The sequence below is a fragment of the Necator americanus genome, chromosome III, assembly GCF_031761385.1.
Source record: "Necator americanus strain Aroian chromosome III, whole genome shotgun sequence".
Lineage (NCBI taxonomy): Eukaryota > Metazoa > Nematoda > Chromadorea > Rhabditida > Ancylostomatidae > Necator > Necator americanus.
This window is the reverse complement of record NC_087373.1, coordinates 7,606,535-7,708,269: the sequence shown is the minus strand read 5'-3', so window position 1 is coordinate 7,708,269 and position 101,735 is coordinate 7,606,535. Positions and strand designations below refer to the sequence as shown.

Below are 101,735 nucleotides of genomic sequence, written 5' to 3'. Positions count from 1 at the left end.
GCCACGGACACCTCAGTGGCACAGCAGCTGTCAAGTTGATTTACCGATATTATGCAGAAAAATCAGGCAGAGTAGCTGTGATTGCACGTATCAGAGGCGATCTATACATACATAGACATCAGTCAGATATTTTTTCGAATATTCACTCATTCGAGCAAATTTCCTGTTCTATTCAAATTCTGTTCCATTTAAATTCTATTCTATAACATTCTAATAAAAACACTAAAGAATTTATTTTCAAATTTTCTCGAAAATTCAACTTTAAATCAACCTTAATTTGAACTATGAATTTAAAAAAAAAGATTAAAATAGATTAAAAAGAAGATTTAAAGGTCAGATATTTTTCACACATTCGAGCAAATTTCCTGTTCTTTTCAAATTCTGTCCTGTAACATTCTAATAAAACCACTATGATATTATTTTATATTTAATTCTTTTCTTCAACAGTTTAGCTTTAAATCAATTTTAAATCGAAGTATATTTTTCAATTTTTTAATTTTTAATGTTTGAGTAATAATAATAATTTAATAATAATAACGTTTGATCAATATTAATAATTTTTAAATTTTTTATGTTTCTTTCGAACAATCGATGTTTTCCACCAAGCAGGTTTTTGGCACGTTTCATCGCTTCACTTTTTCAGGAATTAGTTTCTACTTTGTCAGGAATACGACGATGTTAGTTTTATCTCTTTACACTCTCAAAAGCCTCTTGAAATAAAAAGGGGACCTCTTGAAATATTAGTAGGAGAAGTTAGACGTACTCACTGTTTACCTTCCTGGATGAAAATAACACGGATGTCATGGATATGTGGAAAAGAGTTCCAGATGTTTCAGATAAAATTACGATCTAGAGGAGACGGAATTTATGGTATTATCGTCTATTTCTGATAGCTAGGCTAAGTTCTCCAAAAATCCACAGAAAATGATCATAAATATTTCTCAGGAAAACTTTTCCAAACCCTCTTCGATCTAGCCTACACCTTTCCCTTATGGTCAGGGAAACAGAGCATAGCAGTAAAATATACCCGAGTACTGGTACAGTCGCATCCATACGTGCTCTACAGTTTCTCTGTGAAGCAGTAGGATCACTAACGCATCCGTAAATTTCATTTACTCATTCATACACACATTCCAGAAGATTCAGATAAAATCTGGGAGGAACGTAGTTTATGGTAGCATAGTATATTTCCAACAGTTAGGGAAAGTCCTCCAAAAATCCGAAATTCTCAGAGGCAAGTTTATGAGGAAAAAGAGGGCAAAGTTGAAGATCTGAGCTCATTCCTTTGCATCCACAAGTAATTTGGTCAGTTACTCGTTAACTGAAACTATTATTCATATCTAAAAATTCGTTTTTCCCAATTTTTTCTTTGTATCCCAGGGCTAAGCTGTTCGAAAGGATCGGAAAATTTAACCGCACCTTTGAAGCTCGCCCTATTTATGAAGAAATCCAGAATTTCTCTGGTTTTCTCACATTTCTCATCTGTCACTTATTTGCACATTTTAAAGATGGTAAATAAACAAGCAGAAAAGACATTTCCGAATGTTGGAAATCCCGATTTTGTTGTTCCTGAATTACTGGAAATTTTGTTGTTCCTGAATTACTGGAAATTGCAAAAAAAAATGAAATAGTCGTAATCCTTCTTTTTTCTCCTTTTCTTATCCCCGTTTTCTTCTTGTGTAGTAATCAAGCGGCACGGCACACAGTCCGCCATCGTTTTTTTTTTCTACAGCCATTAATTCGTGTCAGGAAAACATTGCGTAGTTTTTCCGAGAGGATCGAGATAAATTCCCCACGAATCAGTAGCAAATATTTCATCTTAAAGATCCACTACAAGAAACGATGGCGAGGAATTGGCGGCAGTGGTGGTGGCGGCGGCAATCCTCAATGATTGAGGAGAATTTGTGGTGCTCGGATCAGGGGCAAGGAAAATGCGAGGGAGGGAACGGAGAAAATTCCGGGAAAACAGAGATGAGCTGCTAAGTGTTTTATGTGACTAGCAGAAGTTGAAAGTTATAGGTCTCATAACTTACATCTTTAAGTGATCACAAAACATACACACGCAGAGCACCGAAAGCACCGGAAGATACAGCCAGGGAGTCCAGAAATAAATTGCTTGAACATATGCTACTGGATGTTGGTGTTATAGGTCCACCTTTTTTTGAAAAAAAAAATTGAGCGAGCCTATTTGCTTGCAAAATCGCAAGATTGAAGACCTGCATTTCATTTATTCCACGGTTTATGTTCATTTTCACTACTCTAAACACCATTATTATTAAAATGATTATCATTATTACTATTATTAATATTAATGTGGGGCGGGTTTGACGCAGTCGGTTAGAGGCCCGTTGTAGCCACACGGTCGATTGTTCGAGACCACCCTAATACAAACCAAATTACTATTATTATTATTATTTCCATTTATTATTTTCTTCATTCAATTACTTATATTTGTATTTACCTGTCATGGTCAATTATGATTTCATAGCTACTCCAAGTCAAAGAAGTTTTTGAGCTCCTCTGTAGATCAAATATGACCCTGGTGGGACCATTTATACTACTGCTATCGCTGAAGCCGCCAATAATTAAGGAGATCAGTTTTGGTGGACCATTTATACTACTGCTGTCGCCGAAACCGCCAATAATTAAGGAGATCAGTTTTGGTCAACTACATTACAATAGAATATGTACGTGAAACTAATCTAACAGATTTTTTCTGATACGGGAACATCGCCACGCTTTGCTAACCCACAGATCAGTAGTGACAACTTGATTACGGTTTCGCGTTCACGGAAACCACAATCCTAATGATATTTCCAAAGATTTGCTTTTTGTGATGGTAAGGAATCGCGTTACTGTTAACCGAGCCTTTCATCCCACTGAATTCGATAAATTAGTTCCAAGCTTGTCTGGAAGTACAAAAAAAAGTGTTCTGAAATATCGGCTGACGTCCGCAAGCTATTACAGGGGCTGCAAACGCGTCCATAAACCCCAAACGATTCTGGATTGAAGTCTGATGCGTTGTAGCATCCCAAACGGATTGTTTAACCCCAGAATCTTCAACCTCCTACTTTATTTTTTACTTTTTTTAATTCATGAGAAAAATTGGACACAGAAGAGCGGGGCATAATTTAGACACAGATATTACACCCCCATGAAATGAGGTTTGTGACAGCGTCACCGGGACCTCTCCCCCCTCCCCACCCCCCGCTTTCCTCCCTCCTTCAGTAACTCAAATCCCCGCATATCAGGTGTATAAGAGAAAAAAAACGAGATGCTGTAGACGTGAAGAAATACGATGTTGATCCAGTCACTGACAGTTCAACTGGGCGGGGTCACTGTAGTTCTAATTGCTCTAATTTTTAATTAATCACTGTAATTGGTTTTGGTCACTGATAGTATGAAGAGAACTGCCAAAAACATTCCAAACCTTGTACAATTTTAATTTTTGTGAATTTTTTAGTTCTTTCTTTTTTTTCGTTCATTGCGGGGGATTTCATCTCAAGGAATCAAAGCGAAGAGAAATAGAGAGACCAGTTGTAAGTCGTTAAAAGAGCAGGGTGTAAATTTATCGTCATATGCACGAAAAATCAAAAAAGCGGGAAATTCAGTCAAGTGAATTATTTTCTTTTTTTTTGGAAGGGACAATCCAGGATATGCGGAACGAAATGAAGAGGAATAACCGCCAAAAGAGTTGTTTATCCGAATGAGTTACTGACGTGACCCGAGAAGAATAATTGAGTTAGATTTTATCTGCAGCATTGCGCAACGCATACGGAAACATAGCAGACGGCAAATAAACGCTGGCGGTGATGGTGGTGCACTCCCGAATTTTATTTTTGTCCTTGAAATCAAATTCAGATGTTTCAGGAAAAGTACAAGATTTTTCCTCTCAGACAGGAATGCAAAGTTGACGAAAAGAAAGGAGGAAATGTCGAATACTTTGTAATGATTTAGATGCAATCATACAAACTCTAAAGAAGAAAAAAAGCGAAAAAATCGTAGCTACTTTTAAAAAGAATAGAAGAAAAAATGAGATACAAAAAAAATATATAAAAATATTAGAAAATAGAATGGAATGTAGTAATGTAGAAAAGTTAAGAAAGTCGTGTAAGGACACCAAGAAACGTCTGAATTTCCAGGACAATGCTTTGGATTAGTGCTCAAATCTCTTGTAATCTCTTTTGCAAAAATAAATTACCGATTGGCGCTTGTTAAAGGACCTTAAGAAACAAAACTCTTGTTCCTAAAACGTTAAACGTGAAGAAAAAGTCGGCTTTTTCACATTTGGACAAGGAGAGCAGACAAAACCGCACCGTTCTTTCGTATGCATTGATTCGTTCGTAATCAAAAAATCGATCAATATCAATTTTTCCTAACCCTCCAAAATATCTATTATAATAGTCAATATTAAGGAATTCTGCTCAGTATGTAGATCTCAATCGCCTTGGGTGAAAATCTGCAAGAAATAACATTGTAGATCACCAAAGACTACAGAGCTAGCTAGGGAAAACGTAGAAAACTCATACAGGTGGCTGTCCCACGCGTGGATTCCCGAGGATTTATCCCAAAGCCCAATCGACAATCGCTCAAACGCCACTTAATTATTTGTTGACTTTGTAAAAGTGATATGTTCAGGTGATATTCAAAGGGGAACCTAAAAGTGAGGGGAATTTGCTCTTTAAAACCTAAGATTTCAAAAAAAAGTCGGAAATTTTCACGCATGTCTGAGGAGATGATAGTCAAAGTTGCACGGTTCTCTCGTATGTTTTAAATTATCCTTAATAAATAAGTCGACCAACCTGGATTCTTCTTTATTAGGATAAGGATAGATAAGGGTAACAAAGAGCGAAAAAAGCTACAAAGAAACGGTAAGGCACAGAAAACTGGCACAGATAGCGTTACTAGAGATCCATGCAAATGTTGAGGATCAGGAGGGTGTAGAGGTTCCCAAATCCGAATATAATGAGCACAGACTGCTCCTCCATTCCCGTATACCGCAAAGCTGAGTGATGAACGACTCTGAGGTGCGTTGATCAGGAGCGGATTCGTAAAGGAATTAACAATGCGAAGGGGTCGCAGAGGTCTGAATTCGAGAGCAGCCGCCCGGAAGCACAGCAGTAGGACCTTTCGCGCTCTGGAAGAGCTGATCCCGTAGTGAATTAATGAGGAAATTGGAGAAAACCACTTTTTCCCCTTTATGTCACCGTTGAAGATTTGAAACATTCTATTTTAAAATCATAATTAATCATCTATTTATTTCTTTTGCCATTTCTACAGTATAGGATCTCTAAATCTTAAGTTCTGTTCTTTTTTTCCATACTTTCATTTACTTTATACTAACCTACAAATTTCTATATATATTGATTCAAGAAACGATTAGATAATTATTTATAGTGCCATTTATGCGGTGTGGATTCTATATACATATAGGCAACACATTCAAGAAATGGCTTCGAATATTCGGAATCTTGAGAAATGTTCAGACATATGAATAACATCCTGAGCTTTTGGGTTTGGAGTAAACTAGCAGAAATATTCTGCTGGATGGGAAGCTCAAAGGTTTAATTAATATTCGAAAAAATCCAACCATATCAACGAAGGAGACTCTAATACCGAAAAAATCCAAACATTTAAGTACTATTCTCTCATTCTAACAATAACTACAAAGTTCAAAAATATTTATTCAAATTTTAATTAAAATCTTACTATTATAAAAAAAGCTCCTTCAAACTTCAAGCTAAGACACGACTAAAATTTTGTCAATTTTTCAGTCAATTTCCTTTCTTGAAAAAAAAACCGCAAAGGGATTTGATGCAGAAAGGAAAACATGCATGATCGTTCTTGGCCATGCCTTTCATTTAATTTATTCCAAGTTTCAATTCTCCAATTCACCTTCTTTCATCTTCAAATCGTTCGTTTTTTTCCCTCTGAGAAAGACAAAACCAGCATGCTCCCGTCAATATCATTCATTCGATAAGAAACAAACAATTCTTCAACCCTCTTTAACTCCTAAATGAGTTCAGAGAGCATTAGTGGTTCAGTGTTTTTGATGGTAACATCTATTTATTGTAAATACGACAATAATGCATCAGAACCTGCAAAACCTGCTTGAACTGAAGTGAAATGAGTGAAGTTTGAGTTGAACAGGTTAGAAATGAAATGGCAAACGAGGGAAAAAGGCTCTTTTGCGTGTTTGCGGAACGTGAACGAAATTAACTGCACCTTAATGCATTTACCATCGACTTATATTGAATAAAATAACAACTCAATAATAAATAAGTATCGTATAAAATAATATAAAGTGCTGTAAAAATTGAAACATCAAACATAGAAGTAGCTGAACAATACCACGAATCGAATTAGCTACTAATCAAATAATCAATCAATCAAATAATCAAATCAATAAATCATTACAAATTAAGCAAGGGTAATCGGTGTTGGAGGAACCCGTCAGGGAAAAAACGGTTAGTTACTGTCTTTACTGTCAGTAGCAATTTGTAGGCTGATTTAAAATGTTATTTTAAACTGTAATTGAAAGCAGTAATTAAATGAGGAATAATTAGTGGGAAGTGAACCATTTTTCAAATTTCAGCGAAAATTATCCTAATAATTGCATGGAGAAAAAACGCTGAATCAAGTATTTGTGAAGACGAGAAAATATTTTTTTCGACAATAGGACACTCCATTTCAAGCAGAATATTGTTTGGAACGATTGATTACAGTCAATCAATCAAAAGGAAGGATTTTTCTAGAAAAATACTATGTTTTTGATGTTGTTAGAAAGATTTCTTTGCATCTATGTTATTTGTTTCCCTTTCGCTATGTTATAAAAGATTGTCGAGACAACAAAATTGAAAATAATAAGACTAAAAAATATGGATTAAGTGGAACATTTTCCAAAGAAAATGCACAAAATATGTCGTAAATAACCTCGTGAGAGGAGAACTTTTAGAAATACTTTCAGTAATATTTTGTAGAGGAAGTTTTCCGTTACAAAATAATCATAGAAACGTTTTTTTTTCCTGAAATCTTCCAGTTTTTCTTCATTATGAGATCTTCTTGGAAAAAATCATTATATCAACGTGTTGTGTAAAAAAACTCACGTGTTAGAAACTGAATTAAACTGGGAATTTTCTCAAGAAGAAGGATTCAAAAATTTTAGGCCGGAGTAACATTACGAAAAGTTCCTCACTTTTGAGCGTGCCCTCATTCTCAAAAGAGGATCTCAAATCTTAAATTCTACGCTCATTAAGTGCTCATTTATGTGATTGTCCTTCCTCAAACAAAGGCACGATGAGAATGCTTGAGTTACTAGAAAAAAAAAGAATAGGCATTACAGAAAGTACGAGCGCCTCCCGAAGTGCTGCTTCTACGCGAACGTCTCTCTCTCCGAGGCGGCGAACACACACACAGTGTTTCGAATCAACAAACAAATTTTCCGAAGCCTATGTTGCCATCTGGCGATGATTTCAAAGATGGGAAGGACAAAGGCGTAAACTTTCTCCAAGTGCGAGCCTTCGTTACGCATACAAATACGCCCACGCATACACATGGATAGGTGCACAAATATATAATAATATGATGCTACAATAAAATAATTTAACAAATATAATATAATATAATAATATGCTGCCATAATAGTAGTAGTAACATAATAGTATGCTGTTCGAATCCACTGAGTTTGGAGGAAGTTCGATAATTTCCTGACATATGGTAAGCAATAAACATAGAATTAGAGCAATATATAAGGGCATTGAAGCGTATCGGCTTCGCCTTTACCCATCAACCTTACAGTAACCATACTGCCCCGAAATTCGCAGAAAAAGCGGAAAATTTTTACGAACAAACGTCTATAGTTTCAGATTTCCCATGCCTTTGAGCATATAAAAATGTAGAAAGAAAGAAATAGTAGTGAAAAAATTGTGATAAAAGGAGAGAAGAAAGAGGAGAAGAAATAAAATTTAAAAAATAGAAGCAATAAATATTCTATATTTATTGCTTAATCTCAACACTTCAACACTTCACGACAACTTAACGTATGTGAAGAAATTATCGAACTTCCTTCAGACTCGGTGGATTCGAACAGCATACTATTATATTGTATTATTATAGCAGCATATTATTATATTGTATTATAATTGTTATATTATTTTATTATAGTATCATACTATTATATATTTATATTATTATATTGTTTATATATAATATTTATATATTATTATTATTCATATTATTATATATTTATCCATGTGTATGCGTGGGTATATGTGCATATTTGTATGCGAACCGAAGACTCGCACTTGGAGAAAGTTTACGCGAGGAGGAGAAGGAGGAAAAAAGGAAATACTGGTAAAAAAAAAGCTAATTAATGTAGAAAATAGAGTTCTACTCTGGAAAACTGACCACAAACGATTCACGAGCTTTCTCCAGCGCTCTTGCATGGGGAAATGAGCCAAAGTTTGTGTAGAAAATGTCATGAACGAAAAATGCTACAAGCAAATATCTATATATAGTTTTTTCGAGACGTGATGACTAAAATTATCAAACATAACTAAGCGGAGCGTTAGAAGAGAGACCGTAAGGAATTTGGAGTGGAAAGAACCACGAACAAAAAACAAAATCCGAAGTCATTTTGTAATCATTTCAAATCAAACGTTTGAAATTTTCTCGGCGCTAAAAATCAAACTGAAAATCAATTAGTTAGAAAAGAATTTGGTATGTGTTTCAACATATTTACATAAAAAAAGATACATTTCGATGAAAATTAACGCCCAAAGGCCACCAATCTATGAAAAAATATAATATATATAGTATACACATAGTATCTTTTGCTAGTTATTTATTTTATCTTTTATTTATTCTACTATTTATTTTATCTTTTGTTATCAGATAATATATATATTATTAATCTTATTGAATAATCAATTAAAAATATTTGAGCTCCCTTCCTCTGTACAATCGTGCTAGAAAAATTCCATATTTTCATTTCCAACATAGAACTTTCTGTAGAATATACTGAGTAAATTGTCATTCGCCTCAAAATTTCATCCATCTTTGAACGTTTGATCAATCTCGGATATTTTCATTGAAAAAAAGTTATAAATTACTTATATTTCATCATTTACAATTTTTGTGCTATATAGATTTTATAATTGCAGAATTTTAATTGTGCTTATACAATTTAGATTTCTATATCTTCACATCTGCCGTAAAATTGAGAGGCTAATTATTAACACTTATTGGAAAAAAATTATGGATCAAAATTCTAGGAAGAAAATTGAATAAAACACATTGAATTATAGAAATTACTACTTTAATTTTTTTTTTCAGAAGAAAACAGTGTAATCGTTAGGTGCCGAGGGCTCGAGAAAGCAAAAAAAAGGCGCTGTGAAAAGAATGTCGAGCATTGTTCACTACGTGTTCCTGTTCCTTTGTTAAGGATTTTTCGAAAAACTGTCAACTCATCGGTTGTCGGCGGTCGAACATTTCGTCCATTGGGAGCAAATGTTTCAAATTTTCAAACTAAGTTCAGCTTTCCGGGGCGAGCACATCTACGTCTACATCCGTCAGTCATCCATCTTAGTGACGAGGAAAAAACGTTCTGAGGGATTCGGCAAAAACAGATAACACTAAGACGTTAGTTTAAAGACGTAAGTTAGTTTGAAGACGTTAGTCGTTGAAATCAAGAAAAAGGTTCACTTCTACCCTATTTTTTCATTATTTTATTCATTTTTCTATTTTTTTATTCTATTTTTCACCGCCATTATTGACCTTGAGATAAATTCTTAAACTGAAAATTGAATTGGGATAATAATTCCCACTGATTTCTGTACGTTCAGCCACGATCCATGAATAAAGACAAAGCTTGACGTTTCCCTAAAAAATCACATAGCTTCCTTAAAGGAAATACCACGAAAGCTCTATTCTTGTCTGCAAGCCGTGTGAAAGGCAGCACCATCACCCCATTGATTGTCCGCTCGCTCGCGGACGCGGCGCGTAGAGCTGTACATGCATATGTGGCACGTTGTTAGTGGCCTCGTAGGGGAATTCGATCCTTTCCCACGCAGTTTTTCCATATAAATAAAAGGGATTGAGCGTGGTCGCGGTCATAGTCATGATTCACAACGCTAATCCTATCTTTTCCCACAGCGATTCCAGAATGACCAGTCGTAGGATGTTGCCTTTAAGTCAATTACGATGGTTAGAAAAGTCTGCTTCCCTCCGAAAGAGAACAATACCGCAATAGGTGTTATATCTTTTTAGATATATCACAACGACAACGCGAAAAATCTTTCGCGAATTTCCAGGAAACAGAGGGATCAGGATCACTCGAGAGATCAATTCATCCAACGTGACAACTTGTTACACGAAAGCACAGGAGAACCAGCCTATTGTGTGGAGAAATAAAGTAGCTAGATATAGTCAGGTCAAGGCGAAGCTGAAGCTTTGCGCGGTTGCGTAAGCGGCTGCGACACGAAGCGACGGCGCGGAGCTGGCGGTCGGCGAGCGACTCAGGCGGCGGCGATCATTCAAGAGTATATATACTTAGTGTGTATACGCAAAATTTTAAATATTTTCTCGTGAAATTCTCCTAACAGGTTCCTAAGATAATAATCTTGTTTCGAGCCGAGAACTTTAAGAGCAATTTTTACTTTTTGGCGACAAATAAACTTCTGTCAATGTCATTCATGTAATGAACCAAAAGTAAAAAGTGCTTCTGAGTCAGATGCATTCTGGAAAAAAGCGGTCGGACGGACAATAATGTGGAAAGTGTTGAAAACACGTTTGAAGCAATTTTACAACCATTTCCCTCTTCTTTTTCACCGTGTTAAATTCACTTTGAGAAGCAATGTAAAATTTCGAAGATGATTGACAGAAAAGATAGAAAAAGTGTACTTCTACGTGTAGTAACGCTGTCAAGTCAAATTCTTGCTTTACGAGAAGAAAACCGGGAGAAATCCAGGGAAAAATAATCTATACGATAATCTCCATCTCGTTAAATGTCCTTAGGAATTGAATGAAATTGAAAGTGACAGTAGAGAGGAAATAAGTTTGTAAGAAACTATGCTGATGTGATAGAAAAGTGCTTGGAAAGTATACAGAAGTAGAAAAGTCAAAGTTTCCTAGAAAAACAGGGAAAAAGCCGTCTCAAGAACTCTTGGCTGAATATTTAGCACGTATCCTGAAAAGATGTCTCATCCATCATCGGTAACGCATTGTAACATCGAAGGAAAAATATCTTATTGCCAGTAGAAGAGGAGTTGAATGAACAGGAAGGAAGAGGACCATTCTCTGGATGAAATTAAGGATGAAAAATTTCTTTTCCTTCTTGTTTCTTCTAGAATTTTCACCAAAATAATAGAACAAACTTCCCGAATAGAAAAAACCTCATTTTCTATGTCATTTCCTGCATTAAATTAGGAGTATTCGTAGTCGATGAACTCTTTTTTCCCGTTTTTTTTTTCTTTTTTCAGGTGTGTAGAAGGCAATTCTATGAATATTTCAAGAATTTCTTCAATGGATCGAATTATTAAGAAATGGATAAAATTGAATGAATCAAAATGTTTCAACAATCCCTTTTGCTCTTATTTTTCACCTATTCTTAACAGTTATTCTAGTTTTCCTGAATTTTAAGGAAAAACTTCATCAGGGGTCTTATTCGTTCCAAAGAAGAATTTTCCTCTAGCGCTTAAGAGTGAAACGATACAAAGGCGGCGGCGGCGACAAGGAGTTCGGCAGTAGTTCCTCCGGGCTATTTACAGAGCGAGGGCGAAGTTAATTCAGTCTGCATTGGAATGCATGCCGCCGTTCTCATGTGCACACTGAGATCAACAACACGAAAGAATTGAAAAATGAGCCAGTCTGGCCAGAGAGTACGGATAAGAGGAGTTTGAGCGATTCCGAATGTGGTTAACTTGAACGCGGCTACAGTAACCCGATCCTAGATCTACTTTTATTCACGGAGCAGATCCCTTAGAATATTATGGCTACAGTTGAGCGCTCAAAATTCAGTGCAATTACGGACAATGTCACTTAGCCACCGGAGGACGTTTGTGGATGCATGTCATTGTCTCACTTCGCCCTCTTCCAGCTTGCGCAAATCAAATAAGGGAAAAGAGGTTGCCTTGCGCCAACCATGGCTTGTACCAACATGAACATATTCGCAGAAAATGTAAAGGGAACTCGACTATTCGAATGCCCAAGCGGTCGAACACGATCGAATACGATCGAATGGGCTCATCCATTCGAATATCCTCAAAATCGATCATTCAGATTACCCGACTGTTCGATGCTCTTGTACATAGCATGAAGCCACTACTCAAGATATGTTTGGTTTGCATAAATAAAATCAAATAGAGTCTACTTCATTCAGATTATTCGACTATTCGAATACGGCACCTGCAGGACGAAAGCAAAACTCAAGTTCTATTCATTTCGCACAAGAAAAAATACGATTTTCATCCACTTTCTTGGCACGTTTTGAGAAACTCCATGATTTTCCCACAAGGATTCACGTATGAAAATCTAGACATGTGTCGGTTGTTCCAATAAATCAATAAATTTAAATCAATAAATTTTAATTTTGCTAATAAGTTGTCAATTTTCAATATAATTCTACACATTTATTTGTTATTTTTGCTATTTTTCATTTCTCCAGATTACTTCTTTTTTAAAGCGAGAGCTGTTTTATTTTTCTAAGGTAAGGCGAAGCTTCAGCCATAGCAACACTCTAAAAAAACCTGATCGAAAAAGAACCCTTTAAAAATTAAATTTAGACTCCCTTATTGATTTTTGTGCCTATTTGTAGTTTGCCGAAAAAAACGCTAGTAAACAAAACCAACTACATCCAAAACATTTTTGTTTATATTATAGACTTGACGTATATGGATTTTGTCGACATTAAACCATGTGAACTATCACTTTTTCCAGCGAAGACTTTCCTGAAAAAAGTTTTAGTGTTTCAAAAAAATCGAAAAAAATCCATAGAATGTATGTATGCCTCATATATGTGCACAGTCATATTCATAGATTTCTCGAAGAACATCACCAGCGTAGAGCAAACATTGTCACAGAAATAGTAAGAGCGTAGCGCGGTTTCAAATGACCCGCGTCCCCCGGGCGGCTCGGAGCTCTGTAGATCGAAAGATGAAAAATTACAGGAGCGGGGGGGGGGGGGGGGAGCCGGTAGCATCGGCGGGGTGATAGTATAGGCGCGGTTAGCTATTCGGGGGCCCGAGAAAAATACATAATGTTTACAATATTTGGGGTGAATTGCGTGGAGTCAGCTCACTTGACACGCTATGAAACAAAAACAAGTGACAAAGAGTGTGTGTGCCGGTGTCAAGTCGGCGGTGAGTATAGTAGTTCGGACTCATGCCTTAATACATATTTCTCCCTTAAGGATCTGATCCTCGTTAACTTATGACTCCTTAATGACGTTTTTTTATAATTGAAGGTACACGTTTATAAGGTAAATTAGATAAATTAGGTGAAATAAGGCAAGAGTTAACGTAATTAAAAATTTCTCAACAAGCAATTTCCGCCAATGTATTTAATCACTGTAGTGATAATTTTTGAGATTTTAGCAAGGTATATAAATTAAAGCAAATAGTAGATATATAAATTAAAGATACTGGGGATTTCAGGAAAAAATCAAGGATTCCCAGTAAATCATTGGAAAAAGAAAAAAATTTAATAAATTTTCCAGTTACAACCAAATTAGAAAAAGGCTGCTCATCCCAGACTTTCTGGGACACTTTCCGTAGCTGATCGATTCGAATCTCTTCGAGGATCAATCTTCGAGTATTCGAGTACTTGAATGGTTCGCATTCGATTAGTTTCAATCTAGCTTTTCGAATAATCACTTGCTTTTGTTCCGCGGTGGAACCATATGTAATTTGTGAAAAAAAAAAGATTTCTGAATTCTTTAGTTGTTTTTGCCATATGAGCATAAAACATCTTCCACTGACATGGATAGCTGAGTGGGTCCTAACTGGATTGGCGGCTTTGTTATTACAGCGATTGAGTGTTTTTCTCTGTAGTATTGCAGAAAATGAGACTCATCGAGCAGAGGACTTCAGCAAATGTGGGTACCTGGTAAATTCTGGGGGTTTTCTTTTAGATTTTGATAAATTTTGATTTTGATAAATTTCCAGTGGACACCTTCAAAAATCCATCTGGTCCCGTGAGGTCTAGGATTTGATGACAATTTGTATAAAATAACAATGTCGTATACAAAAATGTTTAGAAAAATTCCGATTTCCTCTTGTTAGCGCAGCGAAAATGATGTACACGTAATGAAGAGAGGGAAAAAATAGCATGTGAATCAAGGAGGAATTGGCAATAGGCGATTTTCTTCTGATCTACCCGTTAAGATACAGTTGATGTCACAAAAATTGAATATTAATACAATTAAAAAGAAGAATAAAAAGAATGGGATAAACGGCGGAAAAGATATATTTTTCAGCAACAGAAGTAAGATGGAGTTCATACGAAAAAATGTGGGACGAGTAATTGGATAAAAGGAAAGAAAATAAGTGAACAAACATGTATAGAAGCAGATTGAAAGCGACAAGTAAGAAAAATAAAAATCTACCGTATTCTCAGAATAGAAACCAACCAAATGAATGAAACTAAATCTCGTACAAATAAAAAATGGTAGTAAAGGAAGTAATTAAGTAAATATTCTTTGTTTATAAGCACAAAAAATAAGAAGAAAAGAGAAAAGGAAGAAGAAAAGAAGAAGGAAAAGAAAAAAGGGGAGAAAGTACCGTCAAATAGTTTCTTCTTTTCTTTTTCCTTTTTCTTCTTTCTTCAAAATTAGAACTAAAGATTCTTTGTCAGAGATCCTACAAGTGAAAAGCAGTGCATATGATAAAATTCCAGAAAAAAAAGAAAAGAGAGTCCACTATGGAGGTAATGTTACCAAAAAAGCCACACGCACACCCACTAATCCAGGGATTAACAGTGCTTCATCTACCATCTCCGTATCGTCGGCCGCCGCGTGCCTCTCGCAAAACCGATAAGGTTTCGGCTAATATTTACCTTATACCGACAGTCTGCCACTTACTCACACACTGACCTCATCTTCCTCCTTCCACGGCACCAGCGACGACCATTGTGTTGAAGTGTACACTACGGCACCTTCACTCGACGCTTCTGTTGTTGTGTTTCTGGCAGGGTCGAATTTATCTATTTATTTGCTTTTTTATTTATTTACTATGTTTGATGTCACGCCACAGGACCAAGAAGTAAGGCTTGAATTCGGTTCTGTGGCGCTGAGTGCACAAATGACAAAGAAATAAGCGGAATTTGAATAAAGAGTCACAACAAGTAAATAAATATACAGATGAGTTAATTAATAACATTTTTTTTAAAAAAAAAGTAATTAAACGAGTAGATGCGTGACACAGTACGCACGTGAGAGTATTTTTAAGAATAAAATAAATTTTAGAAATTTAAGGTAAGGGAAAATACGTGTAAATAATGACTCAAAAATGTAAATAAATGTTTGTGTAAAAATGTCAGAAATAATTACATGTAGTAAAAATATGAGAATATTAGAAGATCTTCTAACCTTATTGCAGAACTCCTGAGCTAGAGATAGAAATATAAAAGCTAAAGATAGAGCTGGGAAGTGTCAGAGATTTAAAGAAATCGTTCAATTTATGCTTTTTCTATACATACACACATTTAACGGTAAAAAAAATATAGAATTAAGTAGCAAAAAACATAAGTAACAACAATTTGATGGTAATAATGACCTCACGGTGGTCTGATATGTACACAAATCAAACGTCGGACAACATTTGAAGTGACTGTAAAAGCTCTCCAAGCGGGCCGTGGCCTGAAGATGCTGCTCTGCTCACTCGGAGACGCTCAAACAAGAGGAAATTCGCTCATACATACACATAGGTGCGACATTGATGGATGGACAATGCTTGATTTCAGAAAATGTTCTTTCTTATGAATGAAAACCTCAATAACTCAAGTTTTAAAGCATGGAAGGATGCAACGAACTATCGCTGAACGAAGAGGTCCCATAATCCTGAAATTCACCTGAGAACTATCATGAAGAATTCGACAATGCTCTTGTTTGGTGGTAAATGCAGTGGTTGCATGAATCCGAGTCGATCGATGCTTCTAAAGTGACATTTTCATTGAAATCTGAAACTATTCAAGTAATTTGTGGAATTACTCAGTCAAACTATTCTTCAATCAAACGAATTCAGTTCAGAACCAAATAAATCACTCAGGGAAGCTGTTCGAACAACCGAAACCCTCAATTTTTCAGCAATTTAAAGCAGGTGGTTACCTCACGTGACCGCTTGGTAAAGATTTAGAAGACGTCCTATGCTGCCAGTACTAAAATCCTAACCAGATTTCATAGGGGAACTGGGAAAAACGAGATATCGAGAGCAGACTGATTACTGAAAGCGATTAGAAGCAATATCCTCCTCTGTGAATATTCGCTCCCGAATAAATCCAACATTTTATTTTTCATTTTTTATTTTTATGTTCTATATTCGGTATTATTCTTGTATTTTTTTCTATTTTCCTCTTGTTGTATTATATTCTATATTTTATTGATTGTTTTTCTATTTTTTGTGATGTGGCATGGTTAGCGCGATCGGTAAGAGGGGCGCACGATCGATGGTTCGAAACCGCGCCAGTGCCAACCAGCACCTTCACTTGATTGTATCAGAGCTATCTGGAAGGACAAAAACAGTGACTTGACCCTTGTGCGTCCCCGCAAGCAATTGTATAGGCCAGACGAGCGTTCATAAACCTCAAACGATCCCGATTTGAAGTAAAATGCTAGTCGCATCCTGAAGGGATTGTCAATGTCGTGCGCTTCATCCTTTAATGAAAACTCCCTTCTCTGCTAAGATTCTTACTGTTACTGTAGGTTACTGTAGGCCAGTGTTCTATGCAGTTCATTTTCGCTTTCTGGCGTATATTGGCGGTTGGCGTAAGTTGTGTTTACTCGTTTGAATCTGCATCAACTCCCTTCTCTGCTAAGATTCTTTACGTCCCCCTCTGCAAAGACTTTTGACCTACTTCGAATTTTTACGGTAATGGAGAGCTGCACGCTTAGAATTGATACTTCGAGCGACTTCAAAAAACAGAAATAATTTTTATTAACATTCATATTACATACAAATACAATGGGTAGGACTTTAGTTTAATCTTCAAAATTTTCTAAAGAATTTGCGGCTAAGCTATGATAGAAAAAGGTAACAGTGCTCTTTGTCGGATTCCTTCCAAGCAACGCAACCCCGCATTTTTCCGGAAGGTCAACGCCTACGGTATTTACAGTAAACGTAAGGCAATTCCAACGATTTTTGCAGAAAGTTCGGATTGGGAGCGATCGTTATGTGACAAAACCCTTTCCTCCTAAAGTAACCTAATAGATGAAGAGTGCTCCATGAATCTGTAGGACATTTTTTGTTGCAATATCCAAAATTTTGCGGATTCGTAATCCTTGCTCGTCTTTGAGTCGAAGCTGAACGCACATTTTCCAATTTAGAGTGGTAGTGGGCCGAGAGTTGTGTTCGTTACGTTGTTCGCATTTCCTGCTAAAAACGAGTAATGCCGCGAAATGATTCCCGTCAACGAAACGGATGAATAGATCGCTGATTGGCAACTCGTCCACCAATTCGTAATTAATTTTTTTTTTCGCGCGCGCGCGCGCCTGCGCTCACACACTAAATTCTCATTGTTGGTCAGTAATTCGTATGTCTAACTCCGCTAGGCAATGGTCATTCCGCTCAAGAGCTATGTTTATGGTTATATGTGGTAGTAGTTGTGTCACTGCTACCACCACTACGAAGCTGAGCGATGTCGCCTGCAATAGTATGCACGCACGAGCGAGCGGTTTGAATTTGGTAAGTGATTTTGTCCGAAATATTTCTCTTCACATTATTCGTTCTATTTTCAATATACTATTGCTTTTATTTTGTTAATTTTATAGATTTTTATTTGCATTTTCTTCCATTTATTTTTTAACTTTATTTCTTTTTTTTCGAATTAAAAAAGAAAAGAATTTTTCTCATTAAAAGTCCCAGTTAGGAGGACTAGCGCCAAACTCATATTCTCCTTCACTTAGCACAAGGTCTTGTCTGTGTTAAAAAATGACCTTAAAAATCAAGTTTTAAAACATATACATGCGCACACAAACCAATCAATAAAATAATAATCGATAAATAAAAATAGAGCGTATATGTGCGTGTTCCTCACTGCTTATGTTTCCCTAGACTACCGCAACGTGTCCACAGCAACTCAAGCTTTTCCCTGGACACACACTCCCACCCACCACAGCGGAAGTGAATGTGCAACGCGGTCGCGTAGGTGAACATAAGTACCCCGAGCCCCTGTTTGCAGTATTTATATATATTTATTTATATTGTATTATTCATATTGTCACATATTATATTACAGTATGATATTATATATTATATTTTACCGTGTATTATATATTATATTATATTATTCATATTTATTCCAGGTCTGCTGTAGTGTCCAGCATCCTGTGATAGATAGCTGTGAATACTCTTCACTGTGTAATGCAGAACATTGTGAATGTCATCTGAATGTGGGCAGCGAACTCAGCTGCGATCCGATAGAGGCTGAGGTCCGACGAGTTTTTTTTTCCTTTTTTGTTACTTTTTTGTAGCATTTTCAATATTATCCTTCGGTTCTTCCACGATTTACCACTTTCGAAGGATTCTACGGATTTCGAATGGCGTGACCACTATCAACATCGTGAATCGATCAGCTGCTCCAGTTTGAATCTACCGAATAAAGGACATCCATATAAAGTCACTATCCAGCATTGGAACGAAACGTAGGTTGAATGGACATACATATGGTGGATGCTTAATTGTGTTCACAGGCAAAAGAAAGTTTATTTCGTTTTTTTTTTTCGTCCCTACAAATTCATAGTGGAAATTAATGAAAGATTATTAGCAATAATTCTTGATCACCCGTCATGACCATCAACATTTCATCCATGAACTTAAATGTTTGAATCTTCGAGATTCTTAGAATGCTCGGACTAAATATTTATTTGTTTCATTTTACTGTTATTATATATTTTTCGAAAAGTTTTCGAACACGACCATTCTGTTGCTGAAATTCTCGAATATTCGAAGGGTGTTCAAGTAGACCGATAGTCGAACTTTCTCGAATTCGAATGCGATACGATCTGAACCTTCTGATAGTGAAGTTGATACGGTGAAAAAAAATACCGATCAGCTTATTCTCTTCGAAAACACATCAGCAAAAAAAGACCACTGCCCAACAATTTTAACGGCGATGAATGGAAAAGAATAAATGCTGAAGTGGAGACCAGAATTCTAATTTGAATCAGAAAAAAAAAACAAATAAACGAAAAAACATAAAATGGAAATTAGAATTGTAATTGTATTATTAAATCAACTAATAAGTTATTTTCAACCGAAAAGCAAACATTGTGAAGAAGTGAACAGTTGCTCGGTCGAGGACCGGTAGTGCACCGTTCGACTTGGGTGGGGGCGTGTGGACAAGACATCCAGACAACATATTTGATAGTACGAATTGTATTCTTTAATTCATTAATTCTTTTATTAATATAAGAAATATAAAGCATATAATATAATAATGCAAAATATAATATATAATAAAATAATAAATATGTCGTCCGAGAAGAAGTTTCAAAATCGTATTTTCTTTTGTTTTAGGTTAACTCCTAGCCTAATAATGGGCCTTATGGATACAAATGTCACTGAGTTAAGAATTTACGACATCGATGAGACTATGTCGCTAATCGATCTCGCCAAATATCTACCGTATTTAAAATCGCTTGAAATCAACACAAGGTATGTTTTTCGATGAGCGGTGGTCGGTCCTGCAAGGAATTCTGTTTGATAAAATTCAGGCGACGACATTTTATCGATGTATTCAACACGTTTCGTCATCTTAAATTACTTGAAAATCTTCGCATTGTTAACGTTGACGTGGAATTTTCACGGACGGTAAGATTTTCGACAAATTCCAACATTTTTCATCACGTTAGGAGTGATACATAATCCTTTTTCCAAGAAGTAAATATTTTGAAAAAAATGATGTTACTTTTGGATTTCTTCCAGATTCCTCCATGGATTCACAGTATTAAACAAATTCACATAGAGAATTCCACGCTTCGTGAGCTACCTATTTGGTTGGCGATGAGTAACAAACTTAACACGCTTACAGTTAAAAGTAAGTGAAATCACCAAATATTACTTACTAAATCAATTATATTAACTGTTAACTATTTTACTAAATTAGTAAAAATTATTAGTAGAGCTTTAAATTAAATGTAAATTTAAGTTTAAATTAAATGTAAATTTAAATTTAAGCTCCTATTAGAGACTTGTTTTATGTCATTCTCTTCCTCTAATGCACTACATTCTTTTTCATACACTCACCTCGGATCATTCTCTACCATCTCGCAACTACGAGGGCTACATTCAGCAAAATTATCCGGAAATGCGATGAAGGATCTTGGAAAACATGTCTTTCTTAGCAAAGATATTTATGACATCGATTTGAGCCGAAATATGGTATGTCAACAAATATTTTTGTCTTTTGTTTGTCAACGAAAAACAACAATAAACAAGGTAGCAAATCATCAGGAGCACCAACTCGGAACTCGGCAATTAGCGTGAAATTAGCGGAAAAAAATTCTTATTGGGGGAAAAGTGTGCCGTTGTCTTTCAAATTCACCTTCTCTTGACATTCGCGCATTATCCATTTCAACCGCTGTAAGACGGTTCAGCTGGCAGCTGACTATAAACGCTGTCTCTTCCTAGAGAAAAAAAAAAATTGTGGCAGAGATCTGTGCGAGATGTGAGATGTCTGAATAGTGTAACTTCCAAACTTCTCCTATACATTGTATTGAAATTTCGTTTTATAGGAATTTTCCTTCACGTTGATGTGATGAAAAAGGATATTTTTTGCAAGTAAAGAAAAAAAAACGAAAAAAAGGAGGAGCTTAGAAGGAGATGAAGTCAGAATTCGCTCTTACCGCTCGTTCCTATGTTTGCGAAAGTGCAGATAGCAAATTCCTGAGATCCTGATGTGTAAAAATCAAATTAAATGCAGCTGATCAGATGCTGATTCCAAAGAATTCTTCTTCGTGTTAAAGTCACAACGGAATTCTCACCTTCTGTAGCAGGAGAATGACCTATGAATCAGTCGCACAATGTGCTAAAGAGGGTGCTAACTTCTGTTCTTTGTTTCTTCTGTTTTATAGCACACCCAGGGTTTTTTTTTCTCAAAATAAATGAGTAAGCAAATAAAAGATGGTTGTTTTAACATGAAAAGTAATATAAGTAGAGCCTAGTAGAAGGAATACCAGTCAGGAATTGCTCTCAGCAACTCTTCACATACTTTAAAAGAAAAGAGCAGTTAACGAATTCTCACAAGGTATCTGACGTGCACAAAGCAGTGCAGTGGGTTTTTTTTTGAACAACTGGTAATTAAAAATAAAAATAAGTTCCAGATCTAATGAAACGGTTTCGGAAAAATGAAACTATTGATGTATCGATCGAAACGGTCACGTTCAGATAACGACATTTGCGGCGCATACGTTCGCACTATGCACCGAACTACGAGTGCTCGACCTCAGCCATAATCCCTTGGAATCACTCCCGTACAAGCCTTTCTTCCGGAATTCCAAGTTAAAATGGATAAAACTAAGCGGGACTAAGATCTCAGTTAGTGAATCATTACGATTAATTTTTCCATGTTTTTTTTTCTGATAATCGTTTTCCAGAAACTAGAACCTGGACACTTCGTCGGACTCACATCGTTGAAGTCGCTGACACTCTCCTATTCACCACTACGTTTCATACATCCATTTGCATTTCTTCCCCTGAAATCACTTAAGTCGCTTGATCTCGAGGCTACAAATATTACCACCATCCCATCGGCTATTATCCAGAATTGTGGGCTCACTCTGTAAGTCCACATTGAGCCGAATTCTGCGGAAAAGAAATCACTAGTTTTTCTTTTCAGAGCACTTCTTTTTTAATTTTAAATTTTTATTTGTTTGTTTATTTCAGCTTGAACGTTGCTCATAACATGCTCCATGGACAATCCTCACTCCAGCCCGAAGTCGTCGCAATGCTATCCGGTCTATCGCAGCTTAAAATGGACGGGAATCCCCTGAGCGTAAGTGATTGAGCGAAAATAAAATACATATTTTAAACAGTGGAAAAAAAACCGGAAAATAAATAAAATAAGAATAAAATGAAATATTGAAGCTATGAATACTTTTCTGAAGGAATTCCCACCATCCCTGTTCCTACTCTCAACGGATAATTTTCGTCTGATACGACAAATATTTCAAACGATGACTTCGCTGCCGCTGTGGACTGAAGAGCCATGCACGCCGTATTATTGGGCAATGCATCTACGGAACAGGTGAGAGAACACAAATTAATTGTTAAAATTTTCTTTTTTTTCTTTTTTTCAAGTAGTTTTTTTTTCTTTTTTCTTGTGTAGTTTCTTCGTTCATTTTAACCTATCCATATGTAGATCGTCTACGTTCCGCCATCTTGTACTGGCATGGAGTGAAGAACGAATGGAACGTGAAGGTCTTTCTTATTGTCGTGAACAATACGAATGGATGATTGAGGATTTGGAAATATACCGTGATTTTGAGAAGAGTAGCGGTAAGGTCTTTTTTTTTCAAGTTGGGCAATGATCGCCGTAAAATTCTCAAACGTAGAGCATCCGAGAATTTACGGAGAGTTATTTTAGGCTGATGCATGATAAGATTATAAGTAAATTTAATTCTTTCTAAATTTAAATCCGCACACTGTAAAGAAGAAGGTTAAACGTTAAGTAGGAAGTTATTTGAAAGAGCATTTCTTTCACTACAAAATATTGCCTCTGGTTTCTTTTTCTCTCTAATGCTGATTCACTTTTTGTTAATTTTTAGATCGATTTAACAGTTTTAGCGATCTTTTTTCTCGAGATTCACCTCCCTCCTTGAAGATTTGAAAGTTCTATTTTCAAATTAGGCCACAACACGCCACTCATTCCTTTGTGATGACTCTAGTGATGTTCTAATTTAAATGTTTTGCTGAGATGAAAGTGCATATCGATGTTGACATGCAAATATCTTCCGCCCTTTAAATGACGATTGCATATGGTATCTCATATGATCTACAGACTACATAAGAGCACGAAAGGTGAAAGATCAGTGACGATCGCCGAGAACTCGCTTCCGTGGTTCATACTTGGGGTACATTGTGTGGCCCACGCAGTGTGTACGACTCTGACTGACACCCCCGGTCTCCCTCCTTTTCCTTCTGTTGTGATCATAGATACGATAGTCGGAGCCGGTGCTCTGACCCCCTTCACTTTTGGACCGTTGGCGAAGGAGGTCAGAGCACCGGCTCCGACTCACTTGAGCAGCACCCCGTGAGCTAAAATCCCTTCACCTGAGGAGGGCCTGGGTCCTCCCTGTCGCAGCTATGGTTGTGATCTTATCGCCATCACCTGGTTGAACATTTTCGGCAGCGACTATGGACACTATGGAATTGCTATACGGTATTTCAGGTGTTGATTTAATGTATTGTGATCGCTTATGGGCAGGAAAAAAATACGCATACGCATTTAGCTTTTTGTGAATGTCACCGTAATCAGCATGGTGGTAATAAAAACAGTAGTGCAAATTTAAAAAAAAAACCATAGTTTCACCTATAACAGCACTTGAACATTCATGCTAAGACGTGTGCTTACTCATTTATATTATACTTGAAGCAGAATCCACGAACACCACTGGCAAATCCGCGAATAAGCGTTCTTTGTTCGACGACATTGTGCGGCTTGTTTACTGTTTACTATTTACGACCGACCCAATCCGTACATTTCTATACTTCTACCACTACTTTAACTATTCTAACTACGAGATTTAAGATTTTATTAGTTGCTGAACATTGGTATTTATTTATTTGTAAACACCAATAGGTGTGCCACAAAACAGAAAACAGAAACAAGAAACAACAGACCTCCACATTAGAACTTCGCCAAAGTTTTAGTTTTTTTTTCAGAATTTATTTGGCTATATTGGTTACTAGATTCCAGTTCTTTTTTTTTTCTTTTCTACCCACAATTCTCTTTTTTAAACTCCAACGTGGTGATCCTGTCACTTTTCACACACCGGAGTAGAAATCACATTTCGAACTGTTTTGCACATACCTATAAGAAAGATCACTCTCACTTTCTTCTTGCCTACTTTGTCCTTTCAACCGATCTATGTTAGAAATCCTCAAAAAAAAAAATAACGATGAAAAAAATTAAAAATAACCAAAATATCCAGTAGATCAGAATTCTTTGGTTAAAAAAAAACCATTTTTGTAGAGATCCTTAATAATGAAGCATGATTGGTTTCAGCTTGAAATGCATTTATATGGATAATATATGGTTCAAAATGGCAAGGTGTTCCTGGTTTTCCAGAAAGTTATATAAAGGATGAGAAGTCGAGTGTTTACTTGGACTTAATCAGCGTTCTGATATTATCGCCTGTCGCAGTTGGCCGCAGTTTCGCCGAGGCACGTCGTTCTCGAACACAGCTCTGCCGAACCATCTCTATCTACAGCAAGAGCTCGCATAGAATCCATCCATTCGTCACTATTTCAAATCCTGGGATTCTGGCGTCTTGCGTGAACTTTCAACAACACCGAAGGACCCTGGTATCTCAGGTCGACCATGTCTGGCAGTTCAGCGTAACGAAAAGGAGAGTTTTTGCCAGGGATTTCACGCTCCCTGAAGCTATTTGACCTATATGGGTTGAACTTTGGCAGTGTACGGTGGGCAACGGCATCTTCCTGAAATATCTGGGCAACTTTCGCCGTAAGCGCTCATAGCATGTACTCAAAAACCTGATTACGTTTAATACGACCAGTACCGCCATGAGCAAGTAACATTCAGACTTGAATACGCAACCTCTCTCTGCGAACATTTCCTGGAAAATGCAGTTTACCACCTGCACGTGGGAAAGTTCCACCGGAATCTATGACTAAAACGTGAAACGTGACGTAGAACTGACAATGTTGGAGTCTCTGTGGACATATCCCGGAAGACCGCAATGATTCAGAAGAACTTTGCGGGCTTCCTATATCTGACTCGTATAGGACTACCTCGTAAGCATATCAGAAATTTGCTATGCTTGTGAGAACCTGTCCAGTCTGAACATTTTCAATTTATACTTTTCTGCCCCAGATGAAAATGGCTTCAAATTTATTTATTTTTATCTATTTTGTGTTTAATATTCATTTTTATTCATTAATTCTGTTCATCTTCCAAATTCCTTCAGGTTGCTCAGCAAATCGACGGTTCCGTTCAGCAGCACTGGCCACAAATTCGCTTGCGCCATGTGGAACAAATTCATCGAACATCACTTTACGTAGGAAACAGATAAAATCGTCAGTTGTCGCTGGAAATCAACAAGGTCTTTCCAATCTTTTGCTAGCCTCTCTTATTGCTAATGGTTTCTTTTTATTTTTAATGTTATCATTTTTATGTATAATTTTGTGCAGTGGAAATAAGAAACAATACTGAATACTTTCGTTGTGAGCTGAAAAATTCATGAGAAAGTGGTGGGACTTATGTTTACCCGGACGACGGTACTTATATGCGATTTCTTCGCATGACATCCTCTACCTTCATGGATGCTCTTCATGTAAGCTCTTGCGAATTGCTTATGAGAACATTAACAAAGAACTCCCGAGTGGAAAATGTGAATTGTAGGGCGGATCATAAGCTGTTATGCTCTTCGTTCCAGACATGTTCCATAGGTCTAAAAACCAGAAGTTGGTACCTGCTTCTCGCTTTTTTTTTGTAAAAGGCAGCGTATCACAAAACTGACGATGTTGGGGTCTCTGTGGGGAAATCCCGGCGTAGATTACGAGTATGAGCGTGACCACCTCCTCCTCACAGCTCTGAAAAACGGTGAGGGAAACGCCGTTATTTCTTGTGAGGTATGTGAGAAAGCGTCAACCTCGTACATGTTCCGGTTCCCTCAACAGCCTATTCATTGGTTTGACTTGAATAAGCCACTGAGATCCTATTGATTTCAGACCGCTGACGCTTGGATGCGGCGCGTGTGCAAAAAGATGGCCCCTTCTAACGTACCTCGTGGTAAAAAAAAACACCGTTTCCCACGCTATTTTTCACGCAATTGGAAGGAATTGAGCGGGAATTCGCTTATACTCGTAGTCTACTCCCCGACCTCCATATCTGTCCAGAAAGACCAAAAATTCGCCAGTTTTGTGAAACGCTGCCTTTACGTGAGTCCACAGATCCAGGTTAAGCCTTTTATTTCTGTTGTTTTTTTTTACAGCATTCTTGTTTTACTTTTACAAACTTTCACATATGGCGAGGTATTAACTTGAGATGAGACCTAGAAGGAAGGGAGTTTTATGACAGCATGAAACAATCGAGCTGAACTGGTCTACTATTTCCACGGATTGCGGATTATTTCCGAGGATATTTCTGAGAGTATATTGCAGCATGACAATGTTTTCCAACATATTAGGACTCATGATCAAATATGCATCTTTTCAAGTGTATTTTCCTTCACAAGACAATCGCGATCACTTTTGAAAAACGAGATTCACATCTATAAAACATAAGAACACGGACATATGTGGAACAAAGAAAGGAAGATGAGAGGTCGGAAATTTTCATACGATAAAATTGTTTGAAAATTCAAGAACGCTGAGTAGGTCCCAAGAAGAGAGTAGATGATGTGTGAAAATAGCAAAAGTGATGAAAGTTCTTCTAAGCTTCCAAAGGAATGGTGAAGGTATCCTGTGAAATTTGACAAAAGAAAAAAAACAAAGGTATTTCTAAAATGGCATACTAAAATTGTAGCTCGGAAAGAGGCTTCCGGAGATCCTCGAACTTCGTCGCAGGACCTGAGCATGAGGTACACAACTGACTCTCGACCATAATACAACCAGTTACGGGAAAAGCGATTTGTACAGCTGGCCCTGAGCTGAACTGCGGGTGGGTCCTAGACAACACGAGCTTCTTTCCTGTTTTCTTACCAAAATGATCAACGTCTGGAGATTTCGACTCACTATTTTCCACAAACAACCATGAAGTTACAACAAGATCTATTTGTGAACGACATATCTATCTAGCATTGTAAAAAAAAAGAATAATAAGAGGTAATTTCATTCCACAAGAAAGTTTTCATGCAAAGAAAACCGTCTCAACAAAAAATATAAGCAATTCTCAAGAAACAACTATTAATAATATTTTCGTAGTTACAATCAGATTCGCTCAGCAATGAAGATTGCACCTTTACATCCGGTTTGAATCACCCATTTCAGTGCGTCATACATGGGTGCCTGAAATTGTATTAATTTTTTTTTCAGGCGATAGTGAATCCCAACAAGTCATTCCAGTGAGGTGACTGCCAGATTCAACTATTCTTCAATCATTTCACTCCCTTTTGAAATGAATAGTTTGGAGCAAATCCTCCAGAAAAAAATCAGTAAGAAGGTCATGACATCGTTTGGACTCTCACACATAAAAACTGTAGTAAGAAAAAGTCAAAAACTGGAAAGAGAATTGTAATGGAAAAAATAACAGCCAACGAAAAATAAAAAAGAATTGAAAGAAAATTCACATAGATTATCTTGTAAAAATACATTTAAAAAAATTGGAAAAAAATGCAGTTTTATTTTAATAAACGATCTAAGCTAAGGCTGGGAACATTTAGACACCAATTTTTTGGATACATTATCACCTCCTTTTTTTGCTACATTCTCACCAGGAACTCCAATATATACGGGATACCGTGACATTTCTTATAAGCTTTTTTTCTCAACCATATTCATACAATTTTTGATGGCTTTGGTTTTTTGGTGCGCATGATGATTCTCTTAAATCAACAGTTATCTATGTTTGATTTACAAAAAAAAACATTATATCACAAAAAAGAAAGAAGATAATTTATGGATACGAGTTCGCAGAAATACCTTCAATCCATCGTGCTTAACACCTGTATCGTGATGATGCAACTCGTCATCCCGCATTTTGCTCAACGTTTCCAAGAGCTCTTTGTGAGCGACAGGATCGTCTGCCAGTAAATCTGTAACAATAATTTTGATGTATCTGAAAACAATTCTGGGTATTCCAGTGACTCAGCGAGTCAGTTTATGCTGCCAAATTGAATTCCTCTGAAAACTTCTTCTACATAAACTTTGCGAAAGTAACCTCTAGATCTGTGTTTTAAAAAAATGCTCTTCTTACGGAGCTAAAGAATCATTTCTAATCTCTCGTACATGATTCACATATAGCCCAGAGTGGCAGTATTTTTGAATTGGCTTTTTTCTTCTATTTCTTTTGGTTCTTACTACCTTTTCGTCTATTTGATTACTTCCTTTCGATTCGATCTAACCGCACAGTGTTAGGGAGGACTCTAACAACGGAGGTTGATACTGTTTAAAACAAAACCGGATGCAATCACAATGTTGTGCGCTCCGCTCAGAAAGTACGTGTAAAAGTAGAATGCTTTATTTGCAAACAATACGTAAATTTACAGAGATCCTAGTCTGGAAGTACTCTAAGCGACTCTTTAGGAGAAGACAAAACTTTTTTCTCGGATTTAGAGCTACTCAGTCTATTGGAGCACATGTTACTCGCAATATGTTTAAAAAACTACATATTTCAAAACAACTAATGACCTCACCTTTCAATTGATCATTGTAGTGTTGGCCAATCAGTTCTTCTACAGCGACAGTACATGCCATAGCTGCTTCCTTACCAAGAAGTGCGCTTCCAACACCTAGAATATGACAAACGCAAACTGCAAAATAATGCTACCGCTGCTAACCTAAGGCATAGGCGGCAACGCTGAATACGGGCGAGAAGACAGTATGCGGTACTTCGTGCTTAGCTGCAAGCCTTTCCATTGTGTCCAGATGCTCACGCTCCTCCTTCCACATTTTCTTGATCACAGGTCCGACAGAAGTACCTAAACATTAACATCAATCTGTCGAACATTCACGGAAAATCATGAAAGGTCTAATATCTTCGGTAGATAACGATGTATTCGAATATGTCATATATTCTACAGATCTACAGCTGCAATCAATTCTGAATTGATTTGGCTTACCCCACCTTCAGATTGCCTACCCAAGATCCAAATCCAAGTCGCCCGCTCCACCACCATTAAAGGCATCACTCCACGAATCTGAGGTGGTACGGATTTCAGGTGGAGCATTCGTATACGACGTAGTAGATTATGAGGAAAGTGATTCCGTCCATTTCTTCCTAATTGCCGTAAAAAACGGCCCGGAAGATACGGCTTCGGGCGTTCTGGCGCACTATTTTCTACAAGGAGTTCGATTGGAGCGTGCCAGCCTTGTGCGGCGCCGAATCTCCCTGGCCGTTTTTTACGGCAATTAGGAAGAAATGGACGGAATCACCCTTCTCTTCATAATTTACTATCCCTTGTAAGAATACTCCACCTGAAATCTGCACCACCTCAGATTCGTGGGGTGATTGCCTTTAATTTGTGTAAATAATTAACCAATTTGCCAGTTTGATACTAAAGACATGGATCTATGTCTCGTTGCTCTTATACTCTTTTGCACCTAATTTAAAAAATCGGTGATTTATATTCTACATCAGTCCTCTAAACAGCATGACCTCAAGCATCAGCTTCATAAATTTCTTCTTCTATATGCAGTGAAAAAATCTCTATAATGAGGGAAGCAAATGTTAGGATTTCTTGGATCGATAATTTAGCACAACAGTCTTACAACAGTCTTAACAATTCCTATAACAATGTACAGATTGAAGCGACTTATAACCTATATACCTTCGAGTACAGCCAGCTGTCCGGCGTAAATTCGGTCAGCTCCCAACTCTCCAGCGTGATCCACACGAATAATTCTCTCCAGCAGCGCTTTTCGGGCGGCTGCTGTATGAGCGAATCTACACGGCGCACGAATCATCTGGAAATGTTGGTGAAGTCTTCAGATCACATCGGTTTTATCTATTACACCTTCCCCATAAAGCATTTCAAAGAAGTGGAAGAAAATCTGTTAACAATTACAGTTAACGAAAAAAATACCTTTGAATCATATTCTGACGCGCTCTACACGAAAGTACGTAGACTACAGTTGGGTCAGAACGACATGAAGCACGCTGCATTTGCGTGCGCGCTCGAAACGGCGCGGTGGTGGCAGCAGTGCGAACCGAGGTGTTACCATAGCAAACTGCAGCGATGGGTGGTGCCAGCAGTGGTTCCAATACGCTCCTAACCGCTGCGCTCCACCGCACCGTCTCGAGAGAAGCCACATACGCAATTGCACCATGCTTCATGTCGTTACGACCCACTCTGGGTCGCAAAACTAACCAAACGATGTTTAGCCCGTCTCTACTCCAAAGTTATCCAGACCTAGCATTTCATAGCGAAGAGCAGACATAGGGAGTACACAAGAATCCATAATGGCGGGACTTATCACCAATTGGGAATTCTCACAGAGCTAAAGCAGAGTCAAACTCTCATCACATTTTTCCCATCTCCATGCAGCGGTTCAGTTTAGCAGTGTGGTTCACTCAAACGAAACCACCCAAAAACTGTGAAGCGGTAGCCCCTACAGAGTATGTTACTACACAGGACCGACAGTAGTGATTACTGTGTCCCTCACAACTCACACACTTAGGTTTAAAAAAAGCGTGCGAGAAGTTTGCGGTACTAGAAGAAAAAAAAAACTTGTTATGACTGCTCACACCATATTCTACGATGCGGTTCCTACTTCATCACCGCATTTCGAGAATCGAACACATAGTAGAGTCAAAACGACATGAGGCACGGTGCAACTGCGAAAGCGGCTGCGATTGAAGCGGTGCGAGGAGCGTAGCGGTCAGGATCGAGTAGGTACCCATGGTAGCACCTCTCATCGCTGCAGTTCGCAATGGTCCCACCTCGAATCCAACCGCTATCTCCACTGCCACATGATTATCATATCTTTCAATAGTTGAATACTTAAGCTCTATGACTACCTACTTCTTATAGGATAAAAACTTGTCCTCAACAGCAGCAGTATATACGTTCTCAATCATTTTTGCGGTTTCATTAATCGACGCATAATGAATGATAAAGGGAGGAAAAACTATGACCAAAACATTAAGCACTTGGAGCAATCCCCCCTCCCGCAAAAAGAAAGAAAACTAGACAAACTAACGCCTCCAATTAGCCTTTGGGAAATTCTAATGTCTTTCTCACTTGCTTGTTACGTTAACCGACGGACACAATTAATTCCCCCTAGAATGGTATGTCTATACCTACCACAAATCTTCGCAAGCAGCGAAAGGGATGTCCTCTCATTGCTATTACACAGAGAAGAGAAATAAACCCTTTTATACCGCTCCAGTTTTAACATGGAAAAATCACAGTCGATGAGGATCATAATAAGAAAAAAAGAATGCAGAATGCGAGTCAGTCGTAGTTTCCTGCAATTATACAAACGAACAATGCGAATTATTTCTGTGCTCCCTAGAAAAGAACAAATGTGACAAATGAATTAATTAACAGACGTACGCGCCGCTATCTTTGCCCAAGCGATTGCGATTATCGTTCGAATTGAACAGGATAGAGAGATGATGAGAGTGCAGGTCTAGCAGAGAAAGTGCATGTGCTACGGTAGAAGCGTCACAGTAATGGTGACAGAGAAAACTACCAAGGACTGTACATAAAACAGAATAAATAAACAATAAATAACAAATTGTGCTGTTTTTTGAAACAGAAGAAACTAGAACACGATAGTACAATCACAACTCTAAGGAATAATCGCGCGATTACGTGCGCCTATTAATAATCAATGGTAGGTCACACCATCGTGACTGTGGCCATGACCTACACTATATCCAGGCAAACTATTCATGCTTTGCGGATCATTTAACGGATTCTCATTGCCATGATGCACATTTGCTCCGGGATTACCACCGTATGCACTCAGCTGAGGTTCAAAGCCATGCGAATGTCCATGACCACCGCCGTTTGAATGTGAGTGTCGATTCACTAAAAAAAATTGCATAAAATTACTAACTGCATACTTAAACAACCACTTAAATAGCACAAAATCCCAAAAACAGTATGGAAATATATCGTTAATTAGCTCTTTCGTTGAACGTTCACTTTACACGATGATCTTTTTTGCTTCCAGAGTTTGATTGGAATACACTATCTACTCCGAGCACCGAATAAGGTCGTAAAAACAAGAAAAACAATTTCATTATCTCCCCCGAAACTGGCTTAGCATTTCTTTTTTATCAAAACTGTATTTCTGTCTATGTAGCTGGTGTGTAGGTTTCTGTGTCATACTGCAACGCGCGCATTGTATCTGCAGAATGCATTTGCAGTATAAAAAAAGCCGAAATCGAAGTATGTCACTATGAAGCACGCCTAGCAGGATATTTTAGGCAAACCATGAGCAGATACATCTCTGGAAGGAGCTGGACCGTGGAAAAGAGTAATAGTCAAATGAAATTTTCATTTAACCTTCTTTGCCGAAAAAACCTCAGCCTTTTAGATACAAAAAAGAGAACGGGACTGTCTAGGAAGATGAAGAGATTTCACGCTATAAAGATAAAAAAGAAATAGACTATAAAAATTATTAAATGAAGTGAACTCGGACCTTCATTATTATGGTCGTGGTTATGTGAGTGATCGTGGCTATGTCCGTGATCGTGACTATTTCCGTGACCATGTTCATGGTCATGAGAAAAACCCTGAAAAAAAAAACAATAAGTTCATCTTTCAATTCGTGAGAGCGAAATAAGTATATCCACAAAGCGGGAAAAAAAAACAAGTGGAAGAACAGTGTACGATCAAGTTGCGACCAAAAATGGGACTTCTTATTTGAGACTTAACTGCCGATTAATATCCATATAATTACGCCATTGTGATTGCACGACATGATTTCGAAAACGCAACAAGGAGGTAACTCAGGAAGATTAGGCAATTACTAGCTATCCATCTCTCTGAGTTCTTATTCAGGATAGAGTTCACAATAGAATGCAAACAAACAAAAGTAGGAACTACAACCTCAGCGTGATGGACCGGGTCCATGTTTTCCATGTTACGCCAGCCTGCATCTTTGACAATCTGCAAAGTAGTGTCAAAATAAGTGAAGATTCTGCAAAATTTATAGAGCGTTGAGTAGAACCTGTACTGTTAGCATGCTAACAACGGATGACATCTTGTCGGTAACGAGTGTTAGAACATTTTGCTCGTCTGCGTCTCTTCGGACCCTCACATCCACTGTGCCAACCTGGACGGCATGAGAAATTCATGTTGTAAATAATCCACAAGCAAAAAACTCCACGATCTCACCAATTGTGCAAAATCCAACTGCCAGAAATGGCGAGAACGAATTTCAAGTACACCGTCGATAGTCGAAGCTTCAGAAATGCACCTGCAGAAGCTAATAAGTAAACAGTGATTTGTGAGTTTATAGTTAGCTTATTCTGTCTACACTAAATTGGTTCAAAAATTACATATACACAAATTACACCTATCAATCTGATTTAGGAGGTGAGGTGGAGCAGTTTGCAATAATATCATTCCCGTGTAGACTGACAATGGCCACATTGTGGAGAAAACCGCTACAGATAGAATTAAACAACACACAGGATCTGCCCAAACGAAGTCATGTCTGCAAGAAATTTCCATATGCTAAAACCGTCTACTAATGGGTATTACCAACAATGAACTTACCTGAAATGTTCACAAAGAACAAGCATGGTGCTCGTCACGACAGCTAACAAAGCCATCGAATTGATCCGCGGTAGAAGAAGACGGGATAGACCAGGAATGATCCAACAAATAGCGTGACAAATATCAGCGGCATGCTCCTATAGAAGTTTATTTAAGTCTCTAACTGTGTTGTTTTCAGAGAATGTTGTTGTGTTGAGAATACAGCAAATCAAAGAAATAATGCTCATATTTTTAAAGGAAATACTGAAGATCCAAAAACACCTGTAGACTTGAACTGCTTGAAGCAGTAAGAACATGCTGAAATGGCTGATTCTTCAAGCTGTAAGCAGATAGGAGAAGAGCACACGAGGAGGAAATAGCACCAACGAAATACGGCCATTTACCTGAGATCTTGTTATACGACAAAAATATCTCATAAAAATATTCTCTAGGTAGCGCTGACTGGCTTACCAACACTTTCGATTTCATGTTCGTGAGCAGCAGACGCATCGTGTGAACCCTGATGTTCAGGTGAAAGTAAATGTTCGAATGATTCTTTCGAGAGAAAAATGGAAAATAGTTGCGCAAGCACCTGGAATTTTACTTTAAAGCACTGAGGAGATAGAAATATACAGTATAACATACCGTGGTACTGAAAACTGCCAAGACAGGAACACGAGCTAAACCGTAGCTGAATTTCTCCATAGGCTTATGGGTAATTGTCATGGAATAGAGAGTCGACAACAACGAACACAGCGCGAATATTGAAATCCACATTGCAGACATTAAAACTAAATAGTAAATAGTGTAAGTAGGCAAAATAAGTAATACTAAGAACGATACGATGAATAAGACAATTTTAAGGTCCAATTTGGAATGTCTGAAGCAGGTGTCCCTATGTTAAAGGCATCACCCACGAATTTGAGGTGGTACGGAGTTCAGGTGCAGTATTCGTATACGGGATCATGGATTAAGGAGAGGAGTGGGGGAGGGAGTGAATCCGTTCATTTCTTCCTAATTGCCGTAAAAAAACGGTCCGGAAGATACGGCTTCGAGCATTCCTGCGCGCTATTTTCCACGAGTTCGATTGGAGCCGTGTGCACACGTACATCTTCCGGGTTGTTTTTTACGGCGATTAGGAAGAAGTGGACGGAATCACACCCCTCTCCATAATCTACTATCCCGTGTACAAATACTCCATCTGAAATCCGTACCACCTCAGATTCGTGGGGTGAAGCCTTTAAAGGAGGAAATGATTATTAAAAGAGGAAATAGTGTCTAAGTACAAGTGAAAACCTCTGAAAGAAAAAATACTTACAAATAAAGGAAGCCGCTTGCTAAATATGCTGTTATACTCCTAGATTTGAAATAGTGACCTTTTTCGAAGCGGGTCTAAGTTATTATGACTTTGGCAGCCTCGCTTTACTTTCATGACCAGTCAAGCCATACAAAGACGTTCGAATGAACCATTCACACAGACTCCTTCTTTCTCGCAACCCTTCACGTAAAACAATTAAGATCTCACAAAAGCCCAAAGAAAAAGTTACCTATGGAATGACTAACGGAGACGCAAAACGCCAGCACTAGGACGCAAATAAAACAAGCGCCAGCAGCAGCAAGACCACGTTCACCCTGAAAATAGAGCACTCATTCTAAAAAAAAAAAAAATGCAAGAGAAAATATCGTTGCTAAAATTTACCTGCTTGTGTTGTGCCGACGCCCATAACCAGGCTAACACCATCTGAACTCTTTAAATTTTTTATCTGCATAAACATCTTCAACACGGTGAGAAATATGCACAGTTTTAGACTGAACAGAAGTTAAAAAAGTCATGCGAAAAGAATTTATTCTCAAGAATTCGAATACAGAAATGAAAGGGTTACAAGGGAGATCTGTTTTCTGACCGGCAGACAAACGAAAGTAACACATTCCAACACGAGATAGATTACAGAAGCTTTACAGAGAAAATCACATAATACAAAGCGACGATGACTAGGTTGACGTTCTTTTTTTCTAGCTAGAAGAAATATGACAAGACTAGGTTTGTCTGAAGAACATTTACAATATTGCGATGTTTTTATTATTACGCAATGAAGAGTGAAGGGATCCTCAAAATAAAACAACATCATATACTGCTTAGTTTAACGGCCACAGAATGATTAGGATAATACAATAGCTCACTTCTATCGATGAGAGCTACATCCAAGCCTTTAAATTTTGGAGGCTCCTAAAGCCACACAGGCATCATTTAGAACAAATGTTCACCAACAGTGAGATCAAAACCGTCATCAAACTGATCGTCAAACATCGTTCCAGGCACATAGTCATCGTCCATTACAGCTCCTTCATCACACGCGGTTCCACCTTCTACTGTATCTAGCCACTGTGCATTGTGCCAACGGAATCTCTCTCCAGCAATACGACATGCCCATTCTTGAGAATGCTCCTAGAAAGTATAAAAACTAAAATTCAAAGAGTCATTGCACCTATAGAAATCCTTCAAAATTATTATTAAATTTTTTATGAGTTCGTAATCAAAGCATCAACTCACTCCTATGATAACTAACGCGTTGTCGCACATCTCGCGAATCGCAGGGTTTTTATCGTGCATGAGGTCGATGACATAAGCGCCCAACGCTGAGTCCGATCCCATCAGACGATTTGCTAGTTCACGATGACGCAGGAGTTGCAGGAACAAGTACAACAGTTGCACCACGAATTCGTCGTCTTCTTGCATTGCTACAGTAAGGTGAAAATGTAACAAAGTGTAAAAATAAATCTAATTGGCTGGAATCGCGAGAAGAAAAAAAAAACAGTAAGCAGCTAGGATATAAAACCAAATAGTTTTTGAATTTCTAATTTGTCTCACAGAAAGGGAGTGCACCGGACGCAACAGTACTCCTAATAATATAAAATAAAAGTAAATTCAATGTTGTTAATTAGAAGTGATTGAAGTAAGCGAGAAATCAGACCGAAACATTTGTGGCAAATAACCACGTATGAGTATCTATCAATTCAAAAACAGACTTAGACTATCCAAAAACATTTCTATCAAAAATGTCGAAGTACTCCTAACTTACAGTGAAGCAATTGAAGGAATACTCCGAGAAGGGGGACCAGATTTCGAGCAGCGTCTACCTGTCGCGCCATAGTGCCACACATAATGACCACCTAGAAGCTTGTAGATTTTCTGCAGTCAAAAAGCAGACTTATGATGATTTTCATCGCAAGAAAAACCATATTTTTAGGCTATTGAGACAGCCATGTGATGATCAGTTTTTTTTTTAAATATACTGGACATAGCTGGCTCTCTTATATTTTTGAAAAGGTTCAATCGCTTGATTTGAATCAAAATCAAATAAACACAGCCAGACATTTGTCAAAGTAAAAGCAGACTTTCAACAAATATAAATGCACATAAGACATAGCAGGGACACGAGATCAATAAGAATAAGAAGTAACTATTCGATAAGTACCCTAATATTCAAAAGCTCAGGTTTTCGCCTGCACATACCAGAAAAGAGACAGAAACCCCGAAACAAAAAACTGCACAGGTGTTGCTCCGATGTAGATTATTGAATTTTCGTTACCTGCAACTGCAGCGGTTCAGTTTCGCCCGCAGGACTCTTTAAACGTTCACCCATCCACTCAATGAGGTTGTGTGAAACGCATAAACTGCAAAATCATAAATTTCGCTTGTTATGTTACATGGACGAAACACAGAATCAGAACTTACCTATTCCAATCAGCTACTTTTATCACTGCAGCAGTAGCGATAAATTCAAGCCCTAGCGCAGCGTTTTCCTCTCCAGGTAACTGAGCATTCTTGATTCCAGCATCCAGAAGTCGAGGCATAGCATTCTACGATAATGATGAACAATAATAGCACGACATCGGACAACAGAAGATGGGAGTTTTCAGAAAAACATACCACAAACATATCTTGGGTTGGACCCTCATGATAGGCAATGCTGCGGACAATTTTTGCAACCATAAGGTCGCGGCCGTCTATTGCAGCATCAAGCAAAAGAGAGAGCCTGGAAGAAAACGACATCTCGATAAATACACAATTTAAAAAAGTACCAGGATTGATATTATTCCAGAAAAGACCATAAATTAATTTTTTGAATAAACTTTACCGGGAGATTGCTAACAATTTTGTCAAGTACAACGAGGCTTGCTTACTGTCATGACAATTTTTCCCTAGGCCGTATAGAGTATAACATTCGAAACTAATCTTTCAACAATTACAACAAAAACACTAAAGCATGAAAAAGCTCTTGATAATCACTATAAAAACGAACAGCAAATAACGTAGCAATCAAAATAAACTATGATGTACAGAGCAAGTTGAAAAGAATAAAACATACCCATGTCCATCAGGACCGCAAACTAGTTGAGCGTTTCTTTTCTCAGCACACGCATTCAGCAGAACTGCTTTCATCGCTTCACTGCCATTTCCAGTTAGTAGGTCACGCATCAACTGTAATATGAACTAAGATCCTCGACAATTCCAAAAATTTAGAAGCATATTTACTATTTTACAATACTATGCAGGATCAGGTAAAGGCACTCTGTAGAAATTTTGTAGTTCCATGTCTCAAGCAGAATCCCTAAGAGGATGATATCTAACTATGCAGCTACTTCTTAAGTTAGAAACAAATCTTACAAATACAATTCTGGTTCTTATTGTGCGAAAAAGTACTGCGAAATGTCATCAACAACAACAGTCGTGACATATGAATTCAGAAACTTAGTCGAAAGTACGAACACGGAAAAGCTCACCAGCTGCATAGCATCCGTAAAAGTCAGCATTGCTTTGGCGTCATCATTAATACTCAACTGATATAGAAGGTTTAAGGCTTGAGGATCGGCTGAAGAAATTCACATTTTCAATAAAACTTTCAATAAAATTCTGTGAGCAAAAGATGATTTTATGCTTACTTTCAATAAGAGGAGCAACGTGGGCAACGAGACCTTCTGCAACCATTTTTGCGCGAGCTTTACTATCAAATGACAAATTGAATAACAACCGTATAGTTGATTTCCGCAATTCCACATCAGTAATGGGGAAAAATTGCAGCAGTTTCCCCACAATATCGCCTTGTTCCTGAAGAAATAATTCGGATTATAAAACCATCACGAGGCTACAGCGATACTCAATATTATGAAGGGAGAAAGATGCGACAAAAACCAACCAGCACTGCTTTATTCTCCTCGAACATACTCAGCTTGAGTAGAAATTGAACAGTGGCTAATGTTAATTCGACAGAATCGCGGAAATTGAGACATTTGAGGAGCATCGGCACGATATCTCGTCGTACCATTTTCAGTTCAACATTAATATCATGAGCCAAGTTGATTAGAAACGATATGCATGCTAAACACATAGAAGCAAATAGTAAAAGCAACTAATCGGAGAATAAATAATTCCAAAGGAAATCTCAGCGAGTTTCAGAGAACCATTTTGCAACAGTCATATTCCAACCTGCTAATAGTGTTTGTTGTTTCCGTATAGCAATTCTACATTTCCGAGCATTTTTCTCATCAGAATTTTGTGCTTCAGCAATCCAAAGATCGGCACGTTTAAGCTCGTATTCTATAGCGTTCATGCAAAGCGCACCAATCTGAAAAAAAGACGTGCAACCATTCCAAAATATTTCAAAACTAAATAAAAAAACAAAGAATGATGCGCATTGTACACTAGAAATCAAAGCGAACCAAAACAGGAAAAAACGAAGATAACCACAAACTTTGTGATGAGAAAGTGCAGAATGGAACTGGTTGTAGAATGAAAACTGCACGAAAATACGGATTATAGTAGTGGCAAGATCGAAATTCTTCTTCCAATCCTCGCGGAATACTCGTGCCAAAGCACCGATTAACGTCTCTTGAAATTACAATTATGATGGCTGAATAAAATCAAACAGCAGTGAAAAGTAATTCAAACTGACCATTTTCGATAAGAACGTCTAGATTTGCAGGGTTTTTAGCAAGTTCCAAAATGCACGAAGCTCCTCGATTTTTTTCTGCTGCACCCTCGTAGAACAGTTCGATGTAGCTCTAAATTCAAAGTATTGATTGTGAAGAAGCATGAGCCAACGAGTGTCACCACCGATGTTTGTAAACAGAATCTCTACTGTGATAAAATTCGTGAAAAGAAGATACGATCCTAATCCTAGTCTAATCGAAAGAAACCCACATCCACTTGATCTAAATTCGCACGCACAGGTGAAACAGAGGAAACGGTCCCTATGCTGTTGTACTCGTTTGATGAAATCGAAGAGGCACTGCCTGCATTGGATCCCCGTTAATTTTAAAAGTGTTGTAAAAAGGTAAAGGGCAAGAATGAGCACTTACGACCACGTCTAGATCGATCATTCGTTCTTTTCTGTAAGTAATAGAGAACTTGCTCCATTTCTTCCCGCATTGTTTCGGGGATAAGTTCGCATTTTGACATAACCACATCTGCCAACCTTCGAATGTCAACATCTTCGTTCAGATCTTTGAGATTAATACTGAAAAGAAAATACAGGTGATAAGAAATACATTGGAGACGGTAAGCACAAATTGCACAAGTGCTCAGACAATTTCTGAGCTCTCTAAAAAAGCAAGCCTGGCGCACAGGATCATTTTTTAAATGATATATACCGACAAGAGCAACGTATGCTGATAAAGGAATGGGAAATAAAACTAAAACGTACAGTTTCTGATATTCGCCAGAACGCTGCGGCCGATTGCTATCCACTTGATATTTGATGACAATCGCTTGCTCAACAGGATGTGCGTCTATTGAGACATTGTCGATTGTCCTGAATATCCATATGACATGAATTTAAGGAATTTATACACCACTCAATGAGTCATAGAACACTTCTATTGAACTGAAGCCAACGCAACGTGACTAAACTCTTTTCTTCCTGAAGATGGTTATAAGAGAAATTGCCATTAATATTCGTAGGCTCTTTTATTGCCTGATGATTTTGAAAACTCCACTAAAATGAGGAAATGCACATCAGCTTGCGATAATTTCCACAGCATTCTTCACAACCTTATAACTTTACAAGAGAAAAGTATGCTTTCATTCCGAAAAAAAAAGAGTATATATGGAAAGATAGTGTATATGGAAAGCAAACTGCATCGTAATTGTAGACATTTATCCTTCCTTTTAATAATACATCCATTATAACATCGCCAAGCGAATTAAACTTCACATTCGACCGTATTTTTCAAATAAACGCACTTAACGTTATAGTGGTAATCTGCATACATCTACACCTTGGTCATTTTTTCAGTGTCTACTGTTCTTTTTTATAAATTGTAGTGAGAAAAAAGAATTGAAATTGGCTTACTCTCCGTTCATCTGGTTATTGTGATTATCGGGTAGATCGTAAATGTACATAACCGCAAGTTACATCTCTGAAAACTACAAAATTCACTTATAGTTAAGTTAGAGAATGCGGAACTGCGCCATTTGGGAACTACTTTTTCAATTTAGGACAATAACTTGTTATTTTAAAAACCAATAGAAAATCATCAGAAGCTTATGGAACACCAAACATAAGGAGGACACTACAATGGAAAAAAGAAAGACCGGTTTACATAAAAATATGAACCAAAATACAAGAAAGGACTGTATCAGTGACATAAAGAGTACACAAATACAATACATTCCAAAACTCCTCATTTCACCACCGTTTATTTGTATTCTTTCCTTTCTGTTTTCTGGATAAAAGGAAAAGGGAAGACAGGCGAAAATCATAATCTCAATCCTTTCTCTGTGAACATTGAGGTAGAGAATATCTCCATTCGAGAAAGATTTGAAACGGACCAAAGGATTTGCAATTTAATTGGGAATAGATAGGGAAATAGTGAGTGATTTATTTCCAAAAAGTATTTTACCTTTGTCAACTTGACAAAAAAGGCCCTTCTATTCTACTACATCACGGCACTTACCAATCTGTATGTGTTTTCAGTGGAGAATAAGAAAAACAAAATTGAAACAGTATGAATAACCAACCAACTGTTCAAAAGTCTAACAAATAGGAAGAAATACTCTTCAAATAATGCCTATCCATATAAATCCACTGGTTCGCAGAATATAAAAGGAAAGGAATGCCAAATCACAGCTGTTCGGCAATTACATCTATCCTGAGCTGTCACAATACGTTAAATACACTGGGCGTCAATTATATTGCAGGGTGTGCAGATGAACAAAAGACCTTTCCCGAACTTCGTCGCATGTCGTATAGTCTGGTCAGAACGACTTGAAGCTCGGTGCAGTTGCGAAAGCGGCTCCGGGGGAAAATGTAGCTGGCGGCAAACTTTCTGGAAGCTCTATCTTACTTTCTTCTCTTAGGAATTTTAGTTTACGGGTTACAGATCCTCTAAGACGAGTGGTTAGGTTCTAGGGCTACGTTTGATGTAGTTATTTACTTCCAGAAAAGGGCGCCTCTAAGTGCTTACCACAGCTGCGCTCGAAGTGGCGCTGTGAAGCTAGCAATTCGGATCGAGATGGGACCATCATGAACTGCAGCGATGAGTGGTGCTACCAGGTTCCGCTCAATCCTAACCCCTACGCTCCAGCGCACCGCTTCGTGCGCAGCCGCTTACGAAACTGCGCTGATCTTCATGTCGTTTTGACCAGACAGTGTGCGCGTGTTTTCACCGGCGTTGATGGAACTTGGCAGGCAGCCTGACACGTTTTCCAAATTAATGCTATTTAAATAGTGAGACAGGGTGGGTCACAAAAACATAGTGGGCTCGTATCCAATATTATTTGTCCGACTGGATAAACTATCTCTGACTGAGCGATGGGCTTTGATTGGATGTCATTGGAGTTTTATTGGATTGGCGCAAATAGATACTAGATTTACCTCCGGATGAATACATCACGCAGCGTAAGACACGTCCACTCTTTCCAGCATTAGAAGTGTTATAAAGCAAATGGGTCCAACACTCCCGCAACGAGGAGCCGTTGCACGGAACTAACTTGTGTTGGAGATATAGCTCCATGCTAGTGCAAAAGACCTTCCCTCCTCTCACACCATTGATAAGAGTGTGACTGAGCTTAATACTTAAGAAGTGGTTCAGTGATATACCTATAGAAGTTATTAGTAGGAAGGATTGCAAATAACCCGCTAGTAGCGAAGAAAAAAAAAACAGAGATGAGTATTTGGGAAGTCATTTCGATAAAATTTATCCCTACGGTATGTTTTTGGGTTCTGATCCGAATATTTAATATACTTTAATATACTTTGTGAACAAAATCATACAACTGCACAGAGTTTCTGCTAAAGAATTTTATTTTCAGGTAATTTGACGTTGCTAAGGGGTTTATTATGCGAACACTGTCGAAACACTTTCCGAAGGAACAGAAGACACACTATGAGTCCTTTTTCTAATGCTGTGGGTTTTAAAGGGTTCATTAAACTTCTATAAAGCCTTCCATTTTTTTTATATTGTGCTTTTCAAGCTTTTTACAAGTTGTTAAATGTAAAAGATATACTCTTTTCTGGAGAAGTAGAACTGTATCTATGAAGTGCTGTTCACTCGAGTTTCTGTTCGTGAGGGTTTAAAATCGTTATAGAAGATGGATAGGCTCCTTTTTTGTGTGTTTAGTCTACATTATAAAATTCCAGAAGCAGAATGGTTTCTCATAGTTCGAGTCATCTACAAAACAGCTATATGTAATCGTCAATGTAATCCTCCATCTTCAACACACTCCGACAACGCGCGCTTTTTAACTTACTTGGGATATGTTTCTAGCACGTTATTTTTGATCTCCTTCATACGATCGCCCGTGCCTGGATCGTATTGATCTTGTTGTCAGTGTTTTTGTATTGGTTATTTTCTTTCTTATTGTTTTTTTTAGTTATTTCGACTACTCTTTCTTGCATAATTGTGTATGAAGAAGATTACGGACGTAATTATGTACTTATGGTTTTTTTTAATATGCCAACGAGGCTTTGGTGAAACTTTATTATTGCAATTTCGTCTTTATCAAACGCCTGAAAATGGTTCCAGATCTTCGATGCTATGCATATCCGATCAAACTCTTCCTTTCTCCTCGCCAAGCCTTGATATCGTTCTAAGACCAGCGGGGCTGGGGTACCACCGCGTTCTTACAGATTGTCGCCCAGGGCGAACGAGATCTACGCACTGTGCAGTATCCTTAAGTACTGGTGTCCAGGTAATGCTAAGAATCTGCACGTGGGGCAATCTTATGGGTCATAAAGTGTTAAGAACGGTCATTAGTAATTGACAAGCACTTTGATATTTATGGATGGATTTCTGACGAGAATCCAGAATGCTCGCAATGTATTTCTAGCAGATATTTCTTTTTCGTAGACTAATATCGTACACTTTATTTCTAACTCATTTCCATTATGTCTCTCATTCTTGTGGTCCTCTAATGGTGTCATCGTGTTTCCACGCCTTTTGCCACCCAAATGCTCTTCAAGCTCAGCATTCTTCTAGTTTTCCGAAATAAATGTGATTCGACGACAGAGATTCTATCTGGTAGGTGACTTCGATTTCCGTGCAATCTCCAAATCTCTCTTTGTTTTACCAAACAAACGCAAACAACGGACAAACAACGCAACACTCCGATACACATTGCCTATCGTTGGATATAAAGGATAAAATATAAAGTTTCTGGCGTTAATCTATCCGCTTGGGATGCGCCCCTACGTTCACTTCAATTCAGAATCATTTTACGAACGTGTAACTGGCCTGTACAATGACTTGCGGTGGCTAGCCGATGTGTCAAGTCAGTGTTTTTATCCTCCCAGACAAGTCTGGTACCAATTTATCGATCGAATCATACCATGAACCAACTGTCACTTGATGCTGTCGTTCGAGATATTCACTAATACAACATCATCTTGCAATTGTGCCCGCAAAAGAACCCGGTTTTTCGCAACAGTTAAGGATTCGAAGACAACGGGGATAAGCTTGGGAATTTTATCTTCATCTGGGGTCCTCACTGTTTCATTTCTAGTTCGAGATTGGGTGTTGGGTTTCGATCTCGTGTCACCATTTAAATTATAGCTAGTTTTAATGATTCCTCACGTTCTCTATCTTTTGTGCATATTGCTATAGTTGCTATGTATATTCCCATAACATCTATATGCATACAACCCATTCGTGAGTTGTATTGTCGTCAATTTGTTAGTGTCTTATTCAGATTTCCAGGAACTAAATTTTGTTACATAGTCACGATCCGCTCAGGACCCTCCGGTTTATGGTGCAATGTCTCGCCAACAATTCTGTTATAAAGTGGTGCTTTTGTTGAACTGCGAACACATTGCCATGGAGACCCAATTGGTCTGGTTGACATTCGAAGGGACGTTAAACAAGTGTCCCACAGGGCGCAATTATTCCAAAAGGTAAAAAACACGAGCATGGACAAAACGAATGTCGGCGATCGCAAGTTTTCCACCGAACTGTTTTTCATTAAGATTTTGTACTTCTTGCTAATCCACGTGCAATGAAAACACATTGAGGAGCGGTTTCCCCTCTAGACACATCTTACATTTCCAATCAAATTCGAAAGAACTGGTAAAAACTACGATTCGGACACCGTTTCGGAAAAGTAGGATTGCCTTCGACTCAATGGCGAAGAACTAGTCTTATCCAAGGGTATAGAAACCTCGAGATTCGTTCCCCTAGTTTTTTTTTCGGGAGGGGGGGGGGGGGGGAGAGATATTTTTACAGCCAATGCACATAAATTATGGACTCATATCACTGTCTAGGCCATAATTAACCGAGAAATCGGCTGGAAGAAAAGAAGACTGAAATAGATCCAGAACCTCTTGTTTTTCTGTCAATCAATGTTGGGTGTTGGGCAGAGCATTGCGCTTGCATCCATCAAACATTGAATGGCTTTTTGGAACGTTTCTTACAACAATTTTATTACTAGTCCTAAAACAAATCATTCTTTTAAATTTATTCGAGGGTTAGAATAAACTAGAACGTGCCCCTCCGGCGAGAAACCGCCAAACTGTAACATCTTCATTGTCCGTTCTTCTGCTTCTGTTCAGGGACTACACGAGTACGTGATCTAATACGGACGAGACATTGTTCGGCGGAATCAGCTCGTTCTTCAGCCGTCTCCAGCGCCATCTGCACGGTACGATATTTCGACAAATGACTGTTTGCTTGCTCCTCCTGAAAAAAGTGCGTACGATTTGTGTTAAGCTACGACTCAAATTCCTTGAGTTAAGCTTGAATACTCAGAGTTGAAATTTCCTGTGGGCATGAATGAACAGTCCGTGCGAGTTTAGTAGTGTCAAAGCGACATGAAGCGCAGTGCAGTTGCGTACGCCGCTGCGCTCGAAGCGGTGCGGTGGATTGCACCGGCTTGGATCGAGTGAGGACCTTTTCTACCACCGTTCATTGCAGCAGTTCGCGATGGTCCCACTCCGATTAAAACCGCTACCTCCACCGCGCCGCTTCAATGGCAACCGCTTACGCAACAGCATAGTGCTTCATGTCGTTTTGACTTTACTATATTTTGTCTTATTTACTCATTGTTCTTTTTTCTTTTCTCTGTTTTTTTTTCTTTTTTGTTTCATTTTCAATACTTTTTGACGAAAAGGATTAACAGCATGTTCATCAAATATTCACATTTTCTACATTAATTGTCAATATATCCGTTATTTTCTCGTTGCTCGGTCGAAAACGGGACAAAAACGAAAGTCCAGTGGTTCAAGTTTATCCGAATACGAATTATCTAGTAAGTCGAGAATCGCACGCGCTTTGACACAGCTCTAGTCCCTCAAAAGTGCACTCGAATGTCACCTTTTTGTGATCTCAGGCAAACACTACTATAGTCGGGTTAGAACGGCGTGAAGCTTCGTGCGTTCGAAGCGGAGCATAGCGGCTAAAGTCTAGGGTCGAGGAGGGACCCTTACTAGCACATCAACATCATTTTTCAATACAGAACAACTTCAAAACTAAGTAAATCGCAACCATACCGCTTCGTCAAGTTGCTTTTTCTGACCCTTCAGCTTCAGTGTTAGTTTCTCCACCAATTCTTGAAGTTTGTCATAGTTCTTCTTATCCTCAGCCACCTAAAGAAAATTTTCATTCAATGCGTATTGTTACAGTTATTGTCGACTCGTATCATCAAGTTACCTGGAATTCGAGTTCTCGAACTCTACGATCGGCTCTTGCCAAAGACTTGGCTGCTTCTGTAGCACGGCGTGTTTCTCCTTCAAGGTTGGTCTGTAGCGTCTTCAGACGTGTTTCTGCTTTCATTATCGCCTTAGCGCCACCTTTCATCACCGCAGCCTCAGCTGCATCTGCTCGTTCTTGCATATCCTTGAAAGAATGAGAATGATGAGGGTGAATAATTTGACATATGGTGTCATTGCAGTTATTTTCTACATAACTGTTGTGGAAACATCCTTTCTAGTCGGCATTTTTCGGTCATCTTGAGAACTTATTACCATGTTCTTCTTAGAAGTTTTACGTTTTCTCTACTTAGTCGATCTAACACTTCTCAATTTTGTTAAAAATAATGCAATGTTACTTACCTTAACTTGGCTTTCGAGTTGTTTTTTCGCTCGTTCGAATTGTAGTGAACGCTCTTGTTCGTTTCGTAGTTCTTCGGCCATCTTGGCGGCATCAGCAGCTGCACGTCGTCCTCTGTCTTCCGACGCTGTTAGTTCCATTTGAGCCTCAGCGATGTCGCTCTGAATTTTGACTCTTCTAATAGATCAGGTATAAATGTGCTAAATCAGAACTATCTTTTTTCTTTCTTCTTCTTTCTTTTTTTTCAGAATTTTGTTCAGTTCACCTTGAGAAGCGTCATCTCGTTGTCCAGCTGACTTTTCACGGTAGCCAGACCAACATTCTGAGAATTGAGTTCGTTGTTTTGTTCTTGTAGCTCTTTAACGGACTGTGCGACTACGTGACGAGCACGTTCGATCTAAAATCTCTCCAGATTGTTCTTTCGGCAACGAACTCAAAATAAGTTAACATTCGTGTAGTCAGTTGTTCAAAAGATTTTTTGTATAACAGCTATACCTTAGTGTTCGATAACCGAATGATTTTTTCTCCAAAAAGGGAAAAAAAACAATCCGCTTGCAAGACATCGATACTTTGAGACCACAAAAGAAAAACGACTTTTCCTAAGCATTCAACTCACAGCTTCGAGTTTCACAACTAGCTCTTCTTGCTCTTGTTTGGCAGCTGCGAGTTTGCGTTCAGATGTTAACAGAAGCTCCCTTAATTTGACATTTTTGTCGATTAGAATCTTTGGTCGCATCTACTCTTACCTGAATTCCTCGCGTCTTTTCTGTTCTTCATCGATCGTCTGCTGTAATTCCCTCATCTGATCCATGTATCTCCTGAAAAGTTTAGTTGCGTTTGAGAAGTTCAGAATGTTTCTTTCCTCAGGGCACCATATGAAATATCTATAGCCTCCTGCATTTATGTTTGCCTGAACTGCCGTGGTTTTCTGGAGCAGAAAGGATAGGAATTGTACGTTGATGCGTAGGTTACTGCGGACTCACTGCAGTCACTCAGGCAAACATAAGTGCATTCACCTCCATATCGTTCTATAACTTCAAACAGTGCAACTCATTACGAACTTGACATTCTTCTGCGCATCTTCATTAGCACGATTCGCATGATCGAGAGCGATTTCGAGTTCGTTAATATCAGCTTCGAGCTTCTTTTTCACACGGAATAGCTCGGATTTCGCTTTAGCTTCCGATTCCAAAGTGGCCTATATGAATACATTGAGTTAATTTTAGTTATTGCAACGTTACTAATTAAGTTTTGAGTTTACCTGGATGCTATCAATTGTTTGTTGGTGAACCTTACGTGAGTTCTCAAACTCTTCTTCTTTTTCGGCGATACGTTTTTCAATTTCGGCACGAATTTGTGCTACTTCAATCTGGCATCTGAGCGATTTGCTCTCCTCAGCTTCAAGGGAAGCCTGGAAAGAAAGTTTCAGCTATTGTTTTGTTCTGACAACACCCGATATCCCTACCTCGGCCTCGTCAAGACCGCGTTGCAGTTCGTCCTTCTCCATTTCGTATCGGCGTAGATTTTTGGAAAGCTGGTGCGCTGCTCGACCACCTTCGCCTAGTTGTTCGGTTAGATCTTTGGCCTGAGAATTGTTAAAGGTTTTTAAATAGGAATGATAACTAGGTTTTGCTAAACCTCTACCTCAGCGGCAAGCGACGCATTTTCTCGTTTTAATCCTTCTACTTGGTCGACAAGAGCATCGTGGTGGCCGCGGAGTTTATGAGCTTCTCCAGAAAGTTGGCGTGAATCACGCTGTGCAGAGTCAAGCTCCAGATATAGTTCGTCCACCTTAATTCGTGACGGTTACATCTTCAGAAGCGGCACGTTTTTGTTTTAATATCCTCAAACCTTCTTTTTCCATTCATCGATAACCTTGTCGAATGCTTTCTGTTTCTTTTCAAGAGAAGCAACAACTTGAGCGTGATGTTCTGCTTCAAGGCGATTAGTGTCAGCTTCAGCTGTCAAACTGAACAGAAATTTGTGTTCCACGTAATTTTGAGTACTTCTAACATAGAAATACCTTCAAGTATTCAACAAAAAAGTTATGTAGGGGCTGCTAATCTCATAACATCTTTTTGAAAAAATTAATTTACCGGCTGCGTGCATTTTCCAAGGCGACAATCTTGGCGTGGCTAGCATCCAGCGCATCTTGAAGATCGCTAGTCTTCGAATTTTGACGTTTCTTCACTTCGTCGAATTCTTCGGCACCAATGAGTCCCTCGGTCTCGAATTTGGTTCTCCATTGATCCAATTCCAGCTGAGCCTTCTGCAGTTGACGATTCGATTCCGCTTTTCCGGCCACTTCATCTTCGATCGATTCACGTAATTGTTCGAGTTCACGAGTAAGATTCTTCGACAGATTGTTAAGATTTTGTCGTTCGCGACTTTCCTCCTCAGCTGTTCGGCGAGTTTGATCCAGTTCGTTTGAGAATTGTATCTTCAGACGTGTTGCGGCTTGGATCTTACCCTCAAGCTCTTCAACTTGACGAGCAAGGTCCGCGTTCTCGGAATTGAGACGGGACTTACCCGAAACGAAATCTTGTAGCTGACGCGTTTGTTCGTCACATTTAAGGCGTAGTTCGAGAAGCAGCACCTGTAAGTGGGAATTTTCATGGAAAACTCAGAAAATTTTCTTAAAAAATGCAATAGACGGCCGACCATACCTCATGTTGCTTAGCAATACGTTCCTGTTCAGCACGTCCTTTAGCCTCCTGATCGAGGGCGTTGGAGGCTTCATCGAATTCACGTTGCATTTGTGCCTTCTCTTTTTCCGCCTTTATCTTCTGTTTCTGTAGTTGTTCAACCTGGTCCGACAATTCTTGTACGGCATCGGCTCCCTTCTTTTTCAATGTAGTAAGCTGTTCGCCGAATTTAAGTCCAGCTTCTTCGAGGTCCCGACGCAGTTTTGCGACCTCAGTGTCCTGAAAAATGTCACGTAACGTGGTAAAATTCATCTCGTTCTTTCCCGTACCTTCTTCTTGCCCAGCTCAATTTGAGCAGCTGTGGCACGTGCATGCTCGTCAAGCTGATCGGTAAGGTCATCAAACTCGGCTTGTTGTTCGGATCGGGCCCTGTCGGCACGTTGACGAGCTTCCTGTCAATGGAAATCATGGATTATTTCGTGTTAAGTGCTGAGACGATGACTCCCCCAAAGCCGACTATACCTTCTCGTCGGCTAGTTGATCGTTCATGTCCTTCATCTTCGCTTCATCTTGCTGGATTGATTTCTGGAGCTTTGCAACCGCACCTTGTTCATCCTCAAGTTTCATGCTAAGATTGTGTAATTCGGTTTCTTTACGTCGAAGGCTATTCTCCACATCACTCTTCGCTTTGGACAGTTCGTCCAATTCTTCTTGAGCGATTTTCAAGTCACCTTCTGCCTTTCTTCTTGCCTGAAAAACATGACATTCTACGGGAAAAATGGCATTTCAACGTTTGAATTCTGAAAAATCTCAAAGATTGAGAGGGAAAATTTCTTCGTCGCCTGCACTAACCTTATCCATATCAGCGCGGTTTCTCTTCTCGCGTTCAAGTGTAGCTTCTGAATCTTCAAGAGTTTGCATAAGTTTTGCCTTGAGCTTATTCGAGGCCATATTCTGTTCTTCGGCAGCACGGAAGTCTTCGGTTAGTTTCCTGATGAGAAAAAAAAACCGGATAATAGTGGAATAGCACACCGATTCGGTTGCAAAAAGTACTAACTTATTCGACTCTTCCTGATTTTTACGTTCCTTATGCAGCTTAGCAATAGCCTCATCCTGTTGATGCATTTCATCTTGAAGTGAACGGATTTGATGCTCCTTCGCCTGTTTCTCGGCTTCACTCTTACGCAATGTGAGTTCCACATCCTGAGATTAGAGGCTCGATTGACGACTTTTATCTCATTTTTTCAATTTTTTTCTTTTTTCTTTCAAATTCCCGAAAAACATACCTGACAACTCTTTTTAAGCTCTGCACATTCGGCTTCATATCGTTTCTTCTCCTTCGTCAACTCAGCTGCAGCTGCTTCCTCGGCTTCAAGTTTAGCACTCGCTTCGGCCACCTTTCCTTCGAGTGTACTTTTTTGTTCGTTCATCATCGTCATGCGCTCTTCGATTTCCTTTAAAAAATCGAATTCTCTTATTTTCCCTCGTAGCGTTAATTAATATATTTGTTGCTCGATGCTTAGTTTCGTGGTTTACCGTGTTACTTCCACGAGTTGCCTCCAACTGAGTCAACAGTTCTGAGATCTCCTTCTGAACTCGTTCCGCATTCGCCTCAATCGCCAATTTCATCTCCTCTTGTTGTTGCAACGAGTCTTTCAGCGCAGAAACGGTTTCTTGCAATTTCTCATACTGTTCCTCGATCTTACCAGATTGGATAAGTGGCTTGACCTAAACAGAGCCGCAATTAGCAGAATTTTTCAAATCTGTTTGTCTAAATGAACACTGAGTTTACTTTGCCATATAGTTTGAACCATGACCATGTACGTAGCATAGCCCAATTGCGGACATTTCTCTGCAGAACTTTCGTAGCCTCAACTTGTTCAACTCGTCGTTTCTTGTCGATCTAAAACGAGAAGAATTGTCTCCTATACTTATTTGGTTCGAAAATTAAAAAAAAAAGAACAGACCAGCCTATAGAACCATCTGATCTGAGCCTGGAATCCTGTGATAAGCTCAGCAAGGCGGACATCACGTTGATCTTCAAGATGTGCGACAATACCCGCCTGTAATATTTATGCCGTTAAAGTACTAATAAATACAATTAATTCAGAAAAAAATCTAGCTCATCTAAAAAAAATTAGCCAAGCGTTGATGGGATATTCATCTGGGTATATTCATAATCATTCTCATGAACGTTTCCGAATGGAAATCTGCTTTACAGAACCTGGATGAGGGCATGTTCCTTTTTTTTTTGGATGGTGCAAAAGTCCTGAGATGTTATGATCTTACGCAACGAATCGCTAAATATCTATTTTATGTCTGCTGTAGACTCTGCTGTTATGGACTCCTCCTATGCTGACATCAGATTCGTTGCGGAATCCGAAGTTTATAGGATCAATCTTGCTGTGCTGGTCCTTAGAATGGTTTTTTGTACATTGTTTGGACTAGGAGAGGAAAATGTTAGAGAATGATCCACATCAGACCTTTCAACTCCGCTAGATTTCCCATAACTTTTCCCATAACCGTAATCATACATGCGATAGTCGGAGCCGATGGTTCGATCCCCTTAAGTTTTGGACAGTTGACGAAGGGACCTTCTTCACTTCTGGACGGTTGGCAAAGGGATCCTTATCACTAGAGCTGCACCCAATGAGCTAGACCTCTTTCATATGGGGAGGGTCCGGCTCCTCCCTATTGCACCTAAGACCATAATACGTAATCCGACTCACTTTGGGGTCTATGGAAGCGCATATTTCCTAATAGGCCTGCAGAGAGCACATCTAGCGATCAACCAGCTCATTTGTTGTGTGTTTCAAATCGTGTCTGTTTCACTAAGTCTGTCTGCTCGAGGTATTCATCTCGAATTTCTTGGCAAAGTCACTGAATGGATTGCTTTAAAGGCATCACCCCACGAATCTGAGGTGGTGCAGATTTCAGATGGAGTATTCTTATAAGGGATAGTAGATTATGGAAAGGAGAGTGATTCCGTTCATTTCTTCCTAATTGCCGTAAAAAAACGGCCCGGAAGATGCGGCCCCGCACAAGGCTGGCACGCTCCAGTCGAACTCTTTGTAGAAGAAAGTACGCCAGAACGCCCGAATCCGTATCTTCCGGATTCGGGCGTTCTGGCGTTTATACATTTTCTATTAGTGGCTTCTTTATTGTTTTGTCTGTAATCCTCGTATACCTAAATGTTCAAAACCGTCGTTTGATCCTTGTAGTTTGAACGCGTAGAAAAGGGTTTTTACTCGCTTGTGATTTTGTTTAGGTGGGCAACCGCGACGCGACCGCAGCAATTCGTACATGTGCTGTCCCCGACCATGTCCCCAATCAAATGCGCATCGCAATCAGTCGAGTAAACATAAATGCGGCACCCGTAAGTATAATAATAAGCCCTCTGTGTATTGTTACCGTATCCGTACCTTGAAGAAGACTTTGGTGATACCAACGCGGAAATTGTCTTCCATAAGTTTCTTCTCTTTTACGAGTCGATCCAACATTGCTGTGGCTCCTTGCTTAAATAGGCGGTTAGCTATGGACTACTTACGCTTAAAAATGGGGAAAAAAACTTCCTGAGTTCACCTTAGGATCTTCTTTTCCGATAAGAGCCTCATCAGCGGCCAATATAGCATATCGTTGCACGAAATCAGGATGGAGCGTACGATTAGGGAAACCTTTACGACAGATACGAATACCTTCAAGCACACCGTTACAAGTTAGCTGATTCAGCACCAAACCGGCATCGATAACTCCTGAAAAGATAGTATACGACGGGGAAAAAACGGTGCAAAGCGGGTTACTTTTGCTATCTGAGCTATAACCTCGGAGAGGATAAGATTAAAAGCATCACCCCACGAATCTGAGGTGGCACGGATTTCAGGTGGAGTATTCATATACGGCTGGCGCATAAGGCTGGCGCGCTCCAGTCGAACTCCTTGTAGAAAATAGTGAACTCAGAACTCCCGAAGTCGTATCTTCGGGGCCGTTTTTACGGCAATTCGGATGAAATGGACGGAATCGCCCACCTCTCCATAGTCTCCCATCCCGTATACGAATACTCCACCTGAAGTCCGTACCACCTCGGATTCGTGGGGTGATGTCTTTAAGGATTTTTTTTTGTGTGTCACTTACCTGACTGTTTCTTCTCGTTAGGAATAATACAACGAATGAAATGTGGATGTGTTTTGTTCAACATATTCATCAGATTATTCAACGATTCACGATACAACATGGATACGGTCATGAATGAACCGGATTTTCCTTTCTTTCGTTCACCACCTGCTAAGAAAGAGAAATCAGAAATCTCCATCTGATATACGTAGTGCTAGAAAAACCTTTCGTAGCAGCGGCAGCTTCTTCTTGAGTCGTGTAATCCTGCCAGACTTCAACCAATAGCGTATTCTTTTTCGATTGTTTCATTACTTGTACAACGGTATCGTTAAGAGGATCCTTATTCTTCTCAAGCCAATTTGTTACATTATATCGTACGGTACCAGCATAATGTCTCATAGCAAAATGAGCTTCAGCCTGGAAGAAAAAAAAAACGAGGTAAACAAGAACGAGATGTTATTCTGCTTGTTGTTCGTTTTTTTCATCCTGCTTTTCTGGAATAGAAATTTCGTGTGGAATTAATTTGTAGCGTCGCTTGCCTGTTTTCCCTTTGGTGGTTTTGGTTTTTCAAAGTTTGGATGTTTGCCAAGATGTTGTTCGATCAGTTTTTGAGCAAGAGTAGCGTCTGTTGCCTTTGGCACAATACATTCTTCGTCCAACATTGAAATAATACCGAGAGGCTTAAAAATCGATAAATTGTTTGAATCGTGGAGCAATTAGTTACTGTAATAATTGGGATTTGAAACTATACTGTAATTGTGTGCATGAGTACCTTTTCAATCAGCTCGATACAAGCTTGTAAATCCAAACCGAAATCGATAAATGTCCACTGGATACCCTCACGAGCGTATTCTTCCTGTTCCAACACAAACATGTGATGATTGAAGAATTGTTGCAGTTTCTCATTCACAAAGTTAATCCATAACTGCTCGAAAGAGTTGAACTGAAAGAAATTCGACATTTTATACGCGTTCGAAGAGTATCAAAAATTTATGAAAATTTCTCACGTCAAAGATTTCGAATCCAGCAATATCGAGTACACCAATGAAGAAATCACGAGATATTCCCTTTTGATCAAGTGTTTGATTACATTTCTTCACTAACCAATTGAAAATACGTGAATAAAGACCTTTAGCCATAGCGCCGGTACCCCAGTTCACCTGAATATCCGGATGGGAATTTTTTAGAGGATTACTGTAACGGTTACTGTGTTTATTGTGTATGTTTGTATTTTTTTCTTGTATTTATTTGTATTGTGTGATGCTGAACCTGCTCGAGATTTTGTCCTTTGTTGACCCATTCATTTCCAACTTTAACACGTGGACGTGTCAGGGCTTTCAGGAATTCCTCAGGATCAATACCGTACATTGTGGCCGCAAGTTCGGCTTCTACAAATAAGTGCTATATATTTCTGATTAATTACGCCTACAAATTATTGGTAATCCAATGTTTAAGTTGATTTACTTTAATTTTCTTAAAAAAAGTCATTATTGCTCCTATCCTTGTCCCACTCGAGAAAAGAGTTGGGAGCGAGGGTCCCACTCGAGAAGCGAGTTGGGGACGAGGAGATGCGTAGACGGGGATGGAAAAAGGAAAGAGCGAAGGATGCGGAGAGGCTGCGGAAAAAATCCAAAAATTTGAGGAAGGTGAGAATGCGTCGGAAAAAGAATGGAAATGTTTCTTTTTGACGATATTTCCAGAAGAGACTGCGCGGGAAAACACCCAGAATATTTTTTTAGAACTGAAATAGAATGTAACGGTGAGAAAAAATCTGAAAAACGGGGGAAAATATGGAGGAAATGAATTACGATTGTAACTCGCGAACAAACCTTCGGTTCCATCCGGTTCAGCCTGTTCCTCACGTGGACGTTGCTTGAATTTCATGTTACCCATATGCATCATAGCGGATACAAGTTTATAACAGTTCATTTTCTCTTCGTTGCTGAACTTCAGAATGTCGAAAGCCTCATCGGTCAATTGGAATTCTTCCTGGAACCGTGAAGACATTAAATACATGAATTCGTATGAGTTTATATGCTTTATCGCTCGCCTTGTCGTTGACTCCATCGATTTTCAGCTCAGCCTGAGCGACAAAGTAGTAATCTTTGACCGGTTTGTCGAGTAACAGTTCCTGAAAACGGAATTGAGATCTTTCACAAATTCATTTTACCATTCCATTTACAGTTGTCCGATGAAACGACAGACCTTCGTCAGATTTGGCAGATGTCCAGAAAATACTTGATAGAAGATGTGATAGCAACGCTCACCGGGTGCTTGACGGATCACACGTGATTTTTCGAGAAGATCTGTAACGTGTTCTGATGTATTCTGATAGATTATTCGTTTATTTTTCGTTGATTTCTGTGCTAATTTTGATCATTCTTCCCTTCGTTTAGTCACGTTTACGTTTCTTAGATTTGTATATGTTTGATAAAGCAGTGGGAATATTTTAGTCAGTGCATGAGAAGAGAATGGCGGATTCGTTTAGCTTCCTTACACCAAAATTACTAAATTATTACAAATTAGTTAAAATTCTGCTTCAAGAGGAAGCGTATCGCGACCATTACGTGGTATGGAAACCATAGCAAAAGCATTCGAGTCCGGGTAGTGGATTCCGTAACTCAGGGTGCGTGGGAACCGCTTTTGTTCCTACGAGGCACGTTAGAACGAGTCTCCCTATGCAAGTGCCGTTCTCTTCAGCAGGCTATCCATTAGTTTTAGTCGAATAGGCTGATGAGGAGACCTCTATAATCTTCAACCGCCCGAATTTCTGTCATACCTACTTTTGTCTAACCTACCCACATTATTTTGAACTGATAACGTCCATCTTTACACTAAGAATAAAAGGAGTTGGCTAGTGGTCCTACAGTCTTCTACAGTATACAAGCACATACAGTATCGAATAGTGTATCTGTTTGTCTAAATGCTGCGATAAGCGTCCTGTTAGGGCAGAGCAGAGGAAAGAAAGACTTCTTTCCAGGTAGGGAAAGTGAACGAATTGTTGCAGGCGCGTTGCGGTCCCTCGGATGAACACAAGTCAGACGACGTGAAGTGAAGGTGGTGGCGGGTCCCAAGCGGATTGATTAACCTTTCGTACTTTTTAATTATATTCAGGAATTTACTTACAATGCTCGATATCACAAGAGGCGACTCGTCCTTTGTTGGAGAAATGGATTCGAATGAATTTTCCGAATCGGGACGAGTTGTTGTTTCGCACCGTCTTCGCATTTCCTGTAGTTAGAGCAGCATTTAGAGAGAGAGAGAGAAAAAAAAAAGATGGATTAGGCAGACGTATTTATTTCACATGCCAAGAGAATTGTATGCAACTAAATGAATTCATAAAAAAAACTTTATTTCTATTAAAATTAAAAGAGACCGACCAAAAGCTTCCAGAACAGGATTGGTTTGAACGATTTGATCTTCCAGGGTGACCTTTTTCGTCGTGGTTTCCTCTTTTTTGCCGAATTGCTCTTGTTGTGATGCACCAACGGCGGCGAAATAAGCAATTACCTAAAATGTGGGAAGAACAATTTCTTTATTTGGGACCCCTTTGTGAAATCGACCACCCATAGAACTGTAGCGAATGTACAGTACTCTAAGGAAATAGTGGTATTGATTTAAGGTGAAATTAATCGAGCTCTCACCTTCTTTGTGTTTTCCGTCTTTCCAGCTCCAGATTCACCAGTGATAAGCATGGATTGATTCTCTTTATTAATAAGCATATTACGATACGCTTCATCGGATACAGCAAACAAATGTGGTGGCATTTCCGTCCTAGATTTAATTTTTATCAATTTCTGGACAGATCCGCGCTGAATTCGATTTTGTGATGATCAGGAGGGTTGATTCTGTTGAGTTGTGATTTTCTGTATAGTTATTGTTAAGCTACTGTACTTCTAATGGTTTTGTGGGTACTGTAAGCGCTTGATTTATTGCCGCTATATTATAAGAATTACGTTTTCCGATGTGCATGGTAATTTTAACTGTAGAAATGGAGGATTACTGTCAGGATTTTGAGGAGGATGACTGAAGAGAAAGGTTGAACGATGCGCAATCCTCTTGGAAACGTATTTCCTACAATTATTGCTGAGAAAGATACAAGTGGAGCTTTGTGAGATCTTCTTGGGGAAGTTTCTTTTTTATTTTAAAAATACAGTATTTCATACTTAGGCTACGAACAATAAATACAGTAGAATTTAGAAAATTCGAGATCTCCATGTCATTTTCCGCTGCTACATGTTTGTTTTCGGCGACACTACCGTATACGTTTGCCCGACACCCGTTTATCTCCAAACAGGGACCCTCAAAGCGCGCCCTCTGGTGGTCCTACGCACTCATAATCGTGCGTAAGCGGTTAAAAATTGGGCCATTTTATACGTGGACGCAATATTGCACCATATACCAATTTTTCCCCCGATCAGATCGCATTTTTAACTCACCTTCGTTTTCCCATAAACATTGCAGCGACGGAATCCGTGTAAATCGGTAGCCGCTTGTAGGGATTGATCACCACACAGAAAAGTCCGGAATAAGTCTAAACAAATAAACGCATTGATTGGATAATTTCCATCGGACAGGTTTGAGGCCGGAAATGATATGACAGGTGAAAGTTTTCGTTGAGTCATAACGATATTCTTCCCGGTTTCCCAATGTTTCAAATGATTTCCATACTGAGACGGGTGTACGGTAGTCAATGGAAACCTCATTTGGTCGCACAGGAAACCTTATCTGCCGTTAGGAAAAGTCGGAGCGAGGACACAGCCTCTCTTCCCAAACGTTAAAATTAAGCGGCTAAATTATCTGGTCCTTAGAAGTTTTTACCGTAACCCAGATCCCATTAATCTCTTAACATCTCGATCCCTTCCTATGTGCTTATCTCCCTCACACATAATCGCAAACGCACTCCGGGAGGGGAGGGGGCTTTCTCGAGAACAGCAAAGATCTGTCCGCCTCCGCAACATTAGCAAACAAAACGCAAGAAAAAAGAAATGTTACGCGTACGTACGCGCGGATAGCTTACCATGGAATTCCAATGAGTACATAGTTGTAGAGTTGTTTACGTGTTTCAGGGGAAAAAAAATATATTCTACAAATTTCCAAAGAAAAAGTGAGCTATAGAACTTTTTTTTTGCAACTTAATGTAAATTAACCGGGAAATGTTCGTGGAACTCACATAAATAAGCATAGAAGAATATCTAGAGCGAAGATTGTGTAGCACAGAAGCGTCGTTAAGGAATGTCAAATTTGACATATCCTCAGTTTTTTCGAATTTTGGTGGATTCATCTCTTGGATCATCTCTTTTTTGAAGGTTTTCTGTAAAGAAAGAAGCGTTCATGTTGTTCATTCCGGAAATTCCTTTAGTGATGAGAAATATGAGTGAACAATCGTTTACCTCATTGCCTTGGCCTATGGTTACGGTTACACTATCGCCCGAACTTTTGGTAATGATCGCCTCAACGTAGCCTTCTTCTGGATCCGGCACCCAGCAATTTTTCTTTGAATCATACGCTTTGCTTTGATCCTGGAATTGGTGAACTACAAATTTTAATTTTAATAAAAAGTGCTGAGGCTGGAACGTTTATCCCCAGTAATCACCTGCATCACTTGCTCTCGTGATCGTCGCAAATACTGCCATCCGGGATCATTTTCGTAATCCATGATGATGGTGGTGATAAGATAGGTAAGGTGAACCTGGAAGAAGCGTTGATGGGGACTGTGTGAAAAGAATAAGGAGGAGTTGAGTGAAGGGAGGGCATGCGAGGGAGGTTGTCCGGCTTCGGTGAGATCTCATCCAATCACCGCCGACAGCAAACATCGACATCATCTCAAGCCGACGACAGCCACTCGATGAGGCAAACAGAAATCCAGGGCGCTGAAGAAACTGGCGCTTGCAATCCTCGGCACACCGCAGCATTGAGGAAGTGCGCTAATCAGTAACTAATACCTATCCACCTATAGAACAATGAAACGTAATCGTAACGTAAAGATCCACAGTTTATGTTATTGCGGACAAACAACCTATTAAATGGATTTCTGTCCTTTTCTTCAATTCTTATCTATAAGCACGAGTTTTAAAAACAATGAAAATAACTTTGTCAACAATATATTAATCAATTAATGTTTTTTTTCTGGAAAATTTCATTTATTAATCTAGTTTAATCTGATTTAAAAGTATTTATGCATCCATTTTTGATGCCTTTTTAGGCGAAATAGTTAAGTTTCGACTTGACAAAATTGTCATCTACCGTTATTTTTTCGTTGATTGCACTTTTTTTTTCTTGTAAAACATAAATGTCTCGAACTACTCTGGCAGCCCTTTTGGATTTATTAAAGACGGTAAGGTAAATAGAGAGAGAAACGTCAAAAATCTTCACTTTTGTCAATTCAGTTATCTTTTTCTCTAAATCTGGACCTTGGGTGGTCTGATAGTGCAATTGAGGTTCATAAAATCGAGCGAGATTGATATGTACAGGAGAAAAAAGAGGTTTCAAACAGTATATGACCCTTTACCACATTATGAACCTAATAACTGGTATCAAAAACTTGATGGGGAGGAAAAAATGTGTTTCCCACAATTGTTTAAAGTACAGTAACAATGTTACCAAACTATAAAAAGACATAGATGAAGTCAATAAATAGCGTATGTGAACAGTAACGTGTAGAGTTTTACATATAAGTAAAACCCTACACAGTAAAAATGTTTGGAGTGGCTTGCTTCAATTCTGAAAAAAAAAACCTTTCAATTTGCATAACTGTTTAAAAGAGAGATTTCAGATATTGGTTTAGGAGTTTCCACATAATATAAGTAGAATATAAATATAGTAAATAAATTGATTAAAAGCGGTGCGACCGTTTTGTATTTTTCAAGAGGTTTTTTGAATAGATGAGGGAGAGGAACAACAGCAACGAACATGAGTTATTTTATTTGAATTCCTGTTAATACACAATGAAAAATTTACGCTACACAAGTTTCATGAAAAAAGTTCTGTGTTTTTTTTTCGAAATCATTTTCGGCTTCTTTTTTAAGGTTTTCGATTTTTTATACTCTACAAACTTCAGCTTACGAACTGATAGAGTTAATATCAGATGTGCATAGTAACCTATTGCCTAGAAGGTCACTTCTATAAAAAGAAACATTTGCGAAAATCAATTAAAATAGAGTAGTAAAAATTGCTCTACATCATTCCAAATGTTCTGCAGTGTTTATCTGTTCTTTTTTCCAATTATTTCTCTTTGATTGTATTCTTGTGCTAGTATTTCTTAACCATTCGTATGCAAACCTTTGCATATTTTTGAGGATAAAAATTGTTTGCTTGTGTTTTTGGAAATGTTTCTTTATTATTTATTTGTTAATTACCTATTTCTATGTTCATATTTATTTTTTAATGTTTTCGGAGAAAAATCCTCACCTTTTTGGCTTTTTAGCTCATTTTAACTTATAGAGTAGGTACAAAATTTCTAACTTTGTCACATGCATACATGAGTAATCACTCATTCATTTATGATTTGAAAGAATTTAACCACATCGTTCGCAGCCCCTTCGATCGTGCGGATCGTGCGGATCGTGCGTGCAGCAGTAGGTGGTTTGATCGTTGTATTGAAATTGTTCCAGATCTTTACAGTAATCCTTTACTTTTGAACAGTGTGAGTTTTAGCGCAATAAATGGAGTCAAATAGCTTGAAAAAATATTTCCCCTACTATTTTTCACTAACAACTCATTCGAGTAAGAAAAAAATTAAATGTTTTTGACTGTCTGTCTAGTGTCTCTTTTTTTGTACACTTTCAATGTTTTTACATTCATTCATTAATTTACATTCATAAATTTAAATTCATTCATTTTACATTCACGTTTCACATCATAGTCATTGCTTTTCAGAATGATCATCAGGAATTGTCCTATGTGGTTTGGATAAAAAATTGCCTCCTTGACTACTCTCCGCTGCGGTATCCAAAGCGGGAAAGAAGTCGATGAATCGGTCTAGGAAGTCGTTGAACAGTAGGGTCAGGTTAAAGCAGATATCTCAAATTTTTAACTCATTCGCTTTCATGTTCCCATTTTCAAAAGTTTTCAGAAAAGTCTTTTGGAGCTGCAGAAATTTCTCAGTAAAATGTTACGCGGAACAGCACTGGAAGTACAGTATGGTATCAATATGCATGATATACGTGAGGACCTATCATACCGGTTAGACATTCTTTTGCGCAGACTCTATGAGGCACGGAGGTCGGTACGGGAACGATTTTTCGTGAATATATTTATTAGAAATTATTATTATTATTATTATTATTATTATTATTATTATTATTATTATTATTATTATTATTATTATATTGGCTTCTATTAGAGCTCTGGACCGTATTTTGCGTTTAGCTTACTTAGTATTTAATTCGTTTTTTTCTTCTTTCCTCAATCCACTTTTGCCTGCTGCGACTTTTGAAGGCGCCAGGCTTGATCGGAGAATTTTTCTGTGAATTTCTGGGAGTCCACAGAGTAAAGCTCTCAATCCGACCGATTACCTGCCGAGTAAAAGTACTCGAAAGGTTCAATGGTAACGTGGATTGCAGAAAAATTACGATACATATCGTGTCGGACGTATTGTGTGAAAAGGATTAATGCTGCGGTAAGATATAGATAGATCGGATGGAAAGTGAATGGAATGTGATAGTGGTGAAATTTTTGTCAAACTCCCAACAGAGCTAGTAAAATCGATTTGATCGATTTATTTTGTTCGGGATTTTAAAGGAAGAGAAACAAGCAGCAAAATAGGACTTAGAAATAAATTTTCTATCTCATTTCGCGTTCTCATCGCATCTGATCACGCTTGAAAGTCTTCACAAGACCGAAAAGTGCTGATATTATGTGTTCCTGTAATATTTTTATGAGGACACTTCGATCAGTGTCATTACCATTTCGCCACACAAGTGCGCGCAACACTTTTTGTTTGTAGTTAAACAATCTTGACAAAATTGCACATATCGCTACGTGCAAATGCTCTATTATTTACATTTTATCGGGGCGAAGTAATTTCCAGAGCATCCATGATGTTTCTGCCTGCCTTGAAGTGAAAAAGTGCAAACTTATATGACTGTTCTGTTGAAAAATAGGTGCATGGATTCAGACAATAACTGTGATCGTTCCTATAATGCGTACAATTCCAATTTTTTCCTCAAAATTTGAAAAAAAAAGATAAAAAGCTTGGTCAGAACGCAAAAAAACGCAAACGACTGAAAAGAAACTGAGAAGAAAGTATAGACCGGCGGCGATCAATGGCAGAGCCATGGAAAGAGCCCTTCCTTCTTTAGGATGAAAAGATAAGAAATTTCCAAAAATTCCCGAGAATCGGTTAAAATATCCTCTTCAAGTCATTTTTAATTTCTGACCTTGTCAGTATTTCTACACGCCTCTTTTCCATATTCTACCTCAATTTTTAAATTTTCTTTATTCATTTTTCGTATATCGCTCTCCTCTTACGCCGACCATTCCCACATTTTGTCAAGGTTGAAGAAAATTTTCCTGCGATTGCCACTGACGGTAATTTATGTATGTATTTAGTTTAATGGTGTTTGGTGGACTCTTCAATCTGACCGTTACCCACAGCAAAGAAAATCTCGTGGAAAATTTTTATTGATTTTATTAAATGACTTCTTATTTATTCAGAGAAAAGTGGAAAATTACAAGCTCTACAATTTACATGTAACAACATAGAAACATGCATGTACAGGGTGAGTATTGCACATTCACAAATCCAGAAATCTCTTGGAAATTTCCCCCTCAAGCTTCGCCTCCGAGCAGGTTAACATGGCGATTACAAATCGATGTTGGACTCGTTGTTAGCATCGGTCGGTTGCGAACACGTGCGGTCACAATTCGCACGTTCTGAGGCAACGTGCGCAAGGGTGGATGCGTTGCGTAGCAGTCGTGCGTATGTACGTTGCGCCACTACGCTCGCATGATACGTGATGACATATGCTAACGAGAAAACTAATTCTAATCCGGGAAACCATGATAATAGATAAACACGGGTGAAAACGACCTGAAGTTTGGTGTAATTGCGTAGGCGGCTGAACAGGCGCGGTGCGGCTAACGGTTGCTATCGGGGCGGGACCCTCGTTCGCTGCAATTGTACAGTACGAGATGAGAACGGTCCCACCTCGATCGCGACCGCTAGCTTCGTCGTCGAACTACTTCGAGCGCAACCGCTTACGCAACTGCACTAGCCTTTAGGTTTTTCTAAGTCGACTCTACCGTAACTATTGTTCATAACGATGTCAAATAATGATCGTCAAGTATCGTTCCAAGGCTCAACTTCAAGATGGGAAAAAATCCTAAGATTTTGGTGTTGTAGAAGTGGACTAGTTCTAATTACACAATTACATTATAAAAATGAGCTCCTTTTATTTGCGTTTTTGCTCCTGGAGGAGACCGATTGGCAAGCGACTTGGTGCAGGAAGGAATCGCTCGCCGGCGTTCACAGTCGCGTAGGCTTCCCTGGAATATCGTGATATATGAATTGTGGTGTAATTGTTATTTTATATTTTTTTACCGTCTTATGATAATTATAATTATGTAGTTGTGGTGCCCTTTTACAGTATTTTTTTTTAAATTTAAAGTCTGGAAATTGCTATCTTACCAAATACCTAAGAATTAAAAAAAAAACATCGTCATAGGACCTATTGTTTATTATAAAAATATTGTGAGCTGCAATGTTTTAAATCGATAAAAACTCCGTTTCTCTTCGAACATTAAATTATTCTCACGATTATTCCTTGTGAAATTGATCTGTAAAATTCTGTTTCTGATTCTTTCCAGCTCCTTACCTAATCAAGCACATCCTTCACACCTTAACGTCCCACATCCCAATTTTCCGTATATAAACTTCAGCTGAGTTTCTGTAGCATATCCCAGTGACCTCCCCTAGCATACCAGGAAATTGACGATATTGAGAACCCTCCGCGAAACAGATAAGGTTTATGGTGCAGTTCACCAGTGCATGAGCGCGATTACGCTCAATTCTCCTGACGAACGAAATTGTCGATCGAATTTTCTTACGAGGCACCTAACAACGTATAGGAGCGCAGGCGTGCGCAGTGCAGCATTTGCGAGCAAGCGCGAGAGACAATGTCAGCATGTCATTGTCCGCTAGCTGGCAGACGTGACATGGCAGCAGAGATGGTGCGTAACGAAGCGCGTCGTAGGGGAATTCGTTCTGGGAGGTTGTCGTTTCCCAAGAAGTATCTTGAGAAGTAATTCAGCATAATGACGTTCTTACTATACCACCAATCCTAATTTTTCGTGAAGAGATACCAACATCGTGAATTTTGTGGCTTGGTGCCTTTAAATTTTCTTGCCACTCTTCAGTATATGATCACTGCATTTCTTTACCATGTTTGTTCGAAAAAAAAACAAAAAAAAACAAAAAACAAAAAATTCAAGAGAGTTAGCTGCGATAGGCAATGAGAAAGCAAAGTGAGCATCGTAAAAAAATAAACGTAAATGAAATCCGTCTTGTTTTTTTACTAAAAAAAATTATGATTATAATTCAGTTTTCTTCATCCAATAGCAATCAACTAAGGAGAATGGACGACTCGAGCTCAAGAAATGTACAAGAGGCTTAATTTTTGGATGTTAAGGCTACAAGAGTAATTGTCCTTATTTAAAGCTGTGGTTTCATTACTTTATTCCCTTTACCACCTACGATTCCCACTTCGATCTCCAACTACGAGATCTAAAGGTAGACATGGAATTTAAATTGGAATCTTTTTTTTAGCGTATCTTATTTTTTTGTCTGAATGAATGACTTCCGATTTCACTGTTTCAAGTTTTGAGCAAGGGGAATTAGCCAAAACATTAGGCGATAATTAATTATAAGTCGAAAAAAAATCATAAATACTAAGATTCTCGTATTCGGTATTTTTTTTCAGAGAGAAATGCAGTGAATCATTAAGTTGTGGAAATTTACTCGAATTCGTACGTGGAGACCAAACAACGTTGTTTTTTTATTGTTATTGTTTTTTTAGTTGGTTCATTTTTCTAAAGTTACAACTACTCCTTAATTCTTGACTCGTCCCATATCCTCATGAACTGATCTATTGTCTCTTTTCTTTCGCCTAGTAGATGGTACAAAAACCATTATCTAAGCAATTTGACTGTATTCTAGCCGTTTCCTCTCTATAACCTTTCTACCCCTCTTCTTCTTACTGAGTCGTCTTAAGAACGACTTATTCATACTTCTATTCATTTTCCTTTTTTGTTTGTCAAAAAAAAGGAGAATGGGTTCTACTTTGGAATTTTCAAATAAAATCAAATTTTCAAATCATTTTCAAATCAAATCAATCAAATTTTCAAATCTCAAACTTAGTAAATGATTTGTTCAGTAAATCTATTTTTTAAAAAAATGCATGCGCGTACAACCGTTTTGCGGACTATCATGACAAAGGATTGATGAGCAAACGTAACAGAACAACCGTGTTTACATAGTAAAGAGATCCAGCGGAAAGAAAAGTCATCAGTGAGAAATATCTCACGAGAAAAGAATTTTTTTTATTCTTAAATATTCTCATTCTCTATTCTCCAGTTATTCTCTATCCTCTTATTATTCTTTATTTTTATATTTTTTTTCTATAGAGACCATTAGGTAAGGTAAAAAGAGTTTTGGAAGCTATATACCTTAGTTCCCTAGTCATAAGAGACTTGCATTCGTTGTTCGTAATTCGAATTTTTTGAATTGTTTTGTTTTTACAACGAAAAAAATCCAGGCGATTAAAAACAAAGCGTAAAACATTTTCTCAGGTGGGGATCAATAATGTGATATGCAGGTTAATACCGTATTTTTATAAGATCTTTTTTTCCCATAGGAGTGCAACTACGTGCACAGTGACTGTGAGAAAAAAAGGTGCCTACTTCTCTAAATCTTCTCGAGGTTTCCTACTGCACATAGAAAACAGCGCAGCTTTTTTCCCCATAGATTGCAACAGTGTTAGAAACGAATTCAATGCCGGTTTTTTGAGCTTTATTTATTTATTTATTTATTTGTCTATTTATTTATTTATCTATCTATTTATTTATTTATTTATTCATATATACACCAATGGTGCAACAAAGAAAAGAAGATGAGAATAAAACATATTTGATCGAGTTGGAATGTTTTGTATAGAGTCAGGAAATAGTTCATTGTAGTGAAACCTGGCGCTGTCCCTTTTTTTGTGGTTGAAAAAAAAATCAGACATGTCGTTATATTCCTTGAAGATATCTCCTCTTACTTGCATTTCAATTCTTTTTTTCTCTGAAGCTTGGCCAAAAAGTTTACGGGACCCATTTAAGGTCTCTTAAAGGTTACGCACCACGAAATTAAACAAATGTTATGATATCTACGCGAAGTCTGATTAGCGATATAGACATCGAGCATGAGCATTATCATAGTTGAGTCCCTCAATCCCCTTCAAAAACGGCATGGGAAACTGTCATTTAGTTCGAATTTCCCTACGAGGCACCTTAGAACGCCACCATTGTATACGTGCTCTATCCCTCTGCAGCCTGTCCATTAGTTTTACCTGAACAGTCTGCTGAGGAAACTTCATTGGCTAGAGTCCGCTAGTTCGAAGATGCCGGACGTGGCGCGTTATAAGGTGCCTCGTAGGAAAGTTCCAATACAGAAATTCTTTCCCATGCCATTTTTTAGGACGATTGGGGAGGAACTGAGCACAGTCACTTTCATATGTGTGAGAGTTACATTCCTAACTTCATCTTTCTGTGGAGAGATCCCAACATTGTCAATTTCGTTTGTCATCGTAGTACGGTACAATTAATGCTATGCAGAAAAATCCGCAATATTTTACACCTCCATTTTCTTCTTTTTTTCAAAATCGACACAAGTGTATGGAAGCGTTTGCACAACTATGTTGACTATTTATTATTATTATTATTGTTATTATTATTATTATTATTATTTTATTTACTTTGATTTCTGTGATAAACATTATAGAAAATAAATATTCTTTTGCTTCCATGGAATGTTTCATTTTCGTCTTCTCCACCTATCGATCAATTTGTATTCGAAATTGAAGAAAAATAACAAACACTCTCTAGATAAAGGAGTCTATTAGGTATGAATTACTTTCTGGTTTTTTCCTGCGTCCTGATTAAAAAAAAACTTTCAAGTCAATGTTAAGTTTTTTTCTCCTAATTTTTGTAATTTAATTACTAGTTAAAAATTTTGTATTGAACTAAAATAAATAGTAATCAAATGTTTGCCGATTACAATTCCGGTGACTGAACGTACCTCAACTTGACGATGTCGATATGTGTAGGTATGATTCGTACATCTTCTTCTGGAAGATTCACCAACGGTTCAGAATCGAGAGATGAGGACTCGGACACTTGAATTTCGGCTACGGCAAGACCAGCCAATAGGAGGAAAAATATCTGAAAATGTTTTATATCTGGATTTCTCTAATAAAGTAGGAATATTAGGGAAAAATTCCGCGAATGATTTTTTAAATCTCTAATTCATTCACTACTTTTTCAAGATGGATACCGAAACTTAGTGAGCATTTCTTTAGTTTTATTGTTATTTTTGATAGGAAATTATATAATAACTTTTTACTTCCACATACACGGAGCTTTTTCAAGATGGATACTACAGTGGGTTACTACTTTTACTTTACCTTTACTTTCTACTTTTCAAGATGGATACACTACTTTTTCAAGATGAATACCAAAGCTTAGCGAGCATATTTTTAGTTTTATTGTCATTTTTACTAGGAAATAGTAGAATGAATGAAGAGTTCACCTGTTTCATAGCCGATAGATTGTTGTAAGAGTGGGATCGAGCGGCTAACGAGTTTCGGTGTATGTGATCAAGACACTGGACATCAACAGCCGGGCGGTGGTCGTCGAGCGAATGAAGACAATGAAATATGGTAGCGGATACTTCACGCAAATGACGCATGTTCATGTTTAACAGCATGATTCCCATGAGATGAGATCGAGAGGACAGGACTTGCAATTTAGTTGGAGTTTTTAGGAGTAAAATTCAAAAATGGGCGCTAATACTCTTCTTCTTAAAATCCAAAGAAGTCACATGAAATTTTATTTTATTTTAAGCCTTTTTTAATGTCTTTTTTTAGCTGAATGACGCATGTTCATGTTTAACAGCATGATTCGCTTGAGATGAGATCGAGAGGGCAGGACTAGCAATTTGAACGTGATTCTTAGAAGTAAAATTCAAATTTAAGCGTTAAGCAATTTCTTCTTGAAATCTGGGAATTTTAATCATGGTTTTTAGGAGTAAAATTCAAACCTAGGCGCTAAGTTCTTCTTTCTTCTAAAATCCAGAGGAGTCACATCTGATTTTCTTCCATTTTAATCCTTTACTTACTTTTTATTTTTATTATTTTCTTTTGCTTTTTATTTTTTTTATTTACTTTTACTTTTTTTGAGCCAAACACAAACAGTGCATACCATGTTTGAAAGCTTGATTCCCGTGAGGTAAGGTGAAAAGGACAGGACTAACAATCTAATTATGGTTTTTAGAAACATTTTAGGGGTAAAATTCAAAGCTAGGCGCTAATATTTTTTTCTTAAAATCCAAAGAAGTCACATTTAATTTTATTCTATTTTAAGCATTTTTTTTTGTCTTTTTTAGCCAAATGCAAATGGCGCATGTAATGTTTAATCGCTTGCTTCGCTTGAGAGCGTTGAATGGAAATGGCACGAATTAGAATTTAATTATAATTTCTAGAAGTAAAATATTAATGTGGGCGCTAGGCTCTTTCTTCTCAAAATTCAGGACTCATGCTTGATTTTCTGTTTTTTTTTTGGTCAAGCATAGTTTTAGAAGTATTTTATTGCTGACTTTGTTGACTGATATTGTGGCTCTATCGGCTTTGATCAGTTATTTATCTATATATTGTAATTTCCGAAATTTTCGCTTTCTTCTGCTGTTCCTTAATTCAATTTAACTGGAACTGTTTGTGCGAGTATCAATCAAAGTTTTTTTCTTCCAACATCTTCCTCGTTGTCCAAAAGAGATCGCATCCGTGGATACAAGGATAGTGAGTACTTCTGAAAGTTACAACGCGAAATTCCGACGAGTACGAAGCAGTGAGTGAAAATACAATCCCAAATCTAATTCGATCAACTTTAAAGCTACAACGACGGTCATCCGGGAGAAGTGCAGTCGAGGGTGATTTAAGCCCATCAAAGAGCATTACTTACTAACTGATCCGGCAGTCACATAAGAAGTAGATAAAAATCGATTGATTGATCGAGACAGCCATCGCACCGCAGCATAACAGGTGTTGATGTAAATCAATAGTTAATTTATTACGGTTATTAATAACAATTCATCGTTATTACTATTACTTTAATGCTAATTTTTAGAATTTCCTTCGTTTTTCAATACCTATCAAGTAGGACACGCATATAATAACTTTTATGATAAAAAATTTGCGAAAAATCACAATAAAAATGACAATCTCTACAGACATTCGGTGAAGTTGAACCGGTATATGAAAACAACACATGAACAGAATTAATGTTAAAAGATTTTACTTTTAAAAAAAGCTAAGTAAGTAAATAAATAAAATGCAGAATTAGCTACACATATGGACGATTTTGGAGGGAAAAATCCTCCGGAATCTACAACAGATTGACGAGAACATAATTATCACACACCTATTCAGCGTATGTAACCCGTATGGGACCTTGCACTGGCTACCAATAAGTGATATCAGCAATTTATGATCGTTAACGTGAATATTAAATCGGGAAACATTAAGTTTCACAGAAAATTACGCCGTTAGATCAAACCATAGCAATGATCTTATGAGATTTATGAGATTTCACGGCTATGCCCATGCTAGTTTTAGATTCATTATTAGAGCATCCATACGTATTCGAAGAAAGAAGAAATAAATGATAGGAGAGCAAAATAGCCGCGACAAGGTTTTTCATTGATCGATTGATTTTTTCATCTGGTTTTTATCCTCACATTATCATCATACCGTAATCCGTAGTTGATTTGTTTGAGAGCTATTGCGTTTGATAAGTCACAGGCAGACAGAAGGCAATTTCAAAACGACCCGAGTGAAAAAAAGAGCAATGACTATGTTAGAAGTATCTTCTACTGAAATTCGTGGCGATTTCCCTAACCGTAGGAATAATCACTGTCACTGATCGCTTCAGATCCTTTGCGCATATGAAAGCGTTGATCGGTTGGTAGTGTTGTCAAATCAGAGGATCGTTTTTTTGTCGAGATTCAACACCAATGAATCGATATCCGATACAGCATCACGATCAGCAGGCACATCCAAATTGATATGGTAGCAGTAGCACATGGTTCGTCTAGATCTGGATCACCTAGAAAAATCAGCGTCTTTTTTCCTGTGATACGAGATTTTTTCCCCGCTACTTATGTTTAGCTAAATGACTGCAACGCGACATAGTGCAGAAAGTGTGTGTGAGTAAAAATAGCCGGCAGCAGAAGATGCGAACTTACCTATGTAGTCGTCTGTTTTCTCCTGTATTTTGCATTGTGAACAGAACTCATCACATGATGGACACAGGATCACACCCTCACGTAGCCATCCATCAGTGATCTGGAATACCTCTTTGAGGGATGCAAAAAACGATGATAACCAAGGAAATCAACAAATTACTATTTGCCTTACGGATGCTACAGGAGGTAGCGCTTTACTTTCAGGATCTAACTAGTACCAAATGAAGCCATAAAAAGTTACTGGCGTTAATCAATCCGCTTACGGATGCGCCAACGCGTTTTACTGGAATTCGTAATCGTTGAGGTTCAGGAACGCGTGTTGGCCTATACAATGACCAGTGGGGGCCAGCCGATGATCAAGTCAGAGTTTTTATCCTCCAAGCAAGTCTGACCTATTTATGGACCCCGGAGGGATGAAAGGCTTGGTTTGCACTAGGGCAGTTTCGAACCCTCGACCGTGTGGCTACAACGGACTTCTAACCGACTGCGCCACACCATCCGCTACCCAACGAATCTGGGGTGGTGGGGTTTTAGGTGAGTTATGCCTACACGGAGTCGTAGATTATGGAAAGAAGGGTGATTCCGTCTATTTCTTCCTAATTACCGTAAAAAACGGCTAGGAAGATACGACTTCGGGCGTTCGGGCGCGCTATTTTCTACAACGAGTTTAACTGGAGCGCGCTAGCCTTGTGCACGCGCCGCATCTTCCTGGCGGTTTTTTACGGCAGTAAGGAAGAAATGCACGAAATCGCCCTCCTCTACATAATCTACGACCCCGTATAAGAATTCTGCACCTGAAATGCGCACCACCCCAGATTCGTGGGGTGATGCCTTTGAAGAAGCTATACACCGATCTTACTATGCAGCAAGTTATCGTCAGAGATGTCTTCTAGTGCTTTGACTACTAATTTATCATTAAGGATAACGTTTACGTTTTATTTTTCTGCTTTATGATGAATCGAGTGTCGGCTGCAAGTGCAGACAATACTGGAAAAAAAACCGCACACAACGCGATTACGCGCCGCATACAACATGAAACCTTTAGGTGAAAGTGAAGGAATAACTTGTGTTCCACGAAAAAAAAAATCCCCTAGAAATCTAAAAACTCACCCTTTTGATATGAACATATTGACCTTCGAAATAACATGGATATAGTGGTGAATCGTGCACAGAAATAAACAAAGTACCATTTTGGCAAACGTGCTGAAAATTAAGGAAAAAAGTTTTTCAGAATTTAGAAAAAAAAAACAGAAAGAACAATTACATGCATTAATCTTCACTAACGAAAAAAGCGAAACGTCGCAGGAAAGTTCTCTTTTTTCGGCACTGGTTTTCACTTTTACGATGCACTTTCGCTTATTAGGGCGACCGTCCATGAACTGGAACTTTATTCTTCGTTCGTCACTCTCACTAACCCAGACTTTTCTGAGTTTTACGGTGGAATGCGCACCCATTTCGTCAACGCACTTCTGCTAGATTTGCACGCGAAAAGAATAATTCATTCAATTATATGTGAATGTATTACTAGAATTGCCATTAATTCCATTACGGTTATTTAAAATTCGTTATAGATTTTTTTGTCCGGCATCAAAAAAATTTTCTGACATTTTATTTGAAAATGATTGTGAAAGAAAGGGAATAAAACGTTTATAGAGTTCTTCTTCTGGTAATATTCATACCAAAACTCTTCTACTTAAAGGCATCACCCCACGAATCTGAGGTGGTGCAGATTTCAGGTGGAATATTCGTATACGGGATGGGAGACTACGGAGAGGGAGGTGATTCCGCCCATTTCTTGCTAATTGCCGTAAAAAACGGCCCGGAAGATGCGGCGCCGCACAAGACTGGCGCGCTCCAATCGAACCTCTTGTACAAAATGGTGCGCCAAAACGAATGAAGCCGTATCTTCCGGGCTGTTTTTTACGGTAATTAGGAAGAAATGGACGGAATCACCCTCCTCTCCGTAGTCTCCCATCCTGTATACGAATACTCCACGTGAAATCTGCACCACCTCAGATTCGTGGGGTGATGCCTTTAAACACTAGTTATAGATCTCGCTGTTAAATGCACTATTCGGGATGACAAATGTTAAGCGGTCAATTCGTCTTAACGATAATAACTAATTAACGCCTTTACGTCTGTATTTCACCACCATCAACCTTTTCGGTACACCGGTGGTGCTGCTCTTACTGAAAGCAGAATAAAAAGCAGCGTACCACGAATCTGAGGTGGTGAGCGAATCCGCGGGAAAAGCTAGAGAAGTAGTCATGTATTACAGGATCCGAGGTGGTTCCACTCATCTCTCCCTAATTGTCGTAAGAAACGGAGTGCAAGACAACACTTTTTTAAAACAAGATTCTAGCTGTGATTGCTTTTTGTTGAAACGCGCCACCTTTGCGCAGGCGCGGCATCCTCGTGCGAGCGGTCGAAAATCAATAAGGTGTCCTCAACAGCCTATTCTACTAAAACCAATGAATACCTGCACATAGAGGCACGTATTCATAACGTGTCTCATTGGAGCTTAAGGGGTTTTTACGGTGACCAGGGAGAGATGAGCGGAACCACCCCTGATCAAGCAATTCACAACCCCACATCCAGCTTTTCCCGCGAATTCCCTCGCCAGGTCAGATTCGTTGTATGCTTCCTTTAAAGGAGCAGACTAACACCATTGACTTTTTTTTTTCAAAATCCCGTCACTGCAAATTTTACGTAACCTTTCAAACATCTACACATGATTCTCTCCTTTTCAGGAGTAACTATACAAAATACGGCAAAAATGCTCATGTTCACTCCTCATTTGCGAAATTTGTGGAAAGAATACTTTGCCAGCGATTCACGCGATTTTTTCTCTTGATGAGAACTATGAACGCTAGTTATTAAATATGAATGAGCCTTTGAACTTATAAATGAAAACGTCCAATACAAAAGGTACACAACGGAATCGAACTATCGAAAAGAAAAATCTGGATTTTTCCGACAAACCGCTATAACTACTTGTTTCAAGACATGGTAGATAATAAAACAACAACAAGGAGCGAAACCACTAATTTCTCACGAAACTCTCCGCAAAGAAAAATTGAGAATTGAAAAGTTTCAAAAACAAATTTTACCTCATAACAACCAGCCATGTAGTGAGACAGCGATCTTATTCGGCCACATTTTCGTTCTCTCCATGGTTTCTTGAAATCAAGGCAACGCGACGAGGATCCGTATACCTAGATCATGAACCAGAGTTAAATCCAGTATCTTATAGGGAAGAAAAACAATTATTTTTTTTTCCTTTGTAACTATGTAATATATACAATAATACGTGCGTAATAATACTTTAATAATGGTACGTAATAATACTAGGCTGTGTTGTTTTGCTTCCACGATTCAACGTTACGGACCAACAGGATCTCATAATTTGTAGGTTAAATGCTATCCATAACTCTTTCTTAGTAATAATCGTAATTTTAAGCAATAAATAGTTTGAAACAAAAAATATATGCATTAAAATAGAATTATAAAATTATAGAAAGAAATTATATATGTTGAAATTAAAAATTTGTTAACAATTTGTCAAATTGTTGTTTGAAGAAATTGTCGTGGTTGTTTGAAGAAATTTGTTAAAAGTAAAATTATATATGTTGAAAGTACATGAATTGGGCATTTAGTAAGCCAACAAACCTCTAGAATATCTTCCCCTTCTTGATTATTCCCCTCCAGTTCGCAACGGGAATCACGTCGTATCGTAGTGTTAGGCAATTTCCATTCGAATTCCTGAAAGGAACACGTCATACATTCCTGAGAATTTGTGCGGGTGAGATGACAAAAACACTGTACTAGTATCAAATTGCACTTTTCTATCGAAGAAAAAAAAAACAGCGCAAAAATATGTAAAATCTATAATCTGCGGCTAACACCACCTGACTGTAAGGACAGAAATCGGCAAGCTCTACAGAACCTCCATAGTGTTTTGTACCATCTTTTGAAACTCCATCAATTTTAGCGAAATTTCGAAATTGAATTGGTAGCTCCTAAATTATGTACAATTAAACTAAGTTATCGTTCATTCTTCTCTTCAAGACCCACCTTTCGATATGGTACGAGGTTACAAAGTGCTAACGAATCACGCTGGGAAGTGCATCTGAAATAGTGTACTATATAGTATATAGATTCTGGGATTACAGTCACCTGGCTTGTGGTAGAATTGCGTAGGCGGTTGCTCTCGCGATGGGACCTTCGCTAAATTTAATCGCGCCGCAGAGTTGAGCGAAGATCCAACCACACCATTTAGGATGGAGAGGTGTACACAAATGCACTTAGCAAAGTTGTTTTGAACCGACTACTGTGTGTGTGCTGAGAATTTAATCGATCGATCCCGGAATATATGTAGGCCCCAGAACTCATAGTACAGTCAAAGCGACATGAAGCACAACGTAGTTGCGCAAGCGGTAGCGTAGCGGTTAGGATCCGCTGAATACTCCTTCTAACACCGTTGATTGTTGCAGTTCGCGATGGTCCCACCTCAATTCCAACCGCTATCTCCACCGCGCCGGTCCAAACGCAGCCGCTTACACAACTGCTGCGCGCTTTATGTCGTTTTGACCCGACTGTATGATTGTTTGGTACTGCCGCAACGCGTGTTAAATCGGAGCAGGGCAGAGGAATTTTGTGCTGGGGAACGAATGTGAGGATCTGTTGCGGTCGCACAAGGAAACGTAAGAGCTAGTGGATGTAGACAGTTTCTAGGATATTTTTAATATTTTGTGCTCTTACCTCGTTACAGCTAACGACTTCTTTCCGTCATGCTTGATCTCATTGCAAAATGGTGCCGGCAGCTCTCCTCTGTAAGTGGTCAATATTTCATTTCTAGAAACCTGTGAAGAATTTGGGTTTTCTTAAAAGTGAAATATAGTAAATTAGGGAACATTAACAACTCATAGTGTTGGAATTAGTCAAAATTATACGACGACTAACTTCTCAATCTTGTTGTTGATCCACTCTCCACAACTCTTCCTGACGAAATCACATCCCAGCTTTCGACCCCAGTAGAGTTCTTCTGCGCTCCTAAAGTTCTTTTTCTTTCTCTCAACAGTCATTGTATTTCATGGGGAAGATTTCAACTTATATCTTTTGACTTGTAGACCATATTAGGCAGACAATTCAGGAGACAGGTACAGTCTTAGAGGTTCATTAAAGCTCAAAACTTAAAAAAAAAATAGAGAAGGAATTTGAACGTACTCATAGTTTGGTTTATACCACCCGCTATCCTCCAGAAGAGCCAATGTCAGCCGAGAATAAACTGGATTCTGTGTATGCGTGCCGGTCATCGCTTCGTTCTGAGAAAAAAAAAACATCTTTGGAAAGTGATGTGACCATTTTCCATGGAGAGAGAACGACCGTGATGGTAAATTTTTATTTTATCACTAGAAGGCCTACCTCAAATACACGTTTTTCCCAATGTGTAAGCGCGGTTCCGTCACCACCCTGGTTTTCAAGTTCAGCTCCTTCCAATATGTCACAAGCGAAATGTTGACGAGCTTCTTCACGAACACGTGGTGTAACCATCATATGAACAGGATGAACAACCTAAATGTAAGAAATTTCCGAGGATAATCGTTAACGATGCAACTAATTACGGGCAATAAACAGCAAACGCTCTACCATCGCTACTTTGGAAAAGGTTTTGGTGCTCATTTGAGTTGTATTAGTTGGATTACAAACGCTGAGCGACAACGGAGTGGTTCACGTTCTGTCATGTGTTGCATCGTTGCGTAGACGGATCATACAAGACAGTTTCACAAGTCTTTCACGGGATTACTAGGGGGAATTGAGCGTCATCATGCTCATATTTGTGAACTACACTCCTATCCTTATTTTTTCATGGATAAATCCTAAAATTGGTCTTATTTGTTCAGTGATAAGCGCTGCCATTGCGTGTACTGGGTTAAGATGCCAATGAATCACTGATTGCATGTGGATAGAAATGCGAGATTACCGCCGCAGGACGTATTCGAATTTATTTATTTATTCATCCATTTATTTAAAAACACCCATAGGTTTGCCACAAAACAGAACAAGGAACAGTAAAGGTCACTAGAATCTCTACAAAGTTTCAGCTTCATACGGAGACGTTGGACCTTCACTACCAATTGTGTGATGGGTTGACAGTTCATTCTCCTGCTACAGAAAGTGAGAAATGCTCAAGCGAGATCCTTTTTCCAAACACAGGATTTTACAGTGGACAAAGGGTTACCGAAGTTTTTTGTGACCAATTTCGAGTTATCCGTAGCAAAATTATGATAAAAATTCCAAAGGAGAGATTTGACGCGATTGTGAAAGGTTCAGATAGTTTCGTTCTGGAGTCACAGGCCGGTTGCCACGCCTACTGCATCTATTGAAGATCACAATTTTCTTCTACTATATCTCCTGTACTCTACATTTCTGGTGCTGTTTGCGAAGCTTGTGCTTACAAGTTGTGTTTACAAGTTTCTGTTAGAAAATAAATGTTAATTTATTTCTTTTCGAGTATTATCATTATTTCATAAAGGCGTAAGTAGTGAGCTTTGTACTTGTTTTATGTTAACTGTACCGCTGGATTTCTATGTTTTTAAAAAAGTGGAAGTGAGAATTTTCCTAAAAGCGACCATGTCTAGTAATTGTAGCCGCTAGAAACCTAGGCAATTTGCGCCAAACTGAAGTGAATGTAAAAAAAAAATTAAGTATTGCACTTAATAAGAATCTAAAGACACTATAAATCCACTTAGTATATCGAATTTCCAGGATTAACTGACGTATTTTAATCATATCAGACTTTTGATTTTCCATAAAGATTTTTAAGATTTTTACGGATCCGAATGCGTGCATACATTCCTCCGTACTAGGCTAGAAAGTGATTTCTGACCAACCGACAACGAACCTTCCCTTCTCCCGTCCACCAATCTTCTCGAAGTATCGTAGAAATGGTTGAACGATCCCATTCGTAATAACCGAGTTCCTTGTTCAACGAGATCGGCTTCCCGTAACGATTCCTTAAAGTTTACTTTCAACTTGACGCTTGATTTAATTTTGATTTAATTCAATTTGAAAAAAAAATCGATTTTGTTGTTTCTGTTGACAATGATATTAATCTTCGGATTAAGAATAGAGGAGAAAAAAATCTATAAGTAAAAAAATTAAAATAATAAAAAATAAAAAAATTAAAATAAATAATAAAATTAAATACTGGAAAAAGAATTGTAAGCATTATCGTTCACAGGATTTTCGTGCGACAATGGCGTTGCTGTCGATGTGGGATTGGAGAATATGGAAAAATGTCTTTTAAAATTAATTTCAATTGGTTAAATTAATTTTAAAATTTTAATTAGAAAACACTACTCCGCTATCACTTTCTCATCCGATGAAAAAGTAGAAAACATGCAAGAATATGAAAAAAATAACTTCTTTTAAATCGAATAAATTTAAATAAATTACTAATGATAAATAAATTCGAAATTGAAATAATTTTTCAAAAATGAAATTGCGCTCACCTTCGTGTTCGCGGTTTCCCATTCTCGTCCCGAAAGAACGCGTACAAACCGACGCTGAAACCCAGCGCGTGAAGAATTTCATGTTTTACCGTTGAGAGTAGAATTTCCCGATCGTGACGATGTGTGGACAGCGCGGACGGGCAAAGATTCACGTGTCCAGCCACCGGTCTTCAAAAATTCTCAGTTACAGTTAGATTACTGTAGATCAAAGCAATCAGCGATGGTCGTACCTGTCCAGTTCCGCTTCTTGCTGACAATGTGCTGCGTACGCTAACGTATCCACACTATCGCATCGTTTAGTGGAAATTGCGGTCACGTACAGTATGAAGTCAGCATCTCTTCAAATAAAATCATTTTAGCAGACATTACGTGCCGCCGATGGTAGCTATGTTCACTAGGAGGACCGCAACGCGCCCGCTGCTGTTCGGTGCGTGCTGCGGCTATCCGTGTGGACATATCCACCCTTCGTCCATCCAACATAAGAACAGTTAGACAACAAGTAAATCCACTTACTTCACTCCGCTACCTTTTTCTCCAGTTGTATAGCAGTCGTCAGATGATAGACAATATGAGCACTCCTGAATTTTCACGGATATAGGTCCCAAAAATTTGAAGAATGTGACGAAATGCAAGAAAAAAAAACATTAGAAATTCGTATTATGGATTGAAAATTGAAAAGTTCGACTTTCAATGAACTTCGGAATATGTTGATGTCGTATTGATTTTTAATGAACTGTACACCAGTTTGTTAAATAATTTTGGCTATAATAATTTGGCTATAATAATTGGCTAACGTTTCGAAAGAAAAATCGCCTTCTACAGAGCCTGAAATCGATGATTCATTTCACTTTTATTTATTATGGATAATCAATTTAATATACAAAACGAACAATACCCAGGAAGAAAACAAAAACGATTCTTAAATCTGGATTTTTCGATTTTTATTGAATTCCAGGTCCCATGGATCTTAAAGATCCATTCCGCATCGTAACACCACATTGTACAGATTCAAAGCATGGTGGAGGCATGCAACCGAGTTCTCCACATCGAATTTTTTTCGATCCACGCTCTAAGGTCGCCTTTTGAAAATTTATGCTTATATTCACTAACGGACATAAGCTCACTCCCTGGGAAAAACGTATCTCAGTGGTATCTCAGTGCTTTTCTTTTATCATCTCGAGAAAAAATAGGCTTCGCTTAGACTGTGACACTACTTTCGTTATTGGACCTACAGTATATGTCATCGTTATATGAGCTTCGATTTTCAATTAAAATCAAAGTTTTTCCGTGTTCAAAACAAATAACAAGTAAACACACAAACAAAACAAAATCATTCCAAAGCGGATACGGTATTCCATGACTGTCACTGCGCAGATCTCGTTCAGCAGCGCTTATTCTCAGATTCTGAGATACAGTTCTCACAGCGTATGCACCGTAATTGCAGAAAAATGTCGTTGCGCTGCACAGAAAATGTCACATTCGTGCCCGGCATCCAACGGAAACTCTCCTAGAAAAAGCGAAGCGAAGTTTTTTGAAGTTTTTGCAGTTTGACATTTCAGCGAACAGCGCCACGGAAGCTACAGTTTTCGTTTTCGCATCCGTAATGACTCCACTGTCAGTTCTTTGACGTGCATTTTCCCATCATCTTTTGGATGTATCCAGAAAACACGCACTTAGTGACCCCAATTTCAACCGTTGAAATTGCGATGAATCTCTTATGACTATGCAGCCTCTTTACGGACGGTTCCGAATTAAAATGTGAGAGCGTTGCTGGAAATTTTTACACACACCCATATGTGTGTCTTTGTCCGAACGAAAAAAGTTCAAGGAACTATAACCAAAAGAACAATTCAGATCGCCGTAGCATAGGATTCCTTCGTTAGGTCTGAATTCGTATCCGATTCTCGACCCCGTAAAGAACCCCAGTCCCCGTCCTTGGATAAGAGAAAACCACAAAATTACCTTATGAGCGAGGTTTTCTTTCTGATTCTGCATGACTTGGTGAGACCATATTTCTCAGAGAAAACTTATAAAATGATCAATTCATCGTTTTCTCGTCTCGGAGTGAAAGTGCGATCGAGAACGATGGGAAGGAAATTAATTGCTGTGACCTATTCAACTCGCAGCGGTGCACCCGGTGACCAAATGTCTATGATTTCGGGGGGAAAAAACCGGATTTTTCGAAATTTTTCAATGATCAAGTTGGCACTGAATAATGCGCTTTCTCCTATCCTCACTTTTCGGGGAATAAGAAAAAAACTCAAAGGAAAAGGGACGACCTTTTTTTTAGCGACGACACCGTTATGCCATATATGTCCGGAGATGAACATGGTCCTCCGGAAAATAAGCTTATGGTAGACGTTATAATCTCTATAATTTCGAGAAAAAACTGGATTTTTCGAGATTTTCGATGATCACGTTCGTTACGGTATTGTGCAACCTCCTGTACTCACTTTCCGGGAAATGAGAAAAAAACGAACGCAAGGGAAAAAGGACGAGAATCCTTTCAAATCCTCTTCTTTTTTTTTTCGCGACAAAACCGTTATACCGTATACCTCTGCGGATGAATATAGTCTTCCGGAAAACAAGGTTATGGTAGACGGGGCATCCATCGTAATCGTATTTCGAATGCGAATTGTTGTGTTTTATGCAAAATCATCAATTTAAGCGAGTTCTAATCGTCTTAGTAGAGCAGAACCAGAAAGAAAATTGTTGTTGGAACCACTAGTGATGAACTGCTGCATGTTTGTCACGACAATTACACTTAGCGTGCCATGTAAATGATAAATTATAACATTTATGAAAATTGTAAATCAAGTAACTCTAATAAAATTCATAATAGTAAATGTTGAAGCAAGGACAATTGAATCAAATGTGAAATTCTCACCAATAAATGTTCCGGTGGTATGACAGCGTCACCGCACGTGGTCATCTCTCTGCAACCTCGATCGCATGCCACCGATTTCTTCTCGTTTCGAAAGTAATAGTAGGATGAGATGCATTTCCTGGAAATACACGGGTCCCATATTAATTAATTAATGTTAATTATTGACTCGAAACAAGAATGATTACGGGTGGTCGGATCAAAGCGACAAGAAGCTCGGTACAGTTGCGTAAACGGTTGCGTTCGAAGCGGTACGGCGGATATGCAGCGGTTGGAATCTAGAGGGACCTTTGCTGACATAGTTCCTCGCTGCAATCCGCCACGGTCCCACCTGGATTCTAACCGATATCTTCCCGCTTCGCGCCGCTTCGAGCGCAACCGCTTACGCAACCGCAGCGAGCTTCATTTCGTTTTCACCCTAACCATACATACCTTCGCAACCGGATTGGTGCATCAGCGCGTGCGACTCGCAACACATTCTCCCAATAACCAGCTGCTTCTGGCAATAGGGAACTCTAAAATTACAGGAGAAAAGAAAACAACTACGGGTTAAATTTCCCATTAAAACTGGTGGAATGTGTAGGCATAGAACTCACATTTACAAATAATTGTTTTTCAGCTGGGAGTGCAAGAACGGAATCGTCATAGTGTAAGTACACACGTAACGCTTCGTAAACTTTCTCGGTGGTGGATCGTCGGAAACGATTCGTTTCAATGGGGACTTCAAGTAGAACGTCTTCCACACGTGGACTCTAGAAAATATATTTGAAGTATGCTCAATTCGTCATCTATTCCAGTAATTTTTTTCTTATATGTTATTGGATTTTTGGGAAATGTACTTTGAGGGGGGAACATTCGATGAAAAAATAAAATCGTTCTTTTTAGATATTTGCTCTACATTATATATTAATTATTATCATATTTATTTATTTCTAATTATTTACTGATATGTCACCTCTTAATGTCTTACTCGGATCAAAATGATGAGAAGTTTGGTGCCGCTGCGTAGGTGGCTGTGCCAGGAACGATGCGGTTTATCGTAGGCGGTTAGAATCGAGTTGGGACCTTCACCAGCTCCACTCTGCTTCGCTCTGCTTCTACCGATGCTCCTACCACGATTGTAATCGCTGGCCGCATGGCTGCACCGCACCACTTCAAGCGCATCCGCTTACGCACGAGCACCACAAGTTTCAAGTCGTTTCGACCCGACTATATCAACAAAGCGGAATTCCGGGGATGAAAAAAGAATGGTGTTCATGTTTTCTCTAAAGATATAATCGGTTATTTGTAGGGTGTACTAGCATTTATTAAGGATGTAAACATGTAAACTGCCTGTAAACAAACGATATATATATAGTAGAGTCAAAACGACACGTGAAGCACAGTACAGTTGCGTAAGCGGTTGCGCTCGATGCGGCGCGGTGGAGCGTAGCGGTTAGGATCGAGTTGGGACCATTGCCAGCACCATTCCTTGCTGCAATTCGTGATGGTCCCACCCCGACTCCAATCGCGACCTCCGCCTCAAGTGCAACTGCCTGCGCAACTGCACTGTGCTTCATGTCGTTTTGACTCGACTAAACCATTGAAGGATGAAGGTAGCCCCCCCTTCCTCCTGTTCGCTTCTCTGCTACGATCTGGGTCCCATCATGGGAGAATATATAGGAGAGATGAATATATAAGAAATAAATAAATAAATATAAGACATAAATATAGGAGACCTCCAAGAGTTGTAAAATCATTTCTATGAATGGGAATTTCCAAGGGACATTTCCGAGTCAACCCTGTGATGTGCTAATCGGCAAGCTTCTGTAATCCGATATGCAACATCGAGCCACTCTAAATATGTTTGCCAAAAGACTCGTCTTTGCATAAATCCCAAACACTCCGGCGCGGACACGCACTCAATGACCGTGTCGACCGACCACAGTCCTCGTCACAAACACAACATCGCCCGCCGCTACATTGAAACCGTCACTACCACCGGACTCACCTTATATGAACATGGTGAAGCAACGGACCATTGATCGCTGAACGTAAAAATATAGAAGAGAATAAATAGCATCCGTGCTCTCGTCGCCATCAAATGGTCACCAATCCATTTGTGTGCTTGGCGACCCGTAAGACCTGTAAGTAAGTAGTCGAATTGAGTTGATTCTACCGTAATTACATCAAAATCACGTGACGAAAACCGGAAAAAGAAACGCGGACGAAAAACATCTCAACACGACCGATTCGCATGACAATGCATGTTTTCTTTTTTCTCGGGGACTATTTCCATACGAGACCAAGGCGAAGAGTTCCGGCCTCATCTCTTCGTTTTAATACTACTGTATATAGTGGAAGTACGTAAAGTGTGTATGCTAGAGCTTCTCTACCCTGTTAATCCTCGTAGTACGCTCTGAATCGCGCGCACGCGCTGCCGTACGCGATCAGCGCATCGATTAACGGCTCTGCGCACGCTGTCTTATTCGCCGCGGGACCACAACAATGAAAAGGAAACTCTGTGAAGGAAACTCTAAATATCGCCAGCCGAAAATGGCTTGAAATCTGTCACTTTTTTTTTTGCTCTAACTCTTCTTTTTTCAGTTACAATAATCGTGAAACGAAATTATATGAGACTTTATATATTTTTTATGGTTTCCATGAGCAAAGTCAAAATCCCCAGTCTCGTATTTCTGTACCAGATTTAAACAGCAACAATACAACAGATGTACTGTAATCGCAGCACAGAACTGCATTGCGGCTACAGTACAAGTTGATTGCTATCTTCATGATGCGCACCCTTAGTGGTTCCACTCATGTGAAATTTGATTTAAAAAAAAATTAAGAACCCGTGTACGAGTAATGTCACAATGCAAAAACAATATTGACGACAAAAACTTTAAAGAGAGAAAATTTGCTCGCGAAAGCTAAAGAAAATGTGATGGAGACGCAAAAACAGTCAAGAAAGGAGCATTTCCAGGAGATCCACGTAAACGACGAGGTTTGCTATCAGCGGAGTTAGAAATACGCGTTCAAAACTGTTGGGATTCTTCAAAATGTCCATGAGAAAGTGATTGTGGAAGAACCAGGATCCACTATTAAAGATACAGCAAAAACAAGATCGGTTAAAGCGTATTTTGAAAGTTTCAAAGAAAAAAATCGTCTTCGATAAACTTCTTATCGCATAGAAGCATCGAAATCGAATAGAAATCGCATTAATATTCCAGCGAAAAAAAAAACACGCACTAGCGAAGTTAATTTTACAATTTTAAGAAAAATTTTTTCATCACAAAATAAGCCAAAAATAAAGTAAAATAATGAACAAGATGAATTGTACAAACTTTACTATCTTTTTTTTTTACTTAATTCATCTACATCCCTATATCCACGCATTTTTCCCCTGCATTTTTTATAGCTGAAATTAGAGTTATCAATTGAAACATAACAATTGGTGATAAGGTGTTCCTGTTGTCGATTAAAATGCACTAATGCGCCTAAGGTGCAAACACCTTAAGGATTAACTGAGGAAAAAAATAAGTTTGTGTAATATTTTTATATTAAACTATTATCTATCTCAATTATGTGATTTTCTATTCACTATCATCATTGAAATAAAATTAATGAGGATAAAATAGAACAATAAAAAAATGGAGATAAACTAGAAGTAAAAGTACGCAATTCTTGCGGAATTTCAAAAGAATTCACAAATTAAAGGAGAAAAATTAAAAAACAACAAAAGAGAAATTTTACACTCATTGATTTCCAAAAAAAACATGGCTTTTTTGAAATTAATAGCAAAGAACCGTTATAATGACTCAAGGAATCGAATAGAATGTTCTTTTTTTTAAGTTGAATATTCAAAAAATTAGTCATATGGATCCAAAGGTAGGTGTGTGCGCTTGTGGATCTTAGAGTGCCACGTACAACCTGTTGTTATTCCCATGTTCCCATTCCCATTACAGAGGGAACAACGTGCGTCTGAAAGTAGTACGACCGTAGAAATAAGCAAGATCGTTGTAAACAACAGAAGAGTATCAGACTGCTTTCTCACATCGTAATTTTGGAAGGAAGGAAATCAAGTAAACAAATAATAAGCAACGTAGGTAACAGTAGTAAACCGATAAAATGCTCTGCGTGATAAAAAAAAAGAAAATAAAAATAAGACAGAATAAGATAATTAAAAAAAAGAAAACTGTCTATTTGCAGAAACTAAGACGAGGCCTACTTAATTTACAGTGATATTCGTGCTTCAAACAAATGTTTTCCGAATATTATTGTTTTTGTTTCCGTTTTCAGCGGAATGGAGGTTTTTTTGGTATTAGCAATGATTTTTATGCATGTCAAGTAATAATTTTCATTAATTTGAAAAAGACAACCATATTTTAGCCTATTTGCTGTTTAGCACAGGCACCATTGGTCAACCAAACCAGTAAAAGTGAAGAGAAAAAAAAGGCTTGTTAGAGAGCTTGATAAGACGATGTATTGAGGAAATATAGAGCACGAATACAGAGTCCCATAAAAAGAATCCGATAGAAAAATCATCAACTAAGAGAGAAATCGAAGGCAATTTTATTCAATCGATATCTTACCATTTCAACATAAACAACGACACCTGTCAGTCTGATTTATGCAAATGCACCACATATCTAAAATTATCGGTTCGACTGTAGACTAACGATAACTTTTCAACGATAACAGACACAAGACATCAGAAATTACTTTTAATTGTTTGGAAAAATGATAGAAATTAAATAAATGAGTGCAAAAAATAAAAATAGTATAATAAAAATGAATTTAAAAAATATAAAACAATAAATGAATAATAATATATAAATAATAGAATTAATAAATAATAAATAGCATATAAAAATATAGAACAATAAATGAATAATAATATGTAGTAAAAATTATTAACGAAAACAAGTTCACAATAAAAAAAGTAGAAAACTACCCAAAACAACAAAATAGTTGTAGGAAAAGGAATTTTCCAGCAATTTAAGAGCTTACTGCATGAGTTCACAACTATAAATACGAAAATAAGAGCACCATGGCTTTGAAGGAAATGAATAAAGTGTGAATGTACCGTAAACAACTACAAAACAACAACTACAACAACTTTGTGCATTTACGTACATGTTATTGTCGTTTTTTTTTTCCACCACACAACACGTGCCGACGTCATCAAACAAATACTGTGTGTGCAAATACGATCGCACCTAATTCACGGTATTGAGAGTAAGAGTGAAATGAGTACACTCACCAATTGTGGTGGTGGTGGTGGTGGTGGCGATGGTGGTGGTGGCGATGGTGGTGGTGGAGATGGTGGTAGTGGTGGTCACAGAAATTTCTCTCAATTGCTCTACGACTGAATGGGAAAAAGACGAGGAGGCGGTCACACGGACAGAAAAGATGTGGCCTTTAAAAACCGACCAACGCAACGGTAAAATCACCGCCTCCTTACCCCGCCCGCCCACTCATTTCTTCAGGAACTTTAGGAACTGGTGCGCGTTTGACTGTCAGCGATGATAAATCAACAAAAATAATAAATAGCAAATAAATAGTGATAAAAATGAACAGTAAACAAAAAATTATTATTAATTATTAGTAATTGATGAAAGAAACGTTACGCGAAGATAACGAAGTACTTTCCTGTACATGTGGGTGTTATCATACGAAAAAAAAACCTACACTGGCACGCTGACAAAATAATACTTAACACCTTTTCGAACTATTCTTCCTTTTCCCGTATTTTTATCTTTTTTGGGAAATAGTGTGGAAATTAGCCATATGACAGGTTCCTCGTACTTTCGTTAGAAGATTAGTGGGGAAAAATGCCGATTTCCTGCTTAGTTGGAGGAAAAAACCACATATTAGAGGATTATCCACGGATATAACACGCGTTTACCGTGTTTTAAAGGCATCACCCCCGAATCCACGAGATGGTACGGATTTCAGGTGGAGTATTCGTATACGAGATCGTAGATTATGGAGAGGTGGGTGATTCCGTCCGTTTCTTCCTAATTGGCGTAATAAAAAGCGGCCCGGAAGATGCGTGCACAAGGCTGGCGCGCTCTAGTCGAACTCGTTGTGGAAAATGGCGCGCCGGATCGCTCCAAACCTTATCGTCGGGGCCGCTTTTTTACGTCAATTCGTCAAGAAATTGGACGGAATCACCCCCCTCTCCATAGTCTCCCATCCCGTATACGAATACTCCACCTGAAATCCGTACCATCTCAGATTCGTGGGGTGATGCCTTTAAGAAAAAAAAAAGACTACCCACGACAGAAAAAAAATTCCATATTATGACTGCGATTTAAATATATATATATATAAAAGATTATGCGCTTTGTTCTTAACGTTGACGAACACGTGCAGCCTCGTAACGAACATATATGTACGATGTCGCCATGGAATCATTTCTAAGATTTTTTTCTTCTTTCAAAAAGAAAGACGTTCACCTACATTGTATCTATATGACCGAATCAAAACAAAATCGCTTAGTGACGCTTTCTTAATGAAAATCTCTTAGTTTATATAGGAAATAAATGGTTGTGTCATAGCAATTCACATCAAAGCGTCACTTCAAAGCAAAAGAAAGTTTTCTTTGCTGTTTTGCAATTCACGACATTTCTCTTCCAACTGATAAAAATGCTAGAACAATAGCAATAAAGATAAAAGGCTTTCTGGAAAAAAAGCTGCTTTTTTTGCTTAAGGACTGATTTTTACTGAAAAACGGCACGAATTAATGTCAACGATGTTTATCAAAGTGCATAAAGCTTACAGAGATTTGCATAAATTCGCTGCATTTGCTAACGTCACCACTATGCTCGCAAAATCTTTTTTCCAACAACACAAATTTTACAAATAATTCAACCAACTTAAAAAGGACTTTAAAAATAAAAAGTATTTTGCCCATGTTTGACTGCCTTTGAATCTCGACATGTTGAAACGTAGTTTTTAATTCATTTTTTTGAGCTGTAGCCAAGATTGGTTTAATAAGGACGATCAGTACCAATGCTGGCTACAATGGCTCAAGAAAATCAATTTAAAAAGTGTATTGATTTTGAGAGCATAAAATTGAAGAGCAACGTAGTCTGTAATCTCATTTCACTTGGAAAAAAAATTGAAAAAAAAAATTATAAGGCGCATAATACGGGGGAGGGGGGGGGATTAATCTCGTAAATACGCTAAAAGGATTGTATAATAAGACTTGAATTATTCAATAGAGAAATTTGTGATTTAATTGCATTCCCGACGGAAAAGACGACGCGGATGGTGGCGCGATGAATTCAAATGTACATGAATGGTCTTGACGTCGTATAAAAGAAGAGTCGTATGAGTAATCCATTTCTGCTCCAAAAAAGCAACGCAATGCATCAAATATAGCAGTTCACTCAAGGTGAACGGGTTGATAGACGTCTAACTTAGACCTAAACAAAAAAAAATCTGAAAGCTATCCACAAAGATGAGAAATGAGCGCAGCCCCACTTCCCATGTTTATGAATAGATTTTAGAGCTCTTAGCATTGAGCATGGAATTTTTCGTGAATGTCGGGCCGGGATACTTAACATTTTCCCCATTAATCCGAAGTGGAAATTCGATAATAAAGGAAAAACTTGAAAAGATTTTTTCTAGAGAAAACTCTTTGATTCCCAAAGTTTTCGCTATTCTCTTAAGGATTCGTGTTTGCTTCCTCAACCTATAAAAATCTCATAAACTTTAAACAAATCCAATTAAGGAAAGGAATTCTATTTTGTGGAGGGAAAATTAACCGATAACCGAACTCGTAAATTTCATTTTTTAATTATAAGACATTTAATGAAACTGAGAGGATTAGATTATATACTCCACTAATTGAAAGGAAATATTGATTTAAAAAAAAGAAAGAAAAAAGAAAAAGAACATTTTGAACTTGAACAGCTGGAACTGCTATTCATATAGGTTTAAATTGTAGTATAATATAAATATAATAAAATATAATTTTCATATAGGTTCCATGTGTGTTGTCACGCGTAAAGAAAACATAACCAGCGAAGCTATACAGGGGTGCTGATACTTATGTTTACTCGAATGAGGATCGTAATAGTTTATCGATTCGTGCAGAGCAGAGCGCCCAGAGACATCATACATCACTCGCGAGGAGGTCGCGGCGCGGTCATTCGGGACAGAATGAGTGCGATCAACTATAAATGTAGGAGTAGGCGCGTAATTTAAAAAAAAGCCATAAATCACAAAGCACTCTAAGTTTTCGGATTTTTACGGCAAACGATAGTTAGATAAAATTGATTTTATGTTCATATAAGTATGAACTTCGTAGAATAAGGGCACTCTCCGGTCATATAAGGTTAGACTGAAAAGAATACAGCGAAGCAAGCCATGCACTTGTTTAGTCAGTTAATTGTACTACGTAGCGAACCAGTTCTGGATCGTAGTCTATTTTTTTTTTTTGCAAGATCCATAGTACATATGCACGGAAATATACTGTAGAAGTATAATTAACTGGAAAAGACAGGATAAACTCGAAAAATACGAGCAATTATATTTCAAAGAACGACACGACATAACATAGAACGAAGAGAATTTTAACAAAGAAATTTTTGGAGAAATTTCTTTGTTACATTTTTTAAAGAAAAATAGTATAGACGACGTTACTTCCTAGTTTTCGTAATTTTTTTAAGAATCCTTTTTTTCTGCAAAAACGAGGAAGTAATGTCGTGTATGCTCAAGCCAGTTCTTTTTTCTTTTGAAGGGTACGAATGGATAATTTGGTGGACATAGAAAATAAAAATAATTATATAATAATTTGGCGAAGAAAGAAGAGATATTTTCTATTTTCTCGTTCTCATTATTTCTATTTTTTATTATTTCCTTGTATTTCCTTGTGAAACTAATATTAACAATACGGAAGAGGATCATCCGTGTTCACGCTATGGGGTAATCACGTACGTACGTGATATCAAAGGATTACCAAATGAAAAAGGGAAGAAAAACTACCTAAAAACAAAACTGAAAGAGCTAATTCAGATTCAGAAATACTGTCAGTAGGGTCATGCGGTCCGGAGGGGATCGCGTGCGCTCGACCGTTATCCTCGCAAAACATTATTAAAAAGGATAAAGTATAGAGTCAGTGGCGCATCAATCCACTTCGAATGCGTTTCTCTGCTATTTGTTTTCCTGCTTTTTTTTGGATTCTAAGTTTTTGAAACGCGTGTTCGCCTATAAAAAAACATCACGAAAGCATTATTATGTGAAAAGAAAGGATGAAAAAGTACTTAGAAGCAAAATTAAAAGAGCTAATGCAGGAATACTGTCACTAACAATTCTTCTAGATTTTCATTGAAAAGTCTCCTTCTCGAAGTTTTCAATTATGAAATGGTACAAGTCCCATGAAAGAATTGTTCCAGAGATTCGAACGAAACGAACGAAGATTCGCAGACGATCGCGTGCGCTCTGGTCCCATGTCCCATGAAAACTACAAACTCAGTCAGCCACGGTCATCAACTACGGACGCTACGTATTCAGACAACAAATTAGTGTCATTTGAATAAATCGCAATGTAATTATCGGCGTGACATGATTGTGCAGCGTGGAAATTATCGTCACCAATCAGGGACGGCGGCCAATCAAGGCGCGAAGAACATTCCGCCTTGCTCTGCATGTTTCTGGATTTTATGATCATTGCCGATCCTCTTTTTCTCTTCCAAAGATCAAAAAAGAATGTGGTTTGGGAACTAGTGTACTACATATGTGTGTACGAAATACTCTGCGACTACAGTAGCCAAGATTTTCTAAAGGTATGTATGTCCGGTGTCCCATGACGAAAACTTAGAAGATCATGGTTGACCAAAAACTAAACTGAGTAGAAACGATTTCCCATAAGAGATTTTTGTTTTTATGAAGATTTGTGATTTTTTTTAATGAAGACTCCAGGACTTATGCCTATAAGAGAGGATTTCCAGCGTTTTCTCCGAGTAGCGCTCGGTTCAGCGGAGTGTCATCGGCGACGTAATCCGCTTCATACCGGGGAAATCTACGTGTTTTCCGATTAACGTGAACATAAAAATCCATCTGCAGAATGAGAATCTCGAGCAATTTCACATCCATGGATACGTATGAGATTTCCCAGCACCGTACGAAGATTTATAATCCACTACTTCAATTTCGCTACTGGGATTGAAATCGAAAAAAAATTGGTGTTCGAAGAAAGTTAGCGTAAGAATTGTGGATCAAAAGAAATTCTAAATCAATTGAATCTGTCAGTATTAAGAAAAGAAGGGAAAAGAATAGGGAAAAATAGGAAAAATAACGAAAAAAAAAAAGAAAAATGAAGTAGATGATTAGGGAAATTCTCTATTACCGCTATTATTCTATTACTAATTCTATGTCCTAATTTTTTTCTAAAACAAAGATCTTTCCACCGTATCCAATACCCTTCATTGTTTTTCATATTCTTTTTCATTCCGTTTCTTTTTTTCTTTTCATAACTATTATCTGAGTATGCTTCGTTTTGATGCGCCTGGAGTGTAATTAAAGTGGCCAAGGGATGTGTTTCTAGAATTTTCTAGAAACTCCTCCGAATATCACGAAAAAAAAAACGTCTGGCAATTCAATTACACGTCATAGCTCTTTCTTTTTTTTTCCTCTCTTACATCGCAATCCCAGCGAATGACCTTAAAAGCTTTCGCTCATTCATTTCTTTGTCGCGGTGAAGAAGACATCGGAAAATTGAAAACACCGCGAAAACAAAAACAATCCTCCACAGTTCGTTAAAGTAGCAACATTCTGAAGTTTTCGGCGCATTCTCTTCAAGATCCGAGAAAAAAAAAACACCCTTCCTTCACTTTTTACATGAAATAACCTTTCACAGTCAAGGTTGACGAAGATTCCGAGAAATTCTCTCACCGATTCAGAATGACTTAGAGTGGAAAGTGCAAGATGGATGTAATTTTCGTGCTGAACATTGTAAGCGATACTCTCTAACCAAAAAAAAAAGTTTCCAGAAGATTCTCAGAGGCAGGAGGCAGGGACAGCTGCGGAAAAATAGAGCGAGTTAACTTACTTAGAATAGAAAAAAGATAAAATAGGGAGAATTTTTAGTACCGTTATAAATATCATTATTTCGAATAAATCATACATCATTGCGTTAGAGATTAAAAAAAATCACAGATTGTTTTTTATATATTTGAGCATATCGCTCATGATCGGATTTAGAAACAAACAAAAAACACACACATATATTAAATTCATTTTGAAAGAAATTAAAAATCAGGAAAAGTTGCTCTATTTTTGATTTAAACCCAAATAAACACCCTTATATTAAATAAATCATGAAACATCACTTTAACTCAAGCCTAAATAAATACTATCATAGTACTATCATAAATAAATAATGAAACATTCTTCGGAAAAGTGAAGAGTCAAAATATTTGCAGATCTGAGGAAAAAGTCAACAAATAAGCATCAGAGACTATTCGGCGCGAAATTCTCGGCATGTTAAAACTCGGAAAAATGGAAAACTACGAATCGAATTTTCCCGAAAACGTTCCAGAGAGAAAAGCAGCCTAAGTGAATAAAGGATGATGGTTATCGGGGAGTAACATATGGATGAATGGATGGATGGATGGATCTCGACGAGGTATGCGTGAGGCCGTGACAACACGCGTGAGGATCAATAGCTGCGAGCAGTGTTCAAGGACGTGAGGAGCACTTCGGACGAATACTCTCTTATCCAGTGGTGGGTGGGTGCCATGCCGGCCGGCCGGCCTGCCGGCCGTCCGTTCAGTGCCAGATGTGTCTCGTCGTTGATTTAGTGGGGAAAAAATCCTGCAGAAAAATCCTGCAGATCCTCCTAGACACAATCCTGTCCCAATTTTTGCGTTCCAAGATTTTTGTGGATTTAAGGTATTTAGGTGACGACTGACGTGGTCATCCAATGGAGTAGTCGTTGAAGAGCGCGACAATTGCGGACACCACATTTCTAAGCGCTTTAATTCCGGCCAATTTCGGATTTTCACGGATTTGTAAATTCGTACGAGTTCATCGCTCCATTCGCTGATATATTCTATTTTCCTATTCCTGTTTTTTTTTTCGTTTTTTGTTTCTTATTCAATTGACAATAGAACAGTAACCGATACGGTTTTTTAAAGATATCGTTTTAATGATTTTTGATGATGGTTTCAGAGAAGCGTCACGACTTTTGGATATGCTTGGAAAACTTCAAAGAAATTCAGTTCAGTTCAGCACTTTCGCGTATGCCTGGAACCATATCGGAATCGGAAAAGTTTGGAATGGGCTCAAATAGCCAGTAGAATTCCATCCAACGATCAAATTTTCTATGTAGCCCCAATATTTCCCACATATTTGATGAAAATGAAGAATAACTTGTTCAAAGTAACAGAGATGAAATGTCGTCGAAAAACTATCCATAAATCCTGAGAATTGGTTAAGAATTGCAAAAATTCCCGCCGTAGATGTTCTTGTTTATTTGTTTGTATATTTTTATATTTGTTCTTAAAAGGGATTGCTCACTAACATGTCTTATCGATAATACAAGAGTAACTGCAAGTGCAGCAAGGCTGAAACTCGTGCAAATAGCGTTCTGGGAAAAAAAGGTCCCATGAAAATTTTGCGACATTTCACATATGCTTGAAATCAGCATGTCGGAAACGTTCACAATACAGTCAAATAACGGGGGAAGGATTTCAGACGAGAAAAAGGTCGAGGGAAAAGCCGGATCCGGATCTCATGGCGATCCGAATGGTTGCAGACGACACAACTGTTTTGAACAATACAAGCATCTTACCTGTATCGTCTTTTCCCATTCATCACCCTGTCACAGCGTGATGAATGGAAAAAAAGTGCTGGGTCGACAGCGGAGTCAAAAAAAACTAAGCTGTATCGATTCCCACCTCCCTAGGACACCAATTTCTTGCATGAAAAAAAAAGAGAGAAGACAGAGACTACAGTATAGAAGGTACGGCAGCATCATGGGACTTAAGTCATATGAAAATCGTAAAATATTGTAGAACGGTCATCGTATGTAGTTATGGGACGCATCCGAACATTTCCCGGACCTAAACGAATTCAAAGTCCGTAATTTTTTGAAATTCCAAGATGACATCACTATTGTTCCTATTCATTCTAATTCTCTTTCCTTCATCATTTCAATTTCATTCTTCTTCTATTTTGAATGATTTTTCAATCAACCCAATCAATTCTGCAACTGTTCTACTACATAGTTGATCACCTACACAGTTCCAGAAAAAAAAAGAGGGAAAAAAAAGAAATAGAGGAACTAGTGAAAAGAACCAACCGATTATCTCAGAAGTTCAACCAGAATTCATCACTCAGAATGCATTGAAAAGTGGAATATGTTCTTAAAATTTAAAAAAAAAAGAAAGAAGCAGAGTGATGGATGAGTGTGCGTTGATCTGAGCTGTCATAGCTTGAATCATAAAGTAAATGTTATTGAAATGCGAAGCATATTATGCTTTCTTTCCTTTCTTTTTCTCTTCCTTTCACTTCACTTTCAAAGTGAGTGAAAGTGAGTTCCCTTTTTCCCATCCTAAGAAGGTAACATTTGAAGCGAGTTGCTCCTAACTGAACAGTGAAACCGCGTCATTCGGAAATCCGTCGCAAGTGCAGACTTAGTCCATTCAACGAAACGAAGAAATACGAAGATGAACAAAAAGAAAAACAAGGAGGAATCTCACAAGATGAACGAGCAGTAAAGTCAAGAAAAAAATTCGGTGACTGGACGCGAGTGGAAAAGTATCGCGCAAAAACCACCAATCAATCAATAACCACTCTATTTTTCTGAAGGTTTCCAACACATTGAGGAGTTTGTGATTCGCAGGCCATGCATCTTCGGTTACAGCGGATCCGAGACCTTCCTTTGGGTCACAAACTCATTAAGGGGTTAAGGGCGAACCGTGAACTCATTCGGTACGAGTGAAAAGGGAAACCTTTAGGTTAATCCATGTGTACTTCTATTTATTTACCTACTTGTTACCATGTTATATATATATATATATATATAATATCATAATATTATCATTATATTGTACTATATCATTTATTATTATTCTTTATATTACTATGCTGCCTACTTCTAACATATTTATTTAGTTATTTACTTAGTTTTTAAGTTATCCACTCACTAAATATTTATGTTAATAGTATAACCAGTAATAGTAAATATAGTAGTATAAATATAGTAATAATACTACAAATAGTTACTAAATAGCTTTATTATACTGAGTATTGTAAAATATTGGGAAATGATTAAACTGATTAATCATGAAACAAATAAAATACAAATAAAATAAGTTACTAACTCTGTACTCATGCGGAATAAAAGCAAGGACCGACACAACGAAGAATAAACACTTGAGGAAAACGAGGAATACTACATCGGCGCAAAGAGTGAAATAAAACTTTGTATTAAAAGCTACAACACTACTCAACCGAGTCACCCAGCCGTCTGGAAAGTTCTTGAATGAGTTCTTTAGTTTGTTGAGGATTACCGCTCACTCGAAAAGTGACATTCACATGAATTCATATTCCCACGTTCAAACGACAACCATTACCATGGGATGCAAGTGATTAAAACGGCTAAAAACTAGTTTGATCCGGGTGCGGTCATAGATGAACGAGTTCGGTCCGGAAGAAAAAATCTACATGCAATCGGGAAAACACCAGCGCTTACGAACCGCAACATTTCGTAAGTAATCGAAAATTCACTTCAGCTTCAGATTTCAGATGTACAGTCACGTTTTTGTAAAGAAAAAAGAAGAATATTGGATAACTTGAAGATTTCCCAACCGTCACTGCCGCCGAGAAATCAGTTAGTTCTGTGAAAAAAGAAAAAAAAAACAACAAAAATGCTTACAATTGCAAACCACTTTTACAGAACTACCTCCAAAAATTTTCCTTTTTGCATAACTACCAGTAAGTTTTCGTTTTTCGTTGTACAATCGTTCACGGTAAAATAAGAAGAAATATTAGATGACTCGCACGGTTCGCAACTATCATTTCCGCGAAGAAATCAGTGAGTTCTATGAAAAAGAAAAAAAAAAACGGGAAAAATGCCCGAAAAATTACGCACCACTTTTTCATAACCATCTCCGAAAGTATTTGTCTAAATTAGCGCCCAAATATATTCATGAGTGATTAAGCTGCTACTGAAATAAATAAGTGTTTTGCATTTTTCAAAAAGAAAAGGAAAGAGGAAATGAAAACAAAAAACAGTTGACAGACATACGCCCAAGTCGTGATCATCGCTCTGAAGCCATAGCCATCTTCCGAAACACCGCACACGACGATATTTACGCGACGGATCGAATGAGGCGAAGGAATGAACAGCGGGGGATGGATGACCCAGTAAGTTTTCTTTTTTCGTTCCTTACACAATCGTTTTCGGTTGACATCACAGGACGCATCATGCACCACCAGTCATGCAGAAGCGAATATCTTATTTTGAGTTCATGGACACACAAATGACCTCAAATCCCTCCCTGAACATGTTATGGAAAGATCTCGGGTAAAGTGTACTTGGAGAGGGTGAGAGGACTCCGTCGCGCTCTTATTTCTGCAAGTAAACAACTAAATCAGTCGTGGCTGGCCCTAATACCTAAGCATTAGTCTTAGAGGATTTATGGATTATGTGATCTAAAGTTACTAAGAGAAAAAGTAAGATAGAGCTTCCAGAAATAAAAGCGCAGTTAATTGCCACCTACACAACATTTCCCCCAAGATCTCTTTTTTAATCGCTCTACTTCTCTTAGAGGTATCACCCCACGAATCTGAGTGGTGCAGATTTCAGGTGGAGTATTCGTAAACGGGGGGTGATTCCGTCCATTTCTTCCTAATTGTCCTAAAAAAACGGCCCGGAAGATGCGGCGCCGCACAAGACTGGCGCGCCCCAGTCGAACTCCTTGTGGAAAATAGTGCGCCAGAACGGCTGAAGCCGTATACGAATAGTCCGCCTGAAATCCTTACCACCTCAGATTCGTGGAGTGATGCCTTTAACTTTGTTGTTAAGAGAAGTAGAGCGACTAACTATGATATCAGTAAGAAAGACTACATTGGGTAAGGTACCCCGCGGTAGGTCCCAGTACTTATGTTGACATGGACTGCCGCGAAGCGCGTTCGACAAAGAGTTGGGAGAGAGGGGGAGATGCGTCCGCCTAGCTAAACATACATATCGTAACTATGTACAACGACTTGAGTGATTTATTCCCAACAGTCTCCCTAGTCCGATTTTTACTTAATAATATTAACATCCTAAGATTCTTCAACAAAGTAACTGTACAAAGAGGACACCTATTACCTTCCAGAAGAGTATAGCACTACAAAAATGAGCCTCAAATGACTAAACCATCACGAAGTAACACCAACAACCACAGTATGACAAGCTATGGACATTATGGGTCGTGCAACGATCACTTTTCGTCCCTTTAATAACAAAATAGCAGCCGGGAGTTCACAATTTGCGGGTTATTTCCCCTTTTAGCCTATCATAATATTCCGTTCAGGATATGCTGCCTGATTACGCGCGTATACGAAAGAGAAATGTTCGTTCTCAAATACGGGTACGGATACGTCGACAGGAATTGCGCATCATTTTGTGCGCGCTGTGAAGTGAAAGCGTTCGCTTCCGTTCCGACGCAACTCTCAAACGCTCCGGGGGGATTTTTTGCCAGAAATCCTCGAAGTGTAGTTTAACGAGTCGTAGAACACTTGTATGCTTCTTTACGATAAGGAACTTGAACACTGTACGCATTCCTCTACAGTCAACCAGCACTTACGAAGCAAAAATCCCCCTGGATTCGTCGAAGGAACGTTGTTTCGAGGATTCGGGCGCCGTTTTATGGACAGCTGGCTGACCATACTCTTTTATAGACAGTTGGCTGAACCATATTTCCAGTCAGGACATATTTTATGTCGATCCTTTACGATACGTTCGATACGATCCGAAAATAAAGGATAATTACGTAATCTAGAACGAAGGCTAATTAAGGACAACTAAATATTTTTCGACATAAAAGAAACAGAGTACGATAGCTACGTGAAGTAGAATGCCAGACGCAAATTGGCGACATTTATGGTTACTTGGAACGTTAATTAGAAGCAGACATATGAGGTAATAAGTAGTTTTGAATAAGAGTTTTCTCTTTTTTTTTTCTTTTTTTCTGAGAAATGGATATAGTGTGTGTTATCCGGTGGATTATTGCATAATACCAAAACATACCTACTCCTATTGAACCTAACATTACATTAGCATATGTAGATGTAGAAAACTAAATGTATAAATAAAAAGTAGATATGAAAAAGTAAGTAAATAACAAATAAATAAATATACAAAATATACAAAATAAATAAGAAATAAGTGAATATACAATACGTATACAATACGTAGGAAGTAATACGGACTTAGAATAGATGAACAGAAAAAGGTTTACGGTGGTGTAACGGAAGGAAATTCCGAGATAAAACTGAAACTCGAGACAGAAAAGCAGAAAATGTGTGTCAAATGCCGTTAGAAAGCGGAAATCCTAGCCCCTGGGAACAAATTTTCAAATTCAAATCCAATTCAAACTCAAAAGAATTCAAAAGTTCAAATTAAAAATATTCTTTCAAGCTAGGGCCATAAAGTTAAGATGCTAACGGTATGTGATTGAGGCTACGGCTAGTTGAACAAATGACCGTCGACATTCTTTCACTTACCTACGTACGTAAAATTGCACACCTACCGTAACATGGTCGTGCAGAATGTAGAATGAACTAGTGGATCTACACGTACATAGAACACATAGTTCAGAAACATAAACAATAGAGGAGGCGCTTAGAGAGCGATGACACTTGAATGGGGTCGAGACACGAGTGCGGCGGCGGCGGCGTCGGCGGCGGCGGTGGTGGTGGCGGCGGCTACGGGCGACGAATCGGAACGCACAGGTCAAATGGATCACTTCAATATGCGCTTAGCTACACAAACACACCACAGTGACATGTGTATGTAAACGCCCCGCCGACCGCGCTACTTTTCAGAAGTATAAACAATGTGGCGCTTTTTCAAATGATGTACGGTATGAGAAAATTGTGGTAAGGACAGACGGCTGCTAGAAATTAAAGTGAATTTTAATCATGCTAACGATATTAAACCACTGAAAAAACCTGTTTTGTATGTTTAAAATGTCTAGTGTTATCTAACTAAATTAAATTATTTTCTAATAAATCAATTATAATATATTTTTTCCTCAAAATGTCTAGTGTTGTCTAATGTTTAATTTTCAGCAGAAATGCATGAGGACATGAAAGATACGATAGACGGTCGAGACATTAAAACAAGCTTATACCATTTGGTTACGAGAAGACTAGGACCATATGTCCATAAATTCCATCAATGCAAAGAGGTAGTGGTAAGTATGGTAGGGTCAAAACGACATCAAGGACGTACGCAATTGCGTACGCGGCTTCTCTTGAGATGGTGCGGTGGAGCGTAGCGGCTGGGAGCATGGTCAAATCCTTGAACTGGCACCACCCATCGCTACAGTTTGCGATGCGGTCCCACCTCGGTTCCAACTGCTGCCTCCACCGTGCCGTTTCGAGCGTGTACGCAAATGCACCGCAACTACACTCGTGATTCGTCATGTCGTTTTGACCCGACCATATATTTTATGCGAATCTTCCTGAAACAAAAAAAGCTTATTATTTTCTTGAGATCTAACTAGACACATCAGACGCATTGTAAAAGAAGAAGAACAGAGACTGATAGAAAAAATCACCATCACCATCAAATAAACAAATATATAGTAACAAATATAATAATATATAGTAACAAAAATATACACTTAGGAATAGAAATAGGGGAAGATCACACACATAAGGAAAATGAAGGAGAATGAAAAATAGAGAAAAAGAAGAATGAAGGAGAATGAAAAAATTTGAATAGAAAATAAGAAACAAATGGAAAAATAAAAAAAATATATAGAAAAATAATGAAGAATATCCCGACTATATTATATGTAGTCGGAACGACAAAACGACGGCACGGACAGTTACGTAAGCGGCTGCGCTCGAAGTGCCGCTGTGAAGCGTCGCGGTTAAGATCGAGATGGGATCGAACTAACAACTAGACGAACTAGACGAACTGCAACCAGAAATGGTGCGGGCAGGAATTTCTCGCTCGATCCTAACCGCTGCGCTCCACCGTACCGTTTCAAACGCAACCGCTTACGTAACTGCACCGTGTTTCATTTCTTTTTATTGTGACTGTACTACTTGTTTATTTGTACATCACTGTTGACCGTTACTGTGGATCTGACCTAATTGTTAATTATTTACACTTTTTTTACATTTTAGGATCTCGACTGATGCTAAAATGGATCCCATATTGCGCGCAATGTACTTTTATGTTTATTTAAGCGGTGCCTGTTCTATTTAAACTAATAAGTATCCTTTTTCGAATGCATGTGACAGGAACGTGGATGAAAGTGTTCTGTACTTCAAAGAATACTTTTATTTACCAAATTAAAAACATTGTCTGCTGCCCTCAACAATTAGCTCAAACGTGAATTTTGATTTTTCCCTGATGGACTATCTTTGTGAATGTATAAGATCGTCAGCGATTTCTTCAGGAAAAAAGAACTTCTCCTTCTTATGCCCCACTTATCTTATAAAGGTATGTCTGGCGTCAATCAATCCACTTGGGATACGCCAAAGCGTTCACTTCAATCCAGAATCATTTGAGGTTTACGAACATGTAACTGGCTTATACAATGACCTGAGGGGTCAGCCGATGTAT

At 38.3% G+C, this 101,735-nt stretch overlaps 7 protein-coding genes across 12 annotated transcripts in view; 2 read left to right on the top strand and 5 right to left on the bottom strand.

Moving 5' to 3' along the window:
• Positions 1–17,741: 17,741 nt before the first annotated feature.
• On the top strand, positions 17,742–26,993 carry RB195_008886 (uncharacterized protein; the record flags this gene model as incomplete). 2 transcript variants are annotated; one of them, XM_064195616.1, is made up of 13 exons in its annotated part: positions 17,742–17,891; positions 18,512–18,637; positions 18,729–18,850; positions 19,725–19,862; positions 19,922–20,018; positions 20,133–20,244; positions 20,500–20,588; positions 21,803–21,987; positions 22,092–22,200; positions 22,313–22,452; positions 22,567–22,703; positions 25,355–25,528; positions 25,578–25,630. In XM_064195616.1, the coding sequence occupies 13 exons, from the start codon at positions 17,742–17,744 to the stop codon at positions 25,628–25,630; spliced, it is 1,632 nt and encodes a 543-aa protein (XP_064046762.1). The 2 variants fall into 2 exon arrangements, with proteins under 2 accessions (XP_064046762.1, XP_064046761.1); XM_064195617.1 differs by lacking the exons at positions 17,742–17,891; positions 18,512–18,637; positions 18,729–18,850; positions 25,578–25,630 and adding an exon at positions 26,914–26,993 and having other exon boundaries at positions 19,744–19,862.
• A 324-nt stretch (positions 26,994–27,317) lies between these two features.
• Positions 27,318–35,501, bottom strand: RB195_008885 (uncharacterized protein; the record flags this gene model as incomplete). Of its 3 annotated transcripts, XM_064195615.1 has the most annotated exons (19): positions 27,318–27,395; positions 28,029–28,141; positions 28,742–28,837; positions 28,886–29,026; positions 29,876–30,011; positions 31,419–31,515; positions 31,604–31,748; positions 31,898–32,083; positions 32,700–32,793; positions 33,110–33,169; positions 33,231–33,335; positions 33,398–33,479; positions 33,579–33,719; positions 33,782–33,918; positions 34,043–34,164; positions 34,232–34,352; positions 34,406–34,551; positions 35,308–35,392; positions 35,460–35,501. In XM_064195615.1, the coding sequence occupies 19 exons, from the start codon at positions 35,499–35,501 to the stop codon at positions 27,318–27,320; spliced, it is 2,127 nt and encodes a 708-aa protein (XP_064046758.1). The 3 variants fall into 3 exon arrangements, with proteins under 3 accessions (XP_064046758.1, XP_064046760.1, XP_064046759.1); XM_064195613.1 differs by lacking the exons at positions 27,318–27,395; positions 28,029–28,141; positions 28,742–28,837; ... (2 more) ...; positions 31,419–31,515; positions 31,604–31,748 and having other exon boundaries at positions 31,881–32,083; XM_064195614.1 differs by lacking the exons at positions 31,419–31,515; positions 31,604–31,748; positions 31,898–32,083; ... (9 more) ...; positions 35,308–35,392; positions 35,460–35,501.
• Positions 35,502–36,008: 507 nt separating this feature from the next.
• Positions 36,009–41,162, bottom strand: RB195_008884 (uncharacterized protein; the record flags this gene model as incomplete). Its single annotated transcript, XM_064195612.1, has 17 exons — positions 36,009–36,206; positions 36,312–36,499; positions 36,841–36,931; positions 37,351–37,435; positions 37,497–37,621; positions 37,692–37,797; positions 38,131–38,243; positions 38,546–38,634; positions 38,705–38,870; positions 38,959–39,140; positions 39,249–39,387; positions 39,514–39,650; positions 39,715–39,823; positions 39,963–40,054; positions 40,121–40,278; positions 40,465–40,572; positions 41,113–41,162. The coding sequence occupies 17 exons, from the start codon at positions 41,160–41,162 to the stop codon at positions 36,009–36,011; spliced, it is 2,136 nt and encodes a 711-aa protein (XP_064046757.1).
• Positions 41,163–45,775: 4,613 nt separating this feature from the next.
• On the bottom strand, positions 45,776–59,713 carry RB195_008883 (uncharacterized protein; the record flags this gene model as incomplete). Its single annotated transcript, XM_064195611.1, has 40 exons — positions 45,776–45,931; positions 46,741–46,836; positions 46,901–47,086; positions 47,302–47,460; positions 47,565–47,696; positions 47,916–47,994; positions 48,046–48,117; positions 48,361–48,497; positions 48,561–48,710; positions 48,765–48,884; positions 48,944–49,090; positions 49,151–49,268; positions 49,396–49,895; positions 49,966–50,223; positions 50,274–50,396; positions 50,467–50,694; positions 50,797–50,935; positions 51,002–51,147; positions 51,231–51,398; positions 51,481–51,672; positions 51,737–51,847; positions 51,912–52,007; positions 53,367–53,459; positions 53,527–53,696; positions 54,076–54,222; positions 54,279–54,471; positions 54,594–54,734; positions 54,827–54,997; positions 55,062–55,214; positions 55,324–55,442; positions 55,884–56,043; positions 56,105–56,185; positions 56,260–56,360; positions 57,181–57,285; positions 57,435–57,564; positions 57,699–57,828; positions 58,494–58,588; positions 59,228–59,368; positions 59,448–59,576; positions 59,651–59,713. The coding sequence occupies 40 exons, from the start codon at positions 59,711–59,713 to the stop codon at positions 45,776–45,778; spliced, it is 5,835 nt and encodes a 1,944-aa protein (XP_064046756.1).
• Positions 59,714–64,448: 4,735 nt separating this feature from the next.
• RB195_008882 (uncharacterized protein) lies at positions 64,449–69,028 on the bottom strand (the record flags this gene model as incomplete). 2 transcript variants are annotated; one of them, XM_064195609.1, is made up of 3 exons in its annotated part: positions 64,449–64,542; positions 68,333–68,475; positions 68,843–69,028. In XM_064195609.1, the coding sequence occupies 3 exons, from the start codon at positions 69,026–69,028 to the stop codon at positions 64,449–64,451; spliced, it is 423 nt and encodes a 140-aa protein (XP_064046754.1). The 2 variants fall into 2 exon arrangements, with proteins under 2 accessions (XP_064046754.1, XP_064046755.1); XM_064195610.1 differs by having other exon boundaries at positions 68,843–69,007.
• A 2,283-nt stretch (positions 69,029–71,311) lies between these two features.
• On the bottom strand, positions 71,312–94,752 carry RB195_008881 (uncharacterized protein; the record flags this gene model as incomplete). Of its 2 annotated transcripts, XM_064195607.1 has the most annotated exons (20): positions 71,312–71,412; positions 71,552–71,651; positions 72,662–72,754; positions 74,662–74,766; positions 75,221–75,313; positions 75,460–75,570; positions 75,626–75,680; positions 76,313–76,381; positions 76,514–76,603; positions 76,778–76,875; positions 76,976–77,125; positions 78,456–78,567; positions 79,066–79,233; positions 79,296–79,403; positions 79,579–79,643; positions 81,953–82,070; positions 82,382–82,464; positions 82,546–82,701; positions 83,940–84,073; positions 94,734–94,752. In XM_064195607.1, the coding sequence occupies 20 exons, from the start codon at positions 94,750–94,752 to the stop codon at positions 71,312–71,314; spliced, it is 2,028 nt and encodes a 675-aa protein (XP_064046752.1). The 2 variants fall into 2 exon arrangements, with proteins under 2 accessions (XP_064046752.1, XP_064046753.1); XM_064195608.1 differs by lacking the exon at positions 94,734–94,752 and having other exon boundaries at positions 83,940–84,011.
• Positions 94,753–100,230: 5,478 nt separating this feature from the next.
• The window catches only part of RB195_008880 (uncharacterized protein), a gene marked incomplete at both ends in the record, with an annotated part of 4,066 nt that continues 2,561 nt past the window's right edge, over positions 100,231–101,735 (top strand). Inside the window, one exon of the mRNA XM_064195606.1 lies at positions 100,231–100,350. Coding sequence (XP_064046751.1) covers positions 100,231–100,350 — 120 coding nt within the window. The remainder of the gene's footprint in view (positions 100,351–101,735) is intronic.